The sequence below is a fragment of the Hoplias malabaricus genome, chromosome 14 (assembly GCF_029633855.1).
Source record: "Hoplias malabaricus isolate fHopMal1 chromosome 14, fHopMal1.hap1, whole genome shotgun sequence".
NCBI classification, from domain to species: domain Eukaryota; kingdom Metazoa; phylum Chordata; class Actinopteri; order Characiformes; family Erythrinidae; genus Hoplias; species Hoplias malabaricus.
In genome coordinates this window covers 25,671,306-25,815,484 of record NC_089813.1, presented here as the reverse complement: position 1 = coordinate 25,815,484, position 144,179 = coordinate 25,671,306, and the positions used below count along the sequence as shown (strand labels likewise).

General features: G+C 39.4%; 3 protein-coding genes across 7 annotated transcripts in view; 1 reads left to right on the top strand and 2 right to left on the bottom strand.

Annotated features, from left to right (window-relative positions):
- The window catches only part of sema6a (sema domain, transmembrane domain (TM), and cytoplasmic domain, (semaphorin) 6A), a 72,312-nt gene extending 15,255 nt beyond the window's left edge, over window positions 1-57,057 (bottom strand). For both annotated transcript variants that reach the window (XM_066643507.1, XM_066643508.1), the window contains exons 1-17: window positions 56,843-57,057; window positions 28,031-28,173; window positions 26,536-26,653; window positions 18,525-18,585; window positions 17,921-17,983; window positions 17,032-17,133; window positions 14,163-14,253; window positions 13,237-13,356; window positions 12,863-12,951; window positions 10,970-11,187; window positions 10,183-10,314; window positions 6,395-6,550; window positions 5,100-5,273; window positions 3,708-3,848; window positions 2,807-2,884; window positions 747-805; window positions 242-262 (exon numbers count right to left, since the gene is read on the bottom strand). In XM_066643507.1, coding sequence (XP_066499604.1) covers window positions 242-262; window positions 747-805; window positions 2,807-2,884; window positions 3,708-3,848; window positions 5,100-5,273; window positions 6,395-6,550; window positions 10,183-10,314; window positions 10,970-11,187; window positions 12,863-12,951; window positions 13,237-13,356; window positions 14,163-14,253; window positions 17,032-17,133; window positions 17,921-17,983; window positions 18,525-18,585; window positions 26,536-26,653; window positions 28,031-28,130 — 1,723 coding nt within the window. In that variant the 5' untranslated portion in view covers window positions 28,131-28,173; window positions 56,843-57,057. The remainder of the gene's footprint in view (window positions 1-241; window positions 263-746; window positions 806-2,806; window positions 2,885-3,707; window positions 3,849-5,099; window positions 5,274-6,394; window positions 6,551-10,182; window positions 10,315-10,969; window positions 11,188-12,862; window positions 12,952-13,236; window positions 13,357-14,162; window positions 14,254-17,031; window positions 17,134-17,920; window positions 17,984-18,524; window positions 18,586-26,535; window positions 26,654-28,030; window positions 28,174-56,842) is intronic.
- Window positions 57,058-82,508: 25,451 nt separating this feature from the next.
- On the top strand, window positions 82,509-125,544 carry dmxl1 (Dmx-like 1). 4 transcript variants are annotated; one of them, XM_066643757.1, is made up of 46 exons: window positions 82,509-82,607; window positions 86,928-87,120; window positions 87,601-87,726; window positions 89,447-89,512; window positions 89,616-89,697; window positions 89,805-89,928; window positions 90,043-90,109; window positions 90,203-90,381; window positions 90,677-90,881; window positions 91,691-91,859; window positions 92,685-92,873; window positions 93,270-93,508; window positions 94,467-95,145; window positions 98,613-98,734; window positions 98,847-98,936; window positions 99,138-99,240; window positions 99,329-99,448; window positions 99,608-99,826; window positions 101,493-103,127; window positions 103,787-103,897; window positions 104,082-104,251; window positions 105,036-105,133; window positions 105,244-105,409; window positions 105,846-106,095; window positions 106,609-107,684; window positions 109,265-109,447; window positions 109,748-109,824; window positions 110,744-110,865; window positions 111,284-111,526; window positions 113,192-113,367; window positions 113,455-113,603; window positions 113,698-113,783; window positions 114,417-114,618; window positions 116,390-116,507; window positions 116,846-116,908; window positions 117,918-118,004; window positions 118,112-118,233; window positions 119,131-119,272; window positions 119,542-119,602; window positions 119,878-120,005; window positions 120,847-120,924; window positions 121,026-121,117; window positions 121,303-121,355; window positions 121,476-121,693; window positions 123,128-123,386; window positions 124,681-125,544. In XM_066643757.1, the coding sequence occupies exons 2-45, from the start codon at window positions 87,034-87,036 to the stop codon at window positions 123,350-123,352; spliced, it is 8,997 nt and encodes a 2,998-aa protein (XP_066499854.1). In that variant the 5' UTR covers window positions 82,509-82,607; window positions 86,928-87,033; the 3' UTR covers window positions 123,353-123,386; window positions 124,681-125,544. The 4 variants fall into 4 exon arrangements, with proteins under 4 accessions (XP_066499854.1, XP_066499853.1, XP_066499855.1 ...); XM_066643756.1 differs by lacking the exon at window positions 124,681-125,544 and adding an exon at window positions 124,552-124,667; XM_066643758.1 differs by lacking the exon at window positions 124,681-125,544 and having other exon boundaries at window positions 89,619-89,697; window positions 123,128-124,667.
- A 27-nt stretch (window positions 125,545-125,571) lies between these two features.
- On the bottom strand, window positions 125,572-143,728 carry hsd17b4 (hydroxysteroid (17-beta) dehydrogenase 4). The gene is made up of 24 exons (XM_066643759.1): window positions 143,597-143,728; window positions 139,674-139,727; window positions 139,468-139,575; window positions 138,961-139,020; window positions 138,503-138,524; window positions 138,337-138,383; window positions 138,157-138,241; window positions 137,851-138,038; window positions 137,216-137,307; window positions 137,092-137,116; window positions 136,194-136,322; window positions 135,690-135,793; window positions 134,711-134,947; window positions 131,940-131,991; window positions 131,788-131,859; window positions 131,543-131,646; window positions 130,532-130,597; window positions 129,804-129,873; window positions 129,606-129,712; window positions 128,734-128,820; window positions 127,609-127,698; window positions 127,387-127,525; window positions 126,676-126,803; window positions 125,572-126,514 (listed from the first exon to the last, which is right to left on the bottom strand). Exons 1-24 carry the CDS (start codon window positions 143,652-143,654, stop codon window positions 126,425-126,427), a joined length of 2,214 nt encoding a protein of 737 aa, XP_066499856.1. The 5' UTR covers window positions 143,655-143,728; the 3' UTR covers window positions 125,572-126,424.
- Window positions 143,729-144,179: the final 451 nt, after the last annotated feature.

Here is a 144,179-nt window from a genome sequence, read left to right as displayed (position 1 = left end):
TACAAAACTAACCGCTTGAAGAATTTGGAGAAATTTCATGGTCATGAGTAGGCTGAAGGTCTGAAATTGAAAAATAAACGGGAACAGAGGAAAGAAACCTTAAGAAACCTTACTTTCTTGCGTAAAAGTAATTGTCAAATGAAAAAAAGACAGAGAGAGTGAACAGAAAAAGATAAAACACTTGAAAGTGGGGGGATAAAAATTTGCCTATATGCAATTGCCTTTAACTTATGTCACTTACCATTTAGAGCCACAAAGGAGTCTGAAAAAGCAAAAGAAGACATGTGTTAATGTATTAAAAAGAGATTCATTCTTCATTTCATATCCATTTGATTATAAAATATGCATACGCTAATATGTTAACACATGTTTCTATTAAAAAGGAAGGTATTTATAATTAATAGCCTCTACAGCAGCCAAAACTTTCATTAGACCATACAGGATATAATCACACCTTAAAGGGGAAATAGTTGTCAGCTTTCACTATTCACAACAACAACAAAATGATGCAATAAACGAATGCAACTTAGAACAAGCCTCTATAGGTCTTAGTGTAGCCCATTGAATCGGTCACACTGAAACCCTCTGTTATATGTGTGTGGTTCTAAAGCGAGGCCTGGCCTCTGTGTCTAGTGTGTTGCTGCAGCTGAAGAACAGGCTTCTGAGGCTGAGCCCAGATAAACAGGAGGGAGAAGAGGAGAACAGAGAGCGAGCGAGGGTGGAAGAGAGAGGAGGCCTTTGCTTACTTTGGCAGTCTCCCAGTCCATCTGTGTTGCCCTGCTCCACGTCCTGCTCGAATGACCATCTGCATAATCAACAGAGACAAGACACACGGCAGTGAGCGGCTGCGGCCCTGCTGTCTCGTAGTGGCCTGTGTGAGGACGAGTGCGGCTAAACTTTAGGTGCACGACCTCCAATTTTGCACTGGGACTCCACTGTGAATTCCAGCCCAGGTGTTTTTGGGTACATGACAAAAATGGATTCATATAACCTCACGGTATTGTCAAGTTGTATACTTAACCGCATAATCCTAACATTTCTTATGCAATAACTACTCTAAAACTAGCATGTATGTTGTATAAGAAGTAAACACTGAACTGTGGGGGCCCTTTATATGCCCATGGAACTATGCAAGACCTGTTAGACCACCACAATCCCCATCAGATAAACACCACCTTAAACTTTCATCGGTCTTTCCACTGAGGCACACAAATCAGGCAGCTGTCAAGAACCTATTACTGAGAAAAAAGCAAACAAAAAAATCTTTATTCAAATAAAAAAGAAGGAGAGGAAGCCAACAACCCTAGACTTCTCACAATCCAAATCATTTTAAACACAATCACTGAACTTTGGAGGAGGAAACTCTCCCTGCGGATTTCTCAAACCAATATGCAAAATGTGTCTGGGCTTTCCGAGGGGTCACTGGGGTTAAGTGATCCATGGATGCAAATTTGTAAAGTAATTCCAAAGGTTTCTTTTCTTTTTTTTTCCAAAGCTACCAACAAGAACAATTCACTTCTAGAAGCCTAATGCAATCATAAGTAAAGGGGACACAGACAAGGCGCTGAGGAATTGAGTGCGCTGTTATCATACAGGCCTCTATTGTCTCGTGTCAGGCTGAGCCTGCTATTCCTGACAGACGTTCAGCCATGCAATCAGGGGAGACAGCCCAACCGTCAAAGAGATTACATTCCGGGTTGTCACAGCTGACAGAGCCACATCTCCTAGCTCCCAGTAGGGCCATGTATTGGGAGAAAAAAAAGTTTCCAAACTATCACAAAAAAGAAATGATACATTGTTCAGGACAACCCATTTTCTGAAGTGCAGCGAAAGTAGAGTTTTCATTTGCAGGGGGCGATCGATTCACCTAAATGTTGTACTCTGTGAATCGAGACGCAGTACATCAATGATATATAATGTCTCGATGTCACATCGCCTCAACACCTCCAAGTACATCCAACTATATAAAATAGAGTATGAGCGCACAAAGAACAGACTCTTTCTATGATACTGCTGTCTGTTGTAAGAAGAGACAAGTGTAAAGGTTTCACTATTGCTCTCAAAGATACACAATAAAGCACAAAAGAAGAACACCCTCTTCTTAAGCTATTTCAGTCTGTTGTAACAAAGTCTACAAAAGTGTGAACTCGCAGTGCTTGCTCTCTGGGGCCTGTTTTTGCACCAAAGCTTTTCATTAAATGCTGCACAAAGTGTCGAGCCAAATGCCTTTCAATCGCTCACCACAAAACCCAACAGATCATAACCACGTAATCCTCCACTCAGTCCCTCAGTTAGAAACACTGTGCAGCAGGAGTGAGGTCATCTAACCTCTTAATGCCTCTGTCTACTCAATTTCCAAAGTGGAAAGCTCAATCAGAGCAGTCAAGGCTTTGGAAATAATAACAGAAAAAACAAAAAAACAAAAAACAACCAGTGTGCATTGATCGATTGCTTTATGAAGATAAAATTCGCTTAACATCAAAAAGCCTCCCTCTCCTGCAATAATGACTTCATCTGCAAAATACATGATATCTGCCCCCAGAAATGCCATATTATGTTTGTTCAGCAAGCAATCCACCGCAGCATGGTAAATACAGCTACAAATTATGGTGTCTCCCTCCTCCTCAAAGAAGGGTCAATATCTCTCTCCTGTTCCTTCCATCAGCTTTTCCATCAGCCTCATCCATGAGAAGCAAACCACAATTAGACGAAGCTGTGGAAAAAACTGAAAACTAGTGGACGTAGGTCATCAGGCTGCACAACCAGCAGTGGTTGCGGCTGCTGCTGAATGGGTGGATCAACGTACTTTGTGTTGGTGACGACTTCTTTGCAGGCTCCTTCTGACACCCAGCCGCAGTATGGGTCCCTGGAGGCAATGCAGGACCTGCGCAAGGACAGGCACACTCAATTTATCAGGAGATCTTAACACTTAATAGTGCCCCAATGGCAAGTAAGCTTTAAAACATCTTTTCTTAAAATTTGTTTCATTAATTCTTGTTCAGAGCCCTCTGAAAGAAACTGAGAAATTCCACTGAAAATACGTTCATTCATTGTCTGTAACCGCTTATTCAGTTCAGGGTCGCAGTGGGTCAGTCAGGAGCACAACCTGGAGGGGGCGCCAGTCCTTTGCAGGGCGACACACATTCACACCTACGGACACTTTTGAGTCGCCAATCCACCTACCAAAGTGTGTTTTTTGGACCGTGGGATGAAACCCACGTGGACACGGGGAGAACACACCACACTCCTCACAGACAGTCACCCAGAGCAGGACTCAAACCCACAACCTCCAGGTTCCTAGAGCTGTGTGACTGCGACACTACCTGCTGCACCACTGTACCACCCTCTAGTGAAAAAAAAATCTGAAACTTTAAAAGGTACAGGCCTTTTATTGCTATTTAAATATGATCAAAATATTTTGGTCCAATTGTTTTTCTTTTTTTCCCACAGAAAGACAATCCATACAATTTAGCTTTTTTTGACATATTAACAATTGCAAGATTGATTTTAACAAAATAATAATAATAATAATAATAATAATAATAATAAAACACTTCTAAGGTTTAACCAGAATTTCTGAGCACATTTATCTTCCCCAGCATCTGCTGAAAACGGTGAGTACAGGTCTGACATCCATTGTCATGAATAAGTGAAAAAGGAAACCGCTGATAATCTAAGTAAGCTGATATGGAGGCGTCAGTACTCACTTTTTGCACTTCCCATGTCGCTCACACCGTGACAATGGCACTTTTACAACACACGATGTGAAGGCCACAAAGAGAGAATGGCTCTTGCTGTCAATCTGCATGCTGATAATACGCTTATCGTCTACGCCCTCTATACTGCACCTGAAGACACATAAACAGAATCCAGTTATTTCTTGCTGTTTCCCAGTAATTGTTTCCATAAAACCAACATCAATGCAACTTGAAGGGCAAGTTCAGCAAACAAGTTTCTCCTTAGCTCACATGTAGCTGATCAGTCTGGAAGAGTCTTGTGTCTAAAGCTTTTATCTTTAGCTTTTCACTGGAGGTAATGTAGCTACTAACTACACTGGAGCAAATATAGCAATAAGTATTTTTTACTAATGTCAAATAGGCTTGCTAAAATGGTTATGGACACATAAGTACTTCATATAGCTAAACAACGGTAGTAAATCATCTTGGTCCATGCATGCTTATTCCTCACAGTATAGTTGTTGTCCTTCCTCAAATGCAGTTTAAAATTTGGCAAAAGGTTGTTTTTTTTAGGTTGTCTGTTTCAACAACCTGGTTTATTTAAGTTTTAAACAGTTACAAACAATTTTTATGCAATATTTAGCAGTTGTGAAGTCTCTCTGCTAGAGTTACCCTGTGTGGTTGCCTTGAAGGGCATAGAGCTTCACTTTAATCCCATGCTCCACAGATCTAAAGTGGGGGGTGGTGGGATTTAATTCCAGCTTCATGAAGGTTGGCCCCCATGCATTAAAGCTCTCAATTAAGGCTTATGGTCCATCTACCCTGTGTAATGTGTGGTGGGCATCTTTGCTCTGATCCTTCCCTGTAAAGTCACTTACGCTAACCGCTAAAGCTAAGCCATATGGCCTGTGGCCAGAGAATGCTCTGCCCGTGCCACGCTGTGTGTGTGGGGGGGCAGGTTTGCTCGCTTTCCTACTCCACACTTTGTCACATGACACATCTCAGTGGCTAACAACAGCCGTCTCCTTAAAAGCCCTCTTTGGTTGACTGTGTCCAACGGCAGCTTTCATCTGCATATTTGCTTTGGCCCCTGTTTCTCTGTTTATCCCACAGCAGCTCCGTCCCAACCTCCTCACTGAATCTTAGAAAAAGAGAGGAATCTCAGCTGGGTTTTAAGACACTCATCCGATCCCCTCCTCAAACCGCTGTTTATTCTTTAATCATTCACCATTCGTTAGGCCAGGCCTTGCGGCGACAGCCCAGCGGCAGAAGTTCAACTACACGCTCTTTAATTTACTCCCCACATGTGAGAGGCTGTAACCTGATACAACTCTTTTAAATGATAGAGTAGTGCTTTTCAGTCTAACTGGGGTGATGTAGCTTGGCCGAGATTCTGGGATGGGGGCGTAATGGAATACAAACTTTTCAGGGTTGTAGATGCTCAGCTCTTCGAGGAAGAGGCTGTCGTTCAGAAAGCCGTTGTTCATTTTAGCCAGGAACTTGAGAATGATGCCCCTTTCCGAACCCAGGAAAACAACGGTGTGGTTGTGATAGGGCCCAGCAGCATTATCCACCGCTATGCGTGTGAGGCGATATCTGCAGGAAGAAGGTGGAGAGTGAAGAACAAGGAGAGGGAGCCAGAGAGAGAAGAGAGAGAAAAGCATAACAAAGCAGAGACAGAATGAAATTGCCCTGCGATTCCCAGACATAAAAATGTTCGGCTCTACACTCGCTAAAGAAATTAGATCGTTATCTGCTGCCTGCCGCTCCAATTACCATGCTTATCTTGGTGTTAATCAAATGTATGTATAATTTTCAAATCAGTATGCAAATACACTTTCAAGGTAATTAAAACTGTCGGGATGAAAATGGTAAGACAAATAAATTACCCAGGAATTTACTTTGATCTGTGCAAATCTCTTGAGTCTTAGAGCAGCGTGTACGATATTAAAACATGGGAAGGAAGACGATGGGAAACATGTATTACTGAAATATGTGATCAGTAATTTGGCAAATTTACACAGACAGGGTCTGAAGGCTGCTATAAGCCGGGTGGTCCTCTCCTCTTACATCACCATTTCCATTTGTATGTAACGTTGATTTGTCTTTTAAAAACAAGCCAATACTTTGCTGTCGTCCTGACCTGGGAGAGTCCTATCCCTCTATACATTGTCTGGATGACAGGAACATCCTCCTGCACGGTTTGAAAATGGACCCCATTGTTCTAATTTGTTAGAAAAAAGAAACACTTGAATTGAAACATCTTCCCTTCAGGGTAGAGCTGAGATAAAGTCTTACTCCAGATTCAGTTTCCAGCTCACTTCCTGCAGCTGAAGAATAATCAGCTCTGTTATTGGTGAAACAGATATCCCAACCCCCTGCCCCAGATACCAAATGAATTTATTTGAGGGGTGCTTAGTGCTTGAATTTGACTTGGCCACCATTTTGCATTGCAAATGACTGGATCTAGTGCCAAAATGAGCACTGATTACCATGCTGAATAGGATCCATTTATCCACAGTTATCATTAAAGATGAATCATTATGGAATACGTATTTCAGATTATCAGAAGGGTCTCCTTTGCCTTTAAAGCCTATAAGCAATACATTTATAAGGAGTAATAAGAATTTCTCACCTAAATATTTAAAATGTACTTAAAAGAAAATGAGCAACGAACTTCATTAGTGGTTGAAGGCTGTTCTGATGTTAATGCTCACCGAACCATTGTTTTGAGAAACCAAGGGCGGTTGGCAATGGAGGGCACTGCCTCGTCCATCAGAGGGTGCATCTTGATGAAGTTCAGAGTGTCATCCGGGAATTCATTGGACACTTTGTACCTCTCCACCGATGGTGATCCAGCACAGCAGCCTGGCCTGGCAAATGAGGACATGACAACAGAGAGTGATTAAAACTAGGGGTGGGCAATATTGCCATAAAATAATATCATATTTTAGGGTATTTTGGCGATAACAATATTTTTGGCAATATAAACAAAACACTGAAAAATACTTTTATTCATTTCAAAAACAAACTATTGCAACAAAATAAATGTTATATTACTATTAATTATATTCAATAAAATACATTTTAAACAGTACCAGGGTTTATTGTACATTGGTTATATTGTAAACAAACCCTTCAAACCTTCGCTATGCCTAAATCACTCATGTAAAGAACATAGGCCATATTATGGGTAACTTCATGATGTCATTACGTAAACAAGTCAGAATAGCACTATTATCACGATATAGAGTTTTTATATCATTTAAGAAATTATGACGATATTATCACGAACGATAAGGTACGGCACAGCCCTAATTAAAACATAATTCTTCTTTGCAAATCTCCTGAGTACCAGGCTGTGTGTTGTTTGGTACCAGCAACTGCAAACTACAGTATGGGCTTATAGCAGCCTAACTGCAGAAGTCACTTTTTAAAAAATATCATCATGATTTTTTTAATATTGCACTTTTCCTAAGGCCTAATTATTGCAATTACTTTTTTCAAATATTTATATATGATTATTAATATATCAGTCTACTAGATTCCATCTCTGTCTCTCTGGATTAAATTGAAGTGAGTATCATGAACCCCGAAGATGCTGTTGGGATTTGTGAGAGCCCAGGATTTTTTAGTTATTTTAACTTAAAATGTCGGAGCATTATTAATGGAACACATGGAGTTTCACTGCTCTTATGCAAAATATATATGTGCTCACTCAAATTAGCACTCCATGTGCTCATATGTCCACTGGTCATTTCCAGGCTTTCACTGCTCATCTCAGATTTTCACTGCTTGAGCTGAAGTTTATCCTGTGTGCTCGCAAAAAACAATTTGTGCTTCACGCAGACATTTCCACTCCTCATAACCTGAGGCCATTGAATTTGTCAATGATGAATCAGGCTTGAGATACAGGTGTGTTTAAGGCATACTTCTCAACCAAAAAAATGTGAAGAGCAGCAAAAACTATTTAATTACTCAAAATATGTAACCATTTCTGATTGGCTAAAGTGAGGAAATAAGGCAGTGATATTACTCCAACCAGTCTGTCAAACATGAGTGGTTGTCTGGGTCAGGAGCTCCTAGAGCACTGTCTATGGCATTAAACGGAGAACAGTGACAATGAGGACCTATATTGCATAAAGATGCATTCAGTAATTCATCATAGCTAAAGCAAATTTGCACAGCTATCTGTACTGTCTCAATGTATATCAGGGACAGAATAAACATTACACGAATGTCATGAAAGGCACGGTGGTTGACATACACATCTTACAACAGGAAACACAAATCTGTTGTAGTCAAAACATCATACCAAAAATAAAAAAAATGGCAAAGTTTAATTTTAATAAAAGGTTTCTGTCAGGTTCATTTCGGTGCAGTTCATACTATTTGGCTTCTGTGCACATTATACAGCCTGACTAAGCACTGTTTTGCATACACAAGCAACACATGGTGCCTTTTCCTTCAAAAAACAAAACAAAAAAAAAAAAAAAAAAACGGTTCAGCAAGAGTAAACCTTCTCATCTGTTAGTACACTCACGCCATGTAGAGGGAAAATATAAATTACATAAAAACAGAGCTACTGCTTTCGCTCTCATTAACACCTGACCTTGTTTCCCACAAACACATAATTTTATGCTAATCAGTGCCGCCGATACCCTTGTAGAGCTCGACATGACGAAAAAACATATGGAGGGCTAGAAATGGCTTGCAATCGTCTTCAGTGGATCTTAAAAGGCTTTTTCAGGGGGATGCAGTTAGCTCCTTGGTGTGATAATTAGGGGTATGGGGGACAAAGATTGACCAGACTGGCTGGTGCTTTTGGAAAATTAATCAGCCATCTGGAAAATGAGCTCATGCCTCATTTGCTAATATGTACTTTCTTTTTCTCACTCCCTCTCCATTTCTCTCTCTCTCTCTCTCTCTCTCTCTCTCTCTCTCTCTCTCATGGCAAGGTAACATGTTATTCAAAGAGCATTACCCAAGGTGACCATGATTCTTTTATAAGGCATACATAATGCCTCCCTATGTTATTTGCAAATATTCAGAAGTGTGGTTGACTTCTTGTCACAGAATCCCAAACACGGATGCTAATTGGGTCTGTGAAAGTGCACAGTGCCACTGTTGTTCTGGGAACAGTACTGTGTGCCCAGTGAAAGCAATGCACTTCCCGCAATCTCTGCAACACTGTAGAAGCTGTGGTGCCAGTGATACCAATATGTAACACGTTCATATTCATCACATTCATCAGATCTGTACAGTCCCATTTTGTGTAAAATATAATCGTCCCCTGCCAGGTTTGCTGGAATACGACTGAAACTTTGAGATTGAGAATGAGAATCTCAAAATTTTCTTTACAAATTTACAGTCTTTTTGTCATTATTATGTCTTAAATCAGCTCATTCATGAACAACATGCAAGAAAACTCAATTTGGGCTATACTCTGGCTTCAGGAGCATTTTAGAAGCTTTAAACCACACGCTGCTTGTAAATGACTTTAAAATACATTTCAAATGAAAAATAAATTTGAAAGAACACCAATGTATCATAGTGTAGGTAGCAATTTGCTTTTAGTCTCCTTGTTTTACTTGTCTAAATTAAAATGGGGCTTGTCAGTACCTGATATAAGGAATTTTATGCTCGGAGGCAGCAATAGCAGAGCAATCTTGAAGGAAGAGGAAACCCAACACTTTAGGTTTCTAAAGTCATTACATGCTCCAAGCAAAACCGTGCCACTATCTATGTTTGTCTTGAGCATGCAGTTTGGTTGGCCATTCACTGAAGTTAATTTGCACAGTGGGCGAGATTGAACAAAATTGTGAGCCCCAGTGCTGGGAGCTTGTTCCTCTCTTGTTTTTTGAGCACTGTTCATATTTGGCATGTGATTGTGCTTTGGTTGCTGAAACTGTTTTTTCTTAGTGTTTACATTTGACTTCTTTTTGTTCAATGTCATCTTAATTAAAGTCAAAGAAAACACATCTAAAACACAGACGCTGTGTTTTCTTTGGTATGAGCTGTTTGAGTCACTCGGTCGGCCTCAGCGTTTAGGCTCTCCTCTGTGTTGCTTCCATGTGCCAGAATCACTTGAATACAGCGTGGTAGTGCGGTTTTAAAGGGACAGTACATGAACAAACATTGGGGACATAACAGAATAAAAAAAACTGTTAAAAATGTATATATAATAGATATACACAATATTACGTCGATTAGAAGTTCTGAATGTTGATTTCGAATTTTTTTTTTTCGATTAATTGCCCAGCCCTAGTAATAATGTAATTTGAATGTAAATCTTAATCATGAAATTAAATTGTGATTATATTATACAAAGAAAATAGCAAAATGTATATAATACACTTAGCTATAAAGCGGTTTTCAAGAATCCAAAGTGCTAACAATTTAAAGAATCTTGTTAATAAAGGGTACGATATGTCCGCTTTAAGGTTGAGCCTTATTGCTGAGAGTTTCTGAAAGATATGCAGGATATAAGAGCACTACCGGATACCTGGGTTTGGGCACCTTCTCCTCGGGCACAGGGGTCCAGGTGGAATCCGGGGACTTCTGTTCTTTGAAGCGGCCTGTGAAGACTGTAGCAATGTCTGCCATGTCATAGGCGCAGACGGCCGATCCTGGAATGCTGCAGCAGAGCCAAGAGACGTCCAGTTATTCAAACGCAGATACCCACAACTTTGTACATAACAAAACTCTGACTCAAGCATTCTCTTTTGCATCCTCTGTTAGCAGTCAGTTTACCAGGAATACAGCAGGAAGAAAGCATACAAGGACATAATTGTGACAGTTACAGAGATTGGATTCTGTTAAACTCAGTGTCCAAAACTGTAAATCTCAATAATCAGCCAGAAATACTCAGCCAGTGAGGCTGAACTGGCATGTTGTCAGAGCATTCGGTCAGAACCAATGACTAATACGTCCCCATTGTACAGCTGGAACTTCCAGTCAATAGAAGTTCATTCTCTACGCTTTGATTAACTTTGAATATGGCCCTTACTGAAACCCTCATTGAAATTTCTTAGTTGCTTGGCTGATTTTAATGCCCATTAAGCAGGCTCAATTGCACTGTCACAAGCAATTGGTTTATCTCCTTAAACCTCCATAACTTGGGAATTGTAAAATACGGTGAGCTCTATGATTCTAATTTAGATAAAGAAATTAGCTGCCGAGACTTTTCTCTATTCATTATTGATAAATCAAAAACCTCTCCCTCAGAATAGGCTGCTCTGTATTACAGGGTCAGAGACTTAGCAGGACTGGTAAAAAAAGAATGAACATACCTGTTGTATGGCGTGGAGAAAGTTGCCATTACCACATCGCGTCCATTGATGTGGATGACATCAGTGACTGCCTGCAGGATGTTGAAGTAGAAGTGTGAGTCTCCAGGGATGGAGCAGTTCAGCCGGGCCTTTAGGAAAGATGTCCACTGCTTCTCCAGCACGCGCTGGGAGCCGCCACGGTCATTCTTACACACCCGTGCCACCCGAGGGAATACCACCTGGCAAGGGATCGATGCAGCCACTGAAACTCTTGTTGTGTTGGTAGCACCCTCAAACTCTACTTATTATTATTATTATAATTAAACCCAGTACCTTCTAAAGCAGCATGTGAAATCTCCATCTCATTTTATATTTTTAATCCTGATTTTTAAATATATTGCTTACTCAGGTTTATAACCTAATAACTTCACTGCAACATAATTAGAAATGCCTATAAAAATTAGATTGTAAAACTACACTGATCAACCATAACATTATTACCACCTCCTTCTATCCACATTCACTGTCCATTCTCTCAGCTCCACTGAATGTACAAGAGCACTTTGTACTTCTACAATTACAGGGTGTAGTCCATTTGATGTTCTGCACACTTTGTTTCCCACCTTTCACCCTGCTCTTCAATAGTCAGGACTCCACAGAGCAGGTATGATGTGGGTGGTGGATAATTCTCAGCACTGCAGTGACACTGGTATGGTGGTGTTGTGTTATTGTGGGTGGTGATGGTATGAGTGGATCAGACACAGCAGTGCTGCTGAACTCGTTAAACACCTCTGTGTCACTGCTAGTTGAGAATAGTCCACCAACTAAATATATCCAGTCTGCAGCAGCCTGTGTCCACTGATGAAGGACTAGGGGATGACCAACACACACTGTGCAGCAACAGATGTGCTACTGTCTCTGACTCTAAATCTACTAGGTGGACCAACGAGTTAGGGACAGTGGACATTGAGTGAAAACAGTGTTTAAAAACTCTAGCTGCTCTGCTGTGTCTGATCCACAGGTAGCAGAACAACACACACGCTAACACACCACCACCGTGTCAGTGTTACTGAAGCGCTGAGAATGATACGCCCCCCAAATCATACCGGCTCTGTGGAAGACTATGGCCATTCAAGAACTCGATGAATCTGGGCAAACAGCTTATTTAGAGTAACAAGTGGGCTACAGTCTGTAGAACTACAAAGTGCTCCTGTGGGGTCAATGGAGTTTACAGAATGGACAGTGGGTGTTGAAACAAGGAGGTGGTCATAATGTTATGGTTGATCAGTGTAGATTAAATTGTGCATTACCATCTAAAGTTGTCAAATATTTTCTCTTATTTTTAGACCTTTCAGAGATCTTGAACCCTTGAGCACACCACTTAAGACCCCTGCACTCACAAAGTAGCATGACTGTAATTACAGTAATCTTTCAAAAGCATCCCTACTGTAAGCTCTGAAAGCTGTATTCACAAGCCTTGCTCCCACTACAATTAGACCCCAACCTTAGAGCACACACACTTTGCATAAAAAGGACATGAAATAGAAATACAAATCTCAGAACATCCAGTCAACACAGATTCATGCCTTCATGGTTCATACATTAACACTTTTTGAGCCCAGCTCTTTAAACACATTTAAATAGTTAAAAGATATACAGTTAGGGGAGGGGTAGTATAGGTACCTATTTTGGGTATTCAGACAATGTCTGCAGAGTCCTTCCTTGTATTTTTAGCCCCTCTTTCCTGAGAGTGTTTTCCTATTTTGAAAAATGCCTGACCTTTCCTGAAAACGCTCTCAGATATTTAAAACACCCATTTCCTGTTTGCTACCTAACGCACATCCTGTCTGGGTATGAAGGTAGGAACTGCTGTCTTTTCAATCAAGATGGAAGTCATGAACGCCGTTTCCTCACCTTTCCCATGCTGTTGTATTCCATGGCGATTTCACGAAAGAAAAAATAAATAAAATCACCATAATCCACTGCCTGGACAAAATAGGGTTCTATTAAAAAAAAAAAAGCCTGGGTAAATTCACACATAAGTCCAATGTACTTTCTCAACTTTTACATTGCATTGATTGAACAGTGATGAAAGGCAAGACTAAAAGACTAAACTTAGCAGAAGACAAGTCAACTGCTAACCTCCTTGAGCTAGTACAAGGCCATGTTTCTATCAGCAAGACTGATAAGGAAAGGAAGCTAAGCCCAAACAAAAGTTACTCATAGAGATATAATCTCTCCATGTAAAATATATTCATACTTGCTCTTTCCTTCCATTCACTTCTTACCTTTTAGCCACTTTGAATCGTGTTTGACTGTGCGTAGGGTCGGGCTGTCTCCTAGGCTGCGATAAATGACAGCGTCGATGGCCAGAAAGTCAGTGACCGTGGCAGAGTACAACTTTCCATCTGCAAAGATGATAGAGAAATAATCGCTGCGTTACAAACACTTACGCAAAAGGTTCTGACAACGACCACACAGGAACACACACAGGGCTTAGAATCACAAAACCAAAACTAGGCATGCTGAAACACAGTGACAAGCTCCTAGTGTTCACAAACACTTGTACGTACACCTACTGAAAGAAGTTCAAAGTAAAATAAAAACAACCATAGCCACAATGAGACAGTAAATGGAAAAAAGTTAGAGTCACCACCAAAATGTTTGCTCTGCTTTGGCAAAACAAAGCAAAATATGATGGCAATAAAGCAATTAGTTTAAATGTGACTATCATTGGGAATGAATCACTTTAGCAGGCCTCACAGTGGAAGGCTCCTCAAGCCACTAATGGTGAGATGACTCATCTGGGTTTTCCATCTTGGGAGTTATTTTTAATCCCCATATTTTGGGGAGGACTCCATCTTATTTTTTTTTCTAATACCACAATAGTTTCATGTGTTTCCAAACCAGCCACAGGCGAACGCTGCCAAGCGGCATGCTCTTCCCAGAAACAGAAAGAGAATCTGCTAGCTCAGACTGCCTTGGAGTGCCTTGTATTCCTGGCATGCTTCTGTAAGACTTACAGTACAGGGCCATTTAAAGAATGCACATTACTGTTTAAAAGTTGTGGCATGTCTGGCACTTGCCACCAACCACCAACAGTCTTAAAACAGAAATATGCAGCTTAATATGCAGCTAATATTCAAAAATAAACACATTAGCCATGTTTAGTTTAATGAGTAATTATATTAAAAGAGTTTTCTTGATGGCTCACCAGCAAACAAAGCAACATTGGCATGCTTGGCGTCATATGGGCATCGGGCCATTCCACTAATCTCCTCCCCAAGGGCATCCAGAGTGTCCGTCTAGAGACAGAAAAGTAGAGTTCAAAGGTCAGCTTCACCCACATAGCAATAAGCAAGTCATTCTGCACCTAAACACTTCTACATCTATCACCAGCTATAATATTCAACTCACTGTCGATAGCCTTATTGCCATAATAACCTGACAGCTGTCGGGACAAAAGGGTTTGTTTAATTAAGCAGCATCTAGAGACATCCTTCAATGTATGTGGTGATTTTATTTTTGAAAGCGTTTCTTGCTTTTGACAAAGGCCAGAGCTTGCCAAAACGTGTAAGTGCTTACGCCACCCTTTTTGGCTTCTGAACAGGTCATTTTGTTTTCTATTTCTTTCTCAGTGGAAAAAGCTATCATCTTGCTGCTGAAAAAGGTCATGCTGAAGTCTCACCACATGAAGAAGTTTTGCTGGAGGATATAAAATATCAGTAGCTGACACCAAAAGCCTAATTAACATTTCTTACAAAGGTGTTAAACCAAAGATGAATAAGAATCCTGGAATTAGTTACACTGGCAATGCACATGTGGCACCTTGCAAAAGCTATATTTCATTTATACAAGTTTTTTCCAAGGGTTTTTTTTTTTGTGATTACACTTTATTTGAGGCTCTGTGCTCAACACGCCCCCATATCTTCTTTATTTTCAGCTGGGTAAGATCTACTTTTTGTTCCCTGCTCGTGTAAGCTAAAGTTTCTTTGCTGACATGAGCAACAAAGTGAAATACAACAGATTTGCATGAGATACTGAAAATATGTTAACTAGCATTCAGGCTAGTGGAATGAGGACAGCAGGAATTATTTAGAGGTTACAGATTTCAGCAACTGATGTCATCCTTAAGAGACAAAAATGGCATCCCACCTGTGGAATCATTCTTATATATTGTTACTGTGATGGCCATATTGGTTTAACTGTAGAGTCGTTCTTCTCTGTAGATAAGGCTGTAGCAACAACCTTTGCTCATGTTAGGACTGCCTTTCAATCCACTGAGCTATTCTTGCCTTTTGAATGGGAAGGAGACCCTCTCAGAGAGTCATCTGATATATGAGGTCAATGCTGTATCAACATCACAGGGGGCATTATAAAAGTGACTCTGTTGTTTCACTCTTCAACACCAACTTCCTGTAGAAATCCCTTGAAGGAGAACTTTGACTGATACCTTCATTAAGTCCATCAAAAGGAGGAATTTCATCGGAAATCTGAGCACAGCATCATGCTGCCTGGTAGACGGTTCGGTAGATGAACGGTGGGAAGCATATCACATTACACCCCAAGGTCCATCATTCATATATATAGTTATACCTTCCGTAATGCATTAGGTAGGCCCCCCTTTGAAATGGTTATGGGAAGTTTTTTTTCCGGTCGGTGATTAGCCATATCACCTGCACAACCTCAGCTCCGCCTGGCAACAGGTGATGTAATCGACACCAGTCATATATCAGGCAGAAGAGAGAAAGGCGTTAATACACAAAGCTGTGCTTGCTTGTTCTAAGCCTAAGTCGAGGCTGCCAAGGTGTCTGTCTGAGCGGTCCCAGGGTGCATGAGTGTCGGCGCCGAGCAAGCCACAGATGGGCCCTCAGGAGGGGGAGGTGTGTGTGTTTGTATTAAGCAGAGCTGTCGTTCAGTAGAACATTTGTACAGTGGACCCCCCTCCACTGCTCTCTCTCCCTCTCTCTCAGAGGTTCTGATTAATGTGGGATGAGTTTGGCCTCAAAACAGAAGCCCTTTTCAGAACAGTCACACTGAGAGGATGGAAAGGAGGAATGGTGGCCAAGGTGGACACACACACATGCGCTGTCCGAATACGGCCATCACACAAGCAGGCACGCCCAGGGGCTTCAAGGGCCAAAGATCTGCAGGGGGAAAATCTGTGAGCAGCTTCTGTAGCTCTCTGCAAAAAAAAAATCTCTTTAGCCTCTTTTCAACAAGAGAGGGACTGTGGGTTTTTCTACTCTTTTTTTTTCTTTTTTTCCAGTGCCAGTTATTACACAGCCCTTGGACATCTCTTGCAGTTGGAAGGAAGCATCAAAAGTATTCAGACTCATTTAAATTACTAAGACGCATTCAGATAAACAACGGCCTCTAAGTATACTTTCCCCAGTAAACCCTATCAAAAGGCTTTGCTTCATGCATGCCTGCAAAATCTGCTAAAATAAATGTGAAAGGGTAGAGAAAGCAGAGTTCAAAGGCCAAGTCTTCCAGACACTAGGCTGTGAAAGACCATTCAGCACTCACAAAGGAGAAGGAAGAGTGGCGAGAACATCTCAGTAACAACTACAAGCATGTCTACTAAAAATTCAGTATAGGATGTTCATTAGTGTCGTCGGCTAATATGTGTTCCACAAAGCATGCAGGGAGGAATGTCTCTTTTGAAAAATGAACAGGGCCTCTTACCCTGAACTCATTTCTGGCTGGTGTGCCCTTCCATGTCATTCCAAACTTTTTTCCCCCTCAAAGAAAGCACAAGCTCTCACATGTTATCTACTCTAGGACACTGCTCTGTGATAAATATGTCAAAACAAAGGATGAACACATTCATGTCTGGCCAGTTGTAGCATCAACATAAGAGTGGCTAACGCAAACCATCCGTGCCCGGCTGGATGTCTCTGTTTTGAATCAACACTACCACCCCACACCTGCAAATCACTCATGCAGGGGTAATCCATCATTGTCTATGGCTCCTTGGCTTTTCTGCTACAGTATGTCAAAGTCTTATTGAGCTGTTTGCATTCCAAATCTGACGCATATTCTGGTGCGGTGGAGAGAGGTCACGGGGAATGGAGCAATACCTTGTAAGTTCGACAGGAAGGGTTGAAAGCATTTGTTCCGCATACAAACAAAGTGTCATCATTTTGCTGGAGAAGGACCTTGATGAAATTGTGGCATTCATCCTACAGAAAGTAGAACAGAAGGAGAAAAACTCAGGAATATGGCACGTTCTTCACAAAAGCACTTTTCTAAAATAATTATTTATTTCACAAATTTTGTTACATATCACATACAATGAAAAACGTGTATTTCCAAATTAGCAACAGCACAGGAGAAGGAAAAACATCTTAACGTTTAAAGGAAGTAAATGTAAAAATATTATTCATTCCTTCATTCATTCATTCATTATCTATAACCGCTTATCCAGTTCAGGGTTGCGGTGGGTCCGGAGTCTACCCTGGAGGGGGCGCCAGTCCTTCACAGGGCGACACATTTACTCACTAATTCACTCACACACTCATGCAAAAAAAATCATATTCTAAATAATTTTGGAGCATTTCTATTGGTCAATTCATCATGAAAAAGACAATGTCTTCAAATTATGTAGTAAACTAAAAATGGACAAAAATGGAGATACATGTTTTTGATCGGACAGCAATGATATACAATTATTTCCCTCATCTATTTTACAGACTATAAAAAGGCTGTTTCTAAATAGCATCACAATTCTTGCCCCTTTATCGCCCTTTATTTCAGTCCATTAGGTTGTAATCCATTACCAATTATGCCATTACAACTTCCAAATATATATCTACAGAAACCTGACTCTGTCGTATCACATTGCAAAGCTACATTAGTCTGGACCTAAAAGCCTTTATTAGATTTCCGAACATTAAGTTATCTAAACATCCAAACAACAGGGTCTGTGTTATGACTTGACAAAATTGTACATGGATATTGTCAATGTACCTTATGCTTCCCTTTCATTCTGCAAGTATCCACGTCAGCTTGCCTGGACTTCCATGTCAGTTTCTGTTGAGAAGAAATCGATGATGAATAAGCGGTGATCTGCTTAGGCTTTACACTAAGGATGTCTCAGACATACTCGGGCATGGAGCACAACACATTATACTAGATTACAACCGTCTCTTATTGGCCTGGAGGTCAAATGGAGCTGTCATTTCAGAGGGCCATGTAAGCCGTAAACCACATTTACAAAACCGCTAACTGATTAAATGCTGATGCTTAATGGTATCCTTTTGTTAATCAATCTCCCTAGCCCCTGAGCCCTGGATCAATCTCATTGTTTCATTATTACGGAGCGCAGAAGAGGAGAGGAGAGCCCAGGCTAAATGAGAGCAGTTACATGTACGCATAAATCTCTGGCTTTCCTAGTCCCTCTTTTTAGGAAAGATGACGCATGGCAATGACTCGTGATAGGATAATGGGCTTAGTGGGGTCACAGTGCCGGAGCATCTCCTGCCAGAGGCCCGCTTGGGTTTCAGTGCCGCCAGGTAATTACGGAGGAGTGGAGAATTGTATCCTGCAGGACAGCTCAACAGGGAGCGCTCACCTTGCTGAAAAAGATCTCGTCCGTGTTGGCTGCTTCAATCTCCACTGTATATATGTGATCCCTAGAAAGAGGAGAGAAATAATTAACTGGTGATTAACTATTGCCTGCCTGGGAAAAGTCTAAGAATATTAAACTTTTTTTAAACACACGTTTTAAAGGTCTCTTTTTCAGTTTGCAATAACTTACAGGAAAAAAACTATTTTATTTCAGGGAAAACAATAAGATACATGTAATTTTAGCAACACTAAATATATTGTCATTCCCCATGCATTTATTGTAATATATGCCTTATTGTAATAACCAACAGTAAAAATTTAGGTTTTTTAAACAATTAAACATGGTGTGCGTTTAACAGAAAAAGTAATTTGTGTTTAACAATATATGTGTTTGAAAAAGCTGTAAGGATTTCATTCATGGGAATCAAGCCAGACAATTTATAAATTCTAATAAGACAAAGTACCCAGAAATGATACAACAACCGAAAAAATATCCAGAACAGGCTTCATAAAACCTGAAACCCACAACCCTCTCAATATCATGTAAACACCACAAAAAAAAATTCTCATTAGCACGCTAATGCTACCTGTAGGTTCACGTTTCAAAATAACGAACTTCACCAGCAAAAATGAAATAACTACAAGATTACAATGAAAAATATGTTCCAAACTTTTGATGGGCAATGTACTTTCAGTGACAAAATGAAGCCTGCTTGTCCCTTCAGACACAGACATGAACAACAAAGGTTTCAAAGTGCTCCTGCACCCACAAAGCTGCCTTTGTTCCAGGGGAAGGTTGGTCACTGGGAGAGTGCCAAGTCATTCTGTGCTGTTCAGGTCAATTAAGTTTGGTGCTCAACCACAGGAAACATATACCAACACTCATTAAACCACGAGAGAGGAGTTATGTGTTTCAACTGGTTATAATGCCATCTCTACCACCATATGGTGCGCATAAACTTGGGGGTTAAATGACCCTTGCCAAAGCGTCACTCTCTGTATACATAACAATATTTGAAGTATATCACATTCGTTTCAGGCGGAGGACATGTTGGACCCACGCCCGGTGCTGTAAATTGTTTAATTTGTTTGAGATTACTTGCAAATGTGTTTTTAATCAGACTGCCTTCGCCGACATCTTCAGAGTTCAGTTTAATTATATCTAACAACCTGCACAGTGGCTTGCGTTCTCATTACCCAAATTTAATAAAGTCTGGAAGAGAAGCCATTTCTGAAATGAATCCACTTACACAAGTTTCCTGGGGCTTGGCAATCTCCAGTTGGATAAAAAAAAAAAAACTCTTCCGAATTATGTTATCCAAAGTCACAGCCAGGGCGCGGTAATTAATCACACACGTGTCAGATTTAAAACAGTTCACAGTCTCAACTGAATGGTGCAAAATCTGCATTTTAAAAAAATAAGTGGACATACTCGGTCCAAGCTGCCTTTGTTAAGCGGCAATTCTTGCCTGATTTTGAGCCAACACATTATAATGTTATAAACAGTTTCATTACACGGTGCTCAAAATGATTAGAACTGGTCAAGCAGATGTGGCTAAAGCGGTCAGTGATTTCTCTGTTGCTCCTATATAATTCTAAACCTAATGAAGAACAATTGCAAACACAGCCACAAATTCCAAACATTTCTATTAGTTGCAAAAGTATGCAATAGGGCTTAATGTCTAGGCAAAAAAGCGGTCAAGTGGTCAAGATCCATGACGCACCACTTCTAGATTACAGAAAGCTAAACCCCATGTGATCCTATATCGTATTTCTGTGGAGCAATTGAGCTCAACTCCTAATGAATTTCAATTAGCACAGGTAAAGTGTCGTGTCAGTTGACTGACTCACAGCTTAATGAAATTATTTTCTAGCAAATAATTTCAACTGCCGAGGACCTGAGTGAATCTCATAACACCTCATCACAAATTTCAAAAATATAATTAATAATTAAATTTATGGGCAAATGAACTGAATCAATTACAATCTGCATTACATGGACACAGTTGGTCAAACGTCAGACAACAGATTTTTTATAAAATCTTTTTATATTAACATTTAACATGAATCTGCCTATTTTCTTTGTCAGTTTGCTTATGTAATCTAACGCATAAAAATTAACCATTTTTTTCTAAGGAAAACTGTCCACTCAGACAGAAAATGGTCTATTCCCAGCAGGAAACCTTTATAAATGTGAGCATATTAGCCATAAAAAAATTAAAAATAAAATAAGTAAATAAAATCAAATGAAAATTTCCAAGGCAAATTATCCTTAATCTTCTTATGGGGAGTGTAGCTACAACACCAGTATTTTGTTTCAGTAGTGATGCAGGTCATACAGTCTATGTCTCTGATCTCTTCTGAAACTACGATAATGTAAAGTTGTCTAATTCTCTAACATTCATTCATTCATTCTTTCATGCATTGTCTGTAACAGCAACAAGACCTGTTGCACCACTGTGCTGCCCTAATTTCTAACAGAGAAACACTTACAGTTACTCTCTACCCACACAAATAATGTCATCACTGTAAAGAAATGTAATTTAATTTAAACGTATTCAATAACACAAATTTAATCCCAAAAACTTCAGTAAAAAAAAAAACAACAACATGTAAACTGGATGGCCATTGGCCAAAGGAGGCAGGGGAAAGCTCAGATCTGCGATGAAATCCACTCTTCTAGGCACTCAGCACTCTGCTGCTCTTCCTCTGGGTCCTGGATGTGTAAGAGTGAATATTACAGAGCGAATCTGCAAACTGAATTTAATTGGCTGAATCTGTGGACTGACACCCTAGAGTGGAAGTATGTGACTGAAATAATATCCACTGAATAATAAATTTGATATTTTTTAAAACTGAATATTTTGGAACTCGAATTTGAATCACTTTTAGTCACATTTCCAGGTCTAACATTATTTGTGCGGGTAGAGAGTTATAAAAACCCATATAAAAGTTTCACTGTTAGAAAATTCAAACAGGTAAATTGCACAGGCACAAGATAGAAGCCGTTTTAATTCAGTAAGTATTCATTCAATACATTTTATTAATTGAATTATTTTATTTACAAAATCTTTTTGTTGTTTAAATACTCCCATATTGAACTGTACCTTCTCCACATTCTCTAACACATTATGGCAACTTTGCTGTTCAAACATTCCTGCCACAAGCAAAGAGATAAAACAGCGGTCAGCGATGCGTTAGGCAAACATCCTGCCTGCACAATACTGCAAGCGGTCACTGTGCAAACATGACTAGTTCAAACACCAGCTGCACCTGTGGCCACATCTTTCAGAGTCCACACTTGTGTCCTGCTGGCTCCGGCTCCCCAGCCTTCCTATTAAGAGAGGCTAACAACTGTGATGTCGTTTGAAAGTTCAGCTCTTTGACCAGCTGCAAAGCAGCACATGTTGTGAGTGTGGAGCATCTTTCAAGCTGAGCGAGTGAGCTCTGGCCTAGACAAACAAACAAAGGCATCGGGAGCTAGCCACAAGCAAACACTCAAAACCTCGTGGGCAGCATCGTGTGCCATTTCGGTCACAGTGCCCGAGGTGCTGTGAAACTTCGGCGTGGTCTGATTGTATCACTTCTCTGTGGAGGATCTGATATTAGGGTGTGTTGTGCTTGGGCAGGGCTGGTGGAAGAGGACTTGGCCATCCACCAGCAGAACAGAGAGCCTTTGTGCTGAGGAATGTGGTTTTCATAACACCCCGTTTCTTTCGGGGGTGACTACAGGCCAGTGCCGGTCCATCTGGTGGCCTTTTGTAAAACAATCTCGCTCTCTGACGGCATGGGGTTGGGGGGGGGGGACTTCGTTAGTATGCACCCCGCACCTATCTAAATTCACCCTATCCCCCATTTCCACTCACCCCCTTCATAACTAGACTTGGATGGCTGGGTGATGCCGTACATTGTCTGGTTGAATCTTACATTACACACAAGCAATAGGGCAACAATGATTAGTTCACAAGCTGGTAATAAAAATGAAGATGAAATCTATTCATGGACTTAAATTTGTGTGTCAGTGTCTTTAAAAAATAACTGCAGTACAGTATGTTAAATGCTGCATTCCTTATAATTTGTGGAATTTAAATTCCATATAATTTTGCCACAAAGGAAGAACCTAATTCTGGTGGCATTGGCAGACAACACAAATTCAGCACTTGTGTGATAGTAGGTACCCCTCCTAAAACATTACTCTTTTTCAAGCTGAGCATGAAAGCATGTGTTTTTGATGTACTAAAATCTCAAAGGTCATCTGTATTCTGAGCAATTCTAACAATCCTAAATTCTCCTCTAGTGTCTTCTGTTTATGGAGAAGGTAAAAAAATCATTGTCAATCCAAGCTCCTGGGAAATCAGGCATGTGGCTTTAAATATATCCCACATGTGCAACATATTGTTTCAAGATATTCTGGAAAATCTGGTTTTATTTCACAGAGTCTTTCAGACAGTACTAGAATAGAATGTAGAATATTCATTCATTCATTCATTCATTCATTCATTATCTATAACCTCTTTATCCTGTTCAGGGTCACGGTGGATCCAGAGACTACCCAGAATCATTTAACATGAACATCCATTTAATTATCATTGTACAATGGAATTTTTCTTCCACATTTAAGACATCTGTAGCAGTGAACACACACACAGAGCAGCGGGCAGCCATCCCCAGACCCAGAGGGGCAGTTAAGGCAGAAACACAACTTGGACAGGCCCCTAGTCTATGACAGGACATCATCCACTCTTGAAATCACTTACATACTCACACTAGTGGACACCATTGAATAACTACCAGCATGGGTTTCTGGACTGTGGGAGGAAACCAGAACACCTGGAGGAAACCCACACAGATTCAGGTACTTAAAGAGAGTGACTAAGTAGAACACTTAATTTTTAAATATAGTGGAGAGAAAGTAAATCTAAAAAAAAATCCAAATATTTAAATAGATACTTGAAGAAATAAATATGAAGTGCAGTAAAAAAAAGTGCAGGTGTGCTTTCTTACTGTCCACCACTGGTCAATGGCAAAGGAAGGTAAAGTGCAAAGCAGAGGAGAGTACAGCAGCAGTTTAGTCAATAATTTGGTAAAAAAAAAAAAAAAAAAAAAGCAAAAATTGCAAGTCGAAGCCCAAACAAACAGCAACAATAGGAATACCTTCCTTAATAAGGGTAAAGTGGGCTGACTGCTGTTTCATTGAGCATGGCATTGGGGAATCATTTCCTTGTAGCAAACTGCTGTGGGCAAATAAGTGTATTGAGAGTGGAGGTAGCATAATCCACGTCATTAGCGGAGCTTTAACAGGATTTGATGCCAGAGGATGAATTGAAGGCTCTCACACCTCAAGAGCTGGCCTAGATCAACAGGCAGCAAGCTTTTAGGACTGGACTTGCATTCCATTATGGACCAGTGGCCCATTCACACAGCCTGCTGTGGGGGCTCCCAATGGAGGATGGTGGGAGTGGTTGCCATGGAGAGCCATGGACAGGGTAGATAGAATGTGGACAATGCCCTGCACGTAGCATGACCCAGGGCGGTGGTGTGCATCATAAATTTACAATTGGCATTACCTCAGCCTAAATTTTTCATTATCAATATTAAATAGCTTATAGTCTACAGTAGCCAATTCGTTTCATCTAACCTAGTGTTTTAAATATTTTTATAGGTGTATGAAAAATTGGCAGGCATTTTCAGATGTAATCATTCAGCATTACGAGCCAGAGCTGATTAAAATCTGAAAATTCTTATGTAAAAGCAATGTTTAAGTACAAAATTAAACTCCAATTTATAATTGGAACATTCAAACAATCTGAATGTTTGGTTCAATTGATTTTTTTTTCACATTGATTTATTTTTTTTTATATAAAGATGTTATGTACAGCACCAAAAAGGGTTTCAATACTCTTTTTTTTTTTTTGGTGTATGAAACCATTTGAAGTGTATTACAATGGCAGTAAATCACATATAATCACATAGGGTAACTTATAGACTTTTCCACTGCATGACACCTACATTACTCAAATCTACTCACTTTTTGTTACCTGGTACCTGCCTGATTTTCCCCTACCACTTTTAACTACGCACATTTAACTTCGCGCTCATTCTGCTAAATCGGCAGTGCACATTGTATCCGTGCTATGGAAGAAATGAAAAGAGAGGCAGGAAAGAGACAAAAAAATAAATAAATGAGGCAAAGGGGTTTGGTGGTTGAGGGGTGGTGAGGGAGTTGGGGGGTGCCACATGGGCCCAGAATTTGGTGCTATGCCCCTGGTCAGGAATACCACAGGTAAATAGCCATGTTAACTCGTTATAGCAAATCTAACTAATTTATGGGTCTTGTAGTTTTTTTTGGTTTTTTTAAAAAGCTGTTGAGTGAATATTTGTTACTATAATCTTCTACCTTCATGAATGTGCTTGCATGCATGCATCAGGACCACCAATAGTATCTTCTGCTTTCTACTTACTGGCAGCCTTGATAGAGACTGGCCAATCGTCCCAGCAAGTAGACACCAGCAAGGAGCTTAACTGGGCTAATCTGCAGTGTCTGCTTTCTGTGCCTCTGATCACTGCGTCTGGCCGACACCAGCCAGTCTGCGTAAACATGGGGCAAAACCATGCTGCCTTGAATGTTAGCACTTCAAGACTGCAGCCTAATTACCACCGGATGCTGGTCAATCCCAGCTAGCCACAACAGCACACAGAATCATGCACCACCCCTGTTTTCAAAAAGGCAACCTATAGTTGTGACGCTTCACCCAAACACACAATTGTTTCAAGATTCTGTAACAAAATAAAGTGGTCTTGATTTAATTCTATACAATTTGAAAATGTTTTGAGAGATTTCAAACCAGCTCAGCATTACCCAAATGTAGTATACAAGCCCTTGTGTTTATAAATAACGTTGCATAAGTCACATGACACGTTATCCCATAATAAACTAATTGAATTCTTTTGTGGGTAAGTAATTCACCCTCCTTCTAAATGCTATTTACAGCATCTGCTGGCCCTTCATTACTGCCAATAATCACACGATTCTTTTTTTTATCTTTTTGTTTAACCAAATCCAGTTTTGTAGAATTTTGTCACAGCCAGCCTGGCTAGCATTTTAATCACTGGACATCATGATAAGCCAAATGATTTGAAGCCATTCACAAACAGCATCTGCTTTTGGACCGCATCTCTGCTGACCATCTGTGGGCGAGACACAATGAACCGAATTAAATAAATCTCATGCGCTAAAACTAGTATCCTGCCACCGTGGAGGATGCCACAATGCTTGGCCACACAATAGATGATGCACGGGCCGTTTGTGATGGCTCGCCAATCCACAGGACCCTTATCTCCTATTGAGCATCTAGTTGGCTGAATAAACGCATGTTGGGGTGTGTGTGTGTGTGTGTGTGTGTGTGTGTGCAATGCCCATGGCTCTTCTCTCATCAGCTTCCAGTTTCTTTCTGTATTCAAAAGCCAGCAACTGGGACACACTCAGCTATCTGCTGTCAGTGCTTGTGTGATACAGTAGCATGGCTGGGTAACGTTACCGTTTCATTTGGCTGATGTCTTTGTCGCACAACACCCATGAGACAAAAAAGGAAAGAGTTTTTCTTTCCCATTTCTGCGGCAAAAGAGAGCCCACACATCCCATATATCAGCCACAAACTAGAGCTAGCTTGCTCATTCTCACAACTGCCAATATGTCCATCCTCTAATTCAGTGTTTTTCTCACTTGGCGGTTTTATTATTATCCTATGGAGGAATGTTGGCATAGTTTTTTGCGTGGTCGTACTGTATAATTATTGCTCCGTGAGCGGTTATGCTGATTAACTTTGTGTATTGGGAATGTTTTGACAACGTGCTGCTTTATGTCAATACGTGTTTAAAATGTATTTCGGTCAACGGGAAAGGAAAGCTGGTTGCTACGGCCGTGTGAGAATGAGGCGCTCTTGAAGTCTTGTGGGTTGGAGCCTCTGGCACAAAAATTCCTCGGCCCAAAAGTTTTAGAGTATAAGCAAACTGACCTTGCAGCTACATAAAGAGTACGGTTCGTTGTGACGATCAACTGAATGTCCAGCTTGTGCCGTTGTGTATTGTTCCTTCCTGGTTTGTGCCCAACAAACACTGGGTACTGTTTTGTATCTGAAATAAAGTGGAAAAGTAAATTTAAACATAGTAGCAAAATAAAAACTCCATACTGCACAAAGAGTGGTACACCATCAAACAGTGTGGTAGTTTGAGCTGAGTTCACTGAGAGAGAAAGGGTGAAAACGAAAAAAAAAAAAAAAAAGAAGAAGAAGCAAAATGCACTCTATATCTCTGTGCCCCATATAGCAGTTAGTCTTCTACATAGGGCTTTAAGCTTTGACAGGAAAAATAAAGGATTATCCTTTGATGTCAGAAAGACTCCATTTCAAATAGCATTTTAAGTTCACATTTTCTTGTGTGCTTCCCTGGGCAATGAATCATATTTCAGTTTCAAACACTGCAAGGAGAGAGAGGATAGCAGGTGTGAGTGAGTGAGTAAGAGAGAGAAAGAAACAGGGGGGGGGTGGTGTGATGAAGAGAAGAAAGAGACAGAATCAGAGAAAGAGAAGTAGGGAGGGAGAGAAGATGAGTAAGAGAAAAAGGAAGGGTAGAAAGAAAGAGAGAATGTGTGTTCGACAAATGGAGGAGAGGAGATGAAAATGAGTGGGAATGCGAGAATGAGACACAAGGACAGGAGACAAGGCAAATGAGAGAGGGACAGAAGGGGGGGGGGGGGCACTGTTTGATATCCAAGAAGAAATATATGTTAATGAGAAGGTAAGAGAATAAGACAGATAAAGAGAGACAGGTCAAATGAGTGAGTGATTGGTGAGAGAGAGAGAGAAAGAGAGAAATAGAGACTTGATTTTACACCCCCTTTTATTTAAATCATGTTTTAAAGAGAAATACCAAAATTCAAAAATACTAAATAATAGAAAATAAAGACTTTCAAAAAGAATAATCAAAAAACAGGACAAGATAATGTGTTTATACAACCCCACACACAAGAAAGAGAGGGAGACAAAGATGACAAGAAAGAGCGAGAGAGTGAGAGAGGACTGTGTTTGATATCCAATAAGAAATATATATTAATGATAAAGTGAGAGAATGAGTCAGATAAAGAAAGACAGGTCAAATGAATGAGTGATTTGGTGTGCGTGTGCATGTGTGTGTGTGTGTGTGAGAGAGAGAGAGAGAGAGAGAGAGAGAGAGAGACAGGATAAGTAAGAGAACAAGGAAACAGAAAGAGAAGGGGTGAGTGTATGGGAGGGGAGTATATGAATATGAGTGGGAAAGTGAGAATGAGACATAAGGACAGGAGACAAGACAAATAGAGAGGGGGGGTAGCATAGTAAGAATGTGTACAAGTGTGAGAATGTAGAGAAGAATTGGATATACACTGGGACAAGGCAAATGGGTGAGAGAGAGAGAGAGAGGCGAATAAGGAACACAGAGGTGCAGACGTTCTTCCAGCAGCTCCTGGTTACTCACAGTTGCCATGTGAAATACTGATTGGCTCTGAATCCTCTGGGAAGCCGGCCCCAGCTATCTGCAGCAGGGTGAAATACAGCAACAAGGCCTCCGACCTCATTGTTGCACTGCCTACTGGCTCCTGATTACTACTTTACTTCAGCCTGCACAGAGAGAGAGAGAGAGAGAGAGAGAGAGAAGCATTAGAAATATCTCATTGAAATAGTTCATTGTTTAGTCTCATACTACAGTAGGGCTGTACAATACATGGAAAAAAATATTATACATCAATTATGTTGCTGCATTCCTTTAAGATACATGTTCAGTATTTTTACCAAAATGATTGTATTCCATGGATCAGCCGATTATATTGATTCAGATAAACCGTCACAGAAATTCATCTGGTGTGTGTGACATGCTCACAGCAAAGTAAAAACTTTCTGATTAATTAGAAGCCATATCAGTTTGCCATTTCCCTATCAGTGTTCTAAAGGCCAATACTGTCTCACGGCCACGTGCAGAAATGAGCCATAGATATACGGACTAACAGTGACTTCGCAATCCTGCCTTGCCAGCAAAATAATTAATTGGATTAGCTCAGTAATATGCGTCATAGATCGATGGCTGAGATTGAGGCAGACCTGTTGTTGCTGAGGATAGGAGGGTTGTGGGTTTGTTTTTTAACAAGCATGGATCCAGGCTAATAAGATAAATGAATAGAATAAGCTTATATGATTAGAGCAGAAAGGATCCTCAAAGCAGCCTGTCTTGCATTACTTCCACAATCTAGAACCTGGGCCCTGCTCTGTTGAGCAGATTTATGGCAACCTACAGCCCTGCCGTTGTATTTATTCCTCCCTGATTTTCCTCGGGCGCTGTAGCAACAAATCACCCCCACAAATCAGGGCAGATAATTAGTGCAAGTCCAGAACACAATCAGAGTTGACCATTTAATTCTCTTAAACCCAAAGTCGAGCCGGGTGAATAACAGAGGGCTTCTTTGTTTTTGCTTTTTTTTTTTTTTAGCATTGTTTGGACCCAACACACAATTCCCAACTCTCCTGCTAGTCATCTCTGCAGCAGAGTGGTGCCAGCAAACAGAGGGAGGAAGAAGAAAGTGAAGAAGAGAAGGGGAGGGAAGTGGGTAAGTGAGAGAGAGAGAGAGAGCGCACTCTTTCCATGTGTCTGTGAATCCCATTCAGAGTGCTGAGTGAAAACACTATTCACTGCTCAGATTCCCTTAATAGCAAGGGGCATGCAACTGAAATCCTAGGAAACAACCTTGATGGAAGAGAGAGTGTGGCTCTCCAACACATACACTCTATGTACTTTATCTCTAAGTGTGTGCATCAAGAGTATATAACAAAAGACGTCTGAAAAAGGACCACAGGACTATGCCCTACGCCTATGATGGGATGATTGTAGCACTTTCCACACAGTTCCGTAAACAACTATCTCGGTGCCTGTAATTGTTTTGAGCCTACCTTGGCTGGGTTGACACTGGATGACCGTGTGATTGATGACCTGCACAAAACACAGGCCATGTCAGACCTCAGGCAGGACAGGCCAATGTAAATATAATCACAGCAGAGTGTACTGAGAGCAGGTCCACTAGACAGATATGCGGCAAATTCAGCGTGACGATAAAGACAACTAAATAGAGCCATTAATTCCGTTATGTATTTTGTTTGTAATATATATTTTCCCAATACCACTTATAATTTAAAGCAATATTTCAGCAAAACATCAAATTTATGAATGCCAATTAACATCAGGCAAAATGCGTTTATAGTTACAGACTTGTCTCAATCCAATAAGAAAACATTAAAAAGCAGACTTCCGAATAGCTGTGATTTGGATTTTAATCTTGCCAACGTATTTTTTGCGCATTTTCATAGATGTCACATTGTGTCAGAAATCATGTTACCAGTATGATTTGCTAGCTTATCCTGTTATTATTTAATACCATGCTAATATGGGACTTAAAACAGTTCATGATTGTGATCAAAATGTTTCCTCACCATTTGATAGCTCTCCACACTCATCGTGTGCTTGAAAGAGGTCTAATGTGCTTACGAAGCCCCAGTGCCTGTAAATCAGCAAATTAACAAACTGGCTCACCCGGTATTCATTCTCACTCTCTCATAGACAACTGGAGTATTTTTAGGTAAACGCTGAAAAACATGAACCAAAACAAGGACATTGCTTTATTCTGCTCCATAGGTGGGTAATATTGACTTAGTTTTAGTTTTGGATCCTTTGTGGTGGAAATGTCTCCAAACTCAGAAGATGGCTAATTGCATTACTGAAAGTGCTACAAAATTAATCAACTCATTACCAATTAGCATCTGTGGTAATTCAAACAGTGAATATAAATTATCCGGCAAGTTCAGTTTCGGCCACGTACAAACAACAGTTGGTCTTTTCCTCTCAAACACACCATTCCACTTTAAAAGACAGTTAGCTTCCGAATGTAAACAACCAAAGAGATCCGAGTTTCCCCACAATTGTGAACATTCCTTTTAAGCTTCCATTTTTAGTTAAAAATGATCTCTAAGCAAAACAAACAAAAACAAATCTGACTCTGGAAAACCAAGAAGACATAGCTTTGTTATGGTCTTTCAGCTAAAAGTTAATTCTATTGTTTGTGGGGTTTTTTTTTTTTCACGAAATTATCAATTTAACTAACTAAAAAAAAAAATAATGTGCAAAAATTTGCAGACACTGTAGCCGAGCACATCTCAACACACAGAGGAGCGATTATACGTTTGAAAAAGATCGTTGTGAAGATGATGTTTACAGCCTCACAGAATAGACAGCAGTGACTCTTGGAAAGTAATTACTACCTGCGCCAAATAATTACTCTCAGGTAATTGAATAGCCCTCAAGGTACATCTAAAAGAGCCTCATTTAGGGCCATGGAGCATTTGCTACACTAAGGTGAAAACCAAGACTTGAAAAGTGCTTTATCATTTTCTGACACAAGGAACAATAATTACATATACTAGCTAGGTGAAAATAAAGTCAGGATATATTACACCAGCTTTGGGGGACAAACAGCTTCAAACTACATGAAATAGTATGGATAAGATGCTATATTTTGTTCAGCTAATGAAAAGATGTGAGAACTTGGATTGAATTTTTACAGTTCTTACACATGAGCGTATATGAACGTTTATTGAGGATTATAAAGCTTTACTCCTTTCATATCTGATGTTAAAAATCATAGGCCTGGAATAATGTCACATTTTATTTGAACAGTGGACAAGCATCTAGAGACAGAAACCTATCTGTTTCTGTAAGAATAAAGAAGGTAGCTTTATTACTCCATATGTTGGGAGGAAACGTGTGGCAGGTAGTAAAACTCAGCGGAAATAAGGCTGGAGACTGGAACACACACGCTCACACATTTATATGCACATTTACAAGCACTACACACCTCTTAATGACTGTTCATCCTCTGTGTACCATACACCACTCCAGCAATGAGTTAAATCAGATGCAACAACATGATGATCTTCGTCCAACACAAAATAAATTGTACCAACCTGCAATCAAGCTAGCTACACAGTTGGTTCAGTCAGTGAAGATTTAATTGAATAACCACAGACATGCAGTCCACTTCTTCAACATGAAGTGTGGAGAGCTGGGCTGATAAACAAGCTGCTGTTGAGTGACAGAGGAGTAATTTAGAGTGCAGGAACAGCTTCATGTCAGCCTGGTGCCAGAAAACACCCGCTGTCTGGAGGTACCAGAAAACCGAGAGGCTCATGGTAGCAGCCCGTGGCTTTCTGCGCATAGCTCCAGACAAATGTCACATCGGCCTAATGATCTGATTTACAATCGATCAGCACTTCAAAGGCTTACCGTTGGTGGGCGTTTCCGCTTCAGGCTGGAATTAATTAAAGCAACATTTGATGATGTGACCTGTAATTGAAATGCTGGATAAATGAAGCTTTTCCACCCCGTCCCAGAAGAGCTTATTTTGTTAGTGATGTCAGAAGCTGGAAAAAAAAAAACATGGCTGTGGTGGACAAAATGAAACGTATATAATTCCCATCTTGAATAAAATGACAACGTCTACGATTGTGGGGTAACCTTATACACTCTGGTGTGTTTATGTTCAGTTCTCCATGACTTTTATGGCGGAAGGGCATGTAAGAAGTTAAAAAAAGAGGTATGTGATTAGCTAGCTAGTTTCACTAGCTGTAAACATTTATTCACTGTTTGAATTGCCACTAATTATTTACTTGAGTTGTTTAGTTTTGTAGCACATTCGATCTGTGTTTACTTTCATGCAGTTAGCCTGAATTTAGAGTCAGTTCTATCTATAACAAAAGTAAATCAATATTACACCCCTATGGAGCAGGAATAGAGCAATATCCTTATTCAGTACATGCTTTGGAGGTCTTTAAAAATCTGTACATGCTGTTTCTCAGCCATGAGCAGAGACAGAAGACCTAGCATACCGAACTGAGACACTGAATTTTTTACGTGTTTACAGACACTGGGATTTAGTAAACACATCAGACCTGTTTTCGAGCACAAAAACTAACCGCAGAGGTAGCAAATGTGAGGAAACGTCTTTTCAGAATTTTTTTATTAAGATCGTGAATGTCACCAGTAGGTGAAGTGGCTTTCAGATCAGAAAGGTTTTACTAGCAACAGTCAGTGTAACAGCAGTTAATTTGACCCTGGTGAACTAGAGGCGTCTTTGGTTCTTTTGTCTGATAAACCATGTATAAAGGCCCCCAACTGTTGCTTCAAACAGTGGTCTGAAGAAAGAATGAGATTTTGCATTTAAATATCAGAACCTTTTCCATTCCCGTCAATCAGCAGGGCCCGACAGAGACAACCCAATTCAATCAGGTTGGAGCCGACTGCAGCGGGCTGAGAGGGCATAACAGAAATTTATTAAAGATAAGAGAGAGGCTGGAAATCATATCCTGCCTCACTTTGATCCATTTATCATATCTTGCGCTCCATTCACGCCACCGCCATTCATCTGCTTTCAATACTTTACGCAAAAGTAATGAATGACGATATCAGACATTATGACATGTATGCCAACATGACTAGCTGAGTGGCTTATCCATTCAATTTCCTGTTAAAAAAAACTAAAATGCTCCTGTGCATAAACTGCATTTTCCAGACATAAATATACAAAGAAAAGGACAACATTGCAGTTTAGGTAAAACTAAAACTCCATGACTCAAAATTGCCTTGGCAATTTCTTATTTCTTTGTACTGTATTTGTTTCACACACAAAAAAAAAAAAAAAAAAAAAAAAAACTAGGGGGAACTATGGGTCATATCCAAATTTAATTTGATCAAATATTGCCTTGCTATTGTTCACTTCACTTTGACAACAAAACACTTAAACATGACATGGTTAAAAACAGGCCTGCACAACAGACACATGTACACATATTTATTCTGTAGACGAAAGATTAGAAAATTACTGACCACAGTGTCTCTACTGACATGATAGAAACTGTTCATTACTTAGAGCACTCATCTACTAAGTGCATGTTTTGCAGACTGTTGTAATATCACATTTCATAGAATAATGCTGCAAAAGATATTGAACAAAATATTGTGTAGCGCTACTTACAGCCATGTCAGAATTAATTTAAATGCACTAGAAGAAACAGAAACACTGCATTCGACTGTAAGTGGAACACATGCTGAGAGGGTCTCAATAACAGGCCTTTCTACAAACGCTGCAGTACTAGAGCCCCTCTGTACCTTTCTCTGTTCTAGTGCCACTGCCTTTGTGCCAAAACACTCCAAGCATTTCTGACACTTCAAATTGTTCCTTTTGCCAAGGAACAGTGCTACAAGCAACAACCTTTTTTTTTCTTTCATGTGGAGGTTTTAGCAAAGAATGGTAAGAAACTAAATGCCTAAACAAAAGAGAAGCTAACTTTAGATGCAAACAATAGACTTGTCTTTCTTTTGCTATGTTTTCATTAGGATCGAGCAGTCAGTTGTACAACACTTTGCAATGTACTATATGCTTCTTTTTTTTCTGTAATTCGTCTGGACCAGTTGGATTTCAATTGCTTGTGGTTTTGGCGTTTGGTCAGTTTCTTGGCTCTGGAGAATTATGCTCTCCAGTTCACTGCAAACTGGCATGCTGGCCAAGGCAGAGGAGAATACTAATCCTTTGATGGGCTGCGAGTGAGTAAGGCAACACTCGTGTTACTCCTCTCAGCTGGACACTAATGGGAATCCAAAAGCATTCCAGTTCTTCAACCCAAACTCTATGCGCTACTGGTGCAATCTACTTTAAGAGTTGGATGTTGATGGTGGCAATGTCAATTTGGTACAGTCATTCATTCACTCATTTTTCATAACTGCGTCATCCTGAGCAGTGTTGCCATGGGCCTGAAGCTTACCCAGAATCCCTGGGCACAAGTTCAATCCAATACATGAAAAATGCTATTTGTGAATGCAACTAGCTTGTTTGCCTTCTTTAAAGAAGAGAGAGAGATCAGTCTGCTAAAAGCTTTGAAGACGACTAAAGAAACGTGGCCCAGACCTGTGCCCTGGACTTGCAGAGCTCTTCCTAATAGGATAGAGCTCTCTAAAGACTCTACCAGTGACCCTCACCTGCTAAAGGCCAAGTCAATCAGTAGCTAAATTCCCACAAACGGCATGAGCAACAAAGCAAGATATGAGTCGTCTGTGCATCGCATACAGTTTTCTACAAATGAATGTAGCTCAAAGGCAGGCCAAATCAGAACAGTGCAGTTCTAGTTCAAGCACAGCTTGTTGCTGTCTTCCCCGCTGGTATATAAAATCTCAACATATGCACAGTGTTGCATACATCTGAATTATGAATTATGCATTCGTCTCCTTAGCATGAAAGAAGGCAAAGGTTGAAGTTGAAATTGAAGCCAGAGAAGCAGGCCAGGGCTGCTGCTTCCTTTGTTCTGATGTAAAGAGACTCGGGTGCTTGTCTGGCTTTATCCTCCGGCAACAGTGTTTGCATGCTCAACACACTGTAAGAACCTGCTACATGGGATAATTGTAACTGTAGCCACCCACGACTCTAATTATGCATGTGTTGACAAATAACATGCATGCAGCAGATCACCATGGATTCAAGGTTTTCAAACCACAACGGAAGACAGCAGAGAGCTCAAGTGCAATTTTGAAGCGTGCTAGTGGTAAATGAAATAGCATCTACATGGAAGCTTTTCTTCACAACATCTCATTCCCATTGCTTCCTCACTCTCCGTAGGGAGTTCCAATATATCTCTTTCTCCCTGGAGAAACTCCACCTAAGGGCAGATGACGGTTCTTCAATATCTAATTTTCATTGCAGCATCAGAAGATATTTTTGATTACCTAGTCCTTTTATCAGCTGTGTCGTGCAATTTTTCTAATGGAAACTCCCCATTAATTTCAGCAGTGCTGCTATAGATCACTGGTATATGTTTCGTTCAGAGGTATAGGGGAGTGCTGTTGTCTAGCTGCAAGGTAAAGCACAAAGCAAAAAACAACCCCATAAATTTAATCAGGTGGATTACGCGAGCAGAAATCTAACATTAGAGCAGGCTGCTGCAGCCCATTTGTCAGAGTCTGTAATACAGTTTTAGGCTCTGAATAATTGCAGCTAATTTGAAATGCTTGTGCTCACCTGAAAAAAAAAAATAAAGAAAGTAAAAATACATTTGATTCATTGAAACTCATTTACATTTTCTCCACAAGAAATGCACTGCAAATGAATGGTTATCATTGAATGTAACCTGTGTATGTTCGCATGTAGCCTGTGCTTGGCAAGTATAAAGTATTTGCCTAGTGCTTGTGTGAGCATTTCCAATGCAAAAACGATGGGCTATATTATTAGTTCTTGCCTATGCTAACATTCTTAAAACGCTAATGGCAGCTGGTACCTGTAGGCTCCGAAGCGAAAAAAGCCTATAGGCATGAAAACGTCAGGCTCCGTGGGAGAAAGTGGGTAGGGCTTAAACAGTCAGCCATGGCCTGACGAGAACCTATCTCTCTCAAGCACGACTCCTCAGACACAAAGGAAACTCAGACCTGTCAGCAACAACTCAGTGCAGATTGCCTGGTGTGAGGATTACGGATCCTTTCAGCTAAAACCCTCACCGGGTGCAAAATAAACAGCACAACTAAAGGAGCTTATACCCCAGACTTCACCAAATATATCCTGATATAGCAAAGTGGAAGTTTTCGTTTTAAGCGGAAGGGGGGAGTGTGTGTGTGGGGGGGGGTGTGCGGCGGCCCTAAAGGATCCCTGGTGGCAAAACAAGACATTTTAAAGAGCACACCATAAAAAAAAAAAAGAAAAATACTTGAATTCTGGCCTGGAGTGCCTTAAGAACATTTCCTACCGAATCAAAAGATTTACATGTTTAAATTATTCCACTTAAACAGGGTAGAAAGCTATTTCCTTATTAGTAATGATAGCTAACTTCTTTTGATTACCATAATTTAGCACTGATGAACCACCACATGTAGTATCACGGAGTGGAAAACTACGAATGCTAATCTTGCACGCAGATTTCTCCTCAGATTTTAAAAGTGTTGGAGATATAGACTGAGCAGAAAGTTTCAGTCATGTCGCAGTGCGTTACAGCAGAAATCCCTGAAGAAAAAAGGACATTCTGCACAGAAAATATATTTTTTCTTTGCAGACTTAAAAACATGAGAAATACACTTTTCTTGAACATGAGGAACCCACCAACAATTTCACACCCCAATTTTACATTCAATGAAGCAGCATGTGAAACAAAACATAAATTTCTCTTCCAGAATAAATTGCTTTCCCCCCTGCAGTGACCTTACTATCATAGGCCCCAAATGAGCCACGGTCCTAAGTGCCCCCCCACATTAACATTTCATTTCTATTCCTTCTGTTGATGCAGTTTATTATTGGTGAGTGAATGCTGGTTTCTCTATCTCAGCCTTGAGATAAGCGGACCGTTTTTGAGTCTGCTCAAGCAGACACAATATCCACATAGATGAGCTCAGCTGCAATGAACTATCGTGCCCTCTGTCATTCTCACAAAGGCAGACTGATGGAAAGCTTTCAGTCTGGCTTTTTTTGTCTCCTTTTTTCGGTATGTTTTAGGTTGTCAAGTGCTTTAAATCCACAAGAAAATTTGATTAATGAGTTAGCTGAATAATGTACAGCACCCTAATGGAATTGAAGAGCTACTATCTCTTCGAGAGCGCTTAGGTTCAAATATCCACTCAACTAATGAGTCCAGCCATGAAGCATCAGCTGCTGTCTGCCGTCACACTCACTAGTTTATTCACAAGAGTCTTTTATCTCTCAGTTAGTTATACCACACCCATAAAACTGGCATAGCCACTAAGGCTCCAGCATATCTATTCCAAGGAAGTTTGCTTGGACTCTCAATGTCTGGCAGTTGGTTTCAGATCAAAAAAATAAGTTGATTTTGCTTAAAACTGATGTCAAACTATTTGGGTTCCGTATGTAATCCTGCTCATGTATTCATCAAGCATAAGGAAATGGGAGAACAAGAATACAGTATTCTCAGATCTAGATCTGTATACAAGTCAGACTTGTATACAGATCGGGGCGGTAACCAAGCATCTGAAACACAGCAAACAAAATAATATGATAGTTTTGATAGATAGAGATGACGTTTTTGTAAACACATTTTTTGCAGAGGACTTACATGGCAAAATACTATTTAAAGAAACATATTTTTCAAACTTTTCCCTTGTCAATTCTGATAATAATCATATGGCTATATATTCTTTCAGAAACAAATTGTGACCTCGATAATTGTATATAGAAAATTTAAAAACATTTTAAGAATTCTCTATTAACCTGAACAATCATTTCTTACTGCAGCACCTTACTAAACAACTATTAACCACTTTTATTTATGTGAATCTTGTTGAGAAAAAAAAACAGACTTATTAAGCATTAACACCCAGAGTTGATGAAAATGTTCTATGAAGCTCACATTAAAGACTGGAAGTCATATGTAATGATCTAACTATGTGGTTGCTTTAGAAGTCTGGATGCATTGAGTAAGAATATGGAGAGTGCTCAAGGACAAATGATCCACATAATTCCTGCTTAAAAATTATATAAAATGCGTGTAAAGAACAATGCCTTTATACAGCAAATACAAGCATGGCATTGACCAGCTGCACGTAAAATGTCTTTTTTTAGTTTATATTCATAGTGAAGCGATTGAAGGTGGCTTCATGTATCTGTCTGTGAAACATGCAGTAGAAAGATTCATGTATATTCATCATTGGTTTTCTCAAAGTAGATGGACCAAAAACTCAAATAAGAGTGTGTATGTTTTACAGTGAGAAGGTCATGACTTAGCATGTATGTTTTTAAAACTTGCCGCAACAAACAAATTGCCAACCTCCCCCCAAATCTGAGATGAAATGATTAACGATTCATTCATTCATTGTCTGAAACTACTTGTCCAGTTCAGGGTTGCAGTGGGTCCAGAGCCTACCCAGAATCACTGAGCATAAGGCAGGAACCTACCCTGGAGGGGGCGCCAGGGTGCAGGGTGACACACACTCACTCACACCTATGGACACGTTTGAGTCGCCAATCCACCTATCAACCTGTGTTTTGGACTGTGGGAGGAAACCCACGTGGACATGGGGAGAAACCACTAAACTCCTTACAGAGTGTCACCCAGAGTGGGACTCGAACCCATAACCTCCAGGTCCCTGGAGCCATGTGACTGCGACACTACCTGCTGCACCACCGTGCTGCCCATGTTTAATGATGAAATCATTAATCATTAATAATTAATAAATGAATGCTATTAAAAAATAATAAAATCAGGAGTGCATTTCCAAACTCGAAATTACTGTAGGGTACAGTATGGAGCATTTCAGGTAAATCCCTACTGGAGTGGCTCATTGAGGGGATTAGAGGCAGCTTTGCATGAAGGGCCTTCAGATATGGCTCTATCTGCTGAGAACAGAGCCCCCCTCCAGCCAGCACTACAAATCAAAGTCTCTGTTCTTTTACTTCCCTCAACCCGATTAGGACCACCTCCGTAACGGCAGAATCCATTAACATTTTCAGTCAGGACCTATCGTCAATGTTTAGTCATAGGCCGTTCTATTTTGGAGATTTTCTCACTTGCCTCTCATCCAGAAGCTCCTTTTTCCCCCCGCCATGTGTGAGAAGATCCTACACAGTAACTTGTGAGTTGACTCAGAGGAGTTATGGAGGGGTAACTGAGTCTGCGGGATGGAGGAAGTGGAGCCTGAGTTCATGTCAAAACCACAGCATTTAGGTTTTACGTATGGAGGGGCGAATCAAAGGAAAGGCGGTTTTAGCAGCCGATCCTGATGGGAGACAGAAGGCTGTGTCTGAGCAATAACAGTTTCTAAAGCAGAGTGACTGTGAGCTGTGGGTTTGTGTCTGTGTGTGTCTGAGTTAAAGTAAGGGCTCCATTGTCTTCAGTCCCCGATTAAGCATTTAAAAAACAAGGTGACGTGCTCTGCTCCGTCTCTAATCAAGGTTTGACATAAGCTCATTGAGGGCAGTTCCCTCGGCACAATCAAACCCACTCGCTGCATGCTAGCCAAACTGTAACAAAACACCACCAGCAGACTTGCCGCTGATTAAGGCTCATTACACTGCGCCATGTAATGACTGAGAGGGCAGGGGGACACGATGCCTTTCATGCCACATGGCTTGATACCATGCATACATGAAATCCCTTCACTGGGTTTGAGACAATGAATGGCAAAGGGTGAAGGAGTAGATGCTGTGAAATCCTCCAGCAACCTCACCCAATGATGGAAAGAAAGCATATTAAAAGAGGCCTACTGAAATTAAATGAATGAAACTGCCTGATCCACAGCCATGGTGATAGGCATGCTTGCCCATATTCAGAAAAGGCCACCTTTTCTTAAACCACTGTGATTCCTGTGAAACATCCCACTTGACTCCTCCACAAAACAGGCAGCAGCAGTATTGAGGGGGAGGCCTTCGCAAGGTTTATAGCTCTCTTGGGCCTGATAGCCGGCCGCCTCAACGGAGCTGCTTGACTCAGTAGCAGGCCCATAGGGAAAAGCCTACTGAGCTTACAAAGCATCCCTTTCAACCCCCCACACAGACCAACAGGCATTACAGCTGACTTCCGCAAAACCACCTGTGTGGCACCATCGACCCCTTGGTCCAAAATAATCATGCCAATAATAAGGCTCAAACTCGTTTTTAAAAGGTTTATAACTTACAGAAAGAGAGCCTGATAATGAAAGCGAGATTTCATTGCCATGTACTATTTTATAAGGCAGTAGGCATTGTAGTGCATACAGACAATTATATATCAATACCTTAGAATCAAAATCATATCCGTATCAGCAGATATCTGCTTTAAAACCAATAGATGTTTGGATTTTACACAAAATCTAAAGCAATATTTGATAACATACCTGTTGTTTTTCTCTATTTCTGAAAGATCAGTATGTCCTGGGGGTGCAAAGCTACTGTTCTGAAATGTTTTCCCAATATCTACATTATATAAATGATGTATCTGAATCAGCTTTGCCATATCGAAAAAAGATTCAAAATAATATAAATATAAATACACATGTTTTATCAAAAGTAAGGAAACAAAAATGTAAGAAAACACACATATAGGACCATATAAACATGCTTAGACACAGCCTGCGTCTAAATTTGACAAATATATTATTATAGTTTTTACAAAATGACAAACAATTGACACTTTACTGATCAAATTTACTGCAAAATCATATACGCCGCAGTAAATTTGTTAATTGTTACATTGCAGTGGGTTTGTGACTAAAAAAAGGGACCCAAATGTCTTATAATCAGTCCAAAATGACAAAAACCTTTAACCTTCTGAATATACTTTCTTTTCCTCTCAACAAGACGTTGATTTCTGATTACGTTATGACTAGGTCTGTCACAATAGCCAATTTGTTTTGTTTGATATATTGTCCCAGAAATAATGCAAACAATCTTTTTTTTATAAACTGTACATATAAAGATTATTTAGATAAACATAAATAAAATAAAAACCAGTTTTCAAACAAATCGACATAACGAGTGAAATCGACAGAGCGAGTGGTTAAAATATTGGTGACATTCATTCTTATGTAAACAAACACAGTAAAGTAAACACAATGTGGCTATTAAGGTCATCATGGTATGGAGGCTATGTCAATATATTGGTCGATATTTCGATAATGTAACTATTATGATAGGCCTAGTTACAACTAGCTAGGACTTTTTGCTAAATGTGCATATATTGTTATATAATAGAGGCTGGAGAAGTCTTTCATTTTTTTCCATATGCACTGAATTGCATTTGAAATATTAGAACCTGTTGGTGATAAACCCCTTTGAACTTTACGCAGTCACAATTAAGACAACACAACATATTTTCTGCAAAAGGAAGAATAAGGAAAATTAAATAAACATGGACAGCCAGCCAAAAAACATTGTGCTGCATCAGATAATTATGTAGTAAACAGTAGACCAGCCAGGTTTAAGGCTCAAAATGTATTTTTGAACATCTTTCTACATAACTGAATCTAAATAATGGACTGATTCTAGCCGGCTTGCTGTGTCAGTTTGAATGCCCTTGTGAATTTGTTATAAAACCCAGGAAGTAAAGCAAAGAACAGATATACCTGTGTTTAAAAAAGATGTTTTAAATCCTCAAATGTGTGGCTTTAGGCCATGAAATACGTGCAAAGTCACAACTCAATAAAAGATGTAGAGCATATGAAATATTACATAACCAGGTTGATTCCCAGATTCAGCTCATTAGAAGTCATAACACCTTTTTTCGATCAAGCCCACTTCAAAGCTGCTTTGGCTTTTGAGAACGAGAACGAGAGAGCTTCCAGAAATGAACCTGTTGTAAACCCATTTTCCGTTCTCTGAATCACCATCTTTCCTGTAGTCCCCCTTTTCAATCTCCCTGCGTGTGCTTTCAAATGGCAAGCGTTAATTACTTTAAAAACATTATCCCTCAGCTAACAGAGGATCCTAACCAGGGCAAATCAATAGCCAGTATGTTAAAAACCCACTAATGTCCAAGAGCCCATGATTCAAGAGAAATAATGACCTCTTTTTTTTATTTATTTTTTTTTTTCTCAAAGCATAGCCAAAGACTGTACAAGCTGGAGGAATCAATACGGAGCTCCTAGTACACTCCAGACAACGTCATCCTCCTTCTTCTGGGGTGAGAATGTAGAAAGGTGTACGGGACCTATAGAATGAGCTTATCTTTCTGTTCGCCCCCAAACTTTGTTTCAAAAGAAAGAGGAACAGAGTCGAAATGTTGCGAGCTGGGGAAGAGCGAAAGGGGGAATAAAGGAGGTCTTCACACACGGATGGGCAAGTGGGTCAGAGATAACTTGTTGAGGCCAACGACTGGGATGATTCGCTCCCGCGGTCAGCAATAGGGCTCCCCTGGCTCTTCCCACAGAGGCATTGTTCGGGGGGGGGGGGGGCCTCTCTTCCCTTCATGCCCCCTTTTCTCAGCACCCAGCAAACACGTGATCCCTGCTGACGCTTTTGTGAGAAAAGCCTTAGAAAATAGGGCCCTAGCCAGGGCCACCAATTAGCTGAGCCCCATGGGGTGACATGGTGCATGAATAGAGTGGCCCTCACAACGGCCCGTACACCTACAACTTCCTTCAGGTCATGCACGCCGTCAAGCTCCATGCTATCTGTCATGGTTCCGAGCCAGTGTTGAATATGCTGAAAGAGACTTGCTCATTTAAACCACCCGAAACTCCTGTTCCTCAATGACCTATTAAACGGAACATCACAAGATGGATTTTAGACTTTGTTTCACCTTCATGATTCTTAATCATGGCTACACTTCACTGAAAGAAATCAGGCAAATGGCCTCAACCCCAGCATGCCTGAATAAAAAAAAGGGCCTAAGTCAAATAGAAGGAACCAGCACTGAATTAGAGAGGGTGCGATAGATCTTGCCTTGCCGAATGCTGACCCACGTGCTGCAGTCTTACGTAGCCATCTCCGTCACTCTGATCACGAGGGCTCAATGAGATTACAGGTGGATTTGCTCATCAACCACCAAGCAACAACAACAAAAGTGCGTGAGCGTTGTATAACACAAGCGGGTGGCCGCCACAACACATTATTGCTGTCTGCTAATTGTATGTAGGTTTAAAGTGCTGTTTTATATGTTATATGTTGGTGTTTTTAACATATCACACAATAAATCAGTCAATGAAATCAGAAAATAGAGGTTTCAGCCTGGATAACATGTTAAATCACTTGCACTGCTGTGTCTGATCCACTCATACAAGCACAACACACACTGTCACTGCAGTGCTAAATCATGCCTGCTCTGTGGTGGTCCTGTGGGGGTCCTAACAATTGGAGATCAGACTGAAATGGGGATAAGAAAGTATGCAGTGAAGTATGAAGTGCTCCTTTATGGTCAGTGGAGCTGATAAATACATGGTAGGTGTTCCCAATCCAGTTATCCAGTATGTATGTATACACACACAAAAACATTCTTTTGCCTTTGAGCTTTGCCTGTGAGTTTCTTTTTTTAATTTACCCCAACCCCAATAAAACTCCCATTCCCTTACAGTATCTGGAGAAACACATGTAAAGGAAACTATTCCTCTTGGCCACATTAGCTTGCTACAGACCTGCTCAGATACTCCAAGGAACCTTTGTAGCATTCCAGCAATCCACATCAGACATCTGCAATTATTTTTAAAGATCTGGATATGACCTCAAGCTTTATGATCTACACGCATGTGCAATTCACCTTTTTACTCGCTCCAAAACAGTCAAGTGGTCCCACTGCAATCAAGCTGGAATGCCTTTAAGCAAATGAGCAGCTTACAGTACAGTCATGCAGATTTCCATTCGGACATGTTCGTCCGCTTACACCCGACGAGCCATTTGCTGGCATGGATGCTTTGCACACATCCTGAAATATTGTTAATCTCCCTCTATCCTTCATAATCATAATAGAGGGAGCTTAAACACACACACACACTCACACAGATGCGTATGCACCCTAGGATAAAATATTGTACACTGACCTTGATCTTTATGCCCTCTCACCTATTTTAGCTTTTTTGTTTTTTTTATTTACTGTGAGTCAAAGCCAGACAACTTCTAAACATAAGGTTACTGCCCCGCAGCCAGGCTAAGGCTTCTCAATCAACAGGGTTGCTAGGTTAGCTACAGGAAAAGCGGCTACAATTCCAACTCACGATGAAGATATCCATTAAGCAGAAGCATTAAGCAGATGGATGTTACCCAGTTTCAAAAAGTCTTTTAAAAAGAACAGACAAAACGAAAAGCAAGACTGTCTTTTCTGTCTTTTATAAGAATGTGAGAAGTAATAGGCCTATCTGTGAGTATGGTTCAGCTTTCTGTTGCACGTCCTCTCAAAAATAACCCATTACTGGTAGTGCTCATGGGTTTTTCTTTCAATAATTGGACTGTACAGCAGCGCTCCGGTGTAGAATCCATGGGTCCCACCCAGAGAGTGTCTTTTATCGTACAATTAAGCCGCCTGAAACTTCAAACATGCAGCTCTCCATTTCTCAATCCGAGTCCGTTGAGACTTTTAATTCAACGTTGCCTGCGATAGATTAATGACTCCAGGTTACCTCAGAAAAGCAGGTTTAAGACGCTGCCCCGAGTTCCACGCAGACAGAAAAACAGGAAACTTTTCAGTCAACAAATGTCTGTGAAGGTCTCGCTTTTGATAAGCACAAGGCTTTGGTGTGCAGCTTTCAATGCTAGGGACCAGACAGTCTGAATTTCCTGTGGCCTCCAGGCCTCTTGACACAAACACAGACTTGCACACTCACACACGTCTTTAATGTGACATTAACAAATGAGAAGATGTTCTCTAGCTGACACACAGTGAATGTAGCATGTGACCAATTAATTCAGTTTTGTATGAACTCCCATTGGTCCTCCACAATACACCCGAGCCCCGAGCCACATTCTCATGCTCTTCAGCCGCCACTGCCATTTATTTCCACCAAACCCAATTAATCAATTCAGATTAAAACGATCTAAACACAAAGATGAAAAGTCTATTAAAAGCTGCATTTCCCCTCAACTGAAAAACAGTTTTCCCATCAGTGAAATTCATTTTCTTTTTTTTAGAGATTGGTTGCTTGCTGACAACCTTTCACTACCATGTCGTGATTGTTCTTGACATGCCATCCATTAAAAAAGCGGAAGTTCACAATGAATCCACCTCTTGTTATCTGTTTAACCATTAGACAATGGTTTTTATATTAACTAGAAATCCCAGCGAAGCAGACAGTCTCTGTTATAATGAAGCCCTCCCCATTCACCCCCGACTGCCTCCCTGCTCTGCAACTGCACTCTCCTCTTTCTGTAGCAGGGTCAATTAAGCCACCTAAACACTACACACTGTCACATTCCATACGGGGGGTCGCCCAATGAATGACTACTTTCATTAAAGCAACTGAGGGAAACAAGTTCAGTAACAATTACCATATGGAAACTGTGGAATAATTTACGAGCTCCATGGTGCTTCCCTGGTCTTGAGCTGCCTTCGTTCGGACTTCATTAGTCTGAAGACTACAGTAAACGTTCACTCTTGTATCCACTGAGTGGAGCAAAGAGCTTCGCTAACTTTCGAGCCATTCGTCCGTCACTTTCTCTAATGTCGAGACAGACAGTGTGGCCAGGAATATTACAGCAAGAAAGGGTTCAGGCTGCTACTTTTTAATACTTTTTAACAGTGGTTCATTCTCAAGTTTATTTATTGTGTGGGATTTATGGGATTGCGTGGCGTATTCCATTCGATTGTGCAATCGCCTACAATTCCACATAAAGAAAAGATGCACTGTAACACGACCTCTGTTCTACAGATGTAGGATGTGTCATAGCTGCTCATTTGACACACTGCATTCAGGAGTTCATTCTATTCAAGCAAACCTCTGAATGTCATTCTAGCTCAGCGCATGTACAGCTTCAGAGCTGCTTCTGTGACTCATTTACAGTTGCAGTAGTCTAAAATCTAAACCTCTCAATAGGGGCTACAGTAGAATATTCAGCACAGAAGAAAACTGAGCATGGTCAGCTTGTAAAATAATAAAAGGCTGAAACTGTAAATTTACCTGAATCAATTTTAGAATAAATACGCATTCATATTTTGGTCATGACATTTTTAGACAATTGACAAACTTAAATTTGATGAATTTCTTGTTATTTATACAACATTGTTAAAGTAATTGGGAAATCTGAACTGGATTTGCTACAAAATCCTAGTTGAACTGAATCATGAGGTCAGATTTAAACCCCAAGTAGAGTCCAAAGCAACACCCAACAAGCGTTCCCAAGTTTCACTCCAGTATACATGAAGCCTCTGTGACATCTGACCAGAAAACCCTAAGAAACCCTATCTGTCAGATATCCCCGAATTGGACACCCACAGGCCGAGGGGACACCGGACCCAGCACACATGTCCAAGTGTCATATGATCTGCTAAAAGACCCATTAAGATACCAAACCTACAGCTGATGCCACGCCCCAACCGGCCAGGCATGCATGTAAAGCCAAGCAGCTGTCCAACCATTGTGTGCAGCTTTGGTTTCTACCACACTGACGTCCTGAAAGCTTTCGTCATCGCTGTGTAAAGAAAGCAAGCCATAGTCCAGTCAAGAGACAGCCTAATGGTCAACACACGTATGGTGGCTGCCTTCAAAAATCCTTTAAAACTTTTCCGTAAGTATTTGTGGCATTAATGCAGAGAAATCGCACAAAGAACCTGGGCTGCTTGACATTTGGCTTGGCTTCTACTCACATTATCACCAGAGACACTGGAAATAGATGAATGAACTTTTGGAGCGAACAACTCTAATGTCAAGTGAGAAATGAGCTATTGAACGAACTAAAACTGCCAAAATGTGGCCGTTGAACATTTGGGCGCTTGGGGGATTGGGAAGCAGTTGTTTGTGAATATAGGACAAACACAGTATCAATGGTTTCATTGATTAGAATCTCGGTTACCACTCGATAACCTCCCAAATGTAATACAATGCATTGGTGCGAATAAATAACCATCACTAAAGGCTATAAAAAGCTCTTCATAGTCAGCTGCATAAAATCGATACCTCCAAACCGCAGCATCTCCTTCAGCCTTAAAGTGTGAAAGCAGGAAGTAGTGAGGACCTGCGGAGGGCAACAGCCTTCTAAAAGTAATCTGTGCTATAAACTCAGGAGAAAATAGCACACATCTATGAATGGACAGAGCAGTTATAAAAGTAAAGTCACAGCTATAACTGTCAGTGAAACCAAGTAGACCAGACACCAGCAATAAAATATTGGGGCTTCATGCATAATTTCACTCAAACGGCGCTGTCATACCAGCAATATCATCTCTCAGGGTGTCGCATCAATTCGCTCTAATAGGATGTTGTGGATCTTCCTTCTGATTTGAACCAAAGCCTATAATACAGCTTGTGTTTTGCTTGTATTTTTCATGGATTTGCCTCAACAATTTGTTGAATATTTGAAATATAAATGAGGCAGTGTGATGAAAATGACACAAGGAGCACTGACAAATTTTTAAATGAACCCAACTAGCTGTGTAAATCAAACGTGTTTTACACAATGCCTAAAATCGCTGTAACAGGCCTTTGCCTGTTCCTCACATATTACTCTCCTCATTAAAAAATAAGCCCAGCCTACACAAAAGAGCCATTCTGATAGGAGAAATGACTTAGCTGAAATTGTGGCTAGCAACAAAGAGATGGAAGACTGCACTGTGGTGCCGGCATTCAACAGAATGTGAGCCATCTTATCAGCTTGGATGCACGAAATAGTGTTTGTTTTAGGTGCGTTCCCTCTCATTTGAACGTGCAACTGGCCTTGGACGAGCGCACCTCAACATAGGGCTACGGAGAGGAGCATAAATCCACAGAGCCCTGAGGGAAGAAGATCAAAGTCAGGTGGGGAGGAAATATTCCAGCAACAATACGGCTGGATCTGTAGCGCTCTCATATGTAGGTCAATTGTTGCACAGGAGCTGTGTATCTGGACAACGTTCTGATCCAGTAACCTTGCGCTAGCTCACGTAAAACTAGCATGAAGCCTAAACAAGCCTCGAAAACACAGTGCGTGTGAATATCGATGATCCATTGCTGCATCATTGAAACAGATGGAAGTGTTATGATCTGCCTACTCAGCAGGAGAGGTTAGCATTATGGATGGAAGTAAGGCTATTGGGATCTTTAAGCCCAAAATAACATTTCTATTTAGGCAGAAACAAACAAGACACCAGCTATTGAAATACCATGGATCAATGTCTAATTTCCTCAAGATGACGAATGATCTCCATACATTGCAGCAAACAAATCTAATTAAATCTTCAAGATCCCCCACAGGCTATGTGCGTCTTCTTACATTTAGCTGAATACCATTCTACGCGTAAGGATTTGAGAACAACAGAAAGATTCAGTGGAAAATGCAGATTTGAATCTTTCAATTAATGCCCCTTTTGAGAAGAGGGCTTATTTTATTAGCCTATATTTATTCACTTCTCAGAACTTCACAATTCTAAATGCCAAAGCTGAAAAAAGCATGGTCCTTGAAAGAAATGATGAGAAATTTTGAGTTACCAAAAAACTCCAGCTTTAAAATTGCGTTTACGCAGACCTATGCCGGAATGGATACGATTACTGAAGAATGGAGGAAAAATGGGTTCGAAACCTGATTATGGCATGAATATGCCCAACAGAGCCCTGCTTGTTATAGATCTAACCCCCACCCCATTCTTCACGTGTGGTTCCTCTTGCGGTGTAGGAAGGAAACAATGTCTGCCTGTTGAGCAGGTCCTTTGAGAGTGATGATAAGTGCTCCTGTCTTGTTTCTATACGCCAGGCTGACGGACAAGCAGAGCCTGAACACTGGGGGCCTTGTGGTTGCGCTTATGTTACCAGGCACGCGACACCACATGGCTGCAATTTGTTCATTAGATATGTAATAAATGCACACAAAGGCCATTATTGTTAAACTTTCACTGGCGAGCCTTGGAAAGCTAAAAATCTCCCCCAGGGCAGCTGTGTGCTCCGTCAGCCAGTTTCCCAAAAAAACACTGGAACAGCTGCATAAACTTAATAGTACAATTTTTGCCTATGACAATCTTGGATAAGAAACAACAACAACAACAACAACAACATGAGGGGAACCTTATCTCAGAAGTCTAAAGGTTTTAGGCGTCTGACTTGTTTGCAGTTCATCAAAAGCCTTTCATTTGAGATTGATATCTCAGAGGTCCCTTATGTAAATTTGCCAACACTTGAGCAGAATGATATGCAAAGGCAAAATTAAATATAGTTTGGGATAATCCAGTCTCCTCAAATCGTTACAGCAGATGCTTCTCTATGTGACGCAATCCCCCACAATATTCGACAATCCTCCATGAGCCACATCATTCTCCTCCAGCCCCACCTGCAGAAGCCAGTGGGTGATGTAACGGCACCCACAACTGTATCTTCAAAGCCACAGAAAAGCCTTCAACTTCCATGATATAAAAAAAAACAAAAAAGAAGAAAAAAACAAAAAACAAAACAAACAAACAAAAAAAAAACCTCACCACAAACCCTCTGTTATTTTTTAACCTGAGTGTGTGGCCCATTCAGAAAAGGTCATAGATATGAGAGACGGTGGAAATCACGTAGGGCTGGACTGCAGCCCGGCGGCACTGACAATGACAAGGTTCTTTATTCAGAACTGAACCCACATGAAAGGCACAGGAGAAAGTCTCATGATTACAGTGCTTCTGTCTGTGCTTGTTCAGTGCCCTAAAAATACTGCCTAGAAAAGCAATGTGATGATGAGTTACAGCAGCAGCATGGCCATTAAAACAAGATGAGAACAACCCAAGATTGGGGCTGATGCATTCAAGGGTGTAACTAGCGATCCTGTCTATTTTAATGCAAGAAATAAATACATAAATAAATAAAGGTAAGTAAATGAATAAGAAACCTACATAATGTAGAACACACATTTGGTCAAAAGAGATTGCACGGCAATTTCATTTTTGTCTTGCAGTGGGTAAACCATCTATGGCAACCCTATCCACGGGGAAAATGTTGCCGTAAGATGAGGCACATTCTCAGCTACAGACCTCGCGCTGCATAGCATCATTTACACTTCAGGGACTCACATCCGATGAGTAGGCTCGCTTCAGCACGTCTTAGGAAATCTCTGCCAACCAGTGATGCACGCTGTGCCACCTCACAGGCAATATAAGACTCATCACCCCATCAGTGATACTGAAAAGCCTTTCTGCTATTGAGTCAATGGGGCAGTTTCATTCTCCCTTCTTGAAGGAATAAGCTATTACCTGTTTCACTTCCATGTCCCAAACCGTCAGCCAATCATAGTAACGACTGCTGTGCATTCAGTGTCAGGTGGAATTTCATGTCAGTGTTCTCTGTGTGACAGAAATCTGAGTCAAGCTGCCAAAGCGTGCAATAATTAACACCATTCTCTGCATCCTAGCTACTTTACCGAGACAACAGAAAGGCCCTTTGTCTCGGTCTGTGACACGTGCCTTACTCTAGAGTCTATGTTCTTCACTATTTAGTGTCTGGCATTATTTGTTGAATATTTTCAAACGCTAGCACCAACAAGAAATGACAATTACTATGTAGTGTTGTGTAGAAAAAAATATTTGATTAAATATTTTAACCTTCGTCTTATTTTTAAGATATTACATAACACAGCTCCTCCCCCATTTAAAGCTTTTATTATGCAAAGAAAAAGCGCTCAGGTTACCAGAGGTACTATTAGAGGAGACTGTATTATTCCTATCGGAAGAAGTGCCTTTAGTCACTTAGCATTTTCTGTAACAGCATCTAAAGAATGGAATTTACTGCCAGTTCGTATTATAGAAAGTTGGGGGATTGGGGTAGTTTCCCTATCCTCCTCCAACCTCTAACAATTACATAATGCAGCTTCTGCAGTGCTGAGCCCCAAGTATGAACAACAGAGGCTCTATCCTCCCTATCACAGCCCTGTGAAGCATCCCAGTTATTTTGAAGCTGTAGCATTTCTTTAAGGTAAAAAATATTACAAAATGTTCCTTTAACTCACACTCACTTTCACTTTCTTTGCTCCCATGTCATCTTCAGAAATATTATCTCTCTAAAATGTGCTGACGCTTCCAAGAACATTACTGAGGTTCTTTCCAGACCCTTTAGAAGATGAAAAATAACAACAACAATAACAACTATATTAATTATAATTATCATAATAAAAGTGTTCTCCCCTTGTCTGTGTGGGTTTCCTCCGGGTGCTCCGTTTGCTTCCACAGCCCAAAAACACACTTTGGTAGGTGGATTGGCCATGAAAATATGTCGAAAGAAGTAAGTGTGGGTGTATGAGTGTGTGTGTGTGTGTGTGTGTGTGTGTGTGTGTGGTCCAGGGTGTGTTCCTTCCTTACACCCAGTAATTCTGGGCTCTGGGTTAAGTGGTCACAGACAATGAATGAAGGAATTAATTATTATTATTATTATCATTTTTAATAATAATAATAGCAAAAAATTATCTTCTGATAATACATAGATTAACTTAGTTTAATCTTCGCAATAATGTTTGTTAAATAAAAGAAAATAATACAAGCAAATTTTAGTACAAGATGCGGCTGTAATATACCGCAATACATTTGGACAAAAATATCTGATATCTCACATTATGCTCTTAGTATTTCCAAAAGACGCCTGCTGTACTGAGCTTGTTTAAAACTTGTTAAAAAATTATAAATAAAATTGTGGCAGTAATGTTATATAATAACATGACACACATACAATTTCAGTATGTTACAATGTAAGAATACTGTTGTCACTGTCATTTGGTGATTGTAAAAAAAAATAAAACAATGGTGGTAAATTAGTTTCTACTGTAACTGGTGGCTTTCCTGGCAGTTTCCTAAACTTTTACCTGGCACAGGCCTTAGTTTTTAGTCACAGTTTAAATTTTATGCTGCTAAATTGCATCAGAAGTCTTGCTTGGCGTGACCGCCATTTTGAACATTGCAAACTGCAGCATCTTCTGTAACCACTGAGTGCAATTTGTGTGCAACATTTATGGGTTAAAGTTCTTCATTCAGTTATAATTAACAGTGTAACATATCTCAATACCTTTCACAGCTGAGATACACTACTTACTCTAAAATGTCCTCAGTCTGAGACACAGCTATGGTGTCATTCACACATATCAACACCTATGGGCGATCCTCCATCTAAAGGGCCTCAGTGTGATCGAGAGCACTCTTTCCATTTTGACACTGTCATATCCTGTATAATTCAGAGTGTCCATCTCCTGCACATATGATAAGGGTCTCTATGTGCCAGCAGAGGCCAGGATGGCCCCTTTAAGCTCACTCTCTATTGGAGAGGCTGTTTGGAATTGCTGGCCCCAGCAATCTTGCCGCCAGCCCCCTTCTTCCAGGCGCCCCGACACTGTCTCAGGCCCTGAAACTATGGCAACGGAATAAGAAAGCACTCTCCATGATTAATAGATGAGAGAGGCCGTGCCAATCGCACTAGGGCCTGGGGACGGGACAGATGTACTCTCCCTTCTCGGCGACTCACCACCTCACACCGCCACGGCATGCGCAAAACCTGGTCCAGGCAGAAGGAACACACTGAACATGCAACATGCACCTAAGACTCCCTAAGAAACCAGTTTGCAATGCTTGTGCTGTTCAAGGTAAATCCAAAATTACTTCAGTGCTGTGAGCATTTAGAACAACCTGACAGTAACTTTCTCTGGTTTTTAGGATGGACCAAGGCATGCGAATTCCTTCATTCATTTTCTGTAACTGCTTGGTGTTTTTTATGCCCTTGTCTGTGTGGGTTTCCTCCAGGTGCTCTGGTTTCCACCCACAGTCCAAAAACACATGTTGGCAGGTAGATTGGGCTAGAACTGGGATTGTGTGGGTGGGCAGGGGTATTATTCAACAAATGTAAATCATTTTGGTCAAACATAATCATGTGTTTACTTTCAATTGCATCAAGGAATCCCTAATGTGTTCCTAATAAACTGTGACTCACAATTTCAGTTTGTAGCTGTCACACTTCTTAGGTGCTGAGAAATAATCTTATATGTTCAAGCACAAGTCTCAACAACGAAGTGAGCTTGGAGAACTCTGGCCTCACGCTATCGGTTGACCGTGGCCGTGTTTTACCTCAACACAGTGTGATTTAATATAGGGATATTTGCTTACCAAGTGACACCTTGCCAAAGAAACAAGTAAATCGAGTGACAATAAATCAACAAAGCAAGTCGAGAGCAACCCTTACCTCTTACACTGTGTTTACAACATAGCCAACACATCGCATCTGTAAAAGCAGTGTCAGGTAGAAATGTATCTCTCTCTTCTAGAACCACCACAATAAAGAAAATGATAACAAGCTAAGCTAATTCCCATGTTCCCATCCCCCGAGGCAATAAATAAAATTCTTTGTGACTTTAAAGCTTGTGGACAACTAGCCAGACAACTGTCATATCAAAATCAAATTACCATCATAAATATCAATATGCTTTCATACAGATACAATATACTTATGACCATATGACAATTTCAGACATGCCTGGTTTTATCTTCTTTATTTGGTCTGATTATATTTGAAAAGCAATCTTATCATTAACATCACAATGAAAGCATTAATGAGGAAGAAAATCCATGCGCACACAGACACACACATATCACCAATGCCAGAAGACTGTTGTTTTAATCCAAAGCCAGGAATCAGAGTGGCTGGCGCGACAATAATGACAAGTTAGCAAGTCGACACTAGTTATATCCATCTGTATACTGCTGAAAGATAAATGGTTATTTCTGTTCACTGCATTGTTCCTGGCCGGTGTTAACCGATGAATTGTGCAAACCGGCATTATTACCAGAAAATATTAGTAAAGAACTGAAATTATCATTGAACAAGATTGTATTCTTATTTATAAGCCCTTGCATACAATAGCACCTAAAACTGCTCCAATTATAAGGTACCTCATCCCTTCCACCACCCTGTCGGTGTGCTCATAAATAATACATGATCATGGAAATGACATGAAGCCCAAAATCCAAGCGACATATCGACACTGAATCTGAAGCCATGGTTTACACAGGCTCACTTATCGTAACTGAGCGTAATTCATAAGCGCACATCAATTATTCAGGCTGAGCAAATCTGCCTGTCCTTGACAGAGAAAATATAAATACACCACTGCAAGGAGCGATTCAAGCCCAGTAGTGTGACAAATCCACATCAGTCACACACAATGGCAGCCTTACTGCCATTGTTGGGGAGGGAAGATCAAATGCCTCACAGAGCATTGCTCTATACAAAAACAACGACATAATTTTGCCTTAAAAAGTTCACAAAAATATTATTTTATTCACAATACAATTTCGAGAGTGTTCACATTGCTGAGATTTAAAAGAAAAAAGTCCGACCAAGCATTCCACTCAGTCACTTAGAGTTATTAGGGCAGTAAAAGCTGAAAATGAGAAAAAGGAGAATGTTTTGTGTCATCACAGTATATTAGGTGTTTTATTTTTAATATTATGTTTTTTAGACACAATAAAAATCTTCAATTTGAGGATCTGATTCATCCAATTTAACCATTGATGTTTCCCTTTATTTCTTTTTAATAAGGCATGCTCAATCATCAGGAAAATGCATTTGCTGCAGAAATGATTTCTACTCCCTTGCCAATAATACTGTCAATAAAATATCAGTTTCACTACACGAAACGTGTGGCACTTGAACCGTACACACGTTGCAGACATGGTCAAATGGGCCGATTGCTCACAGAGTGTCACCAAATCCCAAACACCCAATCTGCCCTTTTTGTACTTGCGATATAACTGTACTTGTAGGTGGGGGTGCTGCAAGCCATCTGGCAAGCTGATAGGTGGGATGCATCATCCCTGCAGGTCATGACCAGGAACCTGTTTTTTTCCCCACAAATTGATTCCAAGCCTTCAAATGAATCAATATCAGAACATGGGCTTCCTGTGTTTCATGAAATCCACTATCAAGTGCAACAAAAGACAAAGCATTTGAACCAAATTTTTTGTCAAAGAGCTTAATACAAAACAGTCCTCTGAATCTACACGTAACATGTGAGATGAATTAATGGGTAAAATAAGTGTATGGCAAGTGTACTGCCTCATATCAGCCTGGAAGATTTGCTCCTATATAGTCCATATGCATACACAGTGCATGTCGGCTAATCTTAAAGCCTCTGTGTTCGCATATTCCTTATTTATGACTGACCAGCTACAGAAACTTTACAGCCATTGTCACACCTAAGAGCCACATTCATAACATAAGAAGGTTCAACAGAAGGGTAAAGTGAGCATTGATAACTAATTAAAATCAGTGCTTAAGGTCTAAGCGCAAAAAAAGAACAATACGAAAGCCTCTTTGAGTCATGTGAGTATAAAACTACACTGATAGTTTTGGAATCTTGGCATGGCTGAGGTGGCAGCTTGCCATAAGGGAGAAAAAAGGGGCCGGGAGAGCGGCGGACAATGAGCTTAACAAGTACCATCTAATGCTTCGCCATTAAATCCGTTACCATCATATCCTCTGTGTTCAGGCTCTACTGAGATACCGAGAAAAGGCTGAACGGTTTTGAATTAGGTTTTGACACGCTGTTAACTCTGCAGAAACAGATGCTCTGTATTGTTGCGACCAAGCAGAAATCTGGCCTGTTCAATGTGGAGAACAGAGCTGGTGGGGACAGAGCTGACATGGTCACACCCTACGTGACCTCAGGGGCCACAGGCAAACTTCAGCTGGTGACCACCCTCTTGCAAACCTGAATCAGAACCACATATGTACATTCCTCCACCTATAACTGATTTACGTGAGGGGGGAGTAGAAAGCACAGCAAAATAACTGAACTGGGAAGTCATTTTTGTCTGCACAGAACTGCTACTACTTGAAAGGCTCTTTTATTGTGTCTCGGCTATATATGGCTGCTTCAGAATATTTTGAGAGGGCTACAATAACAAGGCTACACAGTCTGTATCCTCAGTGTAGAAAAGCAAAAAAAAATGAAGTTATATTTCTGCCTTAAAGCTAATATCTGGCTCATTTAATTTCACTGAAAACACAAGTAGCATTCATCCACCCGGGGCCGATTCATAGAGCAATTACCAGTGATTTAAAAAAAAAAAGCCTCGGCACATTTTAAGAACGTCTTTAGCCCAGTTAATGCTAATACTGTGTTGTTTACAGAATATGTTTTTTTTTAATCGGCTGTTATTTAATAAAACTGCCACCGTAAATGTATAAATCATATTTTCGATATAATTCCAATGTTAAACGTGTTCCTCAATAAACCTTAACCCTATCCAACTAGTTAACACCTGAGCCTTCGTACTTCACCCACAGTCAGTTTGAAAAGCTCCTGTATAACAGCAGGTGCAACAAAGCTTAAGTTCATAACACACAAAAAGTGAATGAGCAACTCAATAAACCGACGGCCATAGAAGTTTACGAGAGTGACGTCAACACGGGCTATTGCATAGCGGCGCGCCTGAGTGTGTAAATCCGCCGAACACCTTCACAAGCGCATGCGAGGCAAAGTAACACCAAACAAGAGTTGGTTCACTCAAGGTAAATGTGAACGTATAACAGACTTAACGTTCGATCAGTCCCCACTGGTTTTAACGGCAGCGCACGCCGCCTAAACTGTGTTACAGCGCAGACGGATAAAGAACAATCCCCGTCAGTATGAGCTACTTTCCCAGCGCCGCCACTGCTGCTCCTTTATGGGTTACATACCGAGTGAGTGCGCCCCTCTTCACATCGGAATATCCATTGGAAATCCAAGTATCGAAACAATCCGAGAGTGCGAACTGAGAGCAGACACAAAGTGCGGGTCCGACAGAACTGGTCAGCGAAGCGGTCCGAACCATTCGTAGCTCCGGAGCACCAAAGCGGCTGCTCATAGTATTTGGAGATGAAATGCTTCTCAGTAGCGCGCAGCTCTCCCAGCTGTCACCGCTACATACACACTGGGAGGAGCCAGAGCTGAGTGTGTGAGGAGCGAGCTCTTTTGTTTACAAGGCGAATACACACACACACACTCACAACTACTGAGGGGAAGGTCGATTCACTTTAGAGAATCGATTCCGTTTCCCAGATTAGGATATTAGAATGACCGATTCAACGGTTCGATGATTCACAAGTCGACTCGGTTTTCTTCCCTAATCTTATTAATTCGCTACTTCTACTCATTTTACTATGAGTTACAGTTAATTAAACATCTCTCTCCCGTTGTCCCCTAACCGAATACATGTTTAGTCATAATATATATGCCATAAAAATATAATGTATAATAAAACTCACACGTATGGACACCTTTGAGTCGCCAATCCACCTGTTTTTGGACTGTGGGAGGAAACCGGAGCACCCGGAGGAAACCCAAGGGGAGACGGGGAGAACACGAGAACACACCTCAAAGACAGTCACCCAAAATGGGACTTGAATCCACAACCCCAGGATCATGGAGCTGTGTATGCTGCGCTACCATGCTGCCATATTCATAAATATATGAAATCAAATTTAATTGCAACAGCTTAAAAATCCCTTCTATTAAAAATTTAATTTGTTGCCTTATGTTTATTAACACCTCAATATCTTGGCAGAGCATTTCTGCTTTAAACTGCCATGTCCCCATAGGCAGTGTCAAAGGGATGACTTCTGACAGCCAGGATATGTTACATCATAAACCTACGGAACCAGTCCTGTCAATTTCAAGGCAGTGATTTTGAGCTGCATGCAAGTTTGCAGCATTGTATCTAAGCCATATTAAGGCGTTTTTCTCCTTGGAAATTACTTAATACATAATGACTTAAAACATAAATACGTAATTTAGATGAGCAGAGATGCGTTTTTATGAGATAACTTGATGGATGGAGGAGAGGGGTTAAAAAAATTCCAAAGTCACATGAAATAGACGTGCCTGTCACTTTTTGTCCTTATAGACCTATAAACTGATTGTGGTTGCGCCGAACTCCGTCTAAAGCTGGATTTGGTATGAACTAAATAAGCAGAATAAAAGGAAAAAGTCAGCTACTGCTGATCATAAACTAGATGTTAACAGTTTCATTACATTAGACAACGCCGAAGACTTTTTTGCTCCAAATTGAATTGGTGAATCGGAGAGTCTGATTTTCTTATTGAAAGGAATCGATTCTAGAGACCGATTCATATACGACTCGCTTCGGTCCAACGTCTCAATGGCGAGTCTGTGTCTTCAGGTGTATTTTTCGCTATGTATAACCTGGAAAAAGCAGAGGATTTAGTCATGTGTTTCTAATTAGTTTTCGATGCTTTTTGTTAATTCTGGTGTTTTTTTTCCTTTGGTCTTTTCGGGTAATTAGACAGAGCCTAGCGAATTCCCACAACAATGGAGTGAGAGGCGTTATGAATGAAGGCGGTCAGAGCTGACCCCCATCTTCGCGGAGCTTCGACTCCAAAACAAGACGAAGGCTAAGCGACCCGAGGGCGAGGCCCGGGGCCTGCGGGTCTTTTGTCTGGGTAGAAAAAACACCACTCCGGTGGTCCCGTCATGTCTAGGCACATGCTTTATTAATCGCCCTCCAGTCGGATCCCGTGTTGGCCAGTCAGGTTAAATGAACAAACCAAGCATCAAAGTTGCCACTGCTTGTTCTCCATGGTCAAAGTTGAGAAGGGTTTTTGTGAAAATCAAAGAAGTGGGACATTTGTTTTAAACAGTTCACTATTGTTTGAGGCATATGTTCCCCACAATTAAGAACCAACCTCATCAATCTGTAGTTCCTTCGTGATGATCAGAAGGCTCCCTAACCATGTGTTAGGTGCATTTTCATTTGACCTCAAAAATTAAGAGAGGTGTATTGCAGTAAGTCGTGCTTTGTCTCTCACAGTCGATTTGGTTTCTTTTGATTTCAGTGAATGAAAAGTGCTGCATTATAAACAGTTGCTGTGTTTATACAAATTATTTACAATTTTTTTATTTAAACATGAATTATCATAATCACCACAAATGTAGTAGCCTGTTATTCACCATATAGTATTTTCCAAATCTCTCACTGAGTCAAGATCGTTTTTATTAACTGTTAATGTAGTATATTGAGGCATATAATATCTGGACATTCAAATGAGAAACAATGAAACCTCATTCTGTGTTTACCAGAATTCCATATGCATTTGAAATGGATTTCTGGATCATCGTTAATGTTATCATCAGTAGTAATAATCATCATCATTTTATTTGCTATGAATATAAACAAGTGTTTTTAGATTGTGGAAAGAAACCGGAGCACATTGAGGAAACCTATGCAGACGAGGGGATAACACAATAAGCTCTTCACAGACAGTGACCCAAAGCAAAGATATAACCTAAGATTGCAAGACCATGGTGCTGTGTGTCAGCAGCACGTCTTATAGCCACACTGTGCCCTTTTTTGTTATTAAATAATAATTCAACATTTTTCTTAGAAGTTCAGTTCATGTTCTTAAAATTTGGAACACTTTGTACTTCACAGCTGCACACATGTTGATTTCATTCACGAGAAGTAGGTAGTTGACTTGTAATTGCAAAATGCTACCAGCAGTAAAAGATGAGCTGTTTGAAATCTTCACCCCAATTGCTCAAGCTGCGTCTGCGCAGAGGGTTTGCAACAAGCAATGAATAAGTCAGTAACTCTTCACCAAATCATTGTAATACACAGTGACAGACAGAGAGCTCACCATTTGGAATATCTTTAGGGACTGTTGCAATGCCTCTGCCACAAATGGCACAAAATGATGCCTCGTGAAATGAGGCACTGGAAACCAATTTCAGTGTTAAGTGTTAATTCTCCTGTTGCCTGTTAAGGGCTGGTCCAAATGGTTAGGTGTAGGTAAACCAGTGGATTTTAGTAACAACTATACACACCCCCCTTGTTGAATAAGTAATTCAGCCAGCACTGGCTCACGATAGTGCTCATGAATTTTTCAACTCCTGCATTTCAGTTACTTCTTCTGAGGGTGCAAAAGGAGCCCATGTGCATGTGAAGCATTATCTACCTATTCAAACGTACATTTTTCATGCTTCCAGCAGTGTGGTTGAGTCATTCATCCTCTCCCACTGGGCCTCTCCAACAGAGACACTTTGTTGGCAGCTCGATGACCTCAAATCAGTGTGCAGTGAGTTCCATATCAAAGGTGAACAGTATGAACTCACTTTGGTTGACCTGCAGTTAGCGGTGGCATTGAGACAAATTGCAGTACGACGTCATGGGTTCCGATCTCTTCACAAAAGGCAAGGCATTTTGATAAGCATGCTTTATTATTGAGGTCATTATGAGCATAAACTCCCTCATTTCTGATGAATGGCACCAAAGAGTTCTTTGTTTTGGAGCCATGACATAGCAGCCATGACTGCAAGATATAAAAGGTCAGTGTTTTGCAGTGTGAGTGTGGAAGCATCACATATAACCACCTGCAAATCATCTGAGAGCATTAACAATGTTTAAAGGGGTGGGGCATATTACAGGGCAAGCCAAAAATCCCAGACTGTTTTATGCTTTCAAATTTTTTTGTTTTTTTAAGAGCACATACATCACCAGTCAATGTTAGCCCTTTTTATTTGGTAGCAAGTTAATGTATAATAGAGGGTTGCTTAGATTTTGACATTTTTCTGCTTTTATGTCTTTGTTTCTACTTTCTTTGTCCTGTTTACCAGCTTCACCGACCATGTAGCTGTTGTTTGTTGTACTTTAAATAAAAACCCATTTCCAGAAAAGTTGGGACACTGCAAAAATGTAAATCAAAACAGAATTCAATGATATGCTAATTTTTAAACCCTATATGTAATACAAAATATGTGTAAAGTTGTGTAATATGGAATAAGAATTAGTACATTTACTTGGGGGCGGCACGGTGGCGCAGCAGGTAGTGTTGCAGTCACAAATCTCCAGGGACCTGGAGGTTGTGGGTTCGATTCACGCTCCGGGTAACTGCCTGTGAGGAGTTGGTGTGTTCTCCCTGTGTCTGTGTGGGTTTCCTCCGAGTGCTCCGGTTTCCTCCCACAGTCCAAAAACACACGTTGCAGGTGAATTGGCGACTCAAAAGTGTCCGTAGGTGTCTGTGTTGCCCTGTGAAGGACTGGCACCCCCTCCAGGGTGTATTCCTGCCTTGCTCCCATTGATTCCAGGTAGGCTCTGGACCCACCGCGACCCTGAATTGGATAAGCGGTTACAGATAATGAATGAATGAACATTTAATTGGCAACATGTCAGTGACATGATTGGGTTTAAAAAGAGCATCTTAGAGAGGATGAATTTTTTAGAATTATAGATGGGGAGCAGTTCACCGCTGCATGGGCAAATAGTGAAACAATTCAAGAATAATGTTTCTCAACATAGTATGTAGGTACCTGAGGAATTTCTCTATGGTACATAATATCAATAAAAGATTCAGAGCCTCTGTGGACATCTCTATGTGCAAGGGACAAGACCCAAAATCTTTATTGGCTGGCTGGGATTTGGGATCTTTATTGGGATCTGATGTGGCATTAAATTAAATATGGACACAATTCTGTAGTGAAAATTGCAGCATGAGCTTAGAAACACTTGCAAAAACCATGGTTTACGAACCCAGGTTATCGTTGCATCCACAAATGCAGCTTTCAAGATGGTGGCCATGTTCTGGGCCCATTACTTGCTGGAGTATTCAGATAAATGGTTGTCTTGCGACTTTTGACTCACATGTAGCCACCAAGCAAGTCATTTTTTCACTCATTTTACTAAAACAAGGCCAGTCCACATTCTACATGGGTTACAACAGCATGGTTCCTTATCAAAACAGTTTGGGTGTTAAACTGTTACCCTCTGACAACACTTGTTGTGTTATGAAATGTAAAACTCTGTAATGCAGACCCTGATTTGTTGAGCAGCTGAAGTCCTATCAACCAAGAATGGGAAAAATTTCATTTTCAAAATTTGAACAACTGGTTTCCTCAGTTCTCAAACACTTACAGAGTTTTGTTAAAAGAAGAGATTTAAACATGACCCTGTCCCCACTATTTTGGAATGTGTTGCTGACAACAAAATAGGCAAATATTTAAATAATAAGAAGAATAAGAATAAATAATTTCAATTTAACAAATAAAATATTGACTTTGTACTATTTTCAATTAAATATAGGGAAAATTGATAGGGGGAATATCATTTTGTTTTTATTTACATTTTATAGAGCATCCCAACATGTTTTTGGGGAAATGCAAAAAGACTGTAGCCTAGGTGTTCTTCTGAATACTTTTAAAGCCACCATTCATCCTGTGCTACACAGCAGGTATTACTTGAGTGGTACTGCAGAGACTTACATACTTAGTACTGCTGAGACACTGATGGGTTGGTGGTGTGTGTGTGTGTGTGTTATGCATGTTCAACCAGATTCAGACAAAGCAGTGCTACCGGAGTGTTAAAACACAGTGCTCACATGTATGAGCTGATCAGACACAGTGCCACCCACTCGAAAAGACACATTATCAAAGAAAATAGTATCTTATGCTGCTCATTTCCCATAATCCTCAATCAGCGGTCACTGAATGCTGCTCAGAGGATGCTATTGGCCTGTTATTTTTGGTCAGTAAATTATTCAATGTCCAGATGTGACACTGGTGTTTAAAAAACAGTGCTGTGACTGATCCATGCATACAGTGCACATGTAAGCCACCACCATGACAGTGGCACTGCAAAGCTGTCAATGATACAACTCAATAAATAAAAGGTCCCACAGGAAATCTGAGCACTGACAAGCAAAGTGAAAATGGACTAACAGTATATACAGAGCAACACATAGACTACAGTCTCTAAAAAGTGCACATAGAGATGGTCAGTGGAGTGGATAAGAAGGAAAGAGTACAAATAAAAAGGCTATTTTAATATTTTGGCTTATCGATGTGGGTGGATGTGTGTCTATAAGTGGACAGCAAAAAAAAAAAAAACCAGATACAGCTCAGGAGGTTTTTAGTCAAGTCTTATTTGCAGTAACAGCAGTATAACATACTTAAATAAAGACACTGTCAAAAAGTCACATTTCACTGTACAGGAATTACATGCCCTATACTACTGGGGAGACCAGAATTTGTCTCGACTCAGATTTCCCAGGAAACCCCCGCAGGGCTCTGAAAAAAGAAACACTCAGCCAGGCAACTGGAAAAGTTACAATAGGAAACGTGTCCTTCTTCTTCCTAGGTAGAAAGATAAGCAGATTTACTGTCTCAGCACTTTCCCCCCACCCCGAGTCCCCTGGTCACATGCTATATTTCTTGCTGGCATTATGAGCTTCTCAATCATTCTTTGTTTTATGGGTCAGATAAAAGTAATCTGGGCTACTCTGAAAAATGGTAGGCAAGTCAATAAGTAATATAGAAACCAGCTAATGCCACATCATTTTTGAATCAGTGGATCAATACACCACATATATATTATGCATGTAATATGACAACCTGAAATGTTGAATTATGAGCCAGTAACTGTACTCTAGTGAGACCTGTAGTAAATAAAGGGACTTATATAAGCCTATATTCAGACATTTTAAAATGGAGTAATCTACAAAAAAGCTTCAAGTAAAATGAATATTGTGTTGTCAGTGAAATTATGTATGTCATTTAGTATTTATTTTTAACATATCATATATATTATTTTAATGCTCATCAGAGAATATCTCATTATAAAACAATGTAAACCTCTACATCTGGAGGTTTTCAAATGTTTTATTCAAGAAGGGAATGTCTTGTGTGTCTTGCTACTAAACGATTGACTGCAGCTCTGAATTGTTAGCCCGAACTATGCAAAAATATGCACCTTTCCTCATTAAACCTGCTCATCAGGCTCAGTGTGTGCTGCTGTTATGGACAGGAGAACTGGGGCAAGGAAAGGATTTCACTCTTTCAGTAAGCAATGCAACTCATTCAACAGAAAGGAGAGACACAGAAAGATGCCGACAGCTGGCAATGAAAATAAGTGACAAAAGGAAAAAACAGCACATGCTTCACACTAATATTTATAAAGAAAATAGTGTTAGAGTTAATACCTTGTCCTTATTTGATAGAAGGAGACACACACGTCACATGCCCGCAGGACCACCACAGAGCAGAGTTTTATTTTTTATTTTTTGGTTGGTGTATCATTTTCTGCACGGCAGTGACACTGGTGTGGTGGTGGCATGTCAGTGTGTGTTGAGCCGGTATGAGTGGATGTCAACACCATGTCAGTGTCACTGCAGTGCTGAACTATCACACACACAAACACACACAGTACTTGCTGTTCGATCCTGATCACTGAAAACTGGGAGAAAGTGGATAACAACATGCCATAGCAACAGATACATTACAGTCTGTAACTGTAGAAATATATATATCAAAATTGTATGTTGGACACCACACTTGGAATAATTTAGGAATCATTTCATGAAAAAACATTGTTAATTAGATTTTAGCAGAATATACTGATGTAAACTGTTACTGCATATAAAAATATGCTGTATTAGGCGATTTTCACCTTCACTGTATTTTCCTTCTTCTTACATAAAGGACAAAATACACTTTCTCTTGTTCTCCTTCCTGCAGTGGAATTTTTTTTTACTTACACACCCAGCATACATCGTTGTTCAGATAAAAGAGCACATACAGGAAATTAAATGTTTCCATAGCTCATTTATTCCATCTAATTCAGTGGTTCCCCGCTACTATCCTGGAATACCCGGATATTTTGTCTGCTTTAGTACACCTGATCTAAATAATCAGATAATTAATGTGGTGCATTAGAGCAAAGAAACATATAATTTGGCTTCATGGCTTTTGTCATTATATGATGCTTTGCTTCTGGGAGCTCCTAATAACCTAGTCTTGCTCACTCTGACACAGGTGAGCGCAGGATAATGGTGGGAGGGAAGAGGCAGTCTGACCTTCTCACATTCTTCCTGGATGCTGCTGGAAAGCTCTTCAGGAAGAGGGTGTAGCTAATGTGATGGGATATCCTGATACTGCCACTCCTTTTCCCTCTCAGCCCCATTGTTCCCACAGCTCCAGGATGCTCCACACTGGCTAAACATTTATGCAGATCCAGGATCCTGACAACAGCACGGTCCGTGCCAGGTGCTGATGGGAAGATCCAATATGTTTCCTAAACCGATGCTTCAGTTTGTTCAGTCTTTTAATGAATCCAAAGCCTGGTTCAATGTTTATATGCATTTCTTTGCCTATTCATTGATGTTTTCTTTACATTTGTCCATATGTAATATGTTCATATGTAATACCTCTGTTAATGAGTGTACAACCAAAATTAAAATTACTCAGTGGAAAAAAAACCCATAAAGAGGAAATAATCTACACGCTCAGACAAAAAAAGGTACTGTATCGGTCTATTGTTGCTTAATTGTAAACAGGGTAAATGCACATTTAAAGATACAACAATGGTTTTAAAGTCCAGTTGTGTTCCCTAAAGGATAAATAATATTCTTTTCTACAGAATGAAAGGTGAATATTTGTGTTCATTATAGAACTGTGTAAAATAAAATAATAAAACATAAATCCTGGAAAAGAAGCTGCAGAAAACATACAAGAGTTTATTCTAATTGTTATCTGAAAATTGATGTTGATTTTACATTACAAAGGCAGATTGACTCATTCATTCATCTCTGCCACCCAAATATTCTAGGTAGCCTCAGGACTCACTGCATCTCTGGACAGGGCTAGGCAGTTCCAAGAGATGAATGAATGAATGAATTAAGTAATGAATGTTGAAGACTTTTATTGAAGTTAAAGGCAAGGCAAGACCAATTTTTTTCTGGAGCATCTTTCATACAAAATAAATTAAAAGCAAGAATAAAAATCATAAAATTCCATTAAAACAATTAAAATAGTGCAATAAAACGAAATACATAAAAAGAGTTAAAGAAAACATAAAATTATTAAAACAATTTAAAATGATACAATAAAAGAAAAGAACTAAAGTGCCGTTACAGAATAAAAAGTAAAAGATGTTGACCATTAATTAATTCATTCATTTAGGGTGGAAAGGTGGTGCAACAAGTATTGTTGCTGTCACCCTGCTCCAGGGTCCTGGGGTTGTGGGTTTGAGCCCAGCTCCGAGTAACTGTGTGTGAGGAGTTTGGTGTGTTCCCCCTGTGTCCTCTTGGGTTTCCTCCGGGTGCTCCGGTTTCCTCCCACCATCCAAAAACACATGTTGGTAGGTGGATTGGTGAATCAAAAAACGTGTCCAAGGATGTGAGTGAACCGGTGTGAGTGAGTATGTGTTAACCTGTGATGGACCAGTGCCCCTTCCAGTGTTGCATCCAGTGATTCCAGGTAGGCTCTGGACCCACCACAACCCTAACCCTAAGCCTAACAATTCATTCATTCACTCTAAATGTTTATTTTTTTTATATAATTAAAAGCCTAACTAATTTTAATTCATTCATTCATTCATTCATTCATTCATTCACTCATCTCTTTTAACTGCACAATCCTGTCCAGAGTTGCAGTGGGTCTAAAGTCTAGTGAGAATAATTGGGTGCAAGGCAGCATTACACTCCTGAAAGGGAACCTGTCTATCCCTGTGCATCTCATCCTCGCCCATCACTCACACCTCTGGACAATCTGCATTGCCAACCAGCCTACCAGGAGGAAACCGGAGCACCAGGCTAAACTCACACTGACATGTGGGGAGCATAACATACTTCACACCTCTCAGGTAGTGACCTGAGGTGAGGAATGAACACTGGACCCCAACACCCTGGAGCTAGACGGCAGTGACACAACAGGGTATGCCACAGTGCAAAAGTATTACATTGACCAGTTCATTAAAGTGCATATATTAGTCATTTTAGTCATTCCATTTCATGGAAGTCCACTGTTCACATTTATTTGGTTCTTTGTAATAATATTTTACAAAGTGGTTACATTCAAATCTGTCTCCTTTACATATTTAAATGATGCTGCTAGACACATCAGTGTTGCTTGAGTTTTTACTGTCTGTTCTGTTAGACACACCTTCCTCGTTGGTCCTAGTCGGTAGCTCATCTTTTACTGCACAGTTTATGTTGGTCACTTAGTCCTTCATCAGTGGACACAGTATACTGTTCCCAGTCCAGTGATAACACTGAGGGATTTAAAAACTTTAGCAGCACTGCTGTGTCTGATCCACTTGTACCAGCACATCACACATGAACATATCATCACTACAACAGTGTCGCTGCAGCACAGAGAGTGATCCACCAGCCAAGTCATACGTGCTATGTGGTGGCCCTGTGGGTGTGAAAAGACGCTAGGAAAGTATGTAGAGAAATATGTGGATTACAGTCTGTAACTGTAGGACTACAAAGTGCTTCTGTATGGTTAGTGGAGTTGATAAAATGTGTGTAGATACAAGGTATGTGTTCCTAATCCAGTGACCATTCAGTGTAGTTACCAAAAGATAGCTGAGATAACAGGGTGAGTGGCAAGTAATGTTGATGCCACCCAGTTCTAAAATCTCAGGGTCAAGGATTCAATCCCTGCCACAAGTCTCTGATGAGTTTTCATAATGTATTGGGGGAACAAAATAAATAAAAATATATTTATTTTATTTTTTGCCCACTAGTAAATGTGTGAGTGAAGACCACAATTATGAATGATTTCCCTCTTAAAGACAGTCCTCCTTTCATTGTAATCAAACATAGGCACAGTAAACATGACATTGCTTAGCACACTGCCATGGCAACATTTACTATGTGGCATGCTAGCTTTGTTTGCACACTATCGCTGTTCCTTCCAATTCAACACTGAGGCCTGATATAACTTTTTTTAATCTGTAAACACAGGCTGTTTTCTTCTCTGATTGATTTATGTAAATGGAATCTGATTTCCTGACCTTCTGCAACTGAAATTAGACAGACCATGTACACAATGCTATCAAGACCAAAGCCTGCTTAATAAATTGTTGAAAAACTCCAAACAAATTTCTGCCACTACTTTCAGATGTCTGGATCATTTCAAAGGCTACAACAGCACAACGTTTAATCATTTCCTCCGATTCATCTACATCCTTGGATATATCAACAGTCTGAACTGTGTATGTTAGATGTATTTATTGTTTAGGTCCATGAGCTTACAGTGAGTTAGCCACAGTGAATTAAACGTGTTGCATATCACTGTCTTTAAGTTGTCGTGTGCAGTAAAGCAATCATGACAAGAATTCTGGCAGTACTATTAATCAGAAATCTCTTTCAACATACACTGTTAAACATAGTTGCACTGTGGCACCAGAGGTAGTGTTGCTGTCGCACATCTCCTTTGTCACTGTTTGTAAAGAGATTGTGTGTTATTCCCATGTCTCTGTGGGATTCCTCCGGGGGCTCTGGTTTCTTCTCACAGTCCAAAAACACATGCTTGTACGTCAAATGGCTCTTCAAAAAGTGTCCATGGAGAGAACACAACAAAATCCTTACAGTGTCCCAAGGTTAGGTTTGAACCCAATACCCTGTAGCTAAGTGGCAATCACACTACCTGATGCCCAGCCATGCCCCCACAAGTGGAATAATGATGATATTATTTTAAATGAACTTATACAGGGACTCACCAATGTAATATAAAAGCTTACATCAATGAATATTAAATTTTGCCCTCACATGACTGAAAATTGATCTAAAACCCAGTAGGCTAATTTATAACTAACATAACAATTTGAATGGGATTACTTTGGGTAGACAAGGTATATTTATAACTGGTTCATACTGAACAAGAAATCTCAGGATAAACTACTGAGGTGGGTGTGGTTTGGAAATTACTACTAAATTTGTATGTTGGCTACACACCAACAAGTTCTGCATACAATATGGTTGGCTGCTCATGATTAGAAAAATATGGAATATTTTTCAGTGATCAAAGTTCCAATATTTTTATTTAATCATAACATGTTTGATCTCAAAAAAACAGGTCAAAAGAAAAACTGACTTGGGTTTCAACAGGCCTAAAATTCCTTATTAAAATTTCATTGCTCCGATATCCATGTAAACCTAATTAGAACAGTAATCAAAATCAAAAGGAGTGAATCATTTCAACCAAGAACTCAAAGCCAGTAAGATCAGGTTAAAATATTAGTAACAATAGCCATAAATATGGATAGGAATGTTGTTAAAAAGCCAATAGTAAGGGTGACAAAAGTAAAAAAAAAAAAATGAAAGAATATCTCTAGGAAATCATTACAACTGCCTGACTTCTCAAATCATCTCAGAGCATCCTGAGCAGTATTAGGGCTGTCTAACCACCATTCTGGGAAGAATGAGTACTTTTGAGACCTGAATATGCCAAAATACCACAAAGATTATTCGTTGTGAACGTATTTATTGCCTTTTTAAGCTTCTACAGTTGCAAATTATGATTATACATTCATGTATCTGTTCTTACCTGTACATTGTAGTATAGAGCTTTTTTGAAGCTTAAACTATTTACATAGCACATCATACAACCACCGAAAAACTAGTTGACTTTGTTCACTTTGAAAGGATGTTAGCAATGCAGTTTGTAGCTTGGTGAATGGAAAACAAAGAGAAAAAAAATCATTGCTGTGAATCAAGAGCTATGTCAGTAAGAGACAAAGGCAAAGGCATTACACTGCTGTCAGAGTCCACTGTGATGCTGGTGCATGGCCAGGATCTTGCTGTGAGGCGCAGCAACATCTCACTCAGTGAAGTAAAAAAAGGGCTGCATATTAAAGGACGCAGATGGCGTGTTAGCACGAGACTTCAACTGAACGGCGCTGTCTTATCCTGTGATGTTATGTGTTTTCTTCCCTTCTTTTACCTTTTTTTTTTTGGTAGCTCAACACTAGTGTTACCGCCCCTGAATACAATTTCTATATCATTATGTGTCATTGTGGTTTGGTGCAGAGTGCATCTCTCACAAAGACTATGTGGCTACTGGATTTTTCCCCCCACTGAACATCACAGAGAGGGCCTCACTCAAGCTTCAATAGCTTTCTGGCAATGTCCTCCTACCTCTCTGAACCTGTAATTATGTCTTGCCAGAGACATTAAAGTAATAAGTCACTGGGGCAGGATACAATAACAGTGTCGACACACTTCAAGGGGAGTTGAATGAATACAGATTTCAAGCATAATTGCATGAAAAATAGTTGTTGGATTTTAGCTAGAAATGCGGAGAGTGCTGCTCTATAGCCAGAAGGCCTCAACTTGAGTGTATTTTAGTTCTATGAGTATATGACACAATCAGTTTTTCCAACTAATTTGGCTACAAAGGGAATATGGTTTTTAAAGCCAATGGCTAGATATCATTTGTCAAACCAAAACAGTGTTTGTTTTAGTGCCTCTGTGCATTCTTAAATGTTTCAATACTGCCCCCTTGTGTAGCTGTACGGGTCTAGGCTTTAATGCATAAAGCATGTCTTTTGTTCTAAGGCTATTATCAGGTGATATTCATTCATTACTCTTTGAAAGTATGCTGACCTAAAAAAAGATCTGGGTTTCAGATAGTGTTAGTATGGAATTAACCTCTGATATTTTATGGAAGACTTAGGATAAAAATACTGTATATTTAGAGCAGCAAGCCAAAGGTGGTGTTGGGGTCCTGTTTTTCAGACATTTTATTGAAACTAATGACCAGACATAATGAACTGCTGGCTTGAGGCATATTGCTGACCAACATGCTGTGAGCATTCATAACATGAATGACTTCTTAAGTCTCAAAAGAAAGGCACATTTATTTTACTCCAAATTTTTGTCATTCTGTTATTATTAAATGCAAATGTAGCCGATGTCTTTTCAAAGTTAAATATTATGTACAACACCCGACACAACCAAATATACCCACACATTTATACAATTGAATGTTTATATGAACACACATGCCACTACATGGAAGACCTTGAAAATCTTCAGAAGGCGTATCAGGTCTGCAAATTTGGTGATAGACCATGAAAAGTCATACTGCTGTGTATGTGTGGGTGCACAAGCAATGCAATATTCATTCTGGCTCATAAACTACATCTTAAATAGCTCGGTGACCTACTTCAGACCAGACAACTTTTACACCAACTGCCACAGAGAAAATGTCCTTAAACCATCTTAATGTTGATGGCATGTCAGGCCCTTCATTATTCATAGAAAGACTGTCTGTCCTATTTATTTCAGCACCTCTTAATTGAGCTTGAAATGCCCTTTCTGCACTTCCCTTGTGTCAGAACCCCACAACGGGTATGTGCACAATGTCATAGAGTATACAATATTTAATAAGCAGGATACTGATTGAAGGTTCCCTCAGGGTCATAAGCAGCACCAGAATCGCTGCAGTGTTATGCTAATTTTAGTTAGAATGCCCAGTGCATAGTGATTTGATAAAAACATCTAGGTAGGTGGTGGTTTTAATTTAATAATGTAAAGCTGAGATGATGAATTATAATTAGGAAGGATGACTCAGGCACATGTCATTTGCATAATATTTCACTTAGATTAAATCAGTCAAATATTTTGACAGTGGTTAATGTTCATGTCAGCACTAAATTCAACAAGTTTTTTATATTTCTTTATTCGTTTTTCTTTTTTACTTCAGACGGATAGTTAAAGACATGTTTACATATCATTCCTGCTGGATTAAAATCTCATAACTACACAAACTTATTTTACAGGAGAATTAAAACATTTCAGTCTCCCTGAAATTAAGGGTATTAAAAGGGAATTTGTCCTTTTGTTCTCAAATATCAGTCTCTAATCTTCTGCCAAGATATTAGGCTAGATGAGGAATCAATGTCAGTCAGCCACAAGAGCTTTAGTGAGCTAAGATACCGAAGTTGAATGATTATTTCTGGATCACAATTGCCACTCCAACTAATTCCACAGGTATTACAAAGGGCTCAACCAATCCAGAAAACCTATTGATCTACAGCCCAGTGCTAGGGAGCTTTACATTCCAGCCCACACCTACCAACAGACATGGTAACCTTTGGTTCATGTGCCAAAGCTTCTGAGCATTTCATTTTATACATTCATGTCCAAAATGAGTACACATTAAAGAGAACATATGAAAAATTCAGATTTTTAGCGCATTAACACATTATCATTTGGATCTGGAGCACCAACCAACCCATAAACTGTAACATACACCCTGTAAATTTTTGTAGTCATTTATTCTTCATCTAACGTAGAGTACAGACAAAGAAGTGCAAAGATAGGTTAAACAGGCCAAAACAAACACAATGAACATTAAGAAATAAGAGTACAGATTACATATATCGAACATGAGAACCAGTTAAAGGAACACTTTGTGAAATATGTAATAATATTTCTCTTTAAAGGAACACTATGTAGTATTTCTACCTTAAAATTACAGCTTCTAAATGATAGTAATGTTGCACAGAGCTGTAATAGCGAGAATACAGCCTCTGTTGTGGCTATGCCGGGCCCTCTTCTGGTTTACTGCACTAAGCAACTTCTGAATCACGGTGTGGCGGACTTAACCGCACATAGATCACAGGTGGATGATTGCCTAGCTACAAGAAGAACCTAGCTCTGTATTTCTGGTACAGACATTATATGGCAGAGAGAGAAAGGATGAGAAAAAGAGAGAGAGAGAGAGAGAGAGAGAGAGAATGAGCGGCCATACTAGAGTTAATACTGGACTGAAACAGGCATGAGGACACATGTTCGAGCAGTATTTGTTGCCCTTTTTTCATGTGTTGCAGTGCTAGTTAGTGATAGTTTTGTTGACGAAAGTGTTATAATCAGTTTTTGAGAGTTACTGAGCAGTGAGCCGGGGTCTGCAGCTGCTTACCCAGATTAGTTCACATTTTCGTGTTAGAAATCGATTTTGGTAATAAGTGCTTTTGCCGGCTGCTATGTGGATTAAATAACTGAAGTGACACTTTGTGTCGGTGGAACTCAAGCTTTGTTGAGGACAGTGTTACTGGTGAGTGAGAGCGATGCTTACTTTAGCCGGATTAGTTCAGTTTTTAGCATTGGACATCGATTCTGGTAACAAATGCTTTACTGTCGGTTGCTGTGGTTATAATGGCTAGTGTACCACCAAAGTTACACTTTATGGTTGTGTGTTAGTGAGTGAGCAAGACTTGATTTCACGACAGTACTGTAAATGTGAATTACACTCAGCCGCATGTAGCGGGTGGTCAGGAGACAAAAAAGCCCATTCTTAAATTACACTTTTGTTTTTTTTTTTTCATTTTGTTGTAAAAATGAATTACACTAGGGGGAGCCACAAGAGCAAAATACCCAAATCTTGCCTAGTGTTCCTTTAAAACAATACAATGTAAGAATTGGCTTTTTTTGTCTCCTGAGCACCCCCTGCCTGCCACTGAGTGTAATTCACGTTTACAGTGCTGTTGTGAAATTAAGTCTCACACACATCTCTCTCTCCCTTCGCTCACTCAATTAAACATGAACAAACACACACCTCTCTCTCTCCCTCCCTTTTACTCGCTTACTCATCGAGTGATGTTTACAAAAGTAGCAAATGGCTCTGGGGCTCCAGCTGTTTTTGAGCCGGGGGGAATGGCTATAATCGAATAATAAAATTATGTTGACTGCATGACCCATATATCACTCATAATACACATTGCACCATGTTATTACAACCATAAAGTGTAACTTTGGTAGTACATTAGCTGTTATAACCACAGTAACTGACAATAAATCACTTATTACCAGAATTGATGTCCAATGCTAAAAACTGAGCTAAACCGGCTAAAGTAAGCGGGCGTTACCACTCACCCTCATTCATCAGTAACCCTCAAAACTGGATTATAACACTGTCCTCAACAAAGCTTGGGTTTGAAGTAGTTCTATTGGTCAATTCATCACAAACCTTTTACATTGTATGAAGGACATCTGCTATGTTCAATTGCAGTAATAAACTAAAAATGTAAATACATGTTTTTCTTTGGACAGCAATAATATACAAAAATATAAGAACAGAATATTGAGAGAAGGTATTATAAGGTGTAATATAACTTGGAACAAAAAGGCCATAGTTTGATACCCTCGAATGTCAGAAAAATGAGAACAGGAGGTTTGCCACAATGTTTTCTCCTCCCTCAACTGCTCACCAAGTAATGCCCTTGCCATTACTTGGTGGGTAGTGGTTTGGTAACATCACTTCTAGCTGCTGTTGATAACAGCTGGAGGAATGCATCCACATTGCCATTGCCCCATGGCTGACGGTCTGACTGAGGAGTCATATCCTCATTGCTGCTGAATGTGGATAGCAGCCTGCTGACTCTGCTGATGGTGTCAATTTGGGGGCCTGTTTCTAGCTGCCAGCCCACTGAAAGTGCTAGAACTTACAGTGACTATTTTTCAAAGCCTCTATTTACCCTGTGGGTCTGTGATTTTCATTGTGTTCTTGTTTGTTTTTTGATGTACATTTTTGTTTTGTGTATTAGTTGGTAATGCACTTTGGGCTCCAGAAAATCACTATATAAATATATATATGGTCCCTGAACACCAAGATGGCTGAGTGCCGCATTGAGTGTGTGTGGTCACTGCCCCTAAACACTTATGTGGATGGATATGGGGAGGGCAAATTCCAACATACTGCTGTGCAAGGATGAAAAAAGCCTTCATTTTTCACTATGCCATGAAAACGATCTAAGGACTAACATTGTTTTATATGATCCAAAAGATTAATTTCTTTATGTATGTTATACAGTAAATATGTTTAATAGATGAAGTTGTTCACATGTGCAATGGAGAGCTACCACACTTTACTGCTTCATACGGTGGTCATATTCATGATATATTTATGACTATTTTTTTGGTTAATGCAAAAAGAAGACACTAAGGTCACTCTCTCGCATTCTGCACTGCAGCACTCCAACAATTAACCTTCCAGTTGTGAAATGTCCTGCAGCACAATATTCTATTTGGGTCAGTGTGGTAAATGCGTCCTTGACTCTTGACAAAATGTCTCTATGGAAACACTAAACCAGGTGAAGACACCAGAAAAGAAGCTGGAATTTCTGCAAATATTTCTTTGTTTCTTTTTTATACAATATTTATTCAAAAGTATATAGAGAACACTTCCTAGTAGAGAAATTAACCCTTGTTACTAGAACTAGCATTAAATATAATTCGATTTTTTGGATGCATTGCACCATGAGAGTCACAACACTTATTGGCAAGTGTAGACTAGAGGGGTATTAATCAACATACCTTCAGGTGGAATGGTGTTTGTGATCCAGAGCTAATCACCCAATGTCAAGACCTGACCTCATTAATATTAACTTGGTTATTTGCAAACAAATCCACACAGAAATGTTCTAACACCTTTTGTGTTAGCCTTCCCAAAGACATAAATCCAGCAAAAAGAAATACACATGAATACCCTAAGAAATTCTGGATGAGTAAGGATCAACAAGAATTTGACCATATAATGTATATAATATATATAATGTATTCATATATTAATTATATAAGTATATATATATTATATACTTATTTGACCATATAATTTATACTTATATATCTGAAACGTTTGCCTACTTGGTTGGTAAATTTTTGTTATGAAGGAAGAAGGAAAATAAAGTCCTTTAAGTTTGGTAATTCCTTGTTGTTTTATTAATTATTTTAAATAGACTTACAGGAACATGGCCCTGAGAGTGTGAGTTATATCATTCAGTTATGTTAATGGCAAATAAAATAAAATAAATACAATAAAATTTTAAATACAATAAAATCAGTTGGTTCAATACACATTCATGGTCAAAGGATCAAACAGTACTTTGTAACTCTTTGGGTTTTTATGACAACCTGAAATATTTGAAGCTGTATATTGAGAACAGGCACAATGCACATGGAAATTAGTTTGATTAGAGTCCATGACTAAAATGCCACATAACTAGATGCAAATTTATACATAGCAAGAATCAAACCCATAGACAGGTCTAAAAGGCTACACACTAACAACAAGAATAAGCATTTACAAGCATAATGGGAAAAAGAAGAAGAAAAAAAGTACAGAGAAAAAAGAGAGCTTATAAACACAAGGCATGGAACAAGCAACAAGCACCTGGGACCTAAAACCATGAGTTCTGACCACTCCCTAGTGCAACACATGTCCAGGGCAGAGAAAGGAATGAGAAAGAAGGGAAGGTAAAAAAGGGCAGGACTTTACAGAGGCATGCACTGTTTCCAAAACTGTTCAATATTCCCTTTATTACTCACTATACAGTGCACTGTATTATGTGGAACTGAATTCAGAGGGTAGTGAATGCTTTGACATGGACTGGACTAATTTTTAAAAATTTCCGCTATAAATATTTGATCAGATTGAGACCCAGAATGTTTGTTGGCAATGTCACTGATGTGCCTTTCCTAAAGATCATCATCATCAACTTTTCTGCTTAATCCATTTCAGGGTTGCAATGTTTCTTAAAGATAATTATATTAAATATAATGCATGTGTGGTAAGATGAATAATCTTTCTGAAAAATGACTTAAACATCATTATTAGACCTATATTCTTTCCATGGAATGAGAATGTTGCCAAAAGTTTATTGTAAACATGTGCATTGACGGTTGAATTAATGACTGCCATCTGGTCCTTTGCCTGACATTCAGCCTGCTTATCATGAATGAGTGAGGGATTTTTTTTAAAAGACAGTCATATTTATAAAAAGAAGAATAGGAATAAGAAGAAGACGAAAAAGAAGTGTTTGTTTATAAATCCCATTGGGAAAACTGAGCCTCCACATTAAACCCACATTTGTGGAAGTGAAGATGTGTGTCACACACAGAAACACACAAGTGAACAATTTAGCAAACACACACTAGGTGCATTAATCACACACACCTGGAGCTGCAGTGATCAGTCCCCCAGCCCCCACAAACACACACAGACACACACAGAGCAATACATTCCACAGCATGAAAAAGGCATCGTCTACTTGGCCAATGTAGATTTGTGATTAATGACTTTCTTTCATCTAGTCATCCACACACCATGACTGCTTCTCTTTACTTTCCCTGCAATCACTTGACTTGTTTTTCTTCCGTTTAGGTGTTCATAAATTTAATTAACATCTGTAATCACTCCCTTTTTTGCTGCAGACTAATTAGCATTTTTTAGACTTGCATTTCTTTTAGAAATGTAAATTACAAGATTACTCCATATTGTTTTCTTCAACACCAAGTGATTCCATTAGATTTCCTTCATCCATATGAGATATTTCCATATCTCAGGAGTTCTCAAACTTTTTAGACCAGATACCACCCATTTTCAAACTAAACCTTCCAAGTACCACCTATAAGTCAAATCACAGAAACACTTACACAAATGCATTTACCATTTACCATTTTAGCAAAATGACTGAACCTAGCCATGCAGTGGAAAGGACTAGATCCACAAGCTTTAACAAACACATCTGTCTTAGCATCCATTTTGTTAATATACTTAGTCTGGGTCTTGTCATCTCTTTGGCAAGTTGCAAAAAGTTCATCATCAACTTTGAATGGCTTACCTGCTAACTCTGAAAATGTTTCTTGGGCTTTGAAAAATGCATGGGGTGACAATATTCTTTATTATGTATATGCATTATTACAGATATTTAAGTTAATATTTGCAGACATCGTATGTTGTTAATGCACACAGAAATTAATTTCTATTTAAACAGAATTGCACATAAAAACATACACTTTCCAATTACTCAAACATTCCTGAATGTAGTACATTTTCAGATGTCATCTAGCATACCACCTCAGGATGCTTAACACAGTTCAAGAACCACTGCTCTATCTGCAAATATGAATTAATAAAAATATATTTAATTTGGAGGTATGTTTTACGAAGTTCAGGTAAATATTTTTGTGTCACATTCGTGATTTGCTTATTTGCTACACACTTAAAAAGTGGGTGAACATCCTCTATGGTTTGGTGGTTTCACATTGTTTGTCAGGGGTTGTGTCTGCAGCTGAACAAATATTTGACCTACTTTTTCTCTCTTACTCAAATGTTTTTATTCAAGTTTGTTTTGGGCTAGTTCACTGGCATTCTGAAATAAATTATTGAGTGTATAAGCAAAGAGAATATATCACTGCACCATGGGTATTTCTTTGTGTAGAGAAAAGAACAGAGCAAAGAAAAAAGAAAAAAAAACAGTATATGGTATGAACTAGAAATGCCAAAACTCCTTATCCAAAAGAGTATAGATTTAATTACTGGTCAAGAAAAGCCAGCATTGGACAGATAGCAAAATATACTTACAAAAAAAAGAGAAAAGAAATCTGTCATTGATTTGCATTTCTTTATAGCAATATCTCCCAATTTCAATGCTAAAGTCTGCCTGGACTGCACAATTTTGTGTTTTCCCTGCCAAAACAAATCTGAATTAAGTAATTAGCTCATTTTCATCCCTTCTTGAACTGAACGAGGAGGGTGTTGCTGTGCAAATATGTTTCAAATACTTGAGATGACAGAATGTCATAATTTTATGTACTTTATAATTGAATAAACATTTAGCAACTAATTGCATTTCTGCTTCATTGCTTTCAGAGTTAAAGATTTGGCACAGCTAATAGCCACCACATTCTGTACCAAAATGGAACGCAATCATGTTTTCTATCCTTTTCACTGCATGAAGCTTACACAAGGAATGAATAATTAAATATGCTCCAAAATGAATATGTACATATATTAATTTATATAGGCACGGTGGCGCAGCAGGTAGTGTCGCAGTCACACAGCTCCAGGGACCTGGAGGTTGTGGGTTCGATCCCTGCTCCGGGTGACTGTCTGTGAGGAGTTGGTGTGTTGTCCACGTGGGTTTCCTCCGGGCGCTCCGGTTTCCTCCCACAGTCCAAAAACACATGTTGGTAGGTGGATTGGTGACTCAAAAGTGTCTGTAGGTGTGAGTGAATGTGTGTGTGTGTGTCTGTGTTGCCCTGTGAAGGACTGGCGCCCCCTCCAGGGCGTATTCCTGTCTTGTGCCCAATGATTCCAGGTAGGCTCTGGACCCAAGGCGACCCTGAATTGGATAAGCGCTTACAGATAATGAATGAATTAATTAATTTTTATAGGATGTGTGTGCCTTCTCTTTTAAATTGACCACTTACAAATACACTTTTAAAATATTTTGACAGTGATATTATGTTAAAAATATTTGCATTAGCACGGTGGTGCAGCAGGTAGTGTCGCAGTCACACAGCTCCAGGGACCTGGAGGTTGTAGGTTCGAGTCCCGCTCCGGGTGACTGTCTGTGAGGAGTTGCTGTGTTCTCCCGTGTCCGCATGGGTTTCCTCCCATGGTCCAAAAACACACGCTGGTAGGATTATTGGCGACTCAAAAGTGTCCTTAGGTGTGTGAGTAGAAATTACTTCCTGTTTGACACATTTACAAGCTGCATTTTGAGAAAAGATGGGATGTTCTACAAAATGTATATAAAAACTTACTGTGTCCACGTGGGTTTGCTCCGGTTTCCTCCCATGGTCCAAAAACACATATTGGTAGGTGGATTGGCAACTCAAGTGTCCATAAGTTCGAATGTGTGGGTGTGTGTTGCCCTGCGATGGACTGGTGTCCCTTCCTGGGTGTGTTCCCACCTTGCGCCCAGTGATTCCAGGCAGGCTCTGGATCCACCGTGACCCTGAACTGGATAAACGGTTACAGACAATGAATGAATGAAGGTTTCTAAACTTAAAACTAGTAAATTTCCTGGGGAATTTAACATCTACAGTACACTGTCAGGAATACAGTCACTGTGGTGGTACCCTTGCTGTCACAGTGGTGGTACACTGAAGGGTACATATTCTGTACCTTTAATTAGGGAACATATATATATATCTTTTTTAATTATAACTGTAACAGTTTTAATTGTGTTAAAATCACATGCTCCATACCATCTCAAGTGGCACTGCATTTAAAACAGACATTTTTGTAGTGGAAATCACAGCATGGGCTGAGAAACTAATATTTTCGAAAGCCATTGACTGTGTATGTTGCTGCATCCACAAATACAAAATAAACTCTGTCAAACAAAGAATACATTACCTTTAAACAGAATCCATATATGCTACTTTCTTCTATGGGCCTGAGCTCATGTCAGATGGACTGAGGGGAAGTGGAAAGTGTCTTGTGGTCAGATACATTGAACCTTGCATTTCTTCCAGGGCTAAAGAGGAGTGGGACCATCTGGCTTTTTACGTGGGGGTTCATTAGTGCACATGGAATGGGTGACTTGCACAAATGTTATATAATGCTTTAAGTTTGTTTAATGGCAAACAAAATAAGACCAATCCACATTCCGCATGGTTTACAAAAGCATGGCCCCTTAATGAAAGATTTAATGTGCTAAATTAGTCCAGACCTGTCACATATTAAAATCAACGGGTGCATAATAAAACTAAACACTCTATAATGAGCTCCCAAATATTTATTTTTCAAAACAACAGCAACTTGTCTCCTCAGTTCCCAAACATACAGAATGTTGTTAAAATGTGATGCAACACAGTGGTAAACATGGCCCATTCCACATTTTTAAGAGCGTGTTACTTGCATCAAAATGGGCAAATATTTTTCAAAAAACAATTAACTTTCTCAGTTTCAACATTTTAAAAGTTGTCTTTGTACTGTTATTCATTTGCATATCATTGCACTTTGTTTTTAGTCCCATATATTTTTCACTTTCTTTGTATAAAATACAAAGTACAAAGCATTTAATTTACTGCACAAATAAAACATATAGTTTCAATATTTTTTAATGTAAGTATAGATTGTCAAACAGTATATATCTGCAACAGAAGGATCAATAACTCATTTTCATTCTACCCATTCCTAATGTGCCGGTTACGGTTACAATGCATTAAGCATTGATTAAACAACATTTTTATAAAAAAAAAAAATTCTAGCACTTACATGAAAACCAAATATAAAGGCTCTTCTTCAGTGCTCTTTTGTGTTCACAGACAGTTGTAACATTCCAGGAATATACATTCATTGGTGTTGTTTTGTTTGTCAGACTTCTGGTTCCAGAGCCTTCCTGGAATTACTGGGCGCAAGGCAGGAACACACCCTGGAGTGCGCCAGTCCTTCACAGCTGTGGACACTTTTGAGTCGCCAATCCATCTGCCAATGTGGATTTTTGGACTGTGGGAGGAAACCGGAGCACCCGGAGGAAACCCACGTGGACACAGGGAGAACACACTCCTCACAGACAGTTACCCGGAGCAGGACTTGAACCCACAATCTCCAGGCCCCTGGAGCTGTGTGACTGCGACACTACTTGGGCCACATTGTCGCCCAAATATCTGAATCTTACCATCAAAATCGTTAAATATTTGTGCAGCAGTACATCGCTGCATTTCCCCCACCATTTTCAAACAGTATTGTGCTGTACATGAGGGACTGTGTTTGACTTAAGATCTCTAAGTATACCCGTAATTTCCTTCTCCGTGGACATACAACCCTACAAGGCCACCACAGATTTTGTTAAGAACCCAAGGTTTGCATTTAATTTAATAATTCAGTGTTTTCATCATAATGTCATACTATAGTAATAGTAGATTTCACTTTATTGATGTTTGCTACTACAATTTGTGTTGCTGTTATTAAAATAACTTAAACATGGGAAGAATTAGTCACTGCATTCATTATGATTTTAATCAAGGAAAAAAGCACTGCATCAATTTGTTCTGTTTCTGAGGATAATAAAGCTTTTGTTCAGACGATTTAAAGTTGGTGATTTTGTTGTTAGCGATAGGGTGGTTTTTACTTTTTTATTTTCTATTTTTAATTAAATGACCACTGTACTTCAAACGGGCGGCACGGTGGCGCAGCAGGTAGTGTCACAGCCCTGGAGGGACCTGGAGGTTGTGGGTTCGATTCCCGCTCCGGGTGACTGTCTGTGAGGAGTTGGTGTGTTCTCCCCGTGTCCACGTGGGTTTCCTCCGGGTGCTCCGGTTTCCTCCCACAGTCCAAAAACACACGTTGGTAAATGGATTGGCGACTCAGAAAAAGTGTGTGTGTGTGTTGCCCTGTGAAGGACTGGTGCCCCCTCCAGGGTGTATTCCTGCCTTGCGCCCAATGATTCCAGGTAGGCTCTGGACCCACCGCGACCCTGAATTGGATAAGCGGTTACAGATAATGAATGTATTTCAAATACACACGTGCACTGTGCATTTTTTAAACAAAATACAGGATAGTGAGCTCCAAAAACAGCAGTGTTTTTTTAACAAATAGTTATTTGAGATTTAGCCATGTCTTCACACTGCTACATTTGACTAATTTACACTACAGTGTTTTATCCAGAATTTCATAACTTACTTGTCACCCTGTTTGTAGTACTGCGCCCTCAGAGATTCATGAATCACTTCAGTGCCTCGCAGCAGAGTGTACACACGAGAGAACTTCAACTACCACAATGCACCGCGGCAGAGACGCCTCTCTACTCAGCCCGTCCACATCAGAAAGAGACGGAGGGAGAGAGAGAGAGAGAGAGAGAGAGAGAGCGCTTCCCTTACTGCACACAGATGACAACGACCGTTGAGTGTGGCACTTATCTCCCGCAATGAGGAGGTACACTTTTCTGTCATATGTAAACTGCTGTTGTGTGACCTGGCGAGGTAAGGACTCTGTAGTTTGCCTGGACTTCGGTGTGTGTCCTGGAATTTTGTGAAGGGCTAACGTTAGCAGAGCCAGGTTTCATCAGCGCAGTCTGTTAACGACCTACACCGAACTGAAGTTGGGCTCATCAGTCCAATGTTCCGGGCCACCTTAAAAGCTGCACCTTTTAAGGTGGAACTGACCATTCGAATGAAAAGCTTTGAGCCCACTTAAGTCTCATTTATACAGAGACAGCGAAACAAGGGCAGCTAGAGTGGTACTTGTTATAATGAAGTTGTAAGCAGGTGTCTTTTTTGAAGAAACACAGCCTGTGCTAGTTCACTGTTGGTGTTGGTGCTGACACTCGTAGCTTGTTATGAAGTTGGGCAGAGGATTACCACGCCACTGAGTGAAAGTGAATTGCTGGTCACCTAGATAATGGCTAACTTTATTTCGCTTGAGAGACTAGTCCTATGTGAATCAAGTACACGTTAGCTTGTAGCACTGACAACTAGCTCTCTTTACAGGGTGCCCACTAGCTCGCTGGCTAGCTGCGAAATGAATTATTCAGCGATGTGGACTTGCGTAAGTTTCGGATGCTATACTAACATTCATACTGGATTTAACTAGTGTCTAGTTTTGTCTCATATGTATGTCGTTAGTTTAGGGGACATAGCTGTGCTACTGCAAGCTAGCAACGCCTGCATGTTGCTGACCGTCACGTCATCACGTGAGGAAACACACGCTCTTTATCTGGTGTGGCTCAGTATCAATATTCACTCCCCTGCTGTTCTGGAATCATTTAACAGGACCATGCCTCTCATAAGTACCGAACAAATTGATCTCAGAGCAGTTACAACTGCTTTGTGAATATCAACCCAGCTTCGCAACTGTCATAGTGCTAATAAAGCCAGAGTTTATGAGATATATCTGAGGACAGACAGATGTTCATGTTCTGTCTAAACACACCTTTGCGTTTGTTCCTAAGAAATGTAAATGAGTTATAAAGACATTTCCAAGCGAGGATGTTCAGCTTATGTTAAAATGTTGCCATAAATATATAAGGAGCATATTTGTATTCCAATTAGTATTTGGAATGCAGCATTCATGAATAATAATTGGACAAAACCAATGCTAATACCTTTCAAAATGATCATCTCCAACAAAGCAAGGAATATCTCCTCTTAAATCGCCCTTTGGCCTTTATCTAAATCTTTAAAAACAAATTGCTGTTTATTGACATTATATGTATAAGAATTATTCCCAAGAAAATTCCTAATGCCTTTAAATTGGCTTAGAGCAAACACTACCTTCACATTCATTCAGTACATACAGATCTACAATTATGCGTTTAGTCCTTGCCTCTATCTCCACTTACCTTTCGCAACTCACCTGCAGCCTGAAAACCCCTGCCCCAAAAGTTGAAGTTTGGTTCTTGAGAATTATGACATAAGGAAACCTTGTTGTTTGAATTAGCGACATTTGAGATTGTTGTTGAAGCGCTACAGTTTCAGAGCTGAAATGCTCAGCCATGGTGTTGAATGGTGAATATTTTGTGCAAAATAGGCCTATGTCTTTGCAACATGGACATGTTAACAAGATAAAAAGTGACTAAATCTCATTAATAAAGACTAAAGTTGTAAATAACAAGAAAAATCCTTAAAGGATCTTAGTAATACCTCGTATTTCTGTTTCCTGTCTCTTTTTATAACTTTATTTATAGCTGCACTGATCAGCCAAAACAGAAATTCAGCTCCACTTGCCACTTGTAGTTTTACAGTTACACACTGTAGTCCATCTGTTACCCTGCAGACTTTATTTGCTGTTTTTCACCCTGTTATTCAGTGTTCATGACACCCATGGGAGCAAAGGAGAGGAGGAATTACAGTGAAACCTTGACTCACGAATGAATCAACTCACAAAATTTTCGAGATATGAGCCGTGTCTCAGTCGATTTATTATTTTTCTTTTATTTATTATTATTTTTTTTGCTTTAAGAGCCGAGATGTGAGCTTACGCCACTCGCCACTAGGTAGCACAGTGAGTGTTCAGTTCACTTAGTTATCTTGCTGTGCATCCCTGTTGTATCGCTGTTTTTTTGTAGCATTAAGTGTAGCAAGTAAGTTAAGTTATAAGTCGTAGAGCAAGAAAAGACAAACTCCCCCTAACCTCCTTAGCCAATCTCCTACAGCTCTGCCAGCGTCTTCGTCTGATCTTCAAAGTATATACACTTAACAGAACCAGTTTATTTCTTTACATTCTCATTTAATATCTATTATTATTTTTATGCATAATTTGTTATTTATACATTTTTTTTATTTAAATACATGCAACAAAAATGTTGTGGTTTTTAGGGAGCTGGAATGGATTAATAGTATTTCAATTCATTTTAATGGGGAAATTTAATTTGATATACAAGCAAATTGAGTAATGAACTCAGTCACAGAACGAATTAAACACGTATATTAAGGTATTACTGTATTTGGAGCGGCAGTGTTGCTGGAGTTTTTAAACATTTCAGTGTAACTGTTGGACTGAGAGTAATCCACTGTCCTGCCAACAGCATTATGTGGATAAACTCTTTAAAACACTGATGTGCTGCTGGAGTTTATAAATACTATGGACACTCACAGATCATTGTATTAAACATATTGACTTTCTTCTTTCACCTTGTATTGCTGCATATAGAGAAAGAGAGTGTATCTCATATTTTTGCTAAAATGTTCGTTAGTCATTCTTGAGTGCGTAATCTGTAGTCAAAGGACGCTGTCCACAGATGTTGGACTGTTCTCAGTCCAGCAGTGGCACTGAGGTGTTTAAAACCTCCAGAAGCACTGCCTTGTCTGAGCCACTTGTACATGCATGACATACACTGTCATGTTACCACATCAAGTGCTGAGAATGATCCACCACCAAATAATACCTGCTCTGTGGTGGTACTGACAATTGAAAAACAGGGTGAATGGGGGTTAGCAAGAAGACCCTGGTCATTAAAGGTGGTAGATTGATCAGAAAGCTCAAGCATCTGTAGGACAGGGATATACAGTATTGAAGATCTGGTTCATACCCTATGAATAATAAATTATTGTTATTTTGTAAACATTATATTATGATAATTAAATCATACACTATATTGCCAAAATTATTCGCTTGATTACTTTTTTACGAATATGAATTTTATCAACATCCTGTTCTTAATCCATAGGGTTTAATAAGATGTCAGCCAACCCTTTGCAGCTATAGGAATATGTTTATGGGAATTTTTGACCATTCTTCCAAAAGCGCATTTGTGAGGTCAGACATTGATGATGGATGAGGCCTGGCTCATAGACTTCACTCATCCCAAATGTGTTCTATTGGGTTGAGGTCAGGACTTCAGTCAAGTTCTTCCACATCAAACTTGCTAATCCATTTCTTTAAAGACCTTGCTTTGTGCACTGGTGCACAGTCCGGTTGGAACAGGAAGGGCCATCCCCAAGCTGTTCACACAAAATTGGGAGAATGAAATTTCTCAAACGTTTTGGTATGCTGAAGCATTAAGAGTTCTGCTCAATGGAACTAAGGGGCTGAACCCAACTTCCTAAAAAAAACCCTCCAACACTTACACAGTTACACTTGGCACAATTCACTTAGCAAATGCCAAACCCAAGCTTATCTATCAGATTGCCAGAGGGAGAAGCATGATTTATCACTCCAGAGAACATGTCTCCACTGTTCTAGGGTCCACTGTCGGAGTGCTTTACACCACTGCATCTGATGCTTTTCATTGGGCTTGGTGACGTAAGGCTTGGATGCAGATGCTTGGCCTTGGAAATCCATTCCATGATGCTCTCTTAGCACTGTTCTTGAGCTAATCAGAAGGCCACATGAAGTTTGGAACTCTGTAGTGATTGGCTCTGCAGAAAGTTGGTGACCTCTTCCCACTATCCCTCTCTGTCATTTAACATGGTCTGCTACTTCATGCTGTTGTTCCCAATTACTTATAACAATTTGTTATAATACAAGTTGATTATGGAATATTTAGTAGAGAGGAAGTGCCATGACTGGTCATGTTGCATAAATAGCATCCTTTCATGGTACCACGTTCTTTCACACATGTTTGTAGAAGCAGTTTGCAGGCCTAGGTGCTTGGGTTTATACACCATACAACAGCTGTTTGTAGTTAAATAGGTACATGGTCTTAAGTATAGAGAGGGGGGAAAAAAGTAAAACTGGTTTGCCCGGGGAAGGTAACTATCACAACTTTTTCTGTGCCAGCTTTGTGTTTACTGATCCTTTCTCTTCATCTCTTAGGTGGATATCTATGACACAGTGGTGGAAGACCATGACATTGCTTGGATTTCTCTGTAATACCAGTCAGTCTAAAGATGCAATTTGAAGTTTTGGTGTGCTGAGGACAATGAATCTACACCAAGTACTCACTGGGGCTGTCAACCCTGGGGACAATTGTTTTGCTGTGGGGAGCATAAACAACATACCTTTCACAGTAAGAAAGACTTGTGGCTTGTAGAATACACTAAATGTGCTTGTGATTCTAGAGTAATTGAGTATGGCACCATTCCCACGAGTCGTTGCTCAGAGGATTTCATTCTGCTGCATGGACAGAAATCAATATCTGTCTATTTTCTGTGTCTCCTTATTCCAGGCTGTTGCCTAGGTGACTTTATGCCAGTTCATGACATGCCGTGCACAGTCATCTTTTCAAGTACATTTCATTGTAGGCCTAATACATTACTCAAAAGCAGGCTTTATCATTTTTTTTTCATTTAATTAATGGTGGTTGTCTTCGGAGATTGCCCTGCTATGAGAGTTCAGACTCTCCACTTATCTGAAGTGCTTTTTTGCCAGTAACCCTTTTTGAGTTTTGAATGAATATTTATAGGGCTGTAGGCTGTAGTCATTTTTGTCAAACTTTAGGCTTATGTGTTTTGAATAAACATTTGCGCCCTCTTTGCTTCTCTCACAGGCCTATGCCTCAGGATGTGATATTGTAATATTAGGGAGTGACTTTGAGAGGCTTCAGATCATCCCAGGTGCCAAACACGGGAACATCCAAGTGGGGTGTGTGGACTGCTCTCAGCAGGGGGGACAGGTAAGGATATATTGGACGTTCCTTGCTGTGTAACTGTGACTGTGTGCAGTTTTCTTAAGTCATTGCATTGAAATTAGAGTTAGGCTGTGGTTAAAAATTTGTTTTTAATGATGTGAAAAATCAACATAAAATGTTACTACAAAATGAAAATTGCTATTTATCACTAAGCCTTCATTGTTAGGGTGTTAATTTTGTGCCAAATGTATTACAAGTACTACTGAAATTTGCAAACAACATTCTAAGACTCAAATGAAAAAAGTATATGCTGTAAAGGCAAAAAAATACTAGGAACACATTTTAAAATGATACTTGAATACTTTATTACACTGTTTTTTTTCTTAGAATTTTTTTGTGGATTTTGCTCAGAATCTTGTTTGCTTCTGCTTCTGGGTTTTATTTTTATTATTTTTTTTTTTTCTGAATTTTAGCACACTTTTCCTGATTGGGAGGGTATTGAAAGAAACTGTTCACTTTAAATCTCCATCAGACTTTGGACTGACAGGTGCTCGTCTTCTACAAAAACAAAACCTTAAAACACACTTCACTTATTTGTTCTTGTCAGCTGGATGCAGTAAAAAGCCTTACGTTCATAGGCAAGAAATATGAGAACCCACAACATCTACTAACCATTCAGCAATAAATTTATAACATCTGTATCAACTTTTAATGCAAAAATTCAGTTTACCTTCTGTTGTGTATGTGAACCTGATCGTTCCATCATGTTGGAGAACATTTCGGTGTTGGTGCAGTGGGTGTAGCTCGGTGTTAGATGAGGTTTGAGAGCACCTGTCAGTACAAACTCCACTGACAAAAGGAGAAATGAGATTTTATCAGGAAAATCCACAAAAATTAAAGCATGAAAATAAATGAAAGCAAAGACTGGCAAAAAAATATATATCAAATAACTGCAAATAACTGTTTTTTTTTTTCTTCCTATTTTGTATTCACAACATTTGCATTCAAAACACAGAATTTTGTTTGCAGGTATTATTTTGTGTTCGCTCTATACAGTTGTGCCCAGTGGAATTGGCTTGTGGTTTTAGTGCCATAGATCATGTGCTTTAGTTGTATTGTTGGAAGAGGAAGTGGATATGGCTGCTATCCAAAAACTTCTGCAAACATACTTCACGTGTGTATTTGAAGAAACATTATGGACATGTAGTCCAAGTTGTAATTTTGCACGTTTATTGGAAAACCAAGTTATAGGAATAATGCTCTAATTGTCATATGTAGGCTCTAGTTACTGCTTTAAGTTGTGTTTCTTATGAAGAAACATGAGATCAACTGGATGATACATGACTATGGTTTATTGTAGACATGAGCTAAATGTGTCACAGTTTTAGTGGCTCACTGACTCATGGTTGCATGACAGTATTTTATCTTTTGCTGGGTCTTTAACATTAGATCTATACTTGTACTTGCTTATAACTCTGTCTAATAATAATAGGTGGTAAAACTAAATGTTCTGTGAAATTACATCTTGTATTTAAAAGGTGATTAGGAATTAATCCTCGGAAAGTGCTATAGGACAACCATTGTGACAAGCTGCAGAGCCCAATGAATAAGCTATTAGAAGCACACATTTTCCTCTTAATAGCATAAGCTGTCTGGTATTTCTAGAAGGGGATTAGCTAGACATATATGCTGTTTATGACTTGTGCACATCTCTCAAAAATTGTTATTTTGCCTGAAAAATATTTTTTCCATCTCATTGCCACAGATAGCTGCATCCTATGGAAACATTATTTGTATATTTGAGCCTGTGCAGATCAGCCCAAAGGAAAAGGTACAAACAGTGAGTTTATTTCACAACCAGATTCTCAATGGTTTGCCTATATTTATTATTTTTTCTTGTGTCATTTTTACACATTCTGTATTGTGATTCTCAGCAGAAGCTGAGCTACCATTGGCAAAAAACTGGCCAGTTCCTTTTGCAGTCTATTGCACACAACCTTGCTTGGAGCCCCACAGGTACCAGAGTGTGTGTGTATATATATATATATATATAAAACTCTCACGAGTCTGTTTAAACTTTTACTCTTTAGAGTTAACTCTTTGTTCTTTTTGTCTATGTGTAGGTACCAGTCTTCTGACAGGGTCAAGTAGCCTGCAGTTGTGGTCCAATGAGAACGTCTGCTGTAGTGCTGACAGGGAGACAGGCAACAATGCTCTGTGTTCATGGAGATGTGTATGGAAGTGCAAGTAGGTTGTTTATAGAATTGCTTGAAATTTGCATGCAACTAATTTAGCTGGGTTTGTTTTTTTAACTGTGGTCATTGTCCTAATTTAGTCCCAACCCTGTTTATAATGTTCTAGGACTGCTTCACCTATTCACCTAATGAAGTTTTCTCCAGGTGGGGAATTTTTTGCCACTGCGGGGCAGGTTTGTACACAGAATGTCATGGTACTTATTGATAACTTGATTGCCGTTTGCACAGTAAACTTTAGTAAACTTTTTTTCCCTTCTTGCATACAGGATGATTGCTTGGTGAAGGTGTGGTACAGTACAAGTAAATGGCAGTCCGATGTTATGAAGCTTTTCATTCCCCCTGAGATTGGCTCTCAGGGGGAAATTGACTTCTCTTTTATCTACTTGGCCCACCCTCGTGCTGTTACAGGCTTCTCATGGAGAAAGGCCAGCAAGTACATGCCCAGGTAATACCCTACAAAGCTTTCGGATACTAAACACAATTTAATAAAAAAATCTGTGTTGCATCAGTTCAAAGGATGTGAATCAACTATGATGATTTTACTTTTTTTTTGTAACATAAAATAAAATGTGAACTAATTTGTGGGCCAGTAAATTTGTGATTTTAAGATTAATTTAAAAATAATCACATCCTGTGGATGCTAATAAAGTTTTGGGAAAAGATGTTGGAACAGAATTTGCACTTCTTATATCTGCAGTCATGCCAGCAAGTCAGTTAAACAGCATCCTTTATGCCTCCAGGGGTGCCGTGTGTAATGTGTTACTGACCTGCTGCAAGGACAGCGTGTGTCGGCTGTGGGCGGAGACGCTGCTGCCTAGCGACAGTCTACTGTCTGGACTAAGGCACAATCACAGCAGCAGCAGCAACAACAACGATACACTGAAGACAAATAACATGAAGAAGGCCTATTGTAATAACAAAGGCCAGAGTGGGACACCATTAGAGGTGAGTCACGCTCTTCCCTTTAATCAAAAGACCACAAATTATGTCACACATTGGATAATTTATACACTTACCTGTGTAGTGGATTGGGGCCAAACAGACTTTTATGGAACTGAGCATGTCAGATGTGGTGGACTTTCAAACGTAAATGCAGATCCTTTCATGTTTTTTTCATGTCTGTAGCATACTAAAGTAAATCTGGTTCATCACAAAATCTTCTGATGTGCTGGGTTTCTGCCATCCTAGGGATCTCACAAAAAAGAGTTTTTAAATTTACATTAAAAAATAATAAAATTGCACTCAATGTAGTTTCAATTCACACACTGGCCGTCAGTTTTGCATATTAGAAGTTCTACAGCACAAACCTGTGTTTATATATACTTTGACCATTCATTTATTTAATTTCCAGTCAAACAGCCATTAAGTAATACTTTTTTTAATTTAGAAAATAAAAATTATAACAGGAAATAAAACAACCAGGTATTTCATGGTTTCTACCAACTTTGAAGTGATTTTTGGCTTTTTATTTCCCCTTCCTTATACAAAGCAGTTTATTTAATATCAAACCTATTCAGAGACATTGCCTGTAAAAGAAATATCTTCTACTTAATGGTTGTTTTCACTGGAAATTATTTAAATAAAGGGCGGTATTTTATGTTTGCCCAGTACTCTATATAATAATAGATCAACATGTTGAGGTATAGTAAAGTTGTAAAATGCTCATTTAATTTGATTCCCTACTCAATGGAGATGGACTGATGTGTTTGTAGCTGGAGTCAAATGTCTTGACATGTTCTGTTTCCATCGCTCAGATGAACCTGACAGAATCGTGGCGAGGGCCAGTCAGGTGCACTGCCCAGCCGGCTCACACAGGGCCGCTACCTCATCAGCAAAACAAGCATTTCACCCACAGGAAAAGCGTCCCTCACGCCAATGCTCTGTGCCACTTTCACATTGCTGCTAGCATTAATCCAGCCACAGGTAATTTCAGTTTCATTTACAAATCATTTAGTTTCAGTTCCCTTTACTACATACCTGTCACACTTCATTTGCAACCCAAACTTTGCTTAACATTGTCTATGACTGTGGTCTGTTGTTTAAAGGAATAAAAAAAAAAAACAGAGGAAAAAATGGAAATGGCAACATTTACAAAAAGAGTGCTGAGCCGTGAGATGCTGATCTATTGTAGGAGTAGAGAACTGAGGGTCTGAGTGTAGGAAGGTGGCCAATTTCACTGACACAACAACAAAACCTGCTGTTTAACTGCTGAGTTGAATCAGCTGTGTTTGAGCATGGAAATCACCAAACTGTGCAGGAATTCACCACCTCTAGGACTGGAGTTCCCCACCCCGGTCTGGTGTGATCATTAGATAATTGATAATTAGCATATGAAAGGGAATTTTCCTTACAGTCAGATATCAGTGGCAAGCAGAGGTTGATATTCTGCGTCTGGGTGAGATATTTGTGTTGGTGAATAGCCAAAAAGAGAGGTTATGTCAGTGTGGGAGGAAGTAAAGTCATGGATGTTTTAAGATGTGGTCCTGCCACCATAACCACACAGCCTTTCAGTGTCAGCTGACTTTTAGCAGTAAGAAATATCAAACGGTTTGTTGCCCTACGCTATAGTGTAGTACTGCTAAAACAGAGTCAAAACTATTGGTTCTACTAGCTAATATAATTCTACTATCACAGCTTACAGCTCAAAGTATTATTTATAAGTAGGTCCTTTTAGAAATATGTATATTTAGAAGTTAAATTAATTTAGATGTCTGGTTATCCAGTTACAAATTTGCTGTGTAATTCCAGATATTCCTCTGCTGCCCTCCATCTCTTCATTGAGTGGTTCAGATGAGGAAGAGCCAGGTGGACCTTTTACTGTCCATTGGCTCAACAACAAAGAGCTGCAGCTCACTCTCACCATGGAGGTGTTCATCCAGCAGATAAAGAGCAGTTTGGAGCAGCAGAACCTCCCACAGACCAATCGGGCTGATGATGGTTTGTATCATTCACATATTTGGGTTTTCAGAGTCGATGCCTGTAATAATTACATTATTGCACTGAATGAAATGATTAAAGATTAATTTTTGTAAGTATTGACAATACCCACAATATGCTCAGAACTGACCCATCAGTGTCTTGATAGTGTCTTGTTGTATGAATATATAATACACAAGAGTGAGTGCTATAATGTGAGATACTGACACTGGGGTTCTGTGGTACACCAGTGGCAGTATCTCATGTTGTAGCACAGACCACTGCTCTAGAATGTGCTAGATCTTGAGGTGTTGACAGTGCTGTGTGATGTGTTCTATAGAACATGACAGCGTGGTAGCCAATGCTCCTGTAATGAACCAAGATATAAAAATGAAGCTTTCTGTTTTCCCGTTACAGAGTTTAATGAGGAAGGCAGTTTTGTTAGCCCTGAAGCCAGAAAAGAGGAGACAAACTTAGATGCAGCCTCCTTCCCACTGCCTGCAGCTGCAGTGGAGCACCAGGTAGATGTGTTACTAGGAGAATGGAACAGGGGGGCCGACATGCTCTTTAGCATCCACCCTATGGATGGCTCTCTGCTGGTGTGGCACGTAGACTGGCTGGATGAATATCAACCCGGGATGTTTCGTCAGGCTCAGGTAGGGCCAACAGACCACGTTTCCTTCTACAGGTTATGCCCGTGGCATTTATGTAAAATAGAGATGTCGGGATTCATTGTTTATTATCGTAATTGCTTGTAGTATGATGCAGGGTTTCCACAAGTAAAGTGCTTATGGAAAATCCTATATGGGTCCTGTACTAGGAATTATAGCCTGGAGATTTTAATCATTTTTAATAAGGCATAGTCGGCTTATGGACTGTTTTAAAGATGAAACTGATCAGCCACAACCTTAAAATAACAAACGTGAAGTGACCAATATTGTCACATTACAGTGGCATCTCTTGTGTGGTAATACTTATTGCAAAGCAAGTGCACAGTCAGTTAAATATGTTCCTGTGTGCCTCACTTACCTGAGGAATGCTGTGGAGGCATTGGGATTGTGATGTGGGTGATGTCCTGCTGGTTAAACTTGGGACCTGGCATTTATGTGGACATTGCTTTTGAAAACATACCACCTACCTGAACCAAGTACACCCCTTGGTAGCAGGGGAATTCTCAAATCACAGCGTGTCATACAGCAGGATAATGCACCCTGCCACATTGTAAAAATATATTCACTAATGGTGAATGGAGTAATATGACAAAAGTTTCAAGGAGCTGACTTGGCCTGTAAATTCCTAGATCTCAACCTGCTCAATTAAATGTAGGACGTGCTAGGAATATAAGTCCGATCCATTTAAGCCCAAGCTCACATTAAAGCTATTTCAAATCTGTTGGTGCACCTCTGCTGATCCTGGCTGAATTTTTGGGAAACTGTCCCAGGGCAGTTTTAACAGCACAAGGGATACAAAATATTAGTTGGGTTGTTGTGTAATGTGTGTCTGTCTGTATATTATCTTGTTTGTTGTAAACAATATATATGTATATCTGAGACACTGTATTTGTGATAATTGGTCTCCTAAACAATGGCACAAAATGTTGTCTTCTCATTGCAGGTGTCATTCGTGTCCCGAATACCAGTTGCTTTTCCCACTGGTGATGCCAACTCGCTCAGTCGTAGTGTGGTGATGTATGCTTGCAATAAAAATGTGGACTTAGCCATTCAGCATGGCCGTCAGCGACCTGTCGGCTTGCCCCGCTCCTCCTCAGTCCTGATTGGATTAGGACAGAACAAGCCGTGCTCCAACAGCCTTCGACTGAGCATCTTCACCCCTAACGTGCTAATGATCTCCAAGCATGCTGACGGCTCCCTAAACCAGTGGGCAGTCAGCTTTGCTGAAGGGTCAGCCTTCTCTACAGTACTCAGCGTCTCACACAAATCCCGCTACTGTGGACACCGCTTTCACCTCAATGACCTAGCCTGCCACTCGCTTCTGCCTCTACTACTGACCACCTCGCACCATAATGCACTGCGTACACCGGAGACGGAAAGCATCCTGACCCAGTCCCTGCCTGGCCTTGCCTCCTCTGGCCGGAAGAGCTGGTCATCCCCTGGCCCTGTGTCCCAGGATCCGAATGCTATTTACAGTGAGCTGATCCTGTGGAGGGTTGACCCCGTTGGTCCCCTGTCCTTTTCAGGCGGTGTGTCCGAGCTGGCCAGGATCAATTCCCTGCATTCGTCTGCTTTCTCCAATGTGGCCTGGCTGCCAACACTCATTCCCAGCACCTGCCTTGGTAAGGTTATCTTCTCCTCTTTAAAAACAGACATGGACCTGCCTTGTAACCTTGCTAGACTGCACATATATTCATACAGGTTTTGTAGGTCGAAGGGCAGTTACTGGCTTTCAAACAGCTTTTATGTTCATCACTGAAATGAAGGGAAGAAAGATCTTGACAAATGCACCTATGCTTACAGTTATAGTTTGTTAATATAAGAATGATAACAAAGTTTCTGACACGAAACCACTATACCCAAAAGGTAAAAAAGCTGCATATTTGCAGACAACAGAGACATGCCTCATGTTAGACAACTTGTTGGAAAAAAATATGCTTAGATATTTACACACTAGAGAAAAAGCATATATTTTTTTTAAAGCGACAGTCCTTAAGTTTCGGCGGTGTTTATGGGTTTTAGAGACCTCTCTAGAGTTTTGTAATTGCAATGATAATTGTTTTTGGGATTTAAAGAAAATTATCTAGGGTTGCAACAACTAATTGATTAAAAAAATATCTATTTCAAAAACTGTGAAGGAGTAGTGCAACAGGTAAACAGTCTGGACAGTTAACATTTCTCTGACATTTTAAATGAGTGTGTGCTTTAAAATCTGAGGACTAACACTAGATACTAAAAACGGTCACAATTAGCAGTGTTTACAGAAAAGATACAGTGTGAGTTTCTGGCCTTGATTTAATCATGAAAGATGGTCAGATATAGGAATGAAGCTTGGTTTGGTTCACATGTGTAACAATGACACACATTGCAGTTTCTCCTCTAGACTTTTTTTTTTTGCAGTGGTGGCAGACAATCTTTCACGCCCCCAACCGGTGCAGCGCAAAATTGATTAAAAAGTGAAGAAGAATACATACACTACACAATACATTTTACACACTGTTTATTTTCATAAATCCAGTTGCATAGAGTGCAGCCTGGGTTAGAGCACCTAATGTTCTGTGATTTCTTTCACCATATCATATCATAGAGAAACTCTGTCAGAGGTTTAATCACAGGATTAATCACACTTTTCTTTCACAGATTTTTAAATTTAAAATAAAAGAATCATTGTATGAACAACACAACATGAATTATATTCATATTCAATACTTTTATTAATTGCAACAATAATCTGTGATAAATTAAAAGTTAATGCTAGTAATTCTTTGTATGGGGAGGAGTAAAACAAATACATGTGTAAGCTACTGTAGTATACATGACAAACTGGACAGAGGAATCTTTTTTCTTTATTATAATTATCTCAGTGTAGTTTTCATGATTTCTGAATTAAAATTTGGTCATATGATTAATCTGTGTTAAAAATGAACACATTAACCTTGACAGCACTAGTTTTAAACTTAACAGGCTCCAGTCATTATGCAGCATGTGCCAAACTGAAAGTAACATTCTAAATGTAAAATTGTAAAACTTAACGTTAGCTAGTTTAATCAACTTTTCTTTCCTCTCCTCTATTTCTCCCGCTCTCGCTTGCTCGCTTGTCAGGTGTGTAGAGATAGAAGCAGTGCATTAGGCATAATTTTTCCACTTCCTGTATTGCTCACTCCAAAATAAAAGCCCTCTGCTTTTGTAATTGCAGTTTCATGTAATTAGAGCGGTGGCAATAATTACTGCCACAAAATACACGTAGCTAAACCCTACATTGGATAAAGCAAGTGGATCTGATGCCGGGATCACAATACACAAATTTGGTCCGATTTTGGAATAGTTTTTGTGTCTGAACTGAATGAGTGTCAGGGATGAGTAACGGTCATGTAGTGACATAACCAGAAATAAGCGATGTGGTGTCTGTGATGCCCCATGACACTATGATGAAAAGTCCAACTTGTTAGACTTTTTTGGATTCTGGTCTGACACATCCTATGGCATGTTCCTTGACAATGACCAATAGGAGGACAGAGCGCTGTCTAGCACACATATGTAAATATTGAGAACAAAGAGGGAGGCTGCTGGTCCAGCTGCCAAAAATATTGGCAGGATATTACCAAGTTCTCTTTGCAGGACAGACAGTCCATACTGTCCTCTACTAAACACCCAGGAACTGGTCCACAATCTTTATTTATTTATTTCCGGAACACAAAACCACCAGCAAAACCAAAACCACACACAGTGCTTATGTAGACTTGACAGTTTCTTGACCCACCTCCCCGAGGACCTCTGAACTCATGCGATGACACAAACAAAGAATGGTCCGTGTCAAATATGTAGTGTTGCCAGCCTCCCGACCAAGACACGGCAGAAATGTATAGCCCTAATCATGGTGAACGTCATGAAAGGCAAAATTATCATGTAGTCTGATCAGTCAGTGTATGAGTGCCATTTTGTATTTTTATATTTAGCATTTTATGTATTATTTTAAAAAGGACATTGTTCATTATATTACATGAAATGCTGCAATAAACAGTCTTTTTTTTAAAGTATTGTCTTTAGAAGAGTGTAATAATTATATAGTGTATATATAATTATATATTAAGCTAATAATTAGCTGCATCTCTAGGGATGAGCGGTATTCACATTTTTCAAGCTACATCAAAACTTGTATGCTTATGTATGTGCTTTAAAACCATACCTTCTAATTCAGCTCCTGTTGCCGAGAGTATGTGGTTTTATATGTGGCTGTTCAGCAAGAAAAAAAGCCAGCTTCACATCAATTTTGAAACCTTATAATTCACAGAGCTCTCGTAACATTTCAAAATCAAAGTCAATGCTAATACTGGTTTTAACAAGGATTCTGTCACATTTCTCTTTGCAAGCTGCTGTTCTGATTCTGCGTTTCTATATTTTAAGTGATTGAGTGAATGAGCAGATGGAGACTGAGATTGGTGTTCTCATATCTCCATCCAGAAATACTGCTGTTGCTCATGTAACCGAGAAAATGTGTCAGAACCTCTTTTTGAGTCTGTGCATGTGACCTTGGTACGTATAGATGTGTGCCATGGCCAGAAAACCTACCCTGGGATCTGTGGTACACCAGTGGCAGTATCTCATGTTGTAGCACAGACCACTGCTCTAGAATGTGCTAGATCTTGAGGTGTTGACAGTGCTGTGTGATGTGTTCTATAGAACATGACAGCGTGGTAGCCAATGCTCCTGTAATGAACCAAGATATAAAAATGAAGCTTTCTGTTTTCCCGTTACAGAGTTTAATGAGGAAGGCAGTTTTGTTAGCCCTGAAGCCAGAAAAGAGGAGACAAACTTGGATGCTGCCGTGGCCAGAAAACCTACCCCACCATTGTTTTTAACGTTAGACTTTGCAGGGATGCTCACATCAGGAATATTACTGCTGTCAAAAAAAAAAAAGATCTAAGGGACTGTCGCTTTAAAAATTGAGAACTAATACTATAAAATAAAATGTGTAATTAATGAGTCATTTACACTTATAGTGGGTTTCATCTAATTTGCTTAAATGTTGCAGTGTGAGTATTTTTGCCCTTGTCTCCTGCATAAACATTTATTTATACATGTCCCATAGGTGTCTATGGCAATTCGCCAAGTGCCTGCTTTGTTGCAAGTGATGGCCAATCGCTGAGACTGTATCAGGCAGTTATTGAGGCCAAGAAACTGCTGAGTGAACTTTCCAATCCAGAAATATCAGTAAGAGCAGGCCATATGTCTAAAGTGACCTTTTGAGTATCAGTATTATTTATTTATTTATTTATTTATTTATTTACATTTTTTTCCTTTCACTTATTTTTATCTTGTACAGAAATGTGTTGGGGAAGTGTTCAACATCATTAGTCAGCAGTCTACTGCAAGGCCAGGTTGCATCATTGAGCTAGATGCTATTACAGACTTTGTAAGTACTGTATATGTTCTCAAGCCTACGTTGCAGTTAGAAAATGGTAAATGAATGGAAATGAGTTGTAAATGTTGTTACAAGTAGTGGCTTTTTTGAATTCATGATTAAAGAATGGTTGGACATGAATGATCATGTATTTGCCCTTGAGCCCATTTACCACACTGCTGTGACTTTGCACTGCTTTTAATGCCTTCCCAGCAGGGGAAGGATATCCAACTGTTACATGTGTTTGAGGAGGACCTGATCTTGGGAAACGAGAAAAAAGATGATTGCTCACTGGAGTTCCCGCCTGCCGAGACTGGTAGGGAGCCTCTCAGAAATTCTATGTGATCTATGCTAAATTTCAATTTGCCCCTGTGAAAACGAATATGTCCATGTCCTTCACTTAGCCTCTAGCCCAGCACTGTTTTCGGCACGCTTCTTCCTGGTGGTGATTGAGTTAACGCAGAGCAGGAGATCACTCTTACATATGTGGCATCTGCAGCTGGCAGCAGGTCCTATTAATATTGGTGCGTATGTGATTTTGCACAGAAAAAATATAAAAGATTTATTTTACCCAGTTTTTGACTATTAATGAATATTTTCATTTTGTTTGTAACAGTATGTCCTATATTCTCATTTGCTCTGATTTTTTTTAAAGATTTAACATAATTATCTAATTTTTCCAGAAGAGACCTCAACCCCTGTTGATAAGGACACATTGCCATCTCCCAGCAAAACTTTCAACTTTGAGTCTTTCAACTCTCCATTATCCCAAAGATCTAAGCTAAGCAGGTCCAATCTGCGAAGTGCATGTCGCCTCACTCTGACACACTGTGAGAGGGTTTTTAGCCAGGAGCTGAGCCTTCCAGAGGGAGTTGAAGTTTTGCGCGTAACTCCAGCAGCAGGTGTTGACTTATGCTTATTAACTCTGGCCAGGGCTATTTTAAATACAAATAAGGCATATTGCTTCTGTTTAGCAGAGCATCTGTTAACTACAGATCTTTTAATATACAGGTGCTGGTAATAAAATTAGAATATTATGAAAAAGTTGATTTATTTCAGTAATTCCATTCAAAAAGTGAAACTTGTATATTATACTCATTCATTACACACAGACTGGTTTGTTTCTTTTAATTTGATGATTATAACTGACAACTAATGAAAACCCCAAATTCAGTATTTCAGAAAATTAGAATATTACATAAGACCAAAACACAAAAGTATTTTTAGAAATGCTGGCCAACTGAAAAGTATGAACATGAAAAGTATGAGCATGTACAGCACTCAGTACTTAGTTGGGGCTCCTTTTGTTTGAATTACTGCAGCATGGCATGGAGTGGATCAGTCTGTGGCACTGCTCAGGTGTTATGAGAGCCCAGGTTGCTCTGATAGTGGCATTCAGCTCTTCTTCATTGTTGGGTCTGGCATATTGCATCTTCTTCTTCACAAAACCCCATAGATTTTCTATGGGGTTAAGGTCAGGCGAGTTTGCTGACCAATTAAGAACAGGGATACCATGGTCCTTAAACCAGGTACTGGTAGCTTTGGCACTGTGTGCAGGTGTCAAGTCCTGTTGGAAAATGAAATCTGCATCTCCATAAAGTTGGTCAGCAGCAGGAAGCATGAAGTGCTCTACAACTTCCTGGTGGATGGCTGAATTGACCTTGGACCTCAGAAAATACAGTGGACCAACAACAGCAGATGACATGGCACCCCAAACCATCACTGACTGCGGAAACTTTACACTGGACCTCAAGCAACGTGGATTCTGTGCCTCTCCTCCTCTGCCTTTCCAAAGGAAATGCAAAATTTACTTTTATCAGAGAACATAAATTTGGACCATAGCAGTCCTGTCTTTTTTGTCTTTAGCCCAGGCGAGACGCTGTCTCTTGTTCAAGAGTGGCTTGACACAAGGAATACAGCAGCTGAAACACGCATACGTCTGTGCGTGGTGGTTCTTGAAGCACGGACTCCAGCTGCAGTCCAGTCAGCAGTAAATCTCGCCCACATTTTTGAATAGGTTTTGTTTCACAATCCTCTCCAGGGTGCGGTTATCACTATTGCTTGTACACTTTTTTTCTACCACATCTTTTCCTTCCCTTTGCCTCTCTGTTAATGTGCTTAGACACAGAGCTCTATGAACAGCCAGCCTCTTTAGCAATGACCTTTTGTGTCTTGCCCTGCTTGTGTAAGGTGTCAGTGGTCGTCTTTTGGACAACTGTCAAGTCAGCAGTCTTCCCCATGATTGTGTAACCTACAGAACCAGACTGAGAGACCATTTAAAGGCCTTTGTAGTTTTGAGTTAATTGACTGATTACAGTGTGGCACGAGGTGTCTTCAATATTGAATCTTTTCACAATATTCTAATTTTCTGAAATACTGAATTTGGGGTTTTCATTAGTTGTCAGTTATAATCATCAAGTTAAAATAAATAAACACTTGAAATATATCAGTCTGTGTAATGAATGAGTATAATATGCGTGTGTGTGTTGGTCATAAAATTAGAATATCATGAAAAAGTTTATGCACTGAATAGCTAGACCTGATTAAATGAATCTTTCACCATTGCAGGCCATTTGAGCTCATCGTCCTTGCAGCCAACCGGACGTGCACCTTATCTTCTTGCCACTTCATCTTCAGATGGGACTGTTAGGTTCTGGAGTTGTAGCACAGCTTCTGACAATGATGAATCTACACCTACATACATCTGGGAAGAATGGCCTTTGTTAGTGGAAGAAGGGCTGGACAATACCAGTGCTGTTAGCATTCCTGGCTGGCCAGTGGGCATCAGCTGCTGCAACACTAGTCGAGTAGCTGTGGCCTACAAGGACTCAAAACCTCAGAGACTTATAAAGGAGTCCCTTATTCAAGTGAGTATATTCCAGTGTGAGTCCACAGGGGGTTCCCAGTGGATGCTGGAACAGACTCTTAAACTAGAAAGTTGTGGTAGTCTGCCTATGAATGGCTCTGATAAACATCTAACTGTCCCAAGCCTCGAGGAATGTCTGGTGGTTTCTGAGGACTGTTTGGGCAGCAGTGTTAAAAATCTAGTTCATCTGGATTGGGTTTCTAGAGAGGATGGTTCTCACATATTGACAGTAGGTCTTGGATCCAAACTGTACATGTATGGACCACTTTTGGGAAAACCTCCAGAGCTGGGACTGTCTGACAGCAGCAGGGAGCATTGCTCCTCTCTGCTTGTTCTGTTACGTGTAGTAGACTTGGTGTCATCTGTAGAGGGCTCCTTACCAATCCCAGTCTCGTTGTCTTGGGTTAGAGATGGTATCCTGGTAGTAGGGATGGACTGTGAGATGCACGTCTACTCCCAGTGGCAACCACCGGCTCCAGCCAAATCAGCACTGACCACGAGTGATACAAATGTTGGCAGTGTTAGCTCACTTATTGCAGCAGTGAAACAAGAGGGTTCAAGTCTCCACCCTCCTAAAAAGACACTTACCAGGTCTATGACCAGTCTGGCCCAGAAGCTTAGTGGTAAGAGGACAATGTATGATCTTCCAGCTGAGATGGAGGACTATGGATTATTTGAGACAGCACACCACCTGTTTCCAACCCTTCCTCAGTATCACCCAGTACAACTTTTAGAGCTGATGGACCTTGGAAAGGTGCGACGGGCCAAAGCCATCCTATCTCATCTGGTCAAGTGCATAGCTGGAGAGATTGTGGCTCTGAAGGACACTGCTGTCAATCAGGAGCGACGTTTACGCTCCCTCACAATCAGTGCAAGTGGCAGCACTGCAAGGGTCCCCAGGATGTTTAACAAGTCAGAGAACCCAGACTACACAGAGATTGACTCCATCCCACCACTGCCTCTCTATGCTCTAATTGCTGCAGATGAAGAGACAGCCCCCCAAGCCAAAGAAAAAATGACCAGCATCAGTGGGGACAGTGGCCACGGCTCTAGTCGGACAGACACTTATGATGAGCTTTTCCAGGCCACCACCTTGAGCATGGATGATGTGAATCCTTTAGATAGTGAGGAAGAGGATTCTAAGCCCAAAGTCATTGATCTGTCCCAGTACAGTCCCACTTTCTTCGGTCCAGAACACGCTCAAGTTCTGTCCAGCCACCTGCTTCACTCCAGCCTGCCAGGCCTGACGCGAATGGAGCAGATGTCCCTCATGGCCTTGGCGGACACTATTGCCTCCACCAGCACGGACATCGGGGAAAGTCAAGGAAAAAGTCAAGGTTAATGCCTTTTGCTGCCTTTGTCCAGCATTGTTTGTTGGTGTCTCTGCTCAAACACTGTTGCTGAATAGCTGCTACTAGACTTGTAGTGATGCTCTGAAATGAAAACTGTTAAAACTGTTTGTTTTGTAGATTTTTCTTTGTGGAAAGGTTATGGAGGGAACAAACCTGAATATACATATTGTCTACAAAATGAAATGAAAAATAATAAAATGTAAAATATAATTTAGACATAATAAGTCAGTCCTACATGTTAAAGTCATCAAACAAAATAAGCAGAGTCAACATTTCCCTCTGCTACTGCTCAAATTGTTTTATTGCACCTGTGCTGACCAGAGCAGGGGAGTTATTAGATAAATCTTCAAAATAAATAAACAATTTTTTTTCTTTGAAATGGAATAGTATTTCTATTATTTCAACAGTAACATTTTACATTTTCATCAGTTTGTTATTTTCAGTCTAGTTATTTATTTTCATTTTCTTTGTGAAAATGTTCACTGAAAACATTGATGTGAAAAGTGGGTTTGAGCAGAGAATGAATAAACTGTGACTGGTTCCAGTTGTTCGTAATTAGACACCCTTGACTTACTGTCAATCTATTTATATTTGACTAACATCATTGCTGTATATGTTTAACCAAATGTAATAACATCAATCAGGTGGAGAGACGCTGGATGAATGCGGTTTGAAGTTCTTACTGGCTGTTCGTTTGCATACTTTCCTGCTGACCTCATTACCTCCAGCACACCGTTCACAGCTCCTCTGTCAAGGTACACTTGCCAAACAAACAGTATAAAATAGTATTTGTTCATATACTGAATACTGAACACTGTGTGATAAATATAGATACAATAAGCTTAGCTGACACGGCAGATTTAGTTCCCCTTAGTTGTTTGTTGTTATTTGTGTTCAAGATGTATACATCAGTATGTAATCCTCATTTCTGGCTTGTAGGACTTTCTACCTGTCACTATGCCTGGGCATTTCACTCTGAGGCAGAGGAGGAACTGCTCAACATGCTTCCTGCCATGCAGAAAGGAGAGCCCACCTGGCCTGAGCTCAGAGCTATGGGTGTGGGCTGGTGGCTGAGAAGCACTAATAAGCTTCGTAGGTGCATTGAAAAGGTTAGTGCAGACAAAAGATCCAGTTTCTGACCTTTGAGAAATAAAACAGCTGTCACAACAAAACCTCCTAACTCCATATTTTAGGTTTTTCTCTTTTTTCTGCCACTATTTGAAACTACCTTTTTATGGTTGAATTTCCCTATGAACAGAACAATATAAGTGCTCAATTTTGACTTGAAATAAAATCTTCTTACATTAACGTGCATTGATTTTTTTTTTTCCTCTGTTATCATTTTGGAGGTTTTTTTCTGATGTTTATATGTACAAACTGATCAACTGATCACAAGATTAAAACCACAGAATGGAGGAGGGAATAACTAATTGTTTTGTTACAGTGACATCTAAGATCCCATTCACATGGATATGGATATTTTCAAAATTAACATTTTTGTCTGGGCTTTGGCACCTCATCCACAAACAACAAAAACAAGTTTTTGCAAACACTTTCCAAGGTGGAGATGTAAAATATATATATATATATATATATATATATATACACTTTTTTTCCCCCCTCTTGTCACTGTTCTCGTGTGGACATGGAAAATGTATCATTTTGGAAACATCTCTGACTGAAATTCAAATGGCCCCTCACTCCCTATATAGTGAAATATATAAGTCACAAGTAATGAAACTACAATGTATAAATGCATATTTCAGATTCCCACATATGAATAAATATCAATTGTTGTATTAGAAATATATAATGCACCATTAACTTTTATGGGTAGAATTTTTTTTTAATGTAGATAGCTCATTCACTCACTACTGCCTTAACTCTTAACAGGTAGCAAAAGCATCTTTTCAAAGGAACAATGATCCCTTGGATGCAGCCCTGTTCTATTTGGCCATGAAGAAGAAGGCTGTAGTCTGGGGACTATACAGGTACACCTTGTGGAAATCCTTTGTTTTATCTATTGTCTGATATAGGCTTTAAAATAAGTAGCCTACTGTCTGCATTGTTTAAACTCACTGAGAACCTCTGTCATGTGAAGGTCCCATAAGAATATGAAGATGACAGCCTTCTTCAGTAACAACTTTAATGAGGACCGATGGAGGAAGGCTGCCTTAAAGAACGCTTTCTCTCTGCTTGGAAAGCAGCGGTTTCAGCACTCAGCAGCCTTCTTCTTGCTGGCAGGCTCCCTCAAGGATGCTGTTGAGGTAAAAATGTCCTTAGGACTGTCATTATTTTACATAATACAGACCCCTTTAGAAGTGCACTTCCCCTCTTTTGAATTCAAGTAGGAAATAAGATCTTTTATTATTTACTCAAGCCCTCAAGGTAAGGACAGTGTTCATTTTTAACATTTGTGGTTTTGCTTAAATGTTCACTTTTGGTCCTTTGCTAGTGAAGGATTGTTGCCAGTAATTTCAAGGCTTTGATGGGTAGGGGGTGGGAGGGGACGTGTTGAGTTCAAATTTTGTTTTTATTTAAAGTTGTGCTTTGCACAACTTTGTCTCTACTACAGGGTGGTGTTGGAACTGGTGTATCTATGTTTCATAAATGTCATTTATTTCTATGCATTCTCATTGCGTTCATGTACATACAAACCTAAGATTGAAAAATAGTTTTGACAAAATGATATTGCTTTTTTAGGTTTGCTTGGAAAAAATGCAGGACCTGCAGTTGGCATTAGTCATTAGCAGATTATATGAGTCTGAGTTTGAGACATCCTCCACTTATAAGAAGATCCTACAGAGGTATGTGCTGGGTCAGGACCATCAGATCCCAGTTCACCAGGATTCATTTCTACGTAGCATGGGATACTGGGTCCTAGAGGATTACAGTAGAGCACTGGATACTTTGCTTGAGCAGCCCAGGCCAAAAGTTGAAGCTTCAAACAAAGGTAAGAAGTGATCTTGTTTTTTTGTTTTTTTAATTTACCTGAATATGATTGCTTTCATCTTACATTGATGACAGCCTTGTGGGCACTGCAGTATATTTATAGATAAATGAATTATGCCTTATGAATAATTGGTCTTTCCAATTTAATGTTTTCCATATATTTCTCCTGAGGTTCTGAAGGTCTTTTATAAAGTTATATAAGCTTATACTCCCATATTATTATAAATATTCCCTTCTACTGGAATCTTCTTCATTTTCTTGAGTCAGAGCAACATTGTGAGCAAAAGCAGTCCTAGTCAGTATTCCCTCTTGTTATAACTTTCTCTGTCAGCCACAGAAAATAGGCATTCGTTACTTTGGTATATCTTCCTCCATTTTTCTATTCAGAAGTAATTTCTTTTAAACTATAAAACACTGAAATATAGCTTTAAATCATTAAAATAAAATTCAAAACAGCACAGCAAGGTGTGAGCACAAAATGGAAGTGGATCTTTAACTGCAGTACCTTTTACAGGAACCACGGCCGTTCCCCCCTGTAATCCAGAGGTTTTCAATTTCTACACCTACCTCAGAACACACCCACTGCTCCTTCGCCGACATTTTGGTTCCTCAGACAAAGCGAAGGTGGGACTGACCGCAGAAGGCCGCATGGCAGACTCCATTAGTCTCATAGAGAGGAGACTGTTCTTCACTGCTGCTTATGCTCACTTACAAGCTGGCTGTCCCATGCTAGCGCTAGAAGTTCTTTCTAAAATGCCCAAGGTTATCAAGCGATCTAAACTTCTGCTGGACCAAGACAAGCCCTCACCTTCTTTTAGTGGTTCTGGCAACCCACATGGCCAGAACAGTAAAGACCAGGCCTCTGTGCTTGATTGGTCCCAAACCATGTTTAATGGTTTTGAGTCCATTTCAGACACCCTGTCCTCTCCCAGAGAAGACCACAGCCATTCCGATTCTGTGCTGAGTTTTGACTGGAGCCAGCCTTCTGTAACGCTGCAGGATGAACCATTGGATTTGAAGTGGGACAGTGACAAAGAAGACTCTGAGGATGAAGATGCTGGGCTAGCAATGAAAAACATCAACCCAGAAAACTCCACAATCATTCAAAATAGCGGCGACTCCAATTCTGCCTCCACAGATGTGGCAGACAGCTCCCAGCTTCTCTCAGAAGATATCCTGGCTGCCCGGCTCAAGTTTAGTAGCTGTTTGAAAATCCTCACCGCTGAGCTGCGGACACTCTCCACAGGCTATGAACTGGATGGTGGAAAGCTGCGACACCAACTGTGCCATTGGCTGGAGCGAGAGTTAGTGGCCCTCCAGAGTTGCTGTGGCTACAACCCCTGCCTACAGCAGCTAGCTGGGGGCATCTCAACTGACCTTAGCCAGTTTGGTGCAGCTGGAGATGAGCAGGAGGCGCAAGGAGCTGCCGAACAGGCCAGAGCAGTACAGAGAAGACGCAGGCTCTGGCTCCATAGAAACCAGCCTCTACTGCGCATCTTCCTCAGCTACTGTAGCCTGCATGGCTCCCATGGAGGAGGCCTGGCCTCTGTCAGAATGGAGCTAATTCTCTTGCTGCAGGAATCCCAGCAGGTATGTTATTCCACTGTAGCTGCAAACACTGCAAAATTCAAATAAGTACCAGATTAGTTTTACCATGGTATTGTCTCCAGTGGTGGGGAAAAAAACGTGGGGGAGAAAGCCTAGCATACAGGACAGAGATACTTCACATATTAGACTAGTTTCTAGCCCACAAACAAACTGGAGAACTAGCAAATGGTCAGGAAACATCCTCAGAATGTTAGAAGTTTTTTAATTGGTATATTATTATTACTATTATTATTTTTTTTTTTTTTATTAACCTAGTCTCACATACGATGGAGATTTAGGGCCATGGCATTGAAAAAAATAAGATTCTGACAACAATCTCTGAATAATTTTGAGAAAAATCTTAGAATAATTCATTGCACTTATAATGGGGCAGACACACAGTGTAATTGTGGAATGCAGTGTGTTGTTTAAGTCATACATTGGTATAGATTTCAAGAATAAACACTCAGTTCTCTTCCACATCAGGACCAGACTGTGATTAGTATTTAAACCCTGAATCGGTGCACGAACCCATTTATTATGAAGAGGGCATGTAGGTTCACAGGATACAGTTAATGATCACAAAAATGATCGATCCAGAGCGAGTGAAACTCCGGTGTGCCCATTGTGTTACGGTCCTGACTCATACAATAAACTAAAGCCTTATGTATCGCAGTCAGGGGCTGCACTTAAGGGGTATAGTCGTTGTGTCGTGTGGATGCATTTAATAAATAATTCTGCTCACTTCACTGACAGCTTCTTTCACAACTCACTTATGGCGCACAGACTGACATATTCTGACTATATTCTCTGAATTATACAGACCTTTTTTACTCAATTATTCTGAGAATTTTCTCAGAATTCTGACTTTTGTTCTGACAAATATTAGTTCCCTCTAATTAATTTGACACATTTTTTAATCATTAATCTCTGACATTATGAATGTAAATAATTAATTTGGGTGATCTTGCCAAAATAATTTTTCTTTGTAATTTGTTTGTATGGAATTCTGCTCCTTTTCTTTTATCTTGCTGCTAACACAATAAGTTCATATCATCAATTAAAATTATAATGAAAGAATCTATAGGTATTAGATATAGGCTGCTTTTCATATAGCTCTTAATACCATGGTATGATCAAAATGTATTCTCCATAGACCTTGACTAATTAATCTTGAAGAAACTTTTTCAGAGATAGGAAACAGCTAAGAAAACCTTACCAGTGGACAGAAGTGACAGTTCCAGCACTGGCTGACAGATGGAGCTGAAGCATAGGGCTCCGAGGAACTTGTCCTCTTTTTCTACAGAGCTTCAAACGAGCATACAGACACTAGGAGTGTCTGAATACACGCAGTGTCAGGCCCGGCTGTCACAGAAATCAGCAGCATCCTTTGATTAATCCTAATTGATTTTCTGTTTCCGTCTCTTGGTGCTGACAGCTGGGCTTATGAGAACTGCACTGAGTTAGCCGTAGTGGAGTTTATGATGTAGTTTTTATTTGAATATTGAATGAATTATCTATGATTTTTTTTTCTGTGCTATTCAGCCTTGTTTTTGGATAAAACTTTTATTTATTTTCCTTAGGATAATGGCCCTCAAATTCCTGTTCAACAGCAAGCCTCTGTTCCTCTCCTGCTGGCCTGCACAGCCAGCTCCAAAACAGTAGTGGCTAATCCCATAGTGCACCTTACCAACCTGACACATGATATAATGCACACCATCAATGCACTGGATTCACCTCCACATCCAGATGTCATTAACAATGAGGTAAGAATGTGCTCCAGGACATTGGCAAGTACAGTAATACATGTTTACAGTGTATTGATTTGCATTGACATTCTAACATGGTTTTTAATACTGTTTACAAACCGAAAATGGAATACGCATCTACTGATGTACCTTGACCATGTTCATACTTTCAGGGTTTAAGTACAAAGCACAAATTGTTTTGATGTTGCTGACACAAAATGTGTTGTTGCTGCCGCTATTGTTGTGATACTCTGTTAAAAGCTCGCTTCAACACTATTCATGCGGCTAATCTATTTTGAATGGCTACTCTGCTCTTAGATCTACGTGATGCACACGCTGGCAGCCTCCCTGTCCGCCTGCATCTATCAGTGCCTCTGTGACTGCCACAATTACAGGTGGGTCAGGCTCTGTGGCTCACTCTTATTGTTAGAACACATCTCACTGCTTTCCGCCACAAAATGGCCACTTGGAGTTGAGCACATGCTATACTGAAAAGAACTTGGAAAACATTGTCAGTGCTTTTAGTTAGGCTTGTTTTTGACCCAATTTCAGTTCCTGTCTTCTTGCTGACTGGATTTTTTAAAAGACACGAAATTTCTAAAGAGCATCTTGCAGAACTGTCAGTGATGCAGAGTAGAATGACCTTAGAATGTCAGTGTCATGTCATATTACAGTGGCTCCTTTGGCTGACTCTTGACATTTTTCAAGGGGGTGCATTTTCTCTGAAGTGCACAAAGCACACAGGCACATTTAAGTTAAAGGTTACACATTCTTTTCTAACAATTATGACTATGAACATTTCATTGTCCTTGCTTATTGTAGGGTTTATAAATTTGTGTCTGTAGTGCACTGTACAAATGGAGGTGGAATCAATATCCTAAATTCATTTTCAGGTAAATGTGTTGTTAAAATGGTTGAAGTAATGCATCCTTCTTAATACATCTAACATATAAGGACAGGAACTAAAATATGTTGGATTCTGTTCTTCTCTATTTGGTTGCTTTTAATCTATTATTAAATGCTCAGTGTCGGTGGGTGCAAAGCATTACAGACATTTTCTCCCAAAATATATAATACAATAAACCCCAAAGGAATCTGTAACTAAATTAGACTCAGTAAAATGTCAAATATGTACATTCCTTTACTCACTCACTAGAAGAATGAAAAGTATTTGAAAATTATATTTTTTGCAAGGCCCATTAAATGTATCCACTGTATTCTTTGCATTATTGGAATTTGAAATATAGCATGACTTGAATTTTATGTATTTTATCACCAGTGTATTTATTTATTTATTTATTATTTTCTTCTTAGTCATATCAACCAGTTCACAGGAACAGTGTACCAGAGCATACTTCTCTCCCATCAGCACCCTGTGCGAACCATCAGCATGGAAGAAGCTGTCCTTCCGAATACCTCTCCTGCGCAATGGCCTGGTAAAATGTAGCTTTGTCTTCTGTTTAGATCTGTATCTCCTGGGTTGCTGGATTGTAGTGGCCTGGCTGAATTCTGGTGATTCTGTATAAAATCTATTTTAAATACAGCCAAACCTCTTCAACTCCAGAGACCAGCTCTGTTGAGTTTTAATTAGTTAAATCACTGACTACATAACAATTTGATTCTTCTTCTCATGAGAGTGGCACATTAAAGAAAAAATAAGTATAAAATAATTAATGATCACTTTCCAAATTATTTTTTGTTAATTTCATCATGCAACAACTTAAAGCTGCAGTCTTGCAGAAAATGGAGGTTTCTTCAAAAGTGGCAGACCAAATTTTATGTTCCTGTACGTTATATCCAGTAGATTCCCTGCTATTTTCGAACTATATCTGTGATTTGAATTGGCCCCTACAGGTATCAGTGCTTTAGTCCGCCTCCTGAACGCTGCGGGAGAAGAGAACCAGCCGAGTCTGGGGGTGTTGCTCTGTGAGATCCTCACTGCTGTCTACCTCAGCCTGTTTGTACACGGCCTGGCCACCCACTCCAGCAACGAGCTATTCCGCATCATGGCTCACCCTCTCAACGGCAAGCTGTGGGTGGCTGTGTTTGGTGGTGGTGCTCGCATTCCTGTGGTGGAGAAAGCCAGCCCGCCTCCAGGTTGGTGCCTTTAACAAAAAAAAAAAATTCTATGCTTAAGATGCTCCTAGGCTTCTACGTGGCACAAGTATAAAGCTGTTTCTTAAAGCAAGTCTATTTGAGACTAAGGGACACAGGATGATGAAGAAAGATCACATGTTTTTACGCTTGAATCCAACAACCCAGCAATGCAGCAAGTTGTCTGTTCAGTGAAGTTTTTAAACAAGGAATCTCCTATTATTTATTCTGAATATGGGAATGTGTTGTGTAGTTTGTTGTTCTATTCTATAATAGAAATAATAGATGTCTGTTATTTTAGCTGACTATGTGACTGTGTAAATATAAGCAAAGTTGAATTAGATGCCTGCCCCACACTAAGTATGTTTACCATTACTGTTTGTTTTTAAAAAAGTTTCTAATTTTAGTGCTGTTGTTTTGGAATTTTTGCCCATTCTTGTCTGACACAAGGCTTCAGCTGCTCAACAGTCCATGGTTGCTGTTGTCTGATTCTCCTCTTCAGAATGCCCTGTAGGAGACAGATCAAGGACTTATGCTCAGTTTCAAGAAGTCTCAATGTTGTAGCACATGCAGAATTCTTTTTTTTTATTTACAAAATACAATCATGTTGGTCAGCCAAATCTGTTGTTTAATCATCAGTTTAAATAATGTTAAAGAGAATTAACAAATCAGATGAATTTTTATTGCATTTTACCAAATAAATCCCTTCTTTTCCAGAAACAGGGAATTGTAATTATATTATATGGCAGCATTACTATATTTAAATCTTTCTAATGTAGAAAACCTGTGCTTTAAACAAGAGAAATGACTTATCAGACGAGACGGTCAACAAGCTGTGTTACCTTTGGGATTTTAATTAAGAGAGTAAAGAGAGAATTTCCCTTTATTTTTCACTTGTGTTCACAAACAGATCTAACACGTACAGTAATGATGGTTAAAATTTTGCCAATACGTAAGTGACTAGGCTAGTGATGAAGGGTCCTTAGAGGTTGTTAGGTTTATTTAGAATTAGAATCACAATATTGGCTACTGTGCTTGAACACAGAGGAATTTGTTCTCTGCATTTTAACCCAAATGTGAAACACACATTTACACACACTACTGTACACTAGGGGACAGTAAGCACATGTGCCTTGCTGAAGGGCACTTCAGTCATGACTTGCTGGCAACCCTCCTGTTACAAGCCCAGTTCCCTAACCAGTGTATATACTTTACATAATGTATGCTGAATATTGAAATGAGAGAACATGGAAATGATACTCTTGAACTCTGTCAAACCAATCAGGCTAAGCGATAATGTGATGGAACTGCAGAATAATATATGCAACCACAAATGTACATAGTAAACTTTATAATGACATCACAGTGACAACAGAGAAAACTGAGGAAATGTATTTTTAAATCATTGTTAGAGATGCAACAAAAGGTTGGCCATCCACTATTTTTGGTGCATCAGTAGACCTCAATGTAGTGTCTTTTGCCCAAGTTTAAATTTGGAGTTTATTAGTTATAGACGTGCCTCAGTTTCCCAATGCTGGTCTCTGGCTTGTTTGTATCTGTAACCCTTACATTATGAATGCACATTTTCAAAGTCTCAGAGCGTATCCTGTATGCGTGCCAGTATTGCCAGTGACTGTGTGTGTGTGTGTGTGTGTGTGTTGGTGCCAGCCATGGCAGAGGACCAAGAGCGGAAGCAGAGGCGCTTTAGACTGCGTTCTTCCAGAAGCAGCTCCAGGGATGTGCCAGACAGTCCTGCCAGCCCCATAGTGGAGCAGGAAACATCCACCTTTAAAGAGCGCTTTGTGCCCCCTGAGCTCAGCATCTGGGATTTTTTCATTGCAAAGGTACGCAAATGATTTTCTTGCGTATCGTCCTTTTTAGCTCTACCAACTTCACATGGCATGTACTTCATCATGTGATTTTTCCCAAAGCCTTTCTTGCCGCCATCTGAAAGCCGGGTTGAGTATGATTCTGAAGAAAGCCAAGGCAGTGAAGATGAGGAAGAGGAGGAAGACAAGTTTGGAGATGCATTTGACACAAATTCTCCCCTTCAAGAACATTCCAACAACAACTCATACAGGTTTAAAACAATGCTTTTTTTGTATCTTTACAGTGTGTCATCTAATGTTCATTTAAAGGATCCAGTGTAAATTGCTAATTTCCTTTCTCCTCAGCTGGTGTTTGATGCGTTTGGCCATGGTGCAGCTTGTGCTGGTCAACCTGAAGTCATTTTATCCTGTGGCTGGCCATGACCTGTTGGGTAATATCTAAGATCATTTGAACTCTCACAGTGGCAATGCATTATTGGTTTCCTGGATGCTGTTTTCCAAAACGTTTTTCTGCAGCTTATGAGTTGATATTTTCTTGTCTCTGATGAATGATTGACTAGAGATTATTTCATTGTGTGGTAGTCTACATTGTATGGAAGTTTGTATTCTTCAAAACATAGTGAGTGTTACTTAGTTTTTGGCCAAGTGCAAGAATTGCAAAGTAATTTTGCATTTTATATCATGAACATCCCAGAATAACTGTAATTTAATATTTTGTAGTTTCTGTGTAACAGGATTTACATTTATCAATGTGTATATATATACTTTTTTATTTTTTGTAATATAATTTGTAAGCAAGCATGTTTTCAAAGATTTTGTCAGTTGCCAATTTAAATGCAATATTGTTTTATATTATATTTGAAGACTAAGATTTCTTCAGGGGGAAAAAATACAATAGACATTTAAAAAAGAGTATTTATTTATTTATTTATTTAGCCCGCCCTGTACAGAAGCTAAACAGATGTTCTTTGCAAACAGAAGAATTTAAAAGTATTAAGTGTAATGGGATGTTATGGTTTGGGGAGGTTTTATTTGTGGTTTATTCCTTGTTGTATGTCTTTTAGATCTCCCTGTTTGCTCCCCAATGTGCCACTCTGTATTGAAGACTCTACAGCGATGGGAACAAGTGTTGCTAAAGAGGCTAGAGATTTTTGGAGGTCCCCCATCAAATTACATCTCCACACAGCCTATGGAAGAGACCATTGCATCCGGACCAGCTCTGCTTAGACACAAGGCCTTATTCGAGCCCTCTAACACACCTTTCAGGTCTGCTGTCTCACACTATTATTGCTTAAATTAATTTGAATAACCTAGCTAGATGTTTAACCCAAGTGTCTGATGTCCTACTGTTGACTATTTTGTTGCTGATGGTGAGGATCAGATGATGGATAGGCCTCTTAGGACAGCAATGTAAGATCCAAACCTTTCTGTAGAGAAAAGCAGAGAGAACTTCCAAAGAAGTTAGAGGGACAAAGGGTCTGAGTGGACAATGTTCAAGTGGTTGTACATAACAGGGACCTGTGACCATAGCCTGCTTAACCCATAATTGGGCCAACCCAAGTATCAGGTGTTGGACACCAGTGAAGAGAAAGGACATCACACAGAAGAATTGTTGTTTTTTGTTTGTTTGTTTGTTTTTGTTGTTGTTGTTTGCTTGCTCAGTGGATTCCAGAATAAACAGAAGGGTGGAGGCAGGTAAAAAAAAAAAAGCTCAGAATTCAACTGAGAGGATATACTAGAGGTCAGATTCCATTTCCCTGACTGAAATTATTGAGGTAGATGTACTACTTCTCTGTGGTAAGGCACCCTAAGCCTCCTTGGCATAGTTGATACCAGAATACAGGAAAGGAGTCTCTGTTCTATGATCAAGCTTTGGATTCATGAGGAAAAAATAGGAAATTGGTCCTGTCTCTAGAACATTAGACCTTTTTTTTTTTGACTATGTAACTATAATAAACATATATTGTATTGTTCTGGAGAAACAGTGTGACTGAAATTCCTAAACATTCAGGCTTTTTTAGTGCAAGCTTTGGGCTCAGACTAGGTTGTCACTTGTCCCCATTCCTGTTCATAATATTTATGGACAGGATAGCAAGGCATAGCCAAAGACAAAAGAGCTTCTGGCAGGGGAATCCAGATATTGTGTCTCTGCTATTTGCAGATGACATCCTTCTGGCTTTTTCATGTGGAGGCCTTCAAACTGCTTCAGTATAGCCCGAAGCTATGTGCGAAGCGGCCTGCATGCAAATCCAGATGTCTAAAAGCTCCCTTAAATGGAAGGCATGCTCTCTCCAGAGTTGCAGAAAATCGAGTCATTGAGTCAAAATTGAGATGTACGGTTCCTCACTTGTGAATGAGATCAGCTGTAGGTTAGTCTTGCCAGACTCTATAGGGACTCTCCGTCAACTTGTGGGCGGAGCGTTTGTGGCTGAGACTAGCTATAGGTTAGATGCAGTGGCAGCAGTAGTGCAGTCGCTATAGTGGGCTGTTCCCAGAGAAGTGGGAGCACTCATGTTACCGCTCACCTGTGGTCATGAGTTTTTGGCAGTGTCCAGAGAATGTGATTGCAGATCCAAGTGAAGTGAGTTTTTTTTTTTGTTTTGTTTTGTTTTCTGTTGAAAAGCTGGGCTCGCTCTCTGTGTTAGGCTGAGGAATGCTATGATCTGGGAGGAGCTCCTGTATAGAGTAGAGCCGCTGCTCCTTCACATTCAGAGGAGGTGACTGAGTTGGTTCGAGCACCTGATGAGGATGTCCCCTGTTTGCCTCCCACTGGAAGCATGTCAGACATGGCCAACTGTGAGGAGGCACCAAGGTTGAGCCAGGACCTGCTGGAAGGCTTATGTGTTTCGAATGGCCTAGATATGGGAAGATTTCCCAGGAAGCGCTCAAGAGACAGGAACGTCTGGGCTTTTTATGCTTGCTCTGTTGTTGAGAAGGGAAAATGATAAGATAAATCAAGTTACAAATCTGTAGTTTAAGAATGTATTACATTTATTAAGTTATTTGGTGTTATTTATGACACATGTTAATTACACAGGTCCCGGCATCATTCTGCTCTATCTGTTAAGAGACTCTGGCAATATTTGGTCAAACAGGAAGAGGTCCAGGAGACTTTCATCCGCAATATTTTCACCAAGAAGCGAGATCAGACTGAGGTACTTGTGCGCCTGCATATGTTCTTTTTTGCCTTGTTATTGTTATTGCATGTTTGTGATTAATATGTCCAGATTACAGAGAAGTGGTTGGTGGGTGGGGGCTGTTTCCTGGGAACAGATTTAATGAGAACACAAACTAGTTCTTTGTCCCATCAATTTTGACTGTATGCACCTGTCGGTTTGTTGGTACTGAGTTTTTGTAATGAACACTGTATAAATTGTTTCTGTGCATTTTTTTCTTTTCCAATTAACAATCTAATTCTACATTTAAATGTGTCCCATTCACTTGCATGTTTCACCACATTTCTGTGTCTAATTTGACTTTTTTGAATGATAAGTCGGTTGAGGACTTCACTGACAGTATGAAATACTCAATCATGGAGGAGCCGGGCCTAAATCAGGTACTGCTAGTCAAAAACTTACAGAAGGTAGTCTTTTTGCTGTAGTGTTTAAGAAATTAGTATATTAAATTTAGTTGTGCATGTTGTTTTATACTGAGGGAAAAAACCCGCTGTGCATTTACTGCTTTGACAACTATTTTTATTGACAAGGTTTTGGCCTTAAGTAATTGCAATGTAATAATATTGTTTATCTGAAGGGGTAAGTCTTTGTGAGTACTTTAGCAAATTATGCCTTTAATGGATGTATGTCTCCATTAACTCTAAGAGTAGTCTCTCTCAGGGATTTGCTAGACTATGTTTTTGAACACTTAAAATGATTTGATGTGGTTGTCTTTTTGCAGAAGTTAGACCACTGCAAAATCAAAAATTAAGAAAAAAAGCATGTTATATTTTAGATAGGTAGCATTGCTAATCATGAATGTCAGAGGATCTTTAGATTTCTATATATTTCATATCTTGGTCTTATTTTTTTGTCTGGAAAGCTTTAAAGCTCAATACCTCTTGCAGAAAATACCTCTTTTTGCTTTTGTGAAGAAACCAATAAAGCAAACAACACTTCAGGAAAAAAAGCATTACTCTAAACATTACTCTAATTTTTCTTGCAAATATGTAATACCGGCCAATTTTATCAGCATTTGGATCAAGTTTTCCGTATGTGTTCTTTTTAGTCATAAATTATACACCACATCTGTAGTTTGTAATCTGTTGATTTACACTTCTTTTTCCCTTATTTCTTTAATATTTAATATGCCCTGTGTATATGTTTACTGTGTATTTCACAGCCTATCTTGATCTGTTCAACAAGTCTAAACTATTGTTATACAATAACATTATCCTACCCCATTCTAACAAGTGCACTAATTCAGATAACTGCTCTTTATAACCATTTGAGTCATGTACACTGATGGGGTTTCTTGAAATATCAATTATTAACTCTTAAGCAAATATGAAGATAACTGTAGTCAGAAGTTTAATGTTAAAGCCTGAAGTTAACAACCCGTTCCCACAGATTGAGGCAGATCTGGGCTACCCCGGAGGAAAAGCACGCATCATCCACAAGGAATCTGACATCGTTACTGCATTCGCCATCAACAAGGTGAAGCATGGAGGAAGAGTAGTGACGGCTTATTACACTAAATGCTTTTTCTGCTTTTAGCTGAGCGGAGTGGGAAAAGTTTTAATTAGTGCCATTTCACTTTGCAGGCCAATCGGAACTGCTTAGTAATTGCCTCCACCCATGATATTCAAGAGCTGGACGTGTCCGCAATCCTGGCCACTCAGATCCTGACGTGGATCGATGACGAGGCAGAGACGGAGATGAAAGGGTAAGGCTGGTCAACAAAGCTTCACCTGCGTTCTCCACATTCTCTTCTCAGTGGGAAAAGCACTTAATTTTGGGCACTGCGCTTTGAAACACAAATATCTATAATAATAATAATATTTATAATATTTTATAATAATTTATAACAAATATAATAATATTTTGTCAAACCTGCCCAAGCAAGAGGAATGCATAATGCAAACAGTAGGTGGCTGTGGTGCAGAGCAGAGTCCCAAAACTGGAACAGAAACATTGGTTAAATTTTCTCTTCATCTCCTTTTTGATGTATTTTTTAAATGTAGCATGTTTTGTTTCATGGGGGAACAGGCCATATTTTTATTATTTTTTTTATTCAGCAGCCCCATTGTGATTGTGCTATTTTCAGTGTTATAAATGTTCAAGCCTGAGTGTTTTTTTGTGTTTGTTTCCCCATCTTTTCAGTTCTAAAAAAACATGTTTTTTGTCAAAAAAAAGGAAACGGCAAGGGACATTCATTGATGCCCCTGCCATTCATACTTGGGAGTCTCATGGAGCGTAATTGCCTTTATATAAATGGCCCTTCCTCTTCCCCTACACTCAGCATGATGCTAGCCAACCTGGGTATTTGTAAAGAAATTTAGTGTATTTCTACAAGTTTATTGAGTTTTTCATTGGCAGTTTTTGGCATCAGTAGGAAATGAAGTGGTGGCTGTCTCAAAGGAAGCTTTCCTTCACATTCCAAGTTTGGCTGCATCATGTGATTGGTAGAAACCTAGATAATGAGTAAAAGTAAAATTGGCTAAAATTTAATAAACAAAAAAAATCTGTGATATAGCCCTTTTAAATTAAAGTGAAGACCATCCAGAGTCATCCTGAGATGCATGGCTCATTTACAACTGCATTGTCTTGTGCTTTATTTCAGAGGCGAAGACTTCTTGGTGGTCCATGCCCGAGATGACTTCAGTACTTTGCATGGCACCACGCCCTACACCCACAGCAGCCCGGGTACCCCCATTAACATGCCGTGGTTGGGCAGCCTCCAGACTGGGAGAGGAGCTGCCATGGTGCGTATCTCATAACCCTCGAATGTCTTCTTTCTCTCCTAAGCCAGTTCATTTTCTACTGCCTGCAAGTGGGAATTGTTATAATCCTGTGGTTTGTATGATAATACAGTTTGTCACTTATGGCTTGACACTGTTTCACATTCATATTAATGTCTTGCCCCTTAAAAGCTACCTTGATATGTCAATTGCAGTCTTAATTTCATAAACCATGTCTCTTTAAGCTATAGTTTTCTTTTGGAAGTAACGTAGTTGTTTGCCCTGTTATGCAGCTAATCAAACGGAACATTAACAACGTGAGAAGGATGGCGTCCCACCCTACCCTTCCATACTGTAAGTGACACCAAGCCTTTCTTGCTGTAATAGGATGAGGGAGAACCCCGCCAATGAGTTCCCCTCATGTGCCATGTTTGGGCTAATCTTTTTCCAGTGTGAAAGACAAATCCGCTTAAATAGTCTCATTATCCTCTGTGTGCGCACATTCTGGGTTAAGGGATTTTTATTTTTATTTTTATTTTTTGGATGAAATTGCAAAGGCTGCTCAATAGGCGGAATTCTTCAGTGCCATGGCTGGGACAGTGATGACAAGATCTTTTCTTTTTCTGCAGACCTAACCGGTGCTCAGGACGGCAGCGTGAGGATGTTTGAGTGGGGTCACTCTCAACAGATCATCTGTTTCAGGAGCCCTGGCAACTCCAGGGTTACCAGAATTAGGTTTAACTATCAGGGGAATAAGGTAAGAGTCTCATGAGAGTACTAAAAATTGACACAATTCCCCCTGAAGCCTTGTAGCTGAGGATGGTCGTGGAAAACATATTGTTCTTTTATGTTTTGCAATTTATCTACAGGGCTAATCTAAATAACAATCATGAAAGCCTCTGCAGGTTAAAAAAAATGCATAACGATTGACATGTGTAAAATTGCTTTGAAAGTGTAGTTTTTAGTCAGTTATTTTATTTAGTGTTCCAGAACAATTTAATATAACAGGCCAGTGCAGCTCTAGCTCTTCTGCATGCTGGGCTTGGGCTTAAACTTTTACACTAAACAAACTTTAACGGGTTCATAGTGAGGCAGGGTCATGGTCAACCGCCCAAATAAAGTATACATAATATATGAGCTGTACTTTGGAGTGCAGTATTGTGCTACGTATTGCCACCTAATTTTGTACCAATCACAGATATTGGTAAATATTTAATACTTTGTTGAACCTACTGAATCAATCATTCATTCATTCATTCATTGTAACCGCTTATACAGTGATGGGTCGGGAGCCTACACCGAATCACTAGGGGCAAGGCAGGAACGCACCCTGGAGAGGGCGCACAAACTCACACATTCACACACTTCTACATAGCCAGTCCAGCGGGTCTTTTGAGCTACTTAATTATCACAAACTTTAACAAACCTGTTTGTGTTTTTAAAAATGGTTTAAGATGCCATTTCAGTTGTACTGGCTACTCTTTTGAGTCTTTTATATAGACAGCATTCTGTGTTTGTAATATCAAGAGTTTTAGATTTTTAACATGATTATCTTTCATTATCAATATCAATAACAAATACATTTTTTCCCCTTCTAGTTTGGTATTGTTGATGCAGATGGAGCTCTGCATCTCTGGCAAACAAATACATCTGGAAACACACCTAAACCTTACCTGGTAAACGTATATTCTGTTAGATTTTAGTGTAATCATATTTATGTGCATTCTTGTGATTAATATTTAGTTGTTGTTTTTTTCCTCCTCTTCTCTCTCTGCAGACTTTGCAGTGCCATAATAAAACGGCTCATGATTTTGTATTTGTGGGTTCCTCTTCTCTCATCGCCACTGCTGGCCTCTCCACTGACAACAGGTACACCTTGAATGACAGCCACTGTAGATTTTCACCCACAGGCCATATGATCACACCTTTGTCCTGTTGTTATACTTCACACACTGGCCAGCTGAAAAGACTTCCATCAGCACCTTACTCATTTCAGTCTAGCAGAGCAATGCCAAGTAAGTTTTTTTTTCTCTTTCTCCCACCCTTTGCCACAGAAATGTGTGTTTGTGGGATACCCTGGTGGCCCCGACCAACAGCTTGGTTCACGGTGAGTTAAACAGAAGCACAACTCCTCTGTTATACAAACAGCACGCAAGCTCACATGTGCAAACACACCGAGTCCCATCTGTCGAAATAAATCAAACTCGCAAAACCTCACTGATTACAGGCTTCAGCTGCCACGAGTCTGGCGCCACTGTGCTCACTCTAGCTCCCAAGCAACAGCTCCTGATCAGCGGCGGGAGGAAGGGCTGGATCAGTGTGCTGGATCTCACCCAGAAGCTCCAGCGCCAGAGCTTCCAGGCCCATGACTCGTCTGTCAAAGCCTTGGCCGTGGATGCCACCGAAGGCTGCTTCATCAGTGGCTCAGCTGAAGGCAACATTAAGGTAAAAAGGAAGTCTGAGAGGATTGGTTGCATTGGGATGCAGTCTTTCTACTTGAAGTTGATCATTTCAAGGACTGGGTGTAATTTCTTAAGTGCAGTTTATGCTTCTGCACCAAATTCTTAAGAGTTGTACCATACACTGCACCCTACATCGTAGGCTGATGAACCCCCCATAAATGTAACAGCAGACTTCAACAACTGCAATTGGTCTGCAGTTGGGCGAACATGGATCAAACTGGGGAGAGGTTAGAGGACGTTTGTAAATATGAACATGGCTCCTCTGCCACAATACAGTCTGTCACATGGCGGCAAATGCATGGTGAGGGATTTCCTCAAACATCAGTTTGTATGTCATTTAACGTAGAAAGAGGAGGAAGAGACAAACCTACTTTCACCTTGAGGAACAAATATAAAAAATATTTAAAAAGAAAAAAACAACCCTTGCTACAGGGACCAGGTCCCAAGCAAGAAAAAAGTGCCAGTGTTGTATTTGTTTATTTCCTGGCTGCAATTGCAGAGCAGTGCAGATGTACCAATGCAGAAGTAAAAATTCATAACGATGTAAGCCACTTGCACCGTCTACGGAATAGACTCTACATGGATTGGATACAGAAGCACATATCAGCCTTTATCCTACAGAATACGGGTATCAAATGATCAGAGGTATACTGTGAGTTGGGGTGTAATTTAAGTCTAATTTTTAAAGTTGTAAAACTGGTTGAGGGAGATAAAATGATCAAAGAGTTAACCAAAGAAAAAAAAAGACAGTGTTGGAAGTCTAGCATTCAACTCTCAAAATTGAGCCCAGTGTGATGGCAAACGATATGGCCAGGAATTTGTAGACACTTGTTCATCTGATGTTTCTTCTGAAATAAAAGATTTCATTGGGCATGGTGACCTTATGCCTTTGTATGGCTTCTCCAAACCATTCTTTCCAATCTATTACAACTGCTTTTCTGTGGAGACATAATACCTGTGCCAGCAGGGAGTGCAGTAAAGTAACTGAATTTAGTCATTTGAAGAGGTGTCTGCAAATTCCGGTACATGCGGTGTTCAGGTTTAAATTTCTATTGTTTTTGTTGATCAATGAAAGTACTATTCATCCCTTAAAATACGAGGAAATGCTTGTAAACAATATTTAATCGCTATGTTGATTTAACATGGAAGATGTATATGGTTGCTCTCCAAAAGGCCAAGTATAAGAGAACGAATGGATATGAATGTAACAAATGAACGCAAGTAATTTTGGACCATTTCTACGGTCTGACTAATCATGATTTTAACACCGTATGCAAAGGGTAACAAGTTTTGAATTATACAGCACTGATGGTCATATGCTTGTTGGCCATATTGCACAAGTCCTAATGTAAACATGAAGTTGTTTAGCTTCTGCTGCTGTTAGATTAAATAATGTTTTTATTCTGTCTTTCTACAGGTTTGGAGCATGTCCACTCAAAGCCTGTTGCACACCTTCCTGAACGAGCACGCACGGCAATCTATCTTCAGGAACCTGGGCACAGGCGTCATGCAGGTGGAGACAGCACCCGGAAATCACGTCTTCTCCTGCGGAGCTGACGGAACTATGAAGATGCGAGTCCTCCCAGACTGCTTCAGCATGTACAGCAACAATGTGAAGAACGATGTCAAGTTCATCATGTAGCACATCCTCCAGCATGGACACACTTTTGCACATGGTAAGACGAGCAATATGAAGCACTTGGCTTGTGGGGGGTGGGGGGCGAAGGGATTGATTTGTGGGGATTTGAAGACCTAAGCAAGCTCAACTCTTGCAACACTGAACATTTCATTGTTTTCAGAATCCTGAAAGACTGAGTAGTTCAGGAACTGAATTATTGATGGTGAACTCAAGGAGGAAAAAAAAATGTAACCCTTATGTATCCACTGAATCAAGATATCAGGATCAAGCTAAAATCACTGCATTTAAGCACAGTATAGGAAACATTCCCCTCCCTTCTTTTTTAGGTATATAATGAAGGTGAAATCTCACTCAAACATATATATAAAAGAAGTAAGCCTTAAATAATCACTATTGCTAAGCAGTGTTGTGATTGTGGTCTAGACTAAATTAGTGATAAGTGTCCTTATATTTATACCTAAACCACATCAGACTTGGACCTCGGAGATACTAGAGACTTATTGGTTCAAGCGGGGGTTTGTGAACTCCTTTGCGTTCTGTGGCTTATACATGTGTGATCCTTCTTACATTTCTGTGTGTGTCCGTTTCTACTCGTATACCTCCCTAATAGTGGTATGAGCAAGGTATTGTGTATTATTAAGAAGCAGTATTTGGTTAGCTGTAACCTCGTCATAATTGTGCACCTCCTGAGCATGTACAGCTATTGTGTTTCCACAAAGGCAGTCATTTAGTTTAGAGGTTTTTAAACGTCTTCTCCAAAGCATTGAGTTACACGTAACCAGAGTGCACTATATCTGCAGTACAGCATCGCTCTAGGTGCAATATCTTTCAGTCCTGTTCTTTAGGTTTCCCATGCTGCACATTTTTGGGTTTCTTCTGCTTGTAGACGTACTTTTTCCAACCAATGCAGTTTTTTTAAACAAGCTAATGAGTTGTGTGCTGGGAGCAGTGAAAACACTAAAATGTACAGTGCAGATGTGCCTAAGGACCAGGACTTATACTGTGCTCTAGTGAGAAGGTTGTATTTATTCAAAGCACTTTCTTTTAAGCCACAGAAATACACACTCACATGTATCCTCACTGTTGGAGCTAAACCTTATATCTCCCTTTTTTTCTTTAATATTACTTTTTTATATTTACATTTAATTTGCATTGATATTTTTGGTTCTTGGATTTTTGTTTTTTCTTTTCCCATCTTCCAGAAATTGACCATCTTGGAGACATGAGGTTTTGCACTGTCAGTGACAACATATTCTGCATTTAAAGTGTGCTAAGGTGGAAGCATCATTCCATAATAAATTCTGTTGCCTCCAACAAACTATATTTTGCAGATTTTGGTCCATTGTGGTCTGGCTGACAGCTAATTGTCTCTAGACTTGCTTGAAGAGGTTTACTTCAATCATTGGAGAATCTTCTAGAACTAGTGCTGCACAGATAGCATTTTTTTTTTTTGACTGAGCACCTCAAGCTAATTCTCAAGCCCTTCTTGGGCAGGTTGAAGCAAAACATGAAACTGTGCTGTGGCTCTTGGAATGAGCCTCGCTGTGCTTGTAAAGGCTCTAGGAGTAACACAAGTGAGTAACGTCCTGTCTATGTCATGCTGCCAAAGTCTAAAGCTTATCACTTCTATGCCTTTAGCTTCTCTTTTCTGCAACTCTTTCTTAGAAGTGAAGGTAATGGGGGCGTACTTATGGCCCGGAGTGAAGTAGTTAGACTGATTATTGTCAGCCTCGCGGTTTTCGAGGACTGATTTACAATCGGCCTTTGCACAAGAATCAAACTTAATGGCTGTAAAAACTGTATATTAGCTTTATTTTGGGGGAAGTAACTGAAGAGTGTAATAAATGGTTATTGCCGATGTAATATAGAATCAGTATCTTGATTGAAGGCCTAATTAACTGCAGTACACACAACCTTTATTTGCTTTAACACAAGGAATATTTATAATCAGTGTCAGTCACGTCAGCTCTTTCAGATAATTGAAGTTTGGCATACATTTATTTTTAGAATTGCTTTCAGGCTATTCGCCCCCTTCCTTTTTAGCTATTGCCATGAGATTGACCCCATGCACAGACTTTGCACACAGGTGTCATTCATGCTGTAGGTACATTTTAGTCTCAAAGTAGTAATATTTATCTCCAATAGGACTTTTTTTTTCTTATTTAAATGATAGAAGAACATATATATATACCAAACTATAACATTTATCATTTCCTTAACAAGGTGGAAATAAGAAATCAACTGTAGTTGTAATGTGTAGCTTCTCAAGCTTTCTCTCTAATCTCTGAAATGTGAATATACACAAATAAATCTAATTTTATAATGAGTACAAAATTATTGTAAATTGGACTATGTAATATACAGCTAATGTAATGGTATAATAAATCAACTTGATGCAACATTCATATGTCTGTATCTTTTTTTCCCCCCTTCACTGTTGAGAAATATCACTGAAGAGTCAGGTGTGTTGCATGAGATTTTTTTTACTGAAATTTTATTATAAATTAACAGCTCATATTGAACTTGTACTCCTTTAATTAGATAAACTGTTAGGTCATGGCAATTAATAGCAAAGTCTCCATGAATTATTTTATAAGGCATAGGGTTTCGACACGGACGATATACCAGAAAGACTGCTTGAGATTTTCTGCCTCAACACTAAAGGAATATGTGCTAATTATTGATTATTAAGTACTGCACGATCACCTGCCTGGGCACTAGTAGACGTCTACAGTGTTTTGTTTATAAAAAAAAAAAAAAAAATACAGTATGAAAACTTCTTTTTTTTAGTTCCATTCTCCTACACCTTTCAATCCCATCTGCTTTGATTTGAATAAATCAGAATTAAAGAAAATACCTAATTTTGAATACATTAGATGTAATCAGGTTAGAACCGTCTTCACCACCCTAAGGTCTGTATTACCAGTTTCAGTGATTTTGGACTAGGAATATAGCTTATAGGAAATGTTAGACATTCTCATTTCTTTGTTTAGATCTTATTACACACACTGTAGGAGTGAGAGTATCAGAAAGTGTGCATTTGCATTGGCCGCCAGGCATCGGATGGTTGGAGGCTCACAGCTTGGCATAATCCTTCAGTATCATCTCCAGCTTCTGGCTCATCATGATATTCCCCCTGACCTTCAGTTTGCCAGCGAAAAATGCCTGTAGGGAAACAAACAAGCAAACAAACCCCCATTGATCTCTGAACAGCAGGATTATTACAGTAGATGAATGATGACATTTGCACATCTGGGTGAATCAGAATTCATTTTTCACGGCTCATCCAGCAGTTTAGAACGTGACAAATGGTGAACGGTCTGTACCTTCTGAGGATTGAGTTTTCCCATCACCACGTCCATGAAGTCCTCATCAGCGACAGTGAAGGTCACATCAGCTTTGCCGGTGTATGGGCCCTTGTGGAGGGCACCATTTCCTGTCTTCAGATCAATCGCTGCATGTATGGATAATATTATTAGGTCTTTGTTTTATTAATATAGCTAATGATCTTATACTATATTCCAAATTGCACATCTGACTCCTGACACAGCTTCGTTGTGTCTCACCACATTTAAATCTTCTTAATTTTGGCCTGTGTATTTTGCAGTTGGATTTTTCACCACTGGAATCTAGTTGGTGGCTGGTTATATACAAAAAACTGCCACTCTGAGTGCTAGAAAATTCTCACAGAAAAGGTTACAACAAATAAGCCTTGCCAGAAAAGTACAAGCTGTTACAACAGCCAAGGGGAACAAACATTAAAATTCTTAGTTTCAGAGGAAATGCTGGATGAGCAGGTGTTTAAAAACCTTGATGTTTCAAAATAATAGCTCTAGAACATGGTGTGATTTTTATTTATTTATCTGTAATTATTTCAGGGACAGGAACAGTTGAGTGTTGAACTGAGGGGCATTGGTTGCCCAGTAGTGAGGTGAAGAATTACATATACAGGTTTTTTCTTCTGTATCTATACTGGTTAAACATGGAAAATAAATTGTTTAAATGACTCAACTACAAATATGATAAATTTAACTTACTCCACTGTGCTGCCATCTTTCCTCCTTTGGTGATTTCCCATCCAAAAATGCCATTAACTTTCTTCACAAGTTCAGCACCCAAGTCTTTGATTCGCCGGCCAATCTCAGCAAACACTAAATCACTCTGGAGACCCCCAGTCTATGACAAAATCAGAACTGTGATCATATCATCATCTTTACAGTGAGATAGATTATATATATTAAAATGGAAACATCTCTTACCTGCGCTGGAGCAGTAACAACAGAAGCTCCAGGATCTGCATATAAATCTATATATGCCCCAGATAATACCACAGCCCCACTCTCCTTGACCTACACAGCCAGAGCAGATAAGCAAAATGATTCTGAAAGCAAGAACAGCACGTACGGAGGACAACTTCCCAGGGAGCTAGTGTTAGTGCCCTTTGGGGACTGCGCATTTTCAAAAACTTAAGATTAACTGTTTCAGTTATTTCTTATTGTTACAGTTTCTTAAGACTTATACACTACCTGTTTTAGCCAGTGCTTTCACCTAATTAAATGTAAACCTATATTCCCTGTTATCATTTTTGTCAGCTGACCATTTGAATATCATTATTATTCAGAATGCAAATACATATTCTGAAACATCAGTGTTGTATCAGTTTGTTATAAGAGTGAGGAACAGAAACCATGATTTTCCAAAGAAACCTTAGGGTGAATCTCATTTCAACTCTTAGCCCTACCCCTCCGTTTTGTCTAGAGGTAGGGTGTCTCAATATTTGTTGTGAAAGAGGGGTGGACTGTATAATCCTTCAAAACTTGGCAGCGCAAGTAAATAAAATAAAATAAATAAATCAGCAAATAACAGTATTTTCTCCTTTAAAAACTATGAAAACCATTGTACTACCTTAGTTTAACGGCAATTCAGTGCATCATGTCCCTTTACTTCATAATAAGCATAAAACATCACTAGCAGTCTGCTGATGTCTCTGATTATCCAGTTTCACCTTAAATGCTGAAGCAGTTACGTTCTAGCGCATGTGGCTGCTGCATCATTTAAGGTGGAACCTAATAAGCAGCTGAATTCAGCTTTATGTCACAGAGAGTTAGGAGTGGGTGATAATATATGATTGTGGCATGCTTTTGAAGGAATGATGCCCTAAATTTAACAATGTTAAAGTCCAGAAGCACTTCACTGGTGTCGCTGCAGACTCGCAGCGTCGTCCCATTTCGTATCTTAAGATTTTAAACATTAACCCCCAGTAACTCCATTCTAAGGGCCAAGATAACGCTCTAAAACAAGGAGTAGTGGTAAAAATAAGAAATGGGATTCACCCTTAGACTTAAAAGGCTTAAGCAAATAAGGGAAACATGATGTGTTCTCACTTTACACAGAAGGTGAATCCTGTTTCCCTCCTTCCACATCTCTGTCTGAAGGGACTGCCCTGGAAGCACAGGCTTCACAAACCGAACCTGTCCCAAAAGAGGGTAAAAAAAAAATAAAATAAAATAAAAAAAATAAAAAAACATGCACACGAGTCAGAAAAAGCCCACTGGTTTTAAGAGTTAAATACCATTTTATTAACGCACTGAAAATTAATGACAACCCTTGCAGACATTAATAAAGCCAAGCAAGCAACAACATTTAAAAGGTTTGTAGTCATTCTGATTTCAAGGAGTTGAAGATTGATAACTCTAAACTAAAATCATTTACTAGAGCTCAAATGTAATAAAATCCAGATGTTTTAGATAAACTGCACTCTCCTGACAGATGTGATTAAACTCAAGAGCTTCACAAAGTTTTAATACAGATATGTATTATAGATATTCTTGCAGTTGTTTGTTTGTTCTCTTTTAATGAACTTTTATACTGATGTTTTCTTTCTCTTTATAGAAGGTTATTGTTGTTTTTCCACATGGTAGGCATTAGATGTATATTCATGTTGATGCTGTTGATATCAGTAGGTGTTGGCCAAGTGTAGTAGTCCCTATTAAAAATGTCCATATGAGCATCAAACCCATAAATCCTCAGAAATGACTGATTTTTCCACTCATCAGTGTCTATTCCATATCATATAAACAACTAATTTTGCATGACATAATCGGCCAACCAGAACAGCCTGAGCCCGAAGAAACATTCATAAATGTGCATATTTGACTAGTAATCTGTTTTAAGACTTCTTAAATGGGAAATAAAACTAAATTAATATATGCATGAATGCTGAAATCCGAAGTACCACCATCTGGTTTTACCTTACCTTGATGGATTTGAATCTGGAAACATCATTGCCAGCAAAATGCTTCAGGACATGGCGAGCAGCAAATCCAAAAGAACAGAGTCCATGCAGAATTGGGGTTTTGAAGCCTAAAATTTTAGACTGCTTTATAACCTCTGATTGATAATGCATTTTACTACAAGAAAAGCTATGATTATGATTTGCTCAGAAATGTCCTACCTCCCATGACCGCAAAGCTCGGATCTATGTGAAGTGGGTTCCAGTCTCCACTTAACCTGTATAAAGCAGCCTGAAATGCAGAAATGACATATAGAATTTTGAGTTAAAGAGATATCATGTGAATGGAAAGATTCTTCTTCACGTTATGAAACAGCCATCATGCTGACATCTAGTGGACTGGACATAGAGATACTGTACAAAAGCTATTTTAAACACGGCCATCCCTATTTGAAAGTCCACTCTATGGAGCATAAACATTTTCATTCAGGGACTACAAAGCAAGTGCATTTAAACTTTTTTTTTTTATCTCAGGTGAACATAATATATATTTTAAAATATCACAATTATTGTTTCTTACCGACAAGTAATATAAATGACTTTCATGAAAATTCAGGACACAACGTTATTTCTGTTTTTCCTCCAGAAAAATTAATATTCTGTAGATGCAAGATTTTGTTCAGACAGCAGCGATCTGCATCTGTGCATCTGTCTCTCCAGATTTGCTATCAGTTGCAGATGCAAGTCTGTTTCATCTCGTATGCAAATGCAGAATACATGGCTCCACCACCCACTATTCACACATCAGAACATGTCACTCCTTCTACCATCTTTTATACCACTGCCTACAAGATCCTTAGAGAGAACAGCTTCAGACACCCAAATGTTATAGCCATCACATTTTTAGAGCCAGCGATGTGCCCCCATAAACTTTATAATCACACTCTTACCTGATCTCTAGAGGTTTCGTCCACAATCACTGCATCTGGGGCTCTGTTTGGAGCTGGAACTGTAGGCTGGAGAGATGTACAACCATTTGTTAAAAAAAAAAAAAAAAAGTAAAACAATTGAGACACTATCTTTGGCCCTTATTCCTCACACCACAGAAATAAGTACAAATCTGCATGCTCTGAACGATGGACAAAATACTCCTCATCCCCACAACCATATGACTGCAGGTAAGCAATGAATGAGCTTTAGCACATGGGGTAATAAAAGCCCACACACAAATACCTTAGTTACATATCATTTACATTAAGCAGCCTTAGTACATGGAGATATTTAGACACTTGTCCAATTAAAAAAAAATACATTAAAGAGCTCCTTAGCCAATGGTTGTCTTTGTGAACTGAGTTTCAGGTGAGTGCACTGTTCCTTCTACTGGCCAGAGCTTAAGCAAAGTAAGTGTTAAAATCGCATAGATTAAAAATGTGTATGTGCTTTCTGTACTCTTGTTTGCTTCTGGTGTTCTTTGTACGTGCTTTGTGTTTTGAAAAATGATGAATTAATAATAAATAAAAGCTTAATAAAATTAGGTAATCTTCTTTCTGAATATGGAGTTGTGTTGGTATGAGTATGTTCATTAAATTCCAGCTGGTTGCACTATAACTGACAATAGCTTCTACTGTAGAAGGTAAGTTTTGCATGTTTAGAGACATAAATGTAGTACAAAAATGTATTGTATTTGTTTAAGAAATACACTTTTTTTAATATTCTTGATCATTTAATCATAAATCAAGCAGTTTTTTATACTGTTAATATATTCTGCTTTCACATGTAGACACCAGATGTGAGTTTGATTATACAGATATGACAAAGATGACACTAATGAATCCTGAAAGAATCTGATGAATATTGAAGGTAAAATCTGAGCACTCATTTTATGATCAGATTTGATCATATGCAAATATGATGACTAAAAGCCATTGTGTACAAAGCCAGAACACAGAATGGGTATTTACCACAGCTTTATCTGAAGATCTCTTTCCTCCGAAACCTCCAGCACCAACAATGAACACTGAGAACTGATTGTAGCACACCAGCTCCTGGTTGTTGTATGTGTGAACTTAAAGAAAGAAAGATTCTCAGATTATTTGTAGTATTAATTTGGTGTCATTCTAGTGTACCCTCTTCAACGCAGGTGTTTTAAGTGAGTAGTTCTAATGTACATGTGAAATTATATTGAAAATGTCAAAAAGACATTCACCATCCAAGAGTAGGACTGCACCGGAACCCTTGTCGAGAATATCGGCTACCGTTGCCTTTGAAGTCAGTGTTCCTAGAACGTAGACATTAGTTATAGAGCCAGTTAAAAGCAACTGCAACTGATTAGAAATGTCTTGGAAAAGACAGATGTACCAGAGGTGGGTAATGGTTTGTACAACTCCAAGTACTGCTCTCCATGCAAAAGCTATGAAGGAAAACAAAAAGTAAGGAAGCATTAGGAAGAAAGATTCTACTTTTCCATTGTAAGATCTCTATAAGGCTATACATAAGACTATGATTCTTATACATTATATGCAAACGGTTTGTAGATACACCCTTAAAATCAGCCTAAACTCTCTAGTAATAACCTTGATATAAGAACAAACATGGGGGAATTGGAGTTTTCAAAATACAACAAAGTAAATGGCATTACTAACCTAGAACAAATGATTCAACATCAGTACCTGCACTCCACTAATGTTCTTGTGGCTGAATGCCACCAAAAGCTGATTCTAGATTAAAACATTCCCGGAAGTGCAGTGGGGACAGATTCCATATTAACACCATTCATTTCAGAAAAAGTTGTTAAACAAATGTTTAAATGTAAAACCCCTGTATTTCGATTATTGTTTTGATTTGTATGTAAACCTGAATTACAAATTCACATTGTAATATACTTTCAAACTTAAATTTTTCACAACTCATATTAGGGCATGTAATGTATGTATGCATCATTTTCACAGCAGCCAATTGACTCATTTCTATCAGGTTTTATTTACTATACCGGATATATCTGATCTGTAATGGATCAAAAATATACGTACACTTTTTAGTATGTAGTGGTTTGGCCTATTAATTGCTGAACATAAATAAAACATAGGATAGGGTTTCTCAACCTAGTGAAGCACCCCTGTGGTCTGTAGGCCCATACTCAGGAAAATATTTTCTGCTGGCGGAAAACAATCACAGCATTAAACTGCAGGCACTTGGCACTAACAGGTAGAAGCAGGGTAGCAGTAGGATATAATAGTAATCAAATGACTGGCACTCAGCCAGTTATAAACAGGTGGGCTGTGAGGTTGAAAACATTGAGAACCCCTGGCTCAGGACAGCCATACACAAGCTTCTTACAATGATTTTCTTGAATTGTAGCATATTTCTCCTGACAAAAGTGGTGCGATTCAATTAAGTTTGTTGGGCTTTCTGCTCAAACATACTTTTTCTGTTAAGCTCACAAATTTTCTAGCCTAGCCTTCACCCCTAGGCACTTGCACTACATCTACATCCTGTTACATTGCTTTCTGTGTTTTGTTTTCTGCATTCTTGCCTATTGCTATTCTTCTTTGGATTATCTTTTAATTAAAAGGAGCAAATTATTTTTGTTAAAAATATTTTACTAGGCATATCCACATTAATTTGCTTTTTTCACATTTTAATTGCAGAAGATTCTTTTTAAAAATTATATAATATATACATATTATGATATGATTTTCATAAATGTTTTGTTAAATTTTTTTGTTTAAATAGTATTAAAATAAATTGTGTAAGGAATTAAATCATGAATCATTACATGCTTTTACCTCAATTTCTGAAATCATGTTTAAAGGCACATTATATGAAATTATATGTACTTTTTTGATCTACTGATAATCTAATATTATAAATTAATGATCAAATGTCTCTAATCAACTAGAAGAGGCATTTTCGCTTACTGACTGACTGACCCCTAATGTTGAAACGCGCATGCACAAGTAGGAACTGTTAGTTCAGCCGTATTTCACAGAGAGAACTTAAGGTGGCATTAGTGTGTTTATAAAACTGCATGTAGCTGTGCACAGCCACCTTAAACTTCACATGCTTTACTCTAACCTGATACGTTGAATAAATAAGTAATTGTAATTCTTAAAATCAACAAAATGTTATTGGTCTTCTTTGGTCGTAGATAATCTATATGTTTTTAAAGTTTTGTGACAACGGTTGTATAGCTAATGGGGGTCCGGCAAAACTGGGACTGCCTAGTTTCCCTTTGCTCTTGTTTCAAAATTACCTTTGATATGAGAAATGTAGATGGCCTGACGTGTATTGAGTTGAAGTGTGAAAAATTGAGTTTGAAATTCTTTAGCTTAAGTCTATGAAAACGTTTGGCCTCAAATGCTTTAGAGTAAAATAAGGCAATAACACAATGATGGGTGGGGTCTGCTAAGGATTCATTCTTATTCCTGCTCCATAAGTGAGTAATATTAACTTATTTTTGCTATTACAGATAACTTAAGGTGGAAATGTCTCGGGAGACAGCTAACTGTATTTCTGTAAATGCTACATAACTAAACAACTCAAGTTACAAATAAGATTCTTTGGTCATTTAAACAGTGAATAAAAACCTACAGACAAGTTCAACTTCAGCAACGTACAAACAATAGTTGTTTTGTCCACTCAAACACACCTTTCCACATTAAAAGACGCAGAGCTTCTGAATAAAACTACCAGAGATATCTGTGTTTCCCCACAATTGTGTACGTTCCCTTTAAATGATATGATGAATTGCACATCACATGGGGGAACATGTGTTAGGTAAATTGATTGATTGATTTTGACCTGATTACTGAGAGAATTTTTTTGAGCTAAAGCAAACTATTACTATTCCAGTACACATGCAAGAAAGAAAGAATGTACAAGAATGATGAAATAACCTAAGTGTGTCCCAGTGCTCATCAGTTCAAGCAAAAGCCTTAATCAGATACATAGTAGCTCCTTGCGTATTATAAATCACACAGCTGGAAAACGTTCTGATTCCTGAAAAGGAAATTCCTGAAAACATCTTAGAACAAAGATGATTCCTTAAATGTAGAGCAAGCATCATAAATATTCACTCTACCAGATGCAAGTTTAGCTCTAAAATGATTTAGTGGTTTGCTGTTGCTCACCTTAGTGGGGTCGAAATTGATCCCTGGAAGTGAGCTGAGTCCTCCTTCAAACATAGAAGCTTGAGCTGGGATCACACCAAATGTCGGCAGGCAGCTGAAGTCCTCATGGCCTTCATAGAGAAACCTGAGGTGGTCAGGTTCCTTAGTGGACATGCCCACTCCCAGAGCATAGAGGATACAGTGCATGTGGGTGTAGCTGAAGGTCATTTGTGGAAGCACTATACCCACAGCCTCTGTCTGCAAAAATGCAAGAAAAACAGCTCAGCCTTTAAGCATGAAAAAGCATTAATGATCTGAATGACCTTGGATATAAAGAATGTTAAATCACAAGGCAAAATTACAAAGATCTGTTTAATAAGCAAATGTAATAGTAGCAGCAGGGTCATGGGTACAAGAAACGGGCTCTAAATGCATTTATTTAGGGATATGACATAGGAATCCTATCATAATAGCTTAAAACTAAACCATCAGAGCTGAAAAATAATTATCCATGTAGTAATCAATGAGTCTAGTTCTAATACCTACATTTTAGAAACATACTGCTATGTTTTTAGCAGATATTTGTTAAAAACACAATTTCTGAGGTTAGACATATGTTTAAGCCTATATTTGGTAAAATATTCATTGTACTTAAAACAATGTATCAAAACCCTTAGGTGACACTGTGATTTTACCAAAATGTCTGCATTTTAATCACATGAAGTCTCCCCAAATACATGGTATATTTCTCTGTACCAATATCACGGGTGTGCCTAGGTCCCATTTCTGATTTTCAGAAGGACACGAAAATATCAGATATCAGCATCAGTACACAGCCACACGTATTTACTGTACTCCAATAAAGAATATTTAATCCTGGCATTTGAACCAATTTTGTGCATATTCAAATTTCTCCAAAACGTTATGTATACGAATCCGCAAATATGTACAAGTGTCATATTGGTGCATTCAGATATGTAATGCTTTCTGGACTACTCACTGGGTTGATGCCGGATGCTGAGGCTAGAGCACTGGTGGGATTGGCTTCAAGTCCTTCCCCAGCCTCCACTTGTGACAGCACCTCCACCAGCGTTTGCAATGAATCTAATGGTAGTGTGCAAAAGGAAGGGATGTTAATTCACTCCTCCATGCTTCTCATAAAGACAAAGAGAGCAACATGTCCTTCCAATATTACACAAACAACAAGCACTACAAAGCCATGCTAATGAGCCTTCTACCAACTCTGCCGCCTACATGCAACATATCCTGAGGGCAGCTAGATGAAGAGAGGAGCATGCTGTGGCCTTCACTTCTTTCTTCTGACCTTCGTAATTATGAATTCATTCAATTCATGATCTTTAGAATTTTTCTGTTTCTGAACCTTGCCTGATCACTGCTGACACTATGTGCTTGCATTATGTGCTAGTGTTTTCAAACAAAGTAACATTAGTTCAGGTTTGCAGTTAGGCCCAAAGGCCATGTATTAACCCACTTCAACAATTACCTTGTATATTAGCTGGCTTAGTGGCGTTGGTAAAGTCACATATCTGATCCCACTTTTCCCGTACCTCCTCTGGGCTCATGCTCTGGTTCTTATGCCGGACAATACTACCCTGAGTCCTCTCCCACCGCACTGGATCCAAAGAAAATTTTAAGAACATAATTAGGGATTTTTCTGAATAATTCCTCCAAATTTTAGCAAAAAAAAAAATTGACCACTAACTAGGGATGCACAATGATAATGGTATGGTACTATTATTGTCTGATAGTTACCAAAAAAAAAAAAAAAAACCCCAATAAACAAATGTTTATATATTTTTTTATATAAATATTTATATAATCAATTTATAATGTATTATGTACTATTTGCACTGTGCAGTAATTTTATTTTATTGTGACTCCAAATATAACTGTAATTCATTCATTCATTCATTCATTCATTATCTGTAACCGCTTATCCAGTTCAGGGTCACGGTGGGTCCAGAGGCTACCTGGAATCATTGGGCGCAAGGCAGGAATACACCCTGGAGGGGGCACCAGTCCTTCACAGGGCAACACACATTTATACCTACGGACACTTTTGAGTTGCCAATCCACCTACCAACGTGTGTTTTTGGACTGTTGGAGGAAACTGGAGCACCCGGAGGAAACGGGAAGAACACACCAAACTTCTCACAGTCACCTGGAGCGGGACTCAAACCCACAACCTCCAGGTCACTGGGGCTGTGTGACTGCGACACTACCTGCTGTGCCACCGTGCAACCCTATAACTGTAATATTGTCCTATAATGCTAATCCAGGTGGATCTAGTCTCACTTTAAAAAATAACTCAGTGGGGATTTGCACGTCCCTACCAGTAAAAAAAATAAATAAATAATTGACACACATGTCATTTCACTTACATTTGCCAATCCAGCCAGCACCAACCTGAGAGAAGCAGTAATAAAATGTGTGCTGTTTATAACTGGAATATCAATTAGTGTGTATTTATTTATTTGAAAAAATTCAATTCACCAATACACCCACCTCAAAAAGACTGCCATTCTCCTGACACTCCTCATGGCACAGCCAAAGAACAAGAGGAGCTACATATTCTGCTTTCAAGGACTCCAAGAGATCTGACAAAAGAACAAGCAAGATGTATTGTCATTCACAATTAGGCGTGCACAACGGGCAACTCAGAGTAACACGCATCACACTGCTTAATATCAAGATTCAAAGTGGTCTATTCAGCCACAGGCAATAAAAGGTTATTTGACAGTTAGAATTATCTCACAGAGCTTTCCTTTGTTCCAAAGGACAGCAAGTGTCAGCTGCTACTGAACAAAGTGTGTGTGTGTGTGTGTGTATATATATATATATATATATATATATATATGAAGAGCTGAGCAAAGCAAACAGGATGCTGTATTGCTTACAAGCATCATTGATATTTTTGTTGCAAAAACAGACACTTTAAAAATACAATATCACACCTAACTAGAGTCAGGAACATAAAAACGCATGCAGTGACACCCTACATTATAGTGTTGCCTCATTATCATAATTTAACAAAAATGTTAATGACAGCACTGTAAGATTAAAACATTTGTACAAATAATGCTTTACTAAACTGAGATTGAATATTTTGATACTGTACAGAATGACAAAGAGATCTTAACCTGGAGGCATGACAGTCTGTGTGAGGCGTGAGCCTGCAGTGGGGGCTATGGTATTGCAGTGGATATTGTACTTATTGCCTTCAATGGCCAAAGTATTTGCCAATCCCAGAATGCCCAGCTTGGCAGCGCTGTAGTTAGCCTGACCAAAGTTGCCATAGATCCCAGCAGCTGATGATGTCATGATTATTCTGATTCAGCAAGTCCACAATATAAATAAAGAAATGACAAATTAACAATTTTTTTTTTCAAAATACAACTTTTTAATAGTAATATTGGTAATATGCACTGCTATTTTTATGACACTACCTGCCAAAATTTTGGTTCTTCATGTGATTCCATGCTGCTCTGGTAACTAGGAAAGAACCCCTTAAATGTACTCTATGAATGAGGTCTGAAAAAAACAGAAATATTATTCAAACAGCATAATCAATCAGATTCTGCTTTAAGGCAGTATAGATTTTAGACATATCCACAATCCATACATACCCCAGTCCAGGTCACTGGTTCTAGCAAATGACCGATCACGCAGGATCCTTAAAAATAGGAAAATATATAGGTATACTGTAGTTCATAGAATCAGGTGGAAGCTTCTTTGTGTGAGCAATTAAAAAAACAACAATATGTCCATTTCGTTAAGACTTTTTCTACTTACCCAGCATTATTTACTAAGATATCTGCAAAGCAAAACAAAATGAGACCGTAAAGAACAGTGATCGCCAACAATGTTCACAGAATATCATTTTATAACTCTTAGAAGTGCTATTACATTTTTGCTATTAAAATATTATGTAATTACACATTTAATAACAGGTTATTTTGAATGACATTCCATATAAAATTAAAGTATGATCTCCTTCAAAAGCAAAACTGACAAAATCAAAATTCAAATCCTGTATTTATTTACAAACACAAGTGCTTTCAGATAAAGCCACAATCAGTACATTCAGAGGAATACCTTCCCACGTTTCCATGACCTACAATTAAAATCATATTTCACCACCTCATCTGTGTTATCTGTGATTTGCAAGGGAAAAAAGCAAACGGCCTAGCCAGGTTTAAAGTCTAAATAAAATTTACTACAAATTACACATAAGTTATATCTATTCTCACCTATTCGTCCAAATGCATCCAGGGCTGTTTGAATGACTTTTTCCCCATCCTCTACTGAGTCTGTGAAGATACAAGGCATCATACTCAAAACAATAAATTCACGTTTGAGATTCAAGTTTGATCATCAGACAGACAATTACACTTATGCTGTGTTGCACTCTCCTCACTATGAGCACAATGCAGGTTTGCCTAATTGTCTATTAGCCAATATACCCAATATACCAGAACAGGTGATTTACTGTTCTGCTGTCCAATGTTGTTGTTTAAGCAGCAATCTGAATAAGAATTAGTGGCTGGCTGCATATGTCTCAGAGGAAGCATGTGTTAGACTTCATCCTGCCAGCTTGGTAGAACAGTCTAGAGGGGGAATGGAATTGGCCGTGAAACACTACAATCTGAATTAAAAAATGAAACTTACCAAAACATATCATTTGAACAGGGGTGGCAAAATTTAAAAAAGATGTTATCACAGGAGTCGTTAGCTTTAACAGTAGAAAAATTCCTCACCATAATTTGCCACAGCTTTGCCACCTTTAGCTTTTATCTCCTCAACCACCTTATCAGCAGCTGCCGAACTCTTCCCTCCTCCTTTTATATCTCCACCAAGGTCATTTACTGTGTGTTAAACCAAGAGTCCAATGTCAGGCAAATATCTATGAATAAATGGTCTGAATGAAATAAAACTTAGTGAATTGATTTAGAATATGACCTACCAACAACAGAAGCTCCCCTTTCACCAAAAGCCAATGCATACTCTTTCCCAAGGCCTGAAAGAAAAATATTTTAGAACATATTCCTATATACATTTAGTACATTTACAATATTCACTAAGCATCTTGCTAAACATGTGCTTTCATGTAATCGACAGCTGTAATTGTGCAAGTAGACACTAAGTGTCAAATAACAAATGTAGTGCAAAAAAAAAAAAAAAAAACACAATAAAGACGGAACATTTTTAGTTTTTTTTATATACTGCAATTACAATTTGAAAAACTGCAGTTTTCATATTGCAAGACTTGCCAATGTAAATATAGACAACATTATCAGGAACAATGTTACATTTCTAGACCACTCAGCCTGTATTACAATAACTAAATACACACCCAATATTTATGGTGAAATTAGTTATTAGCATAAAGGTTGTAGAATTTCATTTTTACTTGCCACACCAACTAAGCTTGTACAATATGGCAGTTTACTCAACTCTACACAATTATTTGCACACTATCCCAATATTCAGTGTTTTTACTTGATTATATTTTAAATTATATTGTAGTGTGTAGCATGTTTTGAGTATAGTTTTGGACATGTTTGTTCTTGATAATTATACAGGCACAGTTTTCATAGTGCTTATTTAATTGGCAAGAACGCTACAATGTATTACATTATGAAACCTGAGTATAGTTGAAGAGACCAGGAGCTGGAGAAATGTATAACCAATATGAACTACTTGGCTGCACATACATCACCACCAAAAGTCAAAAAAAAAGAAAATCTAGTCATAAAAAAGAACTAGAAAACGCTCCATGCTGCAGGAAGCCATCATTAATGTCTGAGTATTTTTTGCTGTTTAAGTACTATTACAATTCACATTGCTCTCCTCTTAGTATAATAACCCATTACCTACTGTAGTTCTGCCCTTTGTTCTGTACACATCATTTATAACTGACTCTGTTGCAACTTTGGGAATCTAACCTGCAAAGAAACTTTGTACTCTTAAGCCATCTGAGTTTCACACATTTCAGTTGTTTTTTTGTGTGTGTCCAACCACATTCAAATCAAATTCAAATATTTTCAGTAAAAAGTAAGTTTTTGCCACTGAAAAAAACATCACATCAGACCTATTCCAACCAGTCACTCTAGCAAACAGACATGGAACATCATTTAGCCATCAAGTGACTTAAATACTGAGGAAAGGGAAAATCTCTTCAAAGTCATGGTAAAGGCCTTTGACAGCTTGTAGTGTCGTTTCACAATCAATTTGTTCGGTCTGAACCAAAATTGCAGGTGTTAAATGTGCTTCAGACCATGGTCCAGACCAAAGGGCCAAAATTTGGTCTGACCCATAGAAGTGGTCTATATCCAGATCAAACAGAACCAAGGATTGTTTTGTGTGCAGCATCAAAACAATTTTGAATTTTTCCCAGTAGTCGTGGCTATACAAAAGATAAAGATGGACATGACCAAGCAATTTACTCACAGGAAAAAATGTAAAAAAAAAAAAAAAAAAAAAAAAAAAAAAAAAAAAAATGTAAAAACATTTACTTTTACTGTACATTCATTGGGTAGGTATTCAGTAATGAATACTCAGATCTGAGTATTCATTTTTTTTGGATAAATATGACAATCGAATAAGGCAACGCTCCACTTCAACTGTATTCAGGCTCTACAGTGATTAAAGGAAAAGGGAAAAAAATTCAAAATTCAAAATGGCTCTGCTTCCTTAGAACTCCTAGGGAAAGTCAAGAATGAAGCCTAAAAGAGCCTAACACCCTACAACAATCTACCTACAGCTACAGTCCACTTTGACCTCGAATTAGACCAGACCACCTCTACAAATCTCTAGTTAACTCGTGTACTCTGTGCCCTTAGCCAAACAGTGTATGTGCGAGTTAGGGAGTGAGTTAGTGGGAGCTGTAGCACAGACTCAGGGCTTTAAATCAGGCACCGGATGTAGATTTTCTAAACAACAAACAACCCCCCACAACAAATTATGCTACCAAAGCTCCGAAGCCCTAAAGAATGGTATTCGGGACAGCCCTGTGAACAGTGAAAATCATTTATTCATTCATTCATTCTCTGTAACCGCTTATCCAGTTCAGGGTCGCGGTGGGTCCAGAACCTACCTGGAATCATTGGGCGCAAGGCAACAGTGAAAATCAGTTGATATAATTTTTTTCAGTGGTCATGAGTGATTTAACTTTCAGAGCTGTAAACATGATGGAGAATACAATATAACACCTTTCTCCAGTCTCACACATGAGCTGACTTGTTTTTTTATATTGTGCATATAAAAAAATATAATCTAAAATTTAAACAAATGTGATTCTCACTGCCTTACTTCTGATTTATCCAAAACTGCATGCTAACACAAAACATGGGGTATAAAATATACTGCATCATTATCAGAAGGGGACTCGGCAGTCTAGAAGTTCAACCACTGAAACTGGAACCAAAAAGGAAGCTGGTCAGTAAACAATCAATGCCTGGTCCAGACTTTCCAGAAAAGCTAGTCCAGTGTTGATTCCTGTCTTGTGTTGCGCTCTGCCAAAAGCTAATATTTAGCTGATATACGTGTTTTTATCAGAGGAATATTTGGGTGGTCACTTTCTGCTTAACCTTTCTTACTGCACCCTGCCATCTTGTATGTACAATCCTGTGTTAGCAATCACTGTCTTTTCTCATGAAGAGGACCAAAGTTCCTAAAGGTCGGGAGTAGTGTGCATGCGGGGCCAGGCCGTCTAAGGAAACGAGGTGCCGAGAACAATACACAGAGGGTGTGTGACTTCCTTCTCAGCTTAGGTTGCCTTTATTTCACTATAACTTTACACTGAAATTAGTAGTTTGCTTCTATAATAATGTTAAAAATTTTAGATATTTGAACTTTAAGAAGACTGATAAAGAGTATGTCCCCCCTTTGCTGCAATGACATCTTCTACTCTTATGGGAAGTATTTAATGTTTACCAAATACTGAAGCATCCCTGTGAGGAATTTGACTGCAATCAGCCACAAGAACATTGGTGACATCAAGTACAGATGTTGACTGATTGTGGTTCTGGATTCCAAACACCACTACAACTTATACGAAACGTAATTGAAGGAGCTCAATCGTTACAAAGAAAGCAGGCCCACTGCTCTGCATGTCAATGCTGGGGTCTTTTATACCTCTCCAGCTCACACTTGGCAAAGCTTAGATTCTTAGATTCACGTGCAACTATCCCAGAGCGTCTCAATCTACTCACAATACCCTTCTACGGAGACTACGTAAAGAGTGTGCTCAGCCTATGTCAATAGTGGATGCACATTTATGCATCAGCGTTTATTCACTACAATAACCAAAGTATACTACACTAAATAACAGTAGCCACTGACAAATAAGACGACCAAGACATCTGTAACTCCTGCTAGTGATATACAGCACTATGCTACCGTATTGTCAAACGTTTTGTCTTTCACAGACCCAATTCTGACCCAATTAGCCCAAAACTAGTCTCCTAGTCTTTAAACCGCTATAAATCGCTTTTGAGAGTACTGAAAAAAGGCGAGTGTGCATTGTTTACAACAGATGCAGCAAAAGTTGAATGTTCCGTTTGGTCCAAAGTTTCTCTAAGTTATCTGGCTAACTCTATGACATAACTCTCAGTGTTGGAGCTAGCTGTTAGCGCAATAGTTTTCTGGTTTGGGCTCGGTTAGATGTCACAGTCTCGCAGCTTATTGTGCTTGTTTAAAAGCTACGCTCGTGTGTGTTGCTGTTTCTTTTCCTTTCAACACAGAAGGGATATCCAACGTTAAATAACGAGCTGTTTACTGTTGCTGCTAGCCAGCTAACCACAGTCAGCTGTAATAGGCGCAGATAAATTGAGCTCTTAGCACTGAAGACTTGCACAAGGACAGCTACAGTCCTTCGAAACTCACCTCCTCCAGCTCCCGTAACAACAACCACTTTTCCAGAGAAGGACAGTGGCGCAGACATGATGAAGAGCTGCAGTAACAAGTGGACGGACAGTTACTATACCTTGACTCTTCACCTACTGCCTTCAGATTACGTCACTGCGTCACGTCACACCAGCAGCCAATCAGAAATCCGTCTCAGGTACACTGCCCAATTGGTTCACAGCGTGTACTTCTCAGTATTGAATCTACTAATGTGGTTACTTTAAGGTGTACGTATTTTTCCCCAACTGCATCCAAACACACACACACACAACCGTTTGTTTCTGTAAATTGCGGGAACATTACACAGATTTCTGTATATTGAGACTTTCCATAACTTAAACTACTCACCCTAACTGCACCAACACCAAGCTTAAAACATATCTTCACCTTAAAATGTAATGATTTACCACAAACAGGTCCCCACAAGTAAGATAAATAAAAGTAAGATGCTCCACAGCATGATATATTTCTGGTATACTCACAAACTCACACAGAGACCGTTTGAAACATCTCCATGAGCACCAGGCACCTGTGGTAAATGCCTGGTGTTGGAAAGAGGGAT

Coding starts and splice junctions, on each gene's coding strand:
- dmxl1 (XM_066643757.1), top strand. CDS start 87,034: ATGAATCTACACCAAGTACTCACTGGGGCTGTCAACCCTGGGGACAAT. Junction 99,241..99,328: donor GTTCCCGCCTGCCGAGACTG/GTAGGGAGCCTC, acceptor TCCTTCACTTAG/CCTCTAGCCCAGCACTGTTT. Junction 103,898..104,081: donor TTCACAGCTCCTCTGTCAAG/GTACACTTGCCA, acceptor TCTGGCTTGTAG/GACTTTCTACCTGTCACTAT.
- hsd17b4 (XM_066643759.1), bottom strand. CDS start 143,654: ATGTCTGCGCCACTGTCCTTCTCTGGAAAAGTGGTTGTTGTTACGGGA. Junction 129,713..129,803: donor GAGCTTTGCGGTCATGGGAG/GTAGGACATTTC, acceptor CTAAAATTTTAG/GCTTCAAAACCCCAATTCTG. Junction 126,515..126,675: donor GAAAACTCAATCCTCAGAAG/GTACAGACCGTT, acceptor GTTTCCCTACAG/GCATTTTTCGCTGGCAAACT.